This window comes from Podarcis tiliguerta (assembly GCF_965153285.1).
Source record: "Podarcis tiliguerta genome assembly, chromosome: 7".
In the NCBI taxonomy this organism is placed as follows: Eukaryota; Metazoa; Chordata; class Lepidosauria; order Squamata; family Lacertidae; genus Podarcis; species Podarcis tiliguerta.
The window spans coordinates 60,760,016-60,861,750 of NC_139540.1; the positions used below are offsets into that span (position 1 = coordinate 60,760,016).

Genomic DNA, 101,735 nt, shown 5'->3' on the forward strand with positions numbered 1-101,735 from the left:
GCGGGGTGCGCTCCCGCTGTTCGGTCCCAGCGCCTGCCAACCTAGCAGTTCGAAAGCACCCCTGGGTGCAAGTAGATAAATAGGGACCGCTTACTAGCGGGAAGGTAAACGGCGTTTCCGTGTGCGGCTCTGGCTCGCCAGATGCAGCTTGTCACGCTGGCCACGTGACCCAGAAGTGTCTCCGGACAGCGCTGGCCTTTGGCCTCTTTGAGTGAGATGGGCGCACAACCCTAGAGTCTGTCAAGACTGGCCTGTACAGGCAGGGGTACCTTTACCTTTATTTTCATCAGAAAAATGTTGGAGGGTATGCGTTTCCAACAACTGACATTCAGAAGCATTGCTGCCTCCCAGGGTGAGGGTCCAGAGAACAGCCATCATGGCTATCGGAGGGGGACACTGAACAGTGTAGGGCATAGGGGGTGTCATTTTAGGGGTGAAACTTATTTTTTGCACATTTCTTTAGCGAGGGGTTTCTGGGTGTGAGGAATTCAAATCTGCTACGATATTATTTTAGCAACGGGACATTTTAAAAAAGCACATAAATTGCTCTTGGAAAACCAAATAATTTTAATTTCATTTTCTGAAAATGTCAGGTAATGCTAACTAATAATAATAATAAAATAAAATCAATATATAATAAAACTGAAAGTACTTGGCAATCATTTATATGCAACGTTACACACATTTTACTTAACAAGCAAAACTAGATCGTATTAACTTAGTCCAAACGTGTTTTGAATTCCCAAGTTCATATTACTGTACAACTTTTTAATACCCCTCATTTTTTGGAATTCGAAAGATGAAATATTCAGCACGACGCTCCTGCGCAAGCACGCAAAGGACCGCCCCCCTCGATTCTACAAGCAGGTGCGCGCACACTTTCTCTCTTCTTGAAGAGGCCACTTTTTTTTTTTTTTATTTAATTCGCCGGCGCGTGCGCGCATAATCAACAAGTCGAACGCGCGCGCGCGACCTTCTCGCCTTTCTACGGCTCGGAGGCTTAAGTGAGGAAGCGTCATCGCAGCCGCCGCAGCTGCCACGCGCGCGCAGCTTGCGTCCGCCCCGCCCTCCCGAGTTGCTGGGCCGGCCGTTCTCGAACCGTCACTCAAGTCAGCGCCCAGCCAATCAGGATCAACGACGCGAAGCTGGAGCGCCACCCCGCCACCACCTCTCGTTCCTACGGCCCTCCTCCTCCTCAACTGCTCTTAGGCCCGCCCGCTCCGCCTGCGTGCCTCGAGAGCTGGCGCCGGCGATTCGTGTTGCCTAGGAGACGGGTCGCCGCCGTCGCCGCTTGCTGCTTGACGCTGCCGCCGCCGGCTCTAGACCCCTGGCCGGGTTTAGAGTCGAGGGAGCTGTTGGTGGTTCGGAGGTTGGGATGAGGCGGCCAAGGGAGGAAGGAGGAGGAGGACCCGGAGGGGGCGGCCCCGGAGCCTCCGCAGGCGGCCAGCAGCTCAGCGGTGAGTGAGGCGGCAGGGAGGGCGGATTAAGGAGGGTGACGAGGCGGGCAGGCAAAGAAAAAAGCCTTTAACCCCCCCCCCCGCGCGCTCTTATTCCGGAGCAGCCCCGTTTGAAGCATTGCAGGGGGTTGGTCTAGATGACCGTGGGAACCCCCTTCCAACTCTACGGTTCCATGATTCTTGTGACTTGGGATTTTACTTCCCAGGCTCCCGTTAACTTTGGGCGGGACTTCAGAGTTCAGGCGCGATCTAGCCAAAGCTATAAGGGGCCTTTAGAATCGAGTCGATTTCAGTGGGAAGCAGCTTAAAATGGGATCCCAAGCATAGGAGCGACTTTGCGCTTTTCGTTTATGTATCTCACTTTTTCCTCCCAGGGGCTCGCATCACTTATTTTATCCACGCAGGGAGGGGTGGGTAAGCCTGAAAGGAGGTGGGCAACCCACTGAGTTTCAGAGCTGTATGCGGGTTTGAATCTGGGCCTCCTCCCAGGATCTAATATTACTTTCTTCCACTGTGTTACAGTGGCTCTTAACAGTACTTAATCTGGGTACCTAATGAGACGTGGGTTGAAATTTCCGAGAATGACGGTGCAGTCCGAAACGTGTACTACCCAGAAGGAGATCTGATGGATGTAATAGGAGTTGTAAGATGGTAGAATAATAGTATTGTAGAGTTGGAAGAGAGCATGAAGAACGCCCTGCAATGCAGGAATCTTTCACCCAACACGGGGCTTGAACCCACAGCCCTGAGAGTAAGAGTCTCATGCTCTATAGACTGAGTTATCCCAACTCAACTATGTATTTCTTTAAGATCTCTGGCTACCCTATCTACTGGTAAGACTGGAGGGCCACGAGGGGACCATGGTAGGGAAACACTGATCTACAGTATGTCATCAAATCCCCCTCTCCAAAAAAAAAGGAGCTTGACCAATCACAGCTGTCACCTTCCTCATACAAAATGAGATATTTTCTATTCACTTGTGATAACAGGATTGTTGCAGAGTTAGATAGAACTATTGGTGGGAGGCTGTGGGCTGAAATTGACAGATTCCATGGCGGGAGGATAGGTTTTGCCTTCAAGAAGCTGATCAAAACAAAGATCAACCACAATCTGCCAAACATCATTTATAAGCTTTTTCATATGGGAAAAGAAATATTTTAAAATTGCTATGAGCTGGAGATTCAGAAATCTAAAAATTTCAATTAGCCTAAGATAATGGCTGCAACCCTAAATATATGCTGAGCTTGTCAATCTGAAGCAGAGAAATTCTACATTGATTCCAATAGGTAGGCTTAATGCTGCACTTGATAGTACTGTATTTTTTAATGTTCCCTCCACTGAAACCACTTATAAACATTTTCAAGTAAATACAATTAAGAGCAGATTATAATAAAGTGGGTGAAATTATTGAATGCATATTTTTTCTAGGTGTGCTGAACGAAACGTAGAAGGGTAGGGACAGCGTCTTCTCTTAACTATGGGGATGATGACAGATGTACAAATGCCAAGAAGAGAAGAGTTCAAATAGTGTTCTTTATTCACAGAACGAAGGGTGCAGTTTCCACTTGAATAAAAATATGTGAAACTACCTTGTTTACTACCTTGACTACCACTTGTCACTGTTTAGCAACAGCAGCAATTTGTCTTGTAAAAGTAAACACGGAAAGGAAACTAAAGTAAAATGAAATCTCTTCAAATATATGAGTATGCATTAATCCCCCCTGCCATGCATTTAAACACCATCTGTTTCCTATTGCCAATGGAGCAAGAGTTTTGCCTGTGGCAGCTACCTTTCTGAACATTTTCTGAATTTTCTGTCAATTTTTGTTACTGCATTTTTAAACAAAATAATAATAATGAACTGTACAGTCACTTCTAGTTCTCACGAAGCCAGTGACAAAATTGTTTGCAAGGTGAGCCTGATCTGGGCTTTTATTGCTTAGCATTCATGAGGTTTACCTTTTATCTTTATCTGTGAGAAGTTTTCTGGAAGGTGATCAGTGTGACCTGCTTTTCGGTTAAAAAAATGTGAAGCAGTATTCTAAACAAGACACTAATGTCAACTGATATTTTCTTGTTTCTTTATTTCCAGTGCAGGGCCCCAATGGTGCAACTGTTAGCTATCAGCACTACTATGTTTCTGCTTTCCCCTAGCCCCTTTGTAACACTGCTGTTCAGTGCAACATGCTTGCTTTGAGCACAGAAGGGATTTTCCTTCCCACAGCACAAGATCTAAGGTTGTTTACATAATCCCGCACAGTAGCACACCTGTGGTTTTCATAAAAGTATGGTAGAGTTGAATGGCTTTGCCATACTTGGCTGTTGGAGTAGGCAACTTGTGACCCTCAACCTAATTTTATGGGCCTTCTGCGAGGAACCAGTTCATGCCCTCTGCAAGTGTTGATGGAGAGTATGCTGTCATTGTCCCAATTAGTGCCTTTTCATTTGCTCAGTCAAGCAAATGAAGTCTAAAGATCCCGAAGTTCCAAATATTTGGGCAAAATTCACATCCTCTCTCATTCTCCCATTTTGCCAATGCTTCTGTTCATCTTTTCTAAGCTTTCCTATATATGATGTCTTCACAAAGCCCTAAAATAACAATAGGCTTTTTGATCTGGCTGTCATGCCCTGATTTTAAACAGTGAATGTTACTGAAAATAATGGCATTTTGTTGTGAGCTAGTATGTTACATAGTCCTATATTCCCTGACCTGAGGGTGAGCCGCATTGAACTTAGTGGGGTTTGTTTCTTACGTAGACATATTTCTTACGTAGATAGGATTGCAGTAGCCGATTGATAAACCAATGTCCCATAGTAGTTCTCTTGGTTCAGAATAATCACTTCAGCAAGTAACTGGAAAGGTGATAGAAGCATCTTCTGTTGTTGCTGCTAATGACTTTAATTACCTGAAGGATGGCACATTTCCACAGATGGTTTTTTAGAATGTGTGTGTTTTACTGGCAGTGACTGTGGTTAGTCAACACTGATTACTTAGGCTTTAGTTCTACCAGTTGTACTATTTTATTTTTAGAATAGCATTTTTACAGGCAGCGGCATCAACTTTGACGTGCTTTTTGCCCACTCAGTATGGCTTCTGTTTTTGAAAAGTTTATAGTTATCCATCTCTAGGAAACAAATATATGTGCATCAGAGCTTCTGCAGGCTCTGTTTCAGTTGTGATGCTTTCTCTATAAGGTTACGCCTTAACTTAAAGAGGGCATTTCTGGTAACTATCTTTTTACTGAAATTTGTCTTGAAAGGATGGCAATTAGTTAATCACTGAATTACTTTGATTCATACATAACTAGCTATCTCTCTGTGCAATTTTTCTGGTACTGCTAGGCGCATTTGCGTTATGACAACTTGACCTTTATCTGTCCTCTGCTTTAATCCTCCCTTGATCCTCCTTGAGGAGATTATTGGCAGCATGTCTTGAACAATGAGGAACAATCTGTTGTTTACAATAGCATTTTTTCTCCATCTCCCTTGGGAAACTCCCAGGGGAATGTGATATACACTTGTCTCCAAGTTCTGCGTAAGAGTCAGTAGTACGCTGTGGGGCCTGCATATAATGCTCTATGTGCCTGATCAAATTATCCTTAAGAATAATGATTTTAAAAATCGTATTAAGAAGTGGGTGTAATGTGCAATAAACAGAAGGGCTTCATTTGCTTATTCCTGCACCACCATCCTATTCTCTCCTTACATACTTCCTCTGAAAGCTCTGTTATGCAATTAAATCATACCAACAGCTGTGAAATGCTGCAAAACCATTTAATTTACTTCACATATATTTTTGTCCTTCAGTTCCATCCTCTAAAACTTGGCTACCCAGTTAATTCCATTTTAATTCCATTTTGACACAATTGTCTCCTTTGTAGCCTTCAAATATAGCTAGGTGACAGCTTCACAGGCTTCCGGTTTTTCACTATATTATCATTATCTTTATTATTATTATTATTTATCAGACAACACATAAAGTATCCTTTTGGGGGGTTCTATATTCGCTTTGTCTGTTTCAGCACCACCAGAGAATCTCTTTTCATACAAGCAGTAACCTGGTCACTGAAGATCCTCTTGTGTGCTTTAGGAATTTTTCTTCACTGCATTGTTTGGATCATTCCTTGTAAAAGCATTCACTGTAGCATATGTGCTCAGTTTGGGAACTACTCTGACATGCCTAATAGAATCATGTTTTGGAGCTTTCTTTACCTCTATGAGAGCTAGAAACCTGTATTTAATAATTAAATTGTAGAGTATTAGAATTGTAGCTGGTGTTGTGGCAGTCTAGAAATGAAAACTTTGATCACTTTGGTGACATCCTGCACAATCCTATGGCATAATTAAGTCCCACTAATTAAGTAAATGATGATAGTAAGTCCCACAAAACTAAGTAGTGTTTACTTTCTAGTACCATAAGTGGGTTTAGGTATGGTCTAAAGCAGCAATCCTCTACACACTTACCTGGGAGTAAGTTCCATTAAACTCAGTAGGATTTAGAGGACTTAGTTGTGAGTAAACATGAATAGGATTGCACTGCTAATATCTCAACCTATATGTTGGCTTGAAATAATATGTTGTATAATTAATTAGCAATCACGATTATTAATAGTCAGAATCTGCAGTGTCATTTCACTTGATTCTACTGTAGTATTAGCCCTTCTTGCTCTCTTTTTTTTATTCTAGAGGGAATTTTCCCACTTTGCAGGAAAGCTAGTCTGGCATTCTGCTTGGATTTAGCTCAAATCTACTTTGCATGTTTAGTTTTTAAATATAAAATGTTTTAGTTTGCTTGTTGCGTGATAGTAACATGCTTTCCCACAGAATACTTAAACAAAATATCTGTTTCTATTAAGGACTCTTGTAAGAATGGCAGAATTATTCCCTTCACTACGACGTTATTTCCGGATAGTGTGGTTATAATACTGGAAAAGAAGACTGATGACTTAAGCAAGTACTATGACAGATTACTCGCCCGTGTAACAGCAACATTCTCAAAAGTCCCTGCTTGAAAAAGAAGCAGTTTTAGCATTTTTAAGGATTTGGCTAACCTGTTTTTACAAAATGAATCGCTACACAACCATGAAGCAACTTGGGGATGGAACATATGGCAGTGTACTGATGGGGAAGAGCAATGAATCAGGGGAGCTTGTGGCCATCAAAAGGTACGTGCCATTAAATCTTCATGCATGACAGTGCAATGTTACACATGTCTACTCAGAAGTAGGCCCCATTGAGGTCAGTGGGAATTAGTTCCAAGTAGGAAGGAGTCGGCATATATGATGTTGGTTGCTGTTAGTGAAACATTAACAGAATATTAGGTCCAGTTGTGACCGACTCTGGGGTTGCGGCGCTCATCTCGCTTTATTGGCTGAGGGGGCCGGCGTACAGCTTCCGGGTCATGTGGCCAGCATGACTGAGCCGCTTCTGGCAAACCAGAGCAGTGCACGGAAACGCCATTTACCTTTCCGCCGGAGCGGTACCTATTTATCTACTTGCACTTTGATGTGCTTTCAAACTGCTAGGTTGGCAGGAGCAGGGTCCGAGCAACGGGAGCTCAACCCATCACGGGGATTCGAACCACCGACCTTCTGATCGGCAAGTCCTAGGCTCTGTGGTTTAACCCACAACGCCACCCGCGTCCCTTAACAAAATATAAATAACAACAAATATGCAAATGATTGAAGCCTCATTCTGGATGCTCTTTAAGCAGTAGTAGAAATCACATGTAATCCCCCCCCCCCCCCCGTTGGCTTGTGCTCTGTGAGCCACCTCATTTTTCTCCCACTTTGCCTTCTGAGATGGCCTTTTGCTGGGCTGCTGCTTCTGGCTAGCTGAACTGCAGCATTGAGACCCTTTCTGTGCTGCTTTATTTTAAGTTATGCTGATTGGAATAAGTCGTTATGGAGTGTACACTGCCCATTCATTTCTTACCTTTTTCAAATTCTGTTCAGTAGCTTGCATTGAAATTGCTGCCAATACTTTTTAATTTGTTCTGATATTAAGTAGAGCAGGTTGTAACTTCCGAATCGGGAAATAATATTTCAGTGCTCTGTATAATCTACTCTACTTTCTATCTTCTTTGTGTGTTTCACTTTTTACCTAATAAGCATGGGTTCCTTGTGACTTTTATTTCAGAATGAAAAGAAAGTTCTACTCTTGGGATGAATGTATGAATCTTAGAGAAGTCAAGGTAATGCTCATATTTACTAAATAACTGTTTAGGCTTGTGTTGGAACAATGACATCATCATAATTAGTTTCTCTGATGTATTGCAGTCTCTGAAAAAACTTAATCATGCCAATGTGATAAAGCTGAAAGAAGTTATTCGAGAAAATGACCATCTTTATTTCGTGTTTGAATATATGAAGGAAAATCTCTATCAGCTAATGAAAGACAGGTATGTCCACTTTTAAAACTTTGCTTAGATCTGGTTTGCTTTTTTTCTAGAACTCTGTTCACAGTTCTCAGTCCAGCACCGAAAGGTGATTATTACAATATCAAAGGGAAAATGTTCATGTTTCACATATCTAAGAACCTGACCTAGTTGGTATACAGCAGATCTACTGAGCATTTGAATATTATTGCAAGCTAAGGTATCTTAAGCAGGTCAATTATTTTCCTCTGAGAAGAGCCTTTTTGTGACTCAATTTTAATTGGGTGCTTTTTTATTTGTCTTGGAAGGGAGCCTTGTTTATGTGGCACAACAGAAACCGAGAACCTTGTGTGTTACCTTTTTGACATCCCCGGCATCCTATCTGTATGTCAGTCTGAAACAAGTTTCTCTTGCAATTTCTGATGGAGAAAGAAAACTAGTGAACTCTTCAGAAGATTTACTTTGTTAGCCAGAAAGTGTCAGACTGTTATTTAAGAGTTGTACTCAACACTGCAGTAAGAGAACATTTTTTCAGCCCAAGGATTTCTCCTTGCACAATAGAATGTTCTGTCCCCTCCTCCTCTTATGTGCCCCCTAAATCTGTTCTGGGAGTTCCTGAACCCCCCAGAGAAGATTTTGGAACAGAGTGGGGTATGCATGGGGAGGGGGGAAGTCCCATAGTGCTAATCCATGCACTAGTGCACATATTTAATTGAATACTGTCATTAGTCAGCAACATGTTGGGGATTATCTAAACCTTGTGTTGCTTTTGTTGAGTTGCATGTCATAAATTGCCATCAAGAAGTACAGATTAATCAGTTCACCTATTTATCACTTTAGCTGGTGTAATATAGATTCTGTTATACTATTTAATATTTATTTGAAGCCATATTTTGTATTCAGTTGTGCTCTATGATCAATATTAAATTAAATGAAATTGAATTTTTAACCCAGCAGCTTTCAAATGAAGTGGTCATCAAAGCCATAGGATCACTTGGGAGGACCAGCAGAGCAGCAAGGTTGCAGCTTTCTGCGCTGCTCATCAGACCCATCTTCCAGTCTCCAATACTGCCAGACATCCATCCATGTGTTTGAAGAGTGCATAAAACACAGTGCGCATAGGTACAATTTGCATGATTTCCAAATTGTTCATGGATATTGACAGCACTGTTCAAGCCTACACATACTGCTTTTTATGCACATACGCTCCATTCAGATGTTAGTGCATATATGTGGATGTCTGGCAGAACTGGTATACCTGAACATACCTGGGAGGGGGGGATGTAAGCTTGCTCTCATGTCGCCCCTAGAGAAGATCAGTGAGAAGATTGCTAGAGTTCAAAATTGTTTACACGTAGGAAGAGTTGCAGAAAAGTTTAGAATAATTGTGAACATCGATCATTGTGATTTTATATTTATATTGTTGGGCATCTTTAGAAAAGTTGCAGTGTGAATTCACTGGAAGAAGTAAATGAAAACTGAATACCATTCTGGATGGTTAAATCAAGGCTGTATGGGTTGATTCACTGCATTTATATAAGCCACATTTTAAAATGAGATTTTCTGCTTCATAAGCACAAAAAACTTTAATGTTGCAAAAATCTGCTGACATTGTCAATTTGTTTCCTTTCAGAAATAAGTTGTTCCCTGAGTCTGTCATCAGGAACATTATGTACCAAATATTACAAGGGTTAGCTTTCATCCATAAACACGGTAAGACACTTCACTATTCTTGCTTTATCTGAGTAAAGCAAATGTACAGTGATAAGCATTTGTAACTTGGGGGGAAATGCTTCATGATTTGTTAAAGTAAGATTGGTGTATATTATTACTGTTATGCAGTGTCAGTGGATCAAAAGGAGAAGGAACCTTCTGATTGATACATAATTCAGACGGTCCTCTGAAACAAAGCTACAGCTGTGTATTTGTCACTACACAATAGTTGGCAATTCCCCACTCACCCACCCAAAGAGTGTTATGTTTAAATCCTTTGTTCTATCTTCAGTTTTCAAGGCAATATCAATTTTACTTCAAGTTGAATCCATCCAACCATTGGACCTCAAGCAGAAGGCCCTGTAGCAATAAAAATAAATATCTAGGACTGCTCCATGGATTAGGCCAGTGATGTACTGAGACGGACGCATGGTTGTCATGGTGACTATGAAGCTCCAAGCCAGCCCCAGGACTTCATGGCCACAGTGAAGCTGTTTAGTAGTGGGATCGATGGTACACTAATAAGATCCCTGTTCTGTCACAGGGAAGAAAGTATCAAATCAGGTGCCCAGGTGCACTGGCTTCCCTGAAAGAAAGATTGCAAATTTTTTGGCTGATGCCCCCTTCCAACCCACCAGCCTGTGCTGGTTCTGTACAAAATGCTCAGGTAGACAGAGCTGGTTCAAGGTAGATCCACCCAAGTTTTCTGAATACATTGCAAGTTAACCCCCTCATCCAAAATGAAATCATGGATGGTGGTAATTTTATTATTGGGTGATGCGTTCATCGGCAGCACCACTTGGGGAGCAGTGGGAGGCAAATTGGCACGGTCATTCAAACTGTGATGGTTGAGAGATGGTCCAGATTCAGCCACTTCTCAGCTGGCCTGACCATGCTTCAAACAATAACCCTGGTTATTGAGGTGCTCTGACCATGCTCCCAAAGCACATTCTCCTAAGCACATAATTCAAGTTGACTTTATATTTGGGTTCTGCATGGTCTTTGGATAAGCTTGACCCAGTAACAAAGTGCATGTATATAAAAAGCAGGGCTGCTGAACTCTATCAGCTTCAGCTACCCATGGACATCGGTCAGGGATGATGGGTGTTGTAGTCTAGCAGTATCTGACAGGCAACAGGTTTCCCATCCCTGCATTGAAGCAATCTGAACCATTAAAAACTTTATACCAATGTATGATCCAGCACAATGTTAACACTGAGTAGTACATATGAATAGGTAAAATTACGATTCAGTATCTTAAAATAGTAGGAAGCGGTAAAGTGCAAGTATCACAGATAGATTTGCTCTGGCCGTTAAAATGCAGATGCCACAGGCAGACCTTTTAACACCCCACCACCACCATTTTTGGGACTGCAGGATTTTGCCCTAGTTTAAAAGCAGATGGTTCATCATTCTTTAATTAAAATTCTTTAATTAGTTGCTATAATTACTAGGTGCCAGCTGCTACAGGTCAGAATGTTCTCTGTATTTAATTTGATGAACAGATTTTTTTAAAAAATAAGAAATGGTAAACTAGTTTAGAATTAATTCAAGAGAGATTACTTTTATTTTCCACTTGAATTCCATGCCCAAGTTCCATATTTCAGGTAGTTGTTAATACTGTGGTCTGTTTGTTTATTATATCTTTGTCCATATTCACATTTACAGGATTTTTCCACCGGGATATGAAACCTGAAAATCTTCTCTGTATGGGTCCTGAACTTGTTAAAATAGCTGACTTTGGACTGGCTAGAGAACTTAGATCTCAGCCTCCATATACAGATTATGTTTCTACCAGATGGTAAGTATGGCTGCATTTGTAACCCCACTTTATCTGGGAGTAAACCCCACTGAATTCAACATCACTTGCTTCTGAATAGACATGGTTAGGACTGTGTTGTTATTCAGCATGACCTTCACTTACCTTTTGCATCTCTGCATGAATATATTCAATTATTTCTCTTCACCATCACAGGTACCGTGCACCTGAGGTTTTACTGCGATCCTCTGTTTATAGTTCTCCTATCGATATATGGGCTGTTGGCAGTATAATGGCTGAACTATACACACTAAGACCACTTTTTCCAGGAACAAGTGAAGTTGATGAAATCTTCAAAATTTGCCAGGTGTTAGGCACTCCAAAGAAGGTAAGCTACTTTGAGAATATGTAATGGCTTGGATGCTAAGTTAAATTAAGCAAGTTCACAAACAGAAAGTTTGTCATCTCTTCCCTGCCGCCATACCTCTGCAGTGGGTTATGAGGAGGCTCCTGAGCAATGTGAAATAGGGGCGATGATTTATTATTCCTATTGTTTAACAGTGGTATACTGCTGAAAGGAAGAAAGCCGGGTAACCAGCAGTGTTTTTGGGTAGAAGGAATGTGAGCTCCATTTAATTTTGTACTGAAAACAAATTTCTGGGTTCATAATTCTCTAATTCTAAATGTGCAGGCAACTCCCCATTTGTGTGTGATCAGCAAGCACGTGACACATGTGCTGTTTTTGGCACCACAAGGGGACACAAACTGTGCCTCGGAACACCCACCCACCCTGCGTAAATGGGGAGTTTCCTGTATGTCTTTTACACTAGGCTCCCAATGGTGGATCTCAGATTTCTAATAAAAAAGAAAGTAGATTCCGCAAGCCTGAAATCTGCCCACTCCTGGTCTAGAAGAGTTCATTCCCCCGCCCCAGCTTTTTTTTTTTAAATGAAACATCTTCTTATCTGATGTTTCATGACTGCTGTTGTATGCCTTTTTCTCAGAATGATTGGCCAGAAGGATACCAACTTGCCACTGCAATGAATTTTCGCTTCCCTCAATGTGTCTCCCTAAACTTGAAGACTCTCATTCCAAATGCCAGTAATGAGGCAATACAGCTTATGTGTGACATGCTGAACTGGGATCCAAAGAAACGACCTACAGCAAGTCAGGTATGTCATATGCAAAATAGTTTTTAAAAATTATCATGAGTAGTTGGACCACTGCTCCTATCAGCACCAGCTGGCATGGCCAGTAGTTAGGGACTGTGGGAAATAAAGTCAGCAACATCTAATTCCCGATCGCAGTTTAAAGTTTAAAGAAAGTAGCACTCCAATAGAAAGTTTGGGGCTTCTAAATTCATTTTTGAAAGTCATGTTACAAACTCTTTCCTTCTATGGAAATCATATAGTCACCAGTAAGGAGCAGGTCATTCTTAGTGGTGGCTCCATATTTCTGGACTGATACCGTCCAAGAGGCATCTTCATATCCTTCCTTCCTGGCCTTCAAGTAAGATTTAACCTGTAGATCAAAAGGAAAGAGGGGGAGCAATTGACCTCAGGTGGTTGCTCAGTGCTATACCTGGCTTTGGTGTTTTATTCAGTATTGGGTTGGTTTTGCTTCCTATTTTTATGGCATTGTGAACAGTAAAAGTGGGAATAAAACAAAGTTGATAAAATCCGTAAAAGGTTCTTTCAAGCGTACAAAGCACATCTCATATGTTACCTTAATAATACCACCCCTGTGAGGTATACCAGTAATGCTATTCCCATGTTGTAAAGGAATTGAGAAATTGTTGCTTTCCCAGGGCCTGTTGAACTTAAGGTTAATATGACATTTGAATTGGGAATGTCCTGCCTGACTGCTACACCAGTTTCTTTGTTTTACATGCAGTTAAAATTCCTCCTTGGCTGTTCTGTCCTGTGCATGATATTGTCCATGCCACAAAACTTGCTTCTATAAGATTTTGCTTAAGGAGAACTGTTTTATCAGCCATACACTAGAATGATTGTAGACACTTTATCTGCATTCTAGTTATCAGCATTCTCTCTTTCTTCAGGCATTGAAGTATCCTTACTTTCAAGTGGGCCAAGTTTTAGGACCCCCTCCACAATATTTGGATCAGAAACAGTCTCATCCCAAATCAATTCAAGCAGCAGATCCAAAGCCGTCTCTATCCAAGCTGGACCCTGTATCAAAATTAGAACCCGTATCTAAGCCAGAATCTCAGTCTTCACCAGATGCCCTTGATAAGTTTCAGCTGCAGTGTGTATCAAAGAATAGCCAGCAGCCCCTCCAGGCAATTCAGTTGCCACAGAATGCAGCCAATCATCAACCATCAAAGCAGCAGCAGCAGCAATCATTCCTTCCAGCCATCAATAAGAATTCAACACCAGTAAGTTGCTGTCAAGTGGCTATTTACCTATGAACAAATCAAAAGTACTAAGTAATTACTCTGAAGTCCTGTTTTACATTTGTATTAATTCAATAGGGTTGCATAATCTGCAGCATTCTGTGTAAATTTTGACTTGGTGTTTTATTCTGAAATCCATTCTTTACAAAGCTACTTTCCACCTGTACCCATGCCACTCCTTTCCCTCAAGCAAACTACTAGAGATTTCTCTGATGTCTCCTGTTTCTCTCTCCATGGTGCTTACTTCTTTCCTTACCCTGTAGCATGTACACTCTCTGCACACCAGATTTACTCTAGTTTTGCAGTCAGAACTCCTACAAACCAAGAAATACTTCCAACCACTTTCCAATTTAGGATAGTAATGTACAGGTAGCAAGATGTTTCAGAAATAATATAGCCTTTTTGTGTGTGTGTACCTGAAACAGAAGCAGATAGCCATAGGACCGTCAAATGGCGCAGTAGGCCTAAAAAACTGTCGGCGCCGATGGGGCCAGACTATGTTACAGGCGATGGATAGCTGGGACAATTTGGATGACTCCGAATTTGGGATTTCGTATTCTAAGAAGCCTAGCATCACCATGTTAAGTGAAAAGAAAACAAAGGAATCTCTTTTTAGGTAAGGCATTATATTTTGTCCTGTTTTCCCTCCTAGTTTATAATTGGTATGTGTGGGAGCAGGGAAGCAATCTGCAATACTTGCCGTCTGAAGACCAAAAACAGGATGAGTTGTTTCTCTAGAGCAGCCTTTCTCAACCTGTGGGTCCCCAGATGTTCTTGAACTACAACTCACATCACCCCTAGCTAGCAAGGCCAGAGCTCAGGAATGATGGGAGTTGTAGTCCAACAACATCTGGGGACCCACAGGTTGAGAACCGCTCCTGAGCTTTTGGCCCAGTGGGCCTGATACTTATTCCCCACCCACCCCCACAGGCGAACATTGACAGATGGGCAGGGCCACTTAACTTGTTAATCATCTGATGTCATGTTGACATCAGGTAACTCATAGGTGGGCAGTCCTGTCCACCTTTCAATGTTGACCCACAGGGTGGGCGAGGCAGCACCCAGCATGCTTGAACCCTCTACCCCTTAGCTGACGTCACCCAGCTGGTGGACAGGTGGTTGTAGCTTGGGGAATATGTCCCATTGGGCTAATTTGAGGCCACCCCCACCCCCCAGAGCTTTACCACCCCAAGTCTGGAGAGTCTCCTATACAAAAGCAGCAAAATACACAAAGGCAGGCTGGACCTATCCACACACATTGCAATCATTGCCTGTGGGGTTAGTGTGGAATTATGGTCAGTGTATCTCTTTGCATCACAATGAGGGTTGTTTTTTCCCAGAAGTGCTTCATTTTTTAACTGTTCCCACACAGCTTCCTGACATTCTTGCCTAAACTTTTTCAGTACAGTGGTACCTCTGGTTACGTACTTAATTCGTTCCAGAGGTCTGTTCTTAACCTGAAACTGTTCTTAACCTGAAACACCACTTTCGCTAATGGGGCCTCCTGCTGCTGCCGTACCACTGCGGCACGATTTCTGTTCTCATCCTGAAGCAAAGTTCTTTACCCGAGGTACTATTTCTGGGTTAGTGGAGTCTGTAACCTGAAGTGTATGTAACCTGAGGTACCACTGTATAGGCTCTGCATGGAATCTGCATTCTAGGTCTGCTTCAACTCTGCACTGAATGTGAAAATGCAGTATTCCTAAGATGCTGGAAAACACTGTTGTTTTGGATCAAGAGTTAATTTGTGTCATGGGTTATCTTCACTTTCAGTGTTCCTGGGTGTATGTCCCCCAGATCTGGCCAATCAGGAGAAAACAAAGTTCTGAAGAGAAATGACTCTGGAATATCAACGACTTCAGCAAAACAGTACTACTTAAAACAGTCAAGATACCTACCTGGTAAGGAGCTCTTTAATGCTTTTGATTACATTGGTTGGGTGGTGGGGTTTTTTTGTGCCTTTTCTTCTGTTAGTATACATAGGTCAGAGGAATAAGTGGGCAAAAAGAGGGGGGAATCCAGGAGTTAGAACAAACTTTATTTCAAGAGGCACAGTTTTCAGTGAAAGGTGTTGCAAAGCACATTGTGACTTCAGCACTCTTGATAGGTTATGCCCTGAATTGGCAACCATATATTAACTGTTATCATTATTATTTTTCTAAGGTGTAAACCCTAAGAATGTCTCCTCAGGAGCAGCCGGTAAAGAAGGATCCCACGGTAACTGGAATAATTCCTTGTTTTCAAAACCGATGGCACCAATTGGAGGACTGTATTTCAGCAGAGTCAGTGCAGGTAATTAATGTAATGGATAGTTAAAAATCTCTGTGTACCCCCCTGTCTCATATATTTGATAGATTTTGTAAAATTTATTTACTATGTTACTTTTGTGATGGTTTTCAAGCAGCGTGTGTTTTCAGTGTTCTATTTGTAATTCTGCTATCAATGTGCAGAGCAGCAAGTATGCAGCCTGGGACAGTCATTGTCCATTTGTATCAGCATTGCACTGCATAGTGCTGAACATGGCTGTGTCAAATGCCTCTTGTCGGAATGTGTTTTGTGGTATTCATAAGCGTCCAGATGCATGTCTGTGTATGAGGGGTTCTCAGTCGAGGAAGGGAATTGGGACATGTATGGGGCAGGTATATGCTAAGTATAATGCTGAAACACAGCCTGGGAAGTTTTCATATTTATCCTGTGTTAATTTACAAGTAAATTGACCACCATCATTCCTCTGTTGGTTTCAAACAATATTAAAGAGCTTATCAAAAGAAAGCAAATTACTTCAAAATTAAAACTGTAGATCTGGCTAATCTCAAAACATTTTAAGTTATTGAAAGCAGCATAACCTAAGTTCTAGTCTATTTCTATGTAGACAACGTTTTTCAGGTTGAGCTTTTTTTTTAACAGCTGTGATTACAGTTCCATGGCAGTTTATTTCAAACCCTTGCATAATACCCTAAATATCAAGATAATCAGAAATCTCAAACAAATAAGACTGCTTCTTTTGTGTTACAATGACATTGTGCATATTGTGAAATTGGAGGGTCTGGGTTTTCTGGTAAGTAATGTTCTGTTCTGTTCTTCAGACCACTCATTTTATCCGTTTGCAGCACATGGAATAAAGCTCGTATTGCTATGACCCTACGTGGGGCTAGATTTGCTTTATTTTTCTGGGTTTGTATTAAACCTTTGCATGATCATACAGGGCAGACAAAAATATATATGAAAATATTATAAATATCCTGTCTGGGCTTTAGAGGCAGGTAAATCAGCTTTACTCAGTGTCTTCTTTAACCTATTTGAAGTACTCTTCCGTTAGCAAATAATAGTAATTACTTTTACTGTATTGATGATTATTAGCTGACTGCACATACAAAGGCTGCAGTCCTATGCACACTTATGTGAGAATTGGTCTACGGGGCTTAATTCTGAGGAGACATGCATAGGATTGTCCTGTAACCCTTTCGTACAAGAAAAATACTCTATGCATTTAAATACAGATTTGTTAGAATTCTGTAATATTCTCTTTCTAGGATTAATAAAGGTAATTTTGTACTTCAGTATCCTATTCCTTCATTATGCTTATGATCATAACCACTCTCAATTACCTTTTGCTTTGCTTGTTTGATTCTTGGTAATAAGTACTCACTGGTCTAGCTCCTGTTTTAGAGATGAATCTTTCAACATTTACAGAACTGATACAGCATCCTAGAGGCTCACTCACACATGCTGTATTCCAGATTGCTTTTTTATTTATTTTTGTGTGTGTCTTCCATTAGTTTCATCCATTCATTCTGTTTGCCTAAGGTATTTATTTTCATCCTTTTCTTTTCCTCCATCTGTTTTACTGCCTCCTCTGAAGAAGAAAACTTAATTAAACCAATTGAAAAACTGTCATGCAAAGAAAGAGTGAATGAAAAATTAGAGGACCCAAAAGGTAATTCCTGGCAATTACGTTTGGCAGTGCTTAATCTTTTGCAGGTTTTGGGTTTTTTTCATATTCAAATCATATTTATTTATTTGCTTTTGAAAAGGCATTAATTGTATCATTTGAGCCGTAGTATTTTAGTTTGACATATGTCATGGCTTTAGCTCAGCATCTCCAATGTGCACAGAGAATCTTGTGTGTGCAGAAGCTTCCTTGTTCACTTTTATGATCAAAGAGATCGTAAGAGGCTCTTGGATTCGGAAGATTCCACAGGGCCATCTAGTCAAATATGTTTGCCAAAAAAATGAATCAACCGCCATCAATCCATCCAGTCTCTGGATCACTGTGTGTCCCAGGCACAGAGAAGATTCTTCAAGGCTAACTAGGTCCAGATAATTCAGGGAAGCAATCTAAGCCAGATTTGTTGGGCAGCAATAGGAGGTACTTGCACATATTTAGATTATTCCAAGGATATGGAAGACAGAAGTAGGACCTTTTGAACACTGAGTAGAATCAGGATTTGTTCACTGTCATGAAGGGTGTGTCTTTTCCCTCAGCTGAAAAGGGAGTTATACTTAGAAAAATCTTTACGGTGCAATCCTGTGTGTGTACAATAGGGCATACACTCAGGTACATACACACAGAATTGCTGCCTTACAGTGAAATCATATGCATGTATATTTAGAAGTAAATGTAGCTTACCCCTGGTAAATGTGTATAGAATTAGATATGGTAGTCATGGAGCATAAACAATATGTTCCAAAGTGAACTTTGTCCCCTTTTACTTTGCATCAAACATTATAGATCAAGTACAAACTATAACTGTTGGGATTAGGTTTTTAAAGACCTAAGAAACCGTACATATCCTGTGTGACTCTCCAACACATTTGAGCAAGGGTCTCCGGAGTTATTTGAAAAAGTTTTAATTTACTTCTACTTGCTTTCTCCTTGTTTGTTTGTTATTTACAATGGACTTAGTGTTTTGAAAACTAGGAATAATGATGCTGATATTGTTTATGTCTCTTTTTATTGTGTTTCTTTCTGTATCCTATTGTGTTTTATTGTATAAACAAGATGAAAATATGGAAAAGAAAATGCCAATAATAATTTCCTGGGACTAGGGCTGCATTCCAGTGAATATTTGTGACTGAGATGGTGATTCTTTTGTTGAATTTGCAAAGGGTGCAATCCACTACAAATGCATGGGAAATGTGCAAAAGTTTCCTGATTGTGTAAACAGACTCGCTTAAGTATGAGAGGCTTGAAGGAGTCCTCTAATTTCCTGTTGGTTTGTTTAAATTTGCTAGGCACAAATGGGTGCGTAACTTATTCCATTCATTTTAATACAGTGGTACCTTGGGTTAAGAACTTAAATCGTTTTGGAGGTCCGTTCTTAACCTGAAACTGTTCTTAACCCAGGGTACCACTTTAGCTAATGGGGCCTCATGCCGCTGGAGCACGATTTCTGTTCTCATCCTGAAGCAAAGTTCTTAACCCGAGGTACTATTTCTGGGTTAGCGGAGTCTGTAACCTGAAGCGTCTGTAACCCGAGGTACCACTGTAATGTGGCAGAGCTGTCTGAATCATGCTTGCAGTGGCATGCTATGTTTCTTTCTGTAGGTTTTCCCATGCCAGAAGGTTGGGGCTGAGGTACTGAAGCACTTACTTTGAGTAGAGAGATTTGTATGTGCATACAAACGTAATAATTACAAAGTGTAGCATACCTGATTCTGGTTCCCATCAGGTTTCCAGTTCCATCACTTCAGTGTGCAATCAGCTGGTGGGTTTCTCTGGCATACTGTGTATCTTTTCAAACATCTGAATGGTTCCAACTGCTGCTTCAAATGATGATTGCTCTTTTTTGCATGAGGGAAGATTTTAAGCAGAGGCTGGATGGCCATCTGTAATGGATGCTTTGGCTGAGATGACCCTCAGGGTCCCTTAAATGTAAAGGGACCCCTGACCATTAGGTCCAGTCATGGCCGACTCTGGGGTTGCGGCGCTCATCTCGCTTTATTGGCCGAGGGAGCCGGCATACAGCTTCCAGGTCATGTGGCCAGCATGACAAGGTTCCTTCCAACTCTACAATTCTATGATTCTCAGAATATTGCGTAATTTACAGTAGTACGGCTTGCATCCCACTCTGGATGATACCATTACAGAGAGTACACAGTTCCCTCTGTATCCACTTCCAAACCATCTGTACGCCTGGGAGGCCATATAGGCATGAGGATGAACACAACCACTGGTGAATGACAGTGCTTGGAAGAGGTAAGGATTCCCCTTTCCTAATCTTTCCGTATTTGTAGGCTTGGATTTAATATTTTCTAATTTTCTTCTTCTTGTTGCAGCTTTTCCTCTTACCTTCACTGACAGTCTTTTTCTCTTTTGTATTTCTAACTAGATTCCAGAGATGGAGGTATTCCATGTTTCATGCATTTCCACATGGCTTGCAAAAGGTTCAGCTGCTTTCTTTTGAACTCTCTGCTTTGCCTTCTGCAGTAAGGATTCAAAGGAGCCAATTGTGATGGGGAACACAATTGAGGTTACCTTAAAAAAAAGTTTCCTAAATAAAACTGGGAAAACAAATTTTCTTGGGTTTTGGTTAATTAGCCATCCTCTTCTCTTTCCCCCCCTTCCCAACACTTAGATCTGCAGGGTATCCCGGCAGGCTGTCCACATGTCCCCACTTTCAAATATACCTAATGAAGCGCATATGTTTAAGAATGCAAATCTGCATGCATTCCATGTTCTGTTGAAAACTTACACCTTTGATTATAACTCCCTCACCCCAACTCAGCCAGGAATGCACAGAGCAGAGCTTGTTTTCTTCTGCTCTGGAGGGTAGGACCTGAACCAGTGGCTTCAAGTTACAAGAAAGGAGATTCCGACTAAAGGTCAGGAAGAACTTTCAGACAGAGCTGTTTGACAGTGGAACGAACGCCCACAAGGTGGTGGACTCTCCTTCCTTTGAGGTTTTTAAGCAGTGGGCGGTTGGCCATCTGACAGATATAAGCGGCAATAAAGAATATTGATACAAATTTAGATAAAGCCGGTGAACACCCATATTTTCATTGCTTTGATACATTTTGTCAATATTTGCTCATTATTTTCTAGTTACAAAAAAATGCCCAATACTGGAAACTACCCATAGAAATCTGGATAAATAATATTTGGAATGTAGCTCTATCCGGATACCTTACTCCCCATAGAAGGGTAATTAAAGGCACTTCAAAGATAGACACTTTTGGCGAGACTTGGCTTCCATTCTTTTCCTTTATAAATGAGACAAAATATACTTTTATTCCACCCACAAGACAAGAATCTCTGTGGAGAGGATACTTGAATTGAAAGTACCCAAGTAAACGTATTGCTTGTGCACTGTGTACTGCGTATGAAACTGAATAAGAATGTAGCACTGTATAAGTTACTGTATTTATATGTGGTTCTTGTATTTACATGAAAACCAATAAAAATCATTTGGATATTTTTTTTTTTTAATGTATAAAATGCTTGACAATTTCTTTGTTCGGGGCAGTGTCTTTGGGTTTTGACCTAGGGATAAAGACCTGCTGCAGCAGAATTAAATAAATAAATGGACGCCTTGCTGGTTATCATTGTTCTTGCCTGTTTATTTAAGACAACTAAGGTCCTACCTAGGACAAGCTACATTTCCATGATATTAGCCAATAGTGTTGTGCTTAACGACTTCCACCCAGTATTTTATTTCTCTGGCTTTCTTCAGGTGCATTTGACCCCTAATACTGGATTGGAAAAGTCAACTTTTCTATCAGTGGAGGGTTAATGATAATTCATTCTGAGACTGCATAGGTAAATCGGTTCCTCTGGTGCAGATACTATTGTTTCAGAGAGGTCTTGGATGCATACATGGGGCTAGAGAACGACAGTAAAACCAACTGTGTGCATTAATCTCCCTGAAAACGTCTCTGATCAAGAGTACAGTGTTTGGGCAAGATGCTGGCATTAGGACTCCAGTGGGCTTCATTGGAGACTGAATTTCTTAGAACCAAGACTGTACAGTGGAACCTTGGTTCTCAAATGGCTTAGCTGATGAACAAATCAGCTCCCGAATGCCAAAAACCCAGAAGTAAGTGTTCCGGTTTCCGAACGTTTTTCGGAAGCCGAATGTCCGATGCAGTGCTGCTTGCCTCATAGCTGTAGATAGTACTATTTCTTGTCAGTATGATTGTATTTTTAGTTGTATGCACACTGACACTGAAGAATGAACCAGTAAGACCTGGAGAGAAGAAAGCTGGATTTGGTGCACTCCCTGATCATTGAGGGGTTTGTGTTGAACAACTTTCTGTCACAGCATTTCTACTGTCTTGTGGTTTGCCTGCACTTTATGTAAGACATAATGCTTGCATCTAATTCCGCTGATAATTCTTTGTACCAGTTTTGTATGTACCAGTCTATCTGGGGATGCTTATGACACACAGGAACCTTATCCCTTGCATCCAAGTTTCTAGGCAAGAAGAATATACTAACTTGTATAAAATTACGAACAGTGAACACATCTTTGAATACCTCTAAATGACTAGTACAGTCCTAAAATGATCCTTCAGATCTTTGTTCCTTTCCACAGGAAATCCTGGCTTTGTAGGAGCTGCTTACAATACCACTGGATATATTCCTTCCTTTCACAAAAAGGAGGTTGGTTCAGCTGGTCAAAGGATACAACTAGCACCTCTTGGTCCATCAGCGACTGGTAAGATTGCATTATTGTCTTATCTATAGTGAAACAAACCATCACGTGTTTCTGAAGTCTCTATCTCTTGGGCTTTCTGTAAGGATCTGGGCCAGATCACTATGGCTGTGCTTAAGGTTTTTCTCAAGATTAGACCCATTGAAATTAATGAACACAACTATGCTCCATTAATTTCAGTAGGTCTACACTTAATTAAATACCACCCATAATGTATCATGTCTGAAACATTAGACTGGTCTTGCAAAGGTTTTAATTTTGAGTGTGTGATGAGGTGTGTTTTTGTTTTTTAGTTGTCTTGATTTTATAATGTTATATCTTATTTTGTATCTAAATTGTTTTCTTTGATGTAAGACACAAATATAACTTTGTTACTGAGTAGCGTAAACACCACCCATAACTAACTGAACTGAACTACAGTGATAAAACTGTTCTCAAGCATAAGTTTGCCCATTTTCATATTAAAACTTCACTTCAGCTTGGCATATTTAGTTTTGATTCCTATTGGCAATTATTTAAAGTTCACATCTATCTCATTATGTAGGAACTAGCAAAAAAAAAAAGCAAAAAAAAAAAGCTTTCTAGTTGTTATTATAGGGTATTGCACCACAAATGACATTGAGAGCCAGTGTGGTGTAGTGGTTAAGAGCTGTAGTCACGTAATCTGGGTAACCGGGTTCGCGTCTCCGCTCCTCCACATGCAGCTGCTGGGTGACCTTGGGCCAGTCACACTTCTCTGAAGTCTCTCAGCCCCACTCACCTCACAGAGTGTTTGTTGTGGGGGAGGAAGGGAAAGGAGATTGTTAGCCGCTTTGAGACTCCTTAAGGGGAGTGAAAGGCGGGATATCAAGTCCAAACTCTTCTTCTTCTTCTTCTTATCTTGTTAACAGTAAATTCCACAACTGACACTGAGCATTAACATTGGCTTTTTGTTTAAAAACGTTATAGGGTGTTTGTTTTTTTGTACAGCAGTTAAAGATTTGGCTCCATATTAAAGTGTGGCTAATAATGTATTACTTTATGATCTGTGATAAGTCATACATACCTGAAACTCCTTTGCCAAAGAACCATTGATTAATTGGAGAGTATTTTTTAAAGCACCATAAAAGCAAGAATCAGAAGTTCACGAAGTTCCTTGATTAAGTGCCCAGTAATAGATGTGCAGACTACAGCACTTAAGACTAAATGAAACTTCACCCTGGGGTTGCCAAGTCTTCAGCCGGACCCTGTAGCTGTTGATTTTTAAAAGCAGGGTGAAATGCAGGGAATTGGCAGGTAAAACTTTTCATGGTGTGGAGATAAAATGCATCCTTTGCCAATTGCCGTTGATCAAATCACAACCTATAGAGGTGAATTGAACAGTTGGCAACCTGTTACTTCACCTTCCAGGACCGCTTGGCCACTATACCTTTTTAAAGTAATGAATATTCTATAGATACGGGACACACATTTTATGTTATACTCTTCAGAATTACATTCATGATGCCGGTGTATTTTTATTTTGACAAGGGCTTAAGTTTACAAAGGAGTAAGCTGGGAATACTTGGCGCTCCCATGTTTCGGAAGGTGATCTAGAACTGTGTGTGTTTTACTGACTCACTGTTTGCAGGTGGCTCGTTATCTCCACCTGGATATAAGGGCTGTGGAAGTGGCTTTTTAGAGAGAGAAAGCGGACCCAGGGTGTGGGCAGAGCAGTCTTGAGGTAGGAAACTTAGGTACTGCCATAGTGGGTGAAAAGGTCCCACTTCCTTATTCTGCTTGGGCCTTGATAGTTGCAACAAGGAAAAAAACACCATTTAAAACCACAAACATCAAAGGTAGAGTGAGAGATGGGTATCCCAACTCACTACAGATCTAGTGTGTGAGGCACATCGATTTCTGTAGCCCTTATTCCACAAAACGTGCTGTCTGGCTAGTGCCATATCTAGTCACCTTTTAACTGTCTCCACATAATGGATTTGTCTCTAGTCATTTACATACATGGACTAGAAGTTGTTGGTTGATTGTTGGAGAAAACTATTCCTTGATTCCGCAACCTTTAGGAATGCAGTTACCAGCGGGAATCCTTGCCCCATAACTAGGGTTGCTGGTTTCCCTCCTGCCCACCAGCTTTTTCCCCCCTGAAAGAGAGATCAGTTCTATAATGGCTCCCTGGTGTTCAGAAATACCAACAGCTACAGTTTCCCCATTAAATCATCATGGTATGGAAAACATGGCGCCCTGAATTTCTGCCCATTGTGCAGCTATTAATTGAACAGAAACTCTGTCAGGAAAAAGCTGGAGATCTTTTTCTGTAACACCCAGAGGGAAAGACTTAACTATTCTATTGTATTCTAGCTTTCTCCTCCCACTTTGTACAGCAAACGTGTTTATTTTTCTTGTCATGTTCTCACCTTTCTATCACTTCATTTATTTTGCCTCTCAGAGCTTCCTACTATCTGTGACACAAAGAAAGGTAAAATTAGGAAGCTGTGTGATAAATAAATTGTTTTGAACTGATGGTGATGTAATGAGGAGCATGAATAAAGCCGTGTATCCAGCATACCCTATTGATAAAAGTTTATGGGTTTGAATCTCCTGGCAAATGCTGGCTGAAATGTGCAGAGTGGATCACCTTCATTATATGCAGTTGCACGGGTGCCAACTTGAAAATGATATTGAATGGCCTGGGTAAGCCCCTCCCTGCATAATTGACAAAAGACAAAAGATTCAACACACACCATTTGAATGGCAATGCCCATCAACTTGGGGGGGGGGCCTGGGCCCCGCAAATATTTTAGGGGGGGCAAAGGGACATCCCCTCATGGCTCCTATGTGCAGTTGTCTTTCAGCGCCACAAGTGATGAGTGCAAATTGCCACAGAACTTACTTTATTCTTTCACAAGATTTGTATACCACTTGATTATAATCAGTGCTTTTTTCTAGAAAGATAGGTGTCGGTCCACACCATGAAGTTGTTACAGTAAGTGCCACACTTTTTAACAACAACAAAAAGAGGTGCCGGTACTGCGAGTTCCCCCCTGGGGGGGAAGCACTGATTATAATAAAACTTCAAAGGCACTTGCTGAATCTGAGCATGTCTCTGGCAACATCGCTTTTCTCTCCTATCCCTGGAGTCCCTGCCAGTAGTATGTGGGATGATGGATTGGAAATGTCAGAGAATGACAAACTGAGACTTTTCTAATCTTTTGGAGTTGAATGCCAATGTTTGCACTTCTTAATGAATAAGCAAACAAAGCAATGCTTACCTACCTCAAGCTGAAAGACATCTGAAGGCAGCCCTGTTTAGGGAAACTTTTAATATCTAAGGACCATTGTATTTTAATATTTTGTTGGAAGCTGCCCAGAGTAGCTGGGGAAACCCAGCCAGATGGGCGGGGTATAAATAATAAATTATTATTCTCATTATTATGCTGGTCTGTGTGGGTGATATTCAGAAGAACAGGGCGGCATTTCTCTGCAGTGCAAGTGAATTCAGTCTGGAGTTCTCTATCTTCTGGGAGGCTTTGGTTTAGGGAGGTCCAGTGATTGTTTACCTTGCTCCATGGTTGGGTACCATTCTCAGCAATATCACCTCTCCTGTCTGATATAAATGAGGGTTGCCTAGGGCTGTGCATCTAGTTTTTATTTTATTTCATGCAGTGCTGAACTTCTTTAGGCGGGAAAGGTTAGGCATTATTCCCATACACACTCACTGGGAAGTAATCTCAATTGAATGCAGTTGGACTTGAATAGATCAAACTTCTTGGAAAGAGTAAAGAATGGAGAAGCTAAGGAAAACAAGTTTAATAGCCACAGTGAAGAAAGCACTCATTGAGATTTTGAGAAGTGCTTTTGTTAGTCCAGTTGGTATGTTTGAAACACGATTTAAAGTTAGCTTAGAAATGAATCCTATATCTGCATTTATATGTTTTGGTTGTGTGGACAGGTATATGCTTGTTTAATAAGGCGGGTGGGGTAATATGACAGTTTAAAAACTTGTATATGGCAATATTTAGTAAGTTGATGCTATTAAAGGTTTGTTTCCATAGCATTTGAATGAGTTGTGTATGTTTATTCATGCTCTTTATAGAGATGTGTTTTATAGGTTCATAGGTATTTAGGTGCTTGTGAGTGATAGCAAAAAGTAAATATGTTCTATAATTTAAGGTGTTGCTGGATGACAAGGTCCAGAGACATTCCCATTGGTAGCAGTTACGATACAGGCCAGTGTTTGAAATTTGCCAGGTGCCACTTGCAACCAAGTGAAGATGCCTGGGTGCCAGGATGGTGCCTTATGTCTCCGCCATCTGGAGGTGCATGCCTGGGGATCCTTGAATCTTGACTGTTTTCACACACTAGCAACACATCCTATAGAATTCTATCCATTATATTTTATCTGCACAATTAAATGAATTTCAGGAACCAAAAAGTTGTATTGAAAAATGTGACTTTCAAGCTGTCTGCCTCCAAAAGGGCAACTAGGCATTCTGTTTTGGCAACTGTAACCCTGGTTTAAGGAGCCATTTGGCACCTAGCTTATATATATCTGAGTTTCTAACACTGATACAGCCAGCCAAACTATCCAAGGATGAAATAGCTTACCTTGAGGCTGCTTTGTTGTCTGTCCTTGTACTGCTGTAGAACTCTGTGGTTTTGGCATAGGTGATTAGTTGTGTGGCTTTGGTAGCGACATATATGCCATTACATCAGCAAAAAGTGAAAATAAACACCTTTCTTTCCCTTCTCTGCTCGTTGCCAATGTGTGCTGTTACAGCTAGAGTATATTTCCCCCCTTTTGTGTGAATAGTAATATTCAGTATCGTGTACTATAAACTTATTAAAATAAAAAACCAATTCCTCTGTTTAACAGAGAGAGAAGTAAAGTTTGACCCACTAGATTCTGGCTTATATTGACTTTTGTGTTTTTTTATTCAGAATATGCAGAATATGCTTGGAAAACGAAAGCTGCTCGTTCTCAGTTACCCGGGCCGACATACAACCCAGCAGCGAAAGGCATGAACATTTTAACTCGCCCGCCTCCAGTGCAACCCATCCATGGAAGGACCGACTGGGTGGCCAAATATGGTGGGCATCGATAGGAGGGCTTGCTCCCACTATGGATGCTTTACTGTGACTGTTATACACTTCCCTTCATTTACTTCCGGGACGCTTTAAAGCACGTTTCTACTAATAGAATATCAATTCTGGAAAGAACCGAGAGCCTGTATTTTATTACCTCTAGGGGGAAAAAATAATAATAAATACATTTTACTTAGAAAGCGTTCTTCAAAATAGTGTCTCTAAGGTAGGGTTGTTGTTGTTGTTGTTTAATTTTGTTTACATTACAAAGTATTCTATAAAGTATATTGCCAAAACTAATGAGTATTTCAACTCTTTCTAGGTAAGTTTTTATTGGATCCCTTTGATGTTTCCTTTTAAAAATGTTTTTAAATGACATAAAAAAAGCAAATGCACATGTTTACCATTGAGAAACTGTGAGTCATTTCTATGCGGAGAACAGCAGATGTGCAAAATGTAGGGTAAAGGGTGACTTTCAAACGGATGTTGCTTCCAGAACATTTACAGATAAAATCAGATTTGAACAATGAAAGTCATAATGATTGCTGGAGAATAATCTTCTATTGCATTGTCTAGCTAGCCTCAAAGGGTCCAGAACTAAACCACAGCCATTTGACTTTGTTTTGGGTTGCTCTATGTCCTTAACTACCTTTTTGTTTGCAGAGAGTGAATCCATACGTCAGGGGTGAGAAACCTGCAGCCTTTGAGATGTTGCTGGACTCGCAACTTCCATCTTCGTGGCCAACAACATCTAGAGGGCCACAGATTTCCCACCGCGGCCATCCGTAGTCAGCGAGCCCACTAAAATAAGTGTTTTACAAAGGTGACACATCCCCAAGAGCCCATTTCATGTTGTATTATGCAAGCATGGGACCCCTCCTTGCATGTGGATCCTGCAGAAGTATTGTGAAGGCTGTAAACCTTGTAAACTATTTAACTAGTGACCAATGTATACAGCTTGTCTCTGGGTCTGACTTACAAGTGAGTAGGGAAGAGATTCATCTGTACAGCATTTTTGCCCTAATCCCCAGACAGTTATGTGCAAATGTGTACTGGATACAAGTACGTGGTGGTTGTTACCTTTGCATTACACTGCAATGAAAGAAGCCTTTCATTGCACAAAGGATGTGTGAACAGGAGCACTGGAACCCTAAGGAGCCCCTGGATGGAGGCGAAAGTTTTCTTGGAGATCATCTGCAAGTTTAATCTTGTGCTTGAGAAATACAACCTGTGGATGGTGTTGAAGCCTGGTTTTTTACCCAGTAGGTTTAGCATAATTGCCAAGCCAGGAAACAGATGGGTATTTTAATTGTAATTACTGACTGAAGACCTTTAATCTTTGTGCTCTGCAGGCAACTTTTATCCCCACCTTTATGGAACCAGAGTTCTGGTGTTTTGTCACAAATTGTCCGCAGGACGTCTAGGCCACTGTGGGTTTTTGTGGGGTTTTTCTTACTCTTCACTAATTTTGTTGAATCAGAAATTTTAGTTAGTCCTACTTACTGTAGTGCCTTCGCCTGGTAACCAAAGCTGAAAACTATAGAATTTCCTACCGGTTCCTGAAGCGTGTTTATCGTTGAAACCTCATACTTGTAGCATAGAGTTAGCTGCATTCTCTGGCCAGGGACACATTTATGACCTCCTTTTCCCCTTTTGGATGCCATAAAGTACACAGTGGCCCCAAACCTATGTGCTATTTCAGTATATTTCTGTTTTTAGTAGATTTGCTAATATACTAGGCAACAGAGATACAAACTGTGGAGAGATATATAAGGTCTGCTGCTTTAACTGCTAAATGTTATGACATGTAATGTATTAAACCTGACAATCCAAAGTTTAAAAAGTAGCATGTATTGCATTGTATATTTTTAACTTGTAAAATGTTAGAGTTATTTGCAGGCTAACATGTATTTTTATGTGTTTTTTAATGTACAGTTCTGTTGTAGAGTATTTATTGGTTGATTTGAGGCTTGAATTAGGATTTAAGCTATAACTCACTTGAACACATTTTCATAATTTGAATAGTTTACTGATGTGTTAAGTGTGTTTTAACATGAAAACCTTGAATTAACTAGTAGCAAAAAGGGGCACGTTATTATATTAATTCAGTAGTTTACCTAAGCTGCTGCTATGCAGGCAATATTATGTTCCTATGCAGAGTTGCAGGAACATCAGACTAATACTGTACTAGTTCCCTCGTGTTAAGTGGGGTTTCAGTCTCTCCAGGTTTACACAGTTTCATTGAAATGCTATATTGTAGGTATCCATCTACAGGTTTGTATGTTAGTAAAAAGCAAGGAACTTGCCTTTCTGACTGGGGTGTTTTCAGCTGAAAATCATTTTCTTTTATAATAAAGTTAACTTCTCAGATACACAAGACTATAATAGTCTTCCATTAGAACACACACACACAAGAGTCTTAACTTTAGGCTGAAGCTATACATTTACAGAGAACCTGTTCCACCCCTGTAATGAACTGTTCTGTTTTGTACCTAGACATAATTCTTATGTATGTTTTCCCCCTAGGTAGGGCTAGGATGGAAACATGAAATTGACCTCAACCCACAGGGTAAATGATGTTATGGAGAGAGGGGGCATTGTGGCAGTGTCCTTTAGAACATGTGATTTCATGCTTAGTTTCTGGGAAATGGTACAGCAGGGGTGTCAACTTGAATAAAATATTGTGGGGGCCCAGGTAAGCCCCACCCGACATTATTGATCACATGACACAATGCACACACACCATGTGAATGGCAAAGCCCATCAGCTTTGGGGAATGTCTCCCTCAAATATTTTTTTTGTGGGGGCCAAAGCCCCCACAGCCCCTAGGAGTTGGCTCCTATGCTAACAGGGGTGCATGACTTCAAAGTTGAGATGTTAGTTGCGGCAGGAAATTTTGAAAACTTAGAAAGTGTCATTGTGATAACTTAATTTCTGGACTGCTTGTGTTTATGGTGTGATTAAAATTGCCTGAATCAGACAAAGGAAGAAGCAGCTCTCTTGCTACTTCAGCAGCAAGGGGTCATGTATTAATGAAGCCATTTAGGACTGTTGACCAAGGGCAGCCAGCAAGTAAAACACACCCATACACACAGAGACTCACAAAACAAAATCTGCCTTCCACCCTGAAAGGTACTTAGAACTAATTGTTTTTTATTATTGGATAAATGGTTTATTTACTACTATCTTTAAAAAAAACCAAAACTCAACAGATTTAGCAAACTTTCACCTGATTTTTAAAATATATATTATTTGTAGACACTTAAACAAAATTAGTCACCTTGATAGTAGCCCTGTAAGAACAGATACAAATTTATACTAAGAAGTCCCTCTATGCAGCATCGAAAATTTCAGTTTTTCAAGACAGAGAAGTGAAATATGATACAAGTTAAGGAAATATTTATGATAGATAACACAGCAGCAGCAGTGGTTATCACTGCCACTTTTTCCCCATTCACAATCTTCAAGTGCACAGGGCTATGGGAAGAAATGTGTACATTTTTTAATTTAAAAAGTGTGATGTGGAAGCTGTAATTTTGTAGCTATGACACTTTAGAATTGTGCAAAAGGAGCCAATAGAGATAATATGCTGGTCTGCTTCTGTAGTTAAATATCTTCTCCAGATGCTAGCAATATTTTTAAAAGTCAAAAACTTCAGCTGTTTTTATGTGGCTTGAAAGCTGTCTTCAGGTACTTTATTTGCTTTTTATCTGTTGCACGCTTATGGCTGGAGGGGCTTTTCCATCAGCTGTAGTCCAAGTTTTCCCACCATCAACAGACTGTTTAAATTCAAACACAAACCAACATTTCAGTAAACAGCACAGTACCATAATCTAAATGTTTCACTGTAGTTTACGATAATGAGGAGTCCATGTTATGACTGTGTTAACTATATCTTACAGGTACCCACATTCCATTAAACCAAATAATAGTTCATGGCAGGAAAGATGGAGAAGGAAAATGGAATTTTGTACCTGGCACCAGCAATTAACCCTGCAGGCATGAATTTCCTGGAGTTATAGAACCTCATTCCCATCACACCGGTTAAGGTTCCAGAAGCAACTAATGGGGGGAAATCACAAGAATTGAGGAGGATACATTAGTCCACATTACCTGTAAAGCTTAATGCAAGCCAAAGCTTCATTCAAGTGTTACATTTACATCCTGCATTTTGTTCAGTGGAGCTGAAGGCTGGATGCATAAGGTTCCCAGGTGCTTCCCCCATGCAGACCTAGACCTTTCTAGCCTCTGCCAAATTGTTACGTCCTGTGCCTTAAGACAAGGGGTGTCCTCTGAGCACACCCAGCTCCAGTGAAGACAAGCGTTGGAAAGTTTAGTTCTTTATTGGCAACTATTACATCAGCTCCTAAAGTGCAGTCATTATATGCACTGCTCCTGCTAAATAGCTAGCTGGGCACCTCCCTCTTCAGACTTGTGCTGCAACCTGGACCGTTGGAGCAACAGCATGACGCCGCCCCTTCCAGCTTAGTTAATCCCCCTCATCTGATGTAGTGCATGTAAGCAACTGGCAACTTCTGCACAGCAGCTCCAGCTGCTGCTGCCACTTTAAGCCCCTCTTTGTCCTTGGAGATGGCACAACTCTTTCTCTGCCTGCTCTCCTCCTCCCTCTGACCACCTGGACTACTCCTCTTCTCCCAGCCCTGCCTCATGGGTGTCACAGAACCTGACAAATCCCCTTTCCACTGTCCACCCCTTGGACTTCTGCCTGGATCCAGGGGTAGCCAGCCCTCTGCAGGACACTTTAAAAGAGGTTGGGACTGCCAACCTAGGAATCACTTGATACCATAAGACAGGGGTCAGCAAACTTTTTCAGCAGGGGCCAGTCCACTGTCCATCAGACCTTGTGGGGTGCCGAACTATTTTTTTTTTAAAGAACGAATTCATATGTCCCACAAATAACCTAAAGATGCATTTAAAATAAAAGCACACATTCTACTCATGTAAAAACACCAGGCAGGCCCCACAAATAACCAAGAGATGCATTTTAAATAAAAGGACACATTCTACTCATGTAAAAACACTCTGATTCCCGGACCGTCTGCAGGCCAGATTGAGAAGGCGATTGGACCAGATCTGGCCCCTGGGCCTTAGTTTGCCTACGCATGCCATAAGACATGGTCACGTTTAGACCACAGCCCGAGCCTGCATAAGGAACTTTATAATTCCTTACATCAAACCCCCAAATTCTGCAGTTTCTGGTTCCACGTTGTGTTTCATTGCTAGAATCTGAATGTAGGCTGCCACTATTATAAAAATGGAGAAAGGACATCAGGCAGCAGTGGTACATTGGGGGAGGCTTGCTGGGCATGCCACATCCCATTTCCTTTGCAGCAAATGGGAACTTTGCAAGCGACAATGGCTGACCTTGAGTTTATGATTTGGGAAGGAAGAGATTGCAGAAGGAGGAATCACATTGGGTGGGATGTTGTTGTTGTTTTGGTCAAATAAATCTAAATAAAATACTTACTCAGAGAAAGCCAAACATTCTTGGGATCCTGAGACTGCTGGTAAGCACCCACGCCTGCTAAACCACCAAACAAGAGACCAGCAGCGAGAGAAGGAACGCTACCTAGAGTAAAAGTACAAGAGGGTTGTGGAAGGCCAATGAGTAGTATCGGCCTTAGCAGCAAAACTCCCTTGGATTTCTTTAGCATTGAAAGGCTTACTAAAGTGAGGGAGGGCACAAATGCAAATGAACAGGGGCTGGCCCTTCAGTTTTTGTCTGACTTTTGTACTTCACTGCATGTCACAAGACAAAATAATGCTACCGTTAAAACTGGAATCCTAAAAGAGAATAAAAACAGCGCATAATAAATTAAAGTGGCTCAAGTAGCAACAGGCCCCTTTTCCAGACAAGCTAGCCAACAGCAATTAAAACTCATCTAGCCCCTGAAAGGCTCCTGGGCCAGAAAAATAATTTGTCGACAAGGAAGAACAGAGGCGGCCTAATGAGGTTCTCTGGGAAGCGAGTTCCATTATTAAATCTACAAACCAGTATTTCTTTTTGAGAAAAGACAATGAAAGGACATTACATCTTGTGGGTGCTGAGTCCATAGTTAACCTTATTTGGAAAAACTCTAACGAACCGTTAACCAGATGGTCCCAGGGAAGAAAACACATGCTTAATTTTTTAAAGTACAATTAAAAAATAGATGACATGCTCATGCTGCTTTTAAAATAATAATTGAAATAATGATTTTAATGTGCTGTGTCAATAAATGATTTTGTCTGCCCTGAATCTCTCAACATTTGGTGATAATGGGGATGAAGTGAGTTCTGAGTTTTGTGATTTATTTATTTGCTCCCGCAACAAAGCAATGTGGACTACGAATCATGGAAGAAAGCAAACTGCAGCATGTTATATTCCAAAATGCAGGCATTGCTATATTGCTGATAGCTATTCCTGAATGTTTGGCACAATGAGGACCACATGCCTTTATTGCCATATACTAAGTGCGTACTAAAAATTATTGTACCAGCAAAGGCTACGAAGCACAAATATCCATGTCATAATACTGAATGAAGGAAGGAGAAAACAGAAAAAGGGTCTGACTTCTTAATACTATACCTGCTTTTGCATAGCCAATTACTCCTCCTGAAGCAACCAGTGCTGCGTAACCGTAGCCAAGCCAGTCCGTACTCATTCTGGAACATAAAGATGAAAATGCAATTTTCAAATATTTTCAGCTGAGCTGATGGTGAAGGATTTCATGGCTATTAAAAATGGAGGCTGCAATGCCTAATTCATTCATCAAAACTTATTAAGGACATTATATCTGAGCTTTCGCACAAAGTAAAAAAACGCTTTCGGAGTGGAACATAATGTCTTTAATTTATGGGTGTTAGCACCCATTTCTGTGTTAATTGCTTCCAGGGAAAAAAAGATGCTTGCAACCCCCACTAGCCCAGAAAATCTCAGGCATAAAGTGATGAAATGTGGGGCAGAATACCAGCATGCATTTCTCCCCCACTGTTTTCATGGGGGAACCATAGCAGAACAGAAACATGTATGTGTGGAAAGAGTGGGGGAGTAGTCACGCTGCCCAATGACATTTGTTGTTGTGTCATGCCACGCCTATTTGCGAATGAAATTTAATGTGACCTGCCAGTATGTTGATCCAAAGGCCACAGTTCCAGAATGCGACAGGTACCATGAATGATATATTAGCAAATGGGACAGAAGTGCTAGCCTTATAATCAGGAAAACCAATGCAAGATTTCCCAGGTCTAAATGCACTGTAAACATACCCTTATTTAGCATGCATTGGGGTATTGCATGCACAGTCGCACAAGAGGCAAGCTTTGGGGCTACAGACCCATCTTCTTGCAAGGGGCAGCAGAAGGTAACTCAGAACAAAAATTACCTCTCTCCTTCCTCTGGCTTTCATCTCACCTGTTTGTTTGCTAGGGGCACGCAGTTCCACTTCCCAAGGTCTCGTGGTTCTTTTACAGCAATACGTCCTTATCTTAATGCTTCTCCTCTATTGGAGGTGATGTTGTGCAGAGGAGGCTGAAGGGGGGGGGGGAGGGCAACAGGATAAAAAGGTACACATTCCATGCCCTGAAATGTTTTCATATACCTGTTTTACACTTGGATTTTACTTGCAAATTTAAGAACTACCAAGTATCACCATGGCATGTCAACAAGGCCAGTGCAGTGCAAACATGGCAGCAGGAGCATTGGCTTGGCTCCACCGGTGCATTTGCACTGCACTGATCTTGCCACCATCGCTGCTCCTCTCCTCTCCCCCTTTCTGTCCAGGTATGCAGCAGTGATGCAGCCAGAGAGAGGTCAGGTAAGTGTTGCATCCCTACCATGCCATTCCCTTTGGTGATGCCTAAATCAGTGAATTGGAGGGTGCCTGGTGGCCTGCTTAGTTCAATTGGGAGGGCTTCCTAGCCTCTGCTTCAAGACCTCCAGGAAGGGAGACTCCACCATTACCTCTTTGCAGTCAGTTCCATTGTAAGACAGATCTTACCATGTTAGGGAAAGTGACCTTCCCAACACAACACTTTGACACAGCAGAACACAGATTTGTTGAGGCGAGAGCTCTGCTTCAATGTCCTTGGAAGAAGGTGGGTGGGAATGAACCGGAACCAATGAATGAGTCCCACCACAGGGGAAGTGAAGGTCATGAAACAACAGTAGCTTATCTACCCCTGACTACGGTTCATAAATCTGCAGGTGAAATACGAGTGTAAAAAAGGACACATCCATCTACAGTGGTACCTTGGGTTACATATGCTTCAGGTTACATATGCTTCAGGTTACAGACTCCGCTAACCCAGAAATAGTACCTCGGGTTAAGAACTTTGCTTCAGGAGGAGAACAGAAATCATGCTCCAGCAGCAGCAGGAGGCCCCATTAGCTAAAGTGGTGCTTCGGGTTAAGAACAGTTTCAGGTTAAGAACAGACCTCCAGAACGAATTAAGTACTTAACCCGAGGTACCACTGTATTTTAAATTAAAATTTTATGTCAGGGGAAAGGCACCAGAGGGGACCGCCACACAGCAAGAAAGGAGCTAATAATCGGAGTTGGAAGAGACCCAGAGGGTCATCTAATCTAACCCCCTGCAATGCATGAACCTTTTGCCCAATGTGGAACTCGAACCCACAATCCTTGAGATTTCATGCTCTACAGACTGAGCTATCTCCTTAATTCATTCTGGGTGGGTTGACCATTCTTCTTCTTGCAGTCTAGAATCCCTGCAGTCACATTTAAAATATACGAAGGTGACAAGCATGACTATTCTGTGTTAAAGGAGATTCTGACTAAACATCAGGAAAAACTTTCTGACAACAAGAGCTGTGGAAGGGACACCCTCTGGAGGTTGTGAACTCTCCTTCCTTGGAGGTTTTTAAGCAGAGGTTCGTTGGTCATCTTGTCATGGATGCTTTAGCTGAGAATCCTGCATTGCCGGGGGTTGGACTAGATGACCCTTGGGGTCCCTTCCAACGCTACAATTCTATGATTCTAAGCGCTTTTCTGGGTCAGAACCAGCAAACAGGTGCAAGGACCTCAGCAAAACAGCTGGCATTAGGTGAACCACCAGAAAGGGCCATGAAACAAGTTGGGGGGGGGAGTTAACCCCTTCCACACCCTGCTGCGCCTGTTGAACATCCACCTGCCCTGCCGTTGTTGGGGGGCTCCGAGCCTCCACCAGCATCTAGAACAGGCATAGGCAAACTCGACCCTCCAGATGTTTTAGGACTACAACTCCCATCATCCCTAGCTAACGGGACCAGTGGTCAGGGATGGTGGGAGTTGTGGTTCCAAAACATCTGGAGGGCCGAGTTTGCCGGTGCCCGATCTGGAGTCTAAAACAATGTAGCACCCAGTAAGGAAACAGTCAGTATTCGGGAGAGAGAGAAACTGTATCCCGGCGGCGGCAGAACTGTAACTCTCGGCCTTTAGATGGGCTAATAATAAACAGGCCGGGCAATGGGCGGAGACCGGCTGAGTCTAGCCGGCGGCACAACCTCCGCGATGATCGGGTGCTTCCTGCAAGCGAGGGCAGCGTGCCCAATGCAGCAAGGTGCCCCGATGCACCTGCAAAGTAGGGAATCTCTGTCTCCCATAAACGAAGCAAATCCACCACTTGGGCTTGATCGCCCCACATTTGCACCAAGCAGCCACAGACCATTGCAATGGGGCGGAATCCATAGTTCCTACTCTTCCAACCCCAAATTGTAACTCAGAGGGAAGATGCAGCAAAGGCAAAGGATTCCCCCCTGCTGCAACGGAGCGCGCAGCGCAGCACCCCAGACTGACCTTCTTCCTCCAAGGGCGCACAGCGTGAGGATTGCCTGGGACGCTCCCCCTCCCCCACTGACGCCGAGCTACTCGGTCTCCCAGAGTCCTCTCCGCTGCGGGAGCGCGCAAGCGTGGACAACCAGCAGCACGCCCGAAGTTTCCGTGCTCGAGAGCGAGGGACGAGCGGCACTTGGCCCGGAGTCCACGAGCCAAGCGCTGTCAGTGCGGTGATTCTCTTGCTTAGCTGCCGTCCCTTGTTGTTGTTTTTTGGAGAGGTGCGTGCGTTACCCCTTGAGCATAAGAAGCTGTTTTATACTGAATCCTGGTTCAGATTTGATTCCTGCATTGCAGGGGGTTGGACTAGATGACCCTCGGGCTCCCTTCCAGCTCTACAATTCTTGGTCCACCTAGTTCGGTATTGTCTACACTGAGCAGCAATGGCTCTCCAGGTGTATTTTTTTTTGGGGGGGGGGGGAGTTATTGAGGTTTTTTTTTATTTTTGCCCAAAGTTATTGAACTTTTGGGGTGTTTTTGTTTTGCTTTTGTTTTTTGCAAAATCTCCAAAAATAAAATAAAATTGAAGTTTTTAAGTTATTCTTAAATAAATTCTGCAAAATCTACACTTCTCACATGGGTTGCAATGCTTCCAGATTTCCCCAGACTTTTCTGTTTGTTTGTTTGTTTGTTTGTTTTTAAAGTGATTTCTGCCCAGACACTGTTTGTGATGGCCAAATCCCAGTTAAGGCATCCCTATACCTAGTCCTGGGATGTTCTGCATGCAAGGCAGATAACCTACTACTGAGCTATGGCCCTTTCCCATAGGGATGGTATTCAACTATGTCCAAGCAGATGTGCTTGAGGATGGGAGGTGATGGCTCTTTTTAATATATTTTTTATTAATTTAGAATATAGGAAGCAAACACACAATCAATTACAATTCCTATTGCCAGGAAAAATGTTATATCTGAGGGCTGATCTTGTGAAACCACCACTAATAATATATGACAGCACTTGTTTGGGGGTTTGTAAGGTAAAGGTAAAGGGACCCCTGACCATTAGGTCCAGTCGTGACCGACTCTGGGGTTGCAGCGCTCATCTCGCTTTATTGGCCGAAAAAGCCGGCGTACAGCTTATGGGTCATGTGGCCAGCATGACTAAGCCGCTTCTGGCGAACCAGAGCAGCGCACGGAAACGCCGTTTACCTTCCCGCCAGAGTGGTACCTATTTATCTACTTGCACTTTGACGTGCTTTTGAACTGCTAGGTTGGCAGGAGCAGGGACCGAGCAACAGGAGCTCACCCCATCGTGGGGATTTGAACCACCGACCTTCTGATCGGCAAGTCCTAGGCTCTGCACCACCCGCGTCCCTATTTGGGGGTTTGTACAGGCCATCAAAATGTGCTTGTCTAATTCTCTGAGAGAGAGAACTGGCATTGCAGGTCCAGGATACTTTATGGTGAAGTTTGAAATCATTTTAGCAAACACCTCCACCGCACACAGTCATTTGCAACTCATCGGCCAATAGGAAAGGCTTTTGAAGCTGGGTTTCATTCTTTCTTTACCTTTGCACACACCATCTGCAGAGACTGCTTTGAATACCAGGGTTCGGTTCTCTATAAATTTCAGTGGAATGTTAAGAGTGTTCGGAGCATATACAGAGAGCACGCTTTTCACCACAGCTACCTCTAATGAACTGGCCTTTTTCTTCTTGGGTTTTAATGGCATTGGAAGGCCAAGGGATGAAGCTTCTCAATTCAAAAGCAATTTCAGCCTCGCCCCACTTATCTTGTTTCCACAAAACAAATTACAACTGCAAACTGAGGACCTTTAACTAAATGCAACTAGATAATGCGTGGGAATCTCAAACTCTCCTCATAAACTCGGAGCCATGAAAAAACAATCCTTTGTTTGCAGATTATAAAAGGATAGGAGGAAATTGCTTTTCAGTGCCAGAATAAGCTCCTCTGCCTTTAACTCCTGAATATCAAATAATTATTTGAGTAGAGCGAGCTAAAATATTTGGGGTTTTTGAGAGCACAGTCCTAAACTTACCTTTTTAGAAGTAAGCCCCCAATGTGTTCCATGGGACTTGGGCCTAAGTAACTGTATAGAATTGCCACCTAAGACCTGGTTGGCACATAACACTTAGCCAAACCTGACTTAGCATGAACCAGCAAATGTGTGCACTCCCAGAGAAATCACGGCACTCCTCCAGAGATCCTTCTGTTGCCCTGCTATGCAGTAGTAAGCCATGGTTTAGCTTAGAGATGTGAAGGCCTGGGGGGCGGGGGACAGATTTTAAAAACAAAAAAATCTCTGGTTTTGTTGTTTTCTGCAAAATCAATGTAGGTGGAAGCAGATGTCAATGAGGGATTGAAGTTATGGCACATCATTGAATGTACAATCCCAGGGATGCAGGTGGTGCTATGGTCTAAACCACCAAGCCTCTTGGGCTTGCCAATTGGAAGGTTGGTGGTTTGAATTCCTGTGATAGGGTGAGCTCTCGTTGCTTTGTCCCAGCTCCTGCCTACCTAGCAGTTTGAAAGCACACCAGTGCAAGTAGAGAAATAGGTACTGCTGCAGCAGGAAGGTAAACGGCATTTTCGTGCACTCTGGTTTCCGTAATGGTGTTCCGTTGCACCAGAAGCAGCTTAGTCCTGCTGGCCACATGACCCAGAAAGTTGTCTGTGGACAAACGCCGGCTCTCTCGGCCTGAAAGTGAGATGAGCGCTGCAACCCTATAGTCACCTTTGACTGGACTTAACCATCCAGGGGTTCTTTTCCTTTTACCTTTTTACCTAAGTGCACAATGTCTAAAGCATTCCATGGAACCTTATCTGACATATCTGCCTTCAGGTGGGTGTAGCTTGAGCATGAGTTATTTATTATCTTGTGAAATATTATACAGGGCACTTATTACTCATGTATGTTCTACAACACAATAAAAATAAAGGCACACCCACGGTTACAGAAACAATGCCTAAAACTTGTAGCTATGACAATTTACAAGTCAAAGAAAAAAACAGTTCAATGTGCACACATACTTGGTTGGGAAAGTATCTCAATTCCAGAATGTAGTCATCATGGAAGGCTACCATTCAGCAACATGGGAGTTGTCTTGGGGTGTCTCACAGGGTTCAATCTTACCCCCCTGTGTCATTTCTCATCTATATCAGTGGTTCCCAATTAGCTAATTACTGAGGACCCCCTATTTTTCAAAAGCCAAGCCACGGACCCCGTACTTTTGAAAATTTTGATAACTCTATGGCAATTACCTCTACAAAGCAATTTTTGGAACAAAATGTGGGGTAGCCCCTAATAAGCAAAGGATTTTAAGTATGCTGAAAACGAACAGAAAGACCATAAAATTTGTGATATTGCCATGCAAATATGACAAAAAATGGGGGGGGGGAGGCAAGGGGGGGGTGTGGACCTCCAGGAGCTGATGGCACCCTGCTCTTTCTCTGTTCCATCTGAATCAGGAGAAGTGGTTGAGGTGTTAGATCCATGCATGGAGGCAGTGATGGATTAGATGCAGATCCCTTTTGGATGGAGATGATCTGGCCACTGTACTCCATGCTCCAGTTACTTCCAGGTTGGATTATTACTACAACACGCTGTAAAGGGGACTGCCCTTGAAGATGACTTGGAGACATCAATTGGTTCAGAAATGCACCAGCCAAATTAACAGCTAGGGTTCCATTTAGATCTCATACCACCACTGTTTTAAAGCAGCTGCGTCAGTTGTTGGTTTGTTCCTGGGCCCAGTTCAAGGGGCTTAAGTTGGTGTTTAAAGCCCTGAATGAATCGGGCCTCAAATATATGGAAGACTGCCTCCTTCCCTACAGCATCCCTCTAGGATGCTGAGACAGGCAGAGGAGGCCCTCTTGGTAGTTCCTCCACCCTCAGAGGCTCAGGGTGCTGGTGGCAGCAGCCTGGCAGAAGGCATTCTCGGTGGCAGCTATCACAGAAATACACCCAGGACTCCAAAGCAAAGTGGATCTTTTGTGCCCTGAGGAATCCTTTGGGGCTTCATCGTGTTAGATGGAGAATAAACAAAGGGGCTATTTTGCAGGTGTTGAAAAGATACGGCAGCTCTGCCAGCATAGTTTGAAACATTGTTCACAGGAAAGTTTCGCAAAGGTTTTTGCTTTTTGAAAGAGGGCAACCCTAGCTTTTCAAGCAAAGTATCATAGCCATATGACCTGCAGCTTGTAATAGTGCACGGGAGTTTTGCTTGCAGTCAGCATCTACTTTACCTGTTGTGCCTCTTTGCAGAAAAGATTGGGTGCAAGCTGCATGAAATACCATTAAGGTCGGTGGAGGTTACGATGCTCAGCACCTTTTCAACTGGCTTTTGTGGGTTGTTTTGCAGCAGTTATCAGATTTCACAAGATAAATGTCATACCCCGCCTGTCAGCAATGTGTCCCCATACTTCCTCCAAGATTCCAGGCTGCTGTAAATGGATACATCACCTTTATATTCACAACAACACTGTGAGCTGGATTAGGTTGAGGAACAGTGACTGCCTCGAGGTTGCCCAGTAAGCCTTTGTGGATAGGGATAGACCTACCACTAGGCAGAGTGAGGCAGGAGAAAGAGTAGAAAGGCAGCAAATGGATAGTTTTGATTTATGACTACTTTTGCTGCTGGAAAGAGGCATTTGTGTGATTTTCTGCCTTCAAGTTCCAAAGTAACTTAACTAGTCTTAAGTACTGTGGACCATAGCATGGGGGGGGGGTACCCTGTCTTGCTCTGTCTCAGTCAGCAAAATAATAATAATATAATAATAATTTATTATTTGTACCCCGCCCATCTTGCTGGGTTTCCCCAGCCACTCTGGGCGGCTTCCATAGAAACAAAAATACAGTAAAATATCACAGATTAAAAACTTCCCTGAACAGGGCTGCCTTAAGATGTCTTCTAAATGTCAGGTAGTTATTTATCGCTTTGACATCTGATGGGAGGGCATTCCACAGGGCGGGCGCCACTACCAAGAAGGCCCTCTGCCTGGTTCCCTGTAGCTTTGCTTCTCGCAATGAGGGAACCGCCAGAAGGCCCTCGGCGCTGGACCTCAGCGTCCGGGCAGAACGATGGGGGTGGAGACTGAGTCAGTCCAGTTTGTGGCTCAGTGGGGATCTCCCCAACCAATCCTTTCACTACCACATTGTCATGAGAGATGAAATGCCTCCTTTGCTTATTTCTGTAGATCAAGCTGTTGTTAGAATAGAATTTATTATTTATACCCCGCCCATCTGGCTGGGTTTCCCCAGCTACTCAAGGCGGCTTCCAACAAAGTATTAAAATGCAGTGGTCTAAAAAATAAATAAAAAAAATAAGGTGGTCTGTTAGACCTTAAAAGCTTCCCTAAAGACGGCTGCCTTCAGATGTCTTCTAAAAGTCTGGTAGTTGTTGTTCTCTTTGACAACTGGTGGGAGGGCGTTCTACAAGGCGGGTGCCACTACTGAGAAGGCCCTCTGCCTGGTTCCCTGTAACTTGGCTTCTCGCAGTGATAGAACCGCCAGAAGGCCCTCGGACCTCAGTGTCCGGGCAGAACAATGGGGGTGGAGACGCTCCTTCAGGTCTACTGGACCAAGTTTGTTTAGGGCTTTAAAGGTCAGGACTTTGAATTGTGCTTGGAAACGTACTGGAAGCCAATGTAGGTCTTTCAAGATCAATGTTATGTGGTCTCGGCAGCCGCTCCCAGTCACCAGTCTAGGTGCTGCATTTTGGATTAGTTGTAGTTTCCGGGTCACCTTCAAAGGTAGCCCCACATACAGCGCATTGCAGTAATCCAAGCAACAGATAACCAGAGCATGCACCACTCTGGCGGGACAGTCCGCGGGCAGATAGCGTCTCAGCCTGCGTACCAGATGGAGCTAGTTAGGCACAGCTACTGAGGTAGAATTAGTAGCAGCCCTACTGTGAACCACACTGTGGCACTCCCTAATCACATATGTGTGAAAATGTGTGTTGTGTATACTACGTGTGGACAACTGTCACGGGCTGGTTGGATGCAAAGGCATGGTGGGAGGAACCAGGTTGGGAAACCAACCAAGGGAAGAAGGCTTAGAGTTTGGGGAGTGGGATGAGACAACAATGAGTGATCAGAGGGAGAAGACTGGAAAGACTAGGTGTCGGAAGCGGAAGGGCTTGGTGAGCTGGGAGAGTCTGTGGCAGAAAGTCAAGAATCAGAAGCTGAAGCTGGCAACTGGGATGAGGAAGGTCAAGAGACAGAGATGAGTCAGGCTGGTGGAGAGTCACAGGTGTCTCCGCTTCCTGACTCCTGCTGTGACAAGCTCCTCCTGCCCATCTCCCAGAATCAGGAGAGGCATGAAAAGGACGAAGAGATTGGTGGCACGCAGGCACAGTCTCCGATTGTTTGGAAAACACCCTGGAGAGGAGGTAACATAGACAGCTGTGGGAAGGCAGGGACCTTGGTCTCAGCAACTGATTTCATGGAGTAAGATCCACAGGGAATGAACTGCTGTGCTCATTATACCTTACCTTCAGCCAAGTCTGTGGAGATCATGTTTTTGTTAATAAAGAGTTTAGTCCAACATTGAATGGTGTGATTTTACTCACCAGCACACTCTGGGACAACAGGGCACACAATAATCTGAAGTGGCTTTCCAACAGCTACTTAAGTGGTGGCATGAAATTAACCCTGGTCACATCTAGACCATGCATTGAAAACACAATGTTTTCCCCAAAGAATCCTGGGAAATGTAGTTTGTTAAGGGTGCTAGGGATGGTAGCTCTGCGAGGGGTAAACTACAGGTCCCTGGATTCTTTGTAGATAGCCTTGTATTTTAAATGTACGGAGCTGATTTGATCAGTGTATTATTTTAAAGGGAGGGTGTTGTATGAAGCTGTTGTTAATATTATTATTACATATGAACTCTTCACAAAGATCAGAACTGTGTCAGGAAAAGGTCAGGGAACTATATAAATGCAACTCTATAAATATAAATGACAACAACAATAATTTATTATTTATACCCTGCCCATCTGGCTTGGTTTCCTCAACCACTCTGGGCGGCTTCCAGCAGAACATTAAAATACAATAAATGCAACTGAACAAACATGTAATTAACGGATTTAAAAGAGTGCGGGGAAGGAAGTTCATGTTTCTTCTAGTAATCCGTTATCATGGAATGCATCTGAATAACTTGCTTTATTAATTTCCATTGCGCACACACACACACACACACACACAGGTCCCTAGAATGAAGTATACAAAACAGGGGAAAGATTGGTTGGAGAATGACGCCTACCCACTCTGCCTGTATGTATTTGTACCGATTATAGTGATATGTGTGAGGAAAGAGGTCGTTTTAACAGTTCTGAACTGACCATATAATTCCCCCACCCCACTCCATGAATTCTCATTGCCTGTTTAGGTTGTGATCCTAAGGAAAGGCACCTGTAGCCTTTGCAGATAGAAGATCAGCCTTGCAGAAGTCAACGGGACTCCAAAGCTGCAATCCTGAACACACCAACTTCGAAGTAATTTCCATTGAGCAAAGTGTGGCTGGCTCTTGAGTAACCTGCACAGATTCAAGCTGCAATCCTAACCTTGCTCACTAGGAAGAAAGCTTTGCTGAACTGAGAGGGCTTGTAATTCTAACTAAACAGGTTTTATGATTTAGCCGTGCATTGTTATTTTTTCATTTAATTTCCTGCTCACTCACCCAAAAGGCTCATAGAGCAGCTAAGAAATGCCAATGATAAGACATGCCCTCAGTTTTAAAACTGTTGATGGAAACTCATGAACTTTTCACTGTTCAAAAGGCAAATGATGCAATACAATATCGGTGTCTCTATTTTACACTTCCTTGTTATCAGATATCGTTTTTGCCTAGACAGAACTTATAGGAGTAAACAAGCCAGTGTGGAAAATATGCAGTTGATAATCCTTTTTTTTTAATGGTGAACAACTGCTTGACTTCCAGTTGCAGCTTTTATTTTTAATGGGTCTGCTGTGCCTTTTAACAACAGCTTGATGCACACAAATTAGGCAGCAGAATCTGTTTCCACTACTTTTAATTTTATTTTAAGCATGCTATTAAAAGATTCACCTCTACATTTCTGACCTTGAGAAAGGTCAAAAGTAGCTGCAATGCGCACATCCTCAAGAATGGGGGGGGGGGTTGGTCAAAGGTCAGTTCTAGTTCATATGTTTCTCTGTACATTTTATTTATTTAAAAGGATGACAGGAACACCTGGGCGTATCTCATTTGTATGATGTGCATTTCAGCCTTCATTCTATAGCTTAGCAACACTGCTTAGCGTCCCTTGTAATGCAGTTAATGGGTTAATTCTTCGTAAGTCAGCAGACACAACTCAATCACCCATAATGCACCTGCAGGCACCTCGCAACTCTCTTTATGTGCGTTATTGGGCAGATTTGGCAAGTAACTTCATGTATACAAGGGCAACATACTGTGTGGGTTGTGGGAGGAGACTGCAGGAATTGTTGAAGGCTTTCTGTTGGGGTTGTGGATTCAAGTTCGGATTTTTCGAAGAGATCATCTGAGGAAGAAGTTGGGATATTGCCAGACTTCAGAACTTGAAACTTATCTGTTGCAGAGCTTTGCAAGCCAATGAACTAAGGACTTGGCTGTGGACTAACAGACCAAGGACGTTGAAGCAAAGAACCCTCTCTGGGCTCAGAAAGAGATGACTGCTTGTAACAACTGCTCCTGAGGGGTTGTGCTCCCTCTGAAGGAGCAGGCACATAGCTTGGGACTACTTCTGGAACCTTTGCTTGAGGCTCAAGTGGCCTCAGTGGCCACCAGCTTCATCTAGTGGCCCAGCTGCATCCCTATCTTGACAGATAGCCCAACTACTGTTTGTCTATGCACTGGTAACCTTGTGTGTATGTTGGTGATAACCTAGTAAAGACAACTCTGCTAAATCTCTGTTTTCTGTGACTGAGATTCCACAAGGTATACACCCAACATTCCTGATATGCAGCACTTGGCAATTTGTTTGTTTGATCCAGCGCCGAATGCCTTCTGGCGGTTCCCTCATTGCGAGAAGCCAAGTTACAGGGAACCAGGCCGAGGGCCTTCTCGGTAGTGGCGCCTGCCCTGTGGAATGCCCTCCCATCAGATGTCAAGGAAATAAACAACTATCTGACATTTAGAAGACATCTGAAGGCAGCCCTGTTTAGGGAAGCTTTTAATATTTAATGCTGTATTGTTTTAAACACTCGACTGGGAGCAGCCCAGAGTGACTGGGGAAACTCAGCCAGATGGGCTGGGTATAAATAATAAATTATTATTTTTATATGTTTATTAAATTTCTATACAGCCCTTCATCTGAGGATCATAACCTCCATGGTAGCCATTTTGTGACTGGCGCCCACAGCAGCACTCTCTCAGCATTCCAAATATGCCCATTGTCCCCAAAGTGTTGACAACCCATCCTTCCTCATGTTCTGTTTTTAAAATATTCAAAATAATCAGAAGATTAGAACCTTTGGATTTTCTGGCATCCACACACTTTCTTTTTGTAGCATATGGCACGGTCGATATCATGCAAATGGTGAATTCCTTGTCCTGAAAGTTGTTACTACAGCTGGCCCAAGCTTCTGCCATCGATTCATACAGTGGTCTTTGCATTTTAAAGCAATTTGGTGGAAATTAGCAGGTGAAACTTTTCAGAGCATGAAGACACTAATACCTGCAACTTGTGGTCAGTTTGGTGAGGGTTGCTTTTAAAAATTAACAAGAAACCAATCAACGTTATTATTTTATTTTACAGTGAGTAGTCTCCCATCCTTGGTATGTGCAAATGTGCTTTCTTAGTAGGAAAACATACGATTCAGTTAAAAATGCAGCAGTAAATGGACCATATTTGGGACACGTTATGTGTTTCACAGCAAGAGCTTAACTAAAATTGTCTCACAAGTTGAAGGGCTGTTTTCAAAGTGGATATTTTATTAACAAATCCATCAACCCCAAATTTCAACACACCGTTTTCATGCATTCAGAAGAGCTGGTGGACATTGGGATGGATAAAACATTTTGTGCAAGATTTCAGCCTCCACCCCATTCTGCATACATGCGGAGAAGGCTGGAATCTTGCACAAAAGTGTATGTTTGTGTGTATGTGTATAATCACCTTATAATCTTACCATCTGGAGAGAGAAATGTCTCTGGGCTATTTAGCTTTTCCCCCAATGCTTTTAAGCACTTCTTAATCACCCTTTCTGTCTTCTCTCTAAATCCCAGAAGTTGGGAGATTTAGATTGTGGGCAGAAATGTTTTCAGAAGTGGAAATGACTTCTGCTTAACCAGAGGTGAAACTAGACTTTATTTCATCCGAGTCAAAGACCCAGTTTGCAACCCACCTCCCATGCGCATTTGTGTACACACGTACACAGGCTGGGATTCTCAATGGTGCCCCCTGGAGGCTTCACCTGGGACAAAAAAACCTGGCTAGATACAGCTCTGGCTTAACTTTATCAGAATGCAATAGTGCTTAGGCTCATTTCCTCTGAATAAAGCAGTCTCATTTCTCCCAAGCAACAGTTCCTTGCCACAAAGAGAGTTGGGCCTAATGAACTAGGTCCTGGACACCACTGATAGCCCCTTTCTTTTTTATTTCTGGGATCAATTAACTGTCAAGCCGAATGTGGCAAGTGTAAACATGCAACTGGTCCAATAGAAACATTTCCCCTCCCATCTCTGAGTTTCTATTTCACTCTCCTACTTAACCCTCTGGGGGCTGTGATTCAGACTTCCTACACTACCCTGCCATGCATGCAATACTTCCTGGGTTAAAGAGGGGAGATAAAACTCAGTTAACATTTGTGGGGTTGGGTGTGGGGTTCTCCTTCAACTGAGAGAACCCTGGAGGTCCAGGAACCAGGTTTCTAAATTGCTGGCAGAGGTCAATTCAGTATACATGCTTGCGTGTAGGACAGCAGAAGCTGGCACAAGATGCCCAGCTAACGAATTGTAAGCTTGAAATCTGAAGTCACTGTCTTTCTCTTGGTTAATACAAACCAGTTCCCAAAGTATTAATAAATAATACCTGAGTGTTTTTTTTCTGGGCAGGGCGAATAACCCTGGTCCAAAATCTTTAAAATATCAAGGAAGTTCAGCTAATATATTGATTGCCCTGAAATCTTGTTTCAGCCTTAGTGCAAAGGTATTCAAAGTGTTATAAAACTGGCTCGTATTGAGTATCCTGAAGAAGCACAGCTTCAAGGTGCGATGAATGGTCCATCCAAAATGCTGGCTTTCCATGATTGTTTCTGTTCACTAACTTAAAAGGTATCTTTTCCTATAGGTACCAACTTGGTTCCACCGGTATCTCACTCTGATTGAGTGTTCGCTCCCTAACACTCAACTCCAGACACTCCACGGTTGGTGGGTATGTTTCCAGTTCAAACTTGTTAGCAAAAAGGCTTTTGGATTTCAGCAGCCACTTCAGGTCACCGGTTCCATAGATACAAATGGCTCTGACATAACGACCTGCCAAGGAATAGGGGGAGAAAAAAATAATCACACACAAAAACTTTTCTTCTTTTTTTGTGGACAAGACAGGAAGGGCCTGGAATGCATGCCTGTGCCCAAGACCTTAAGTTGGTCAGACCACTCCTGTGTCCAGTTCTGGCTGCCACAATTTAGGGAGGATATTGACAGGCTGGAATGTGTGCAGAGGAGGGCAACCAAGATGATTCAGGGTGTGGAAACCAAGCCTTATGAGGAAAGGTTGAGGGAGCTGAGTATGTTTAGCCTGGAAAAGAGGAGACTGAGAGGAGATATGATAGCCATCTTCAATATCTAAAGGGCTATCACGTGAAAGATGGAGAAAACTTGTTTTCTCATCGTCTGGAGGCTAGGACCCGAACCAATGACTTCAAGTTACAAGGAAGGAAATTCCAACTAAATACAGTGGTACCTCGGGTTACATACGCTTCAGGTTGCAGACACTTCAGGTTACAGACTCCGCTAACCCAGAAATAGTACCTCGGGTTATGAACTCAGCTTCAGGATGAGAACAGAAATCGTGCTCTGGCGGCGCGTCGGCAGCGGGAGGCCCCATTAGCTAAAGTGGTGCTTCAGGTTAAGAACAGTTTCAGGTTAAGAACAGACCTCTGGAACGATTTACGTTCTTAACCTGAGGTACCACTGTATCAGGACGAACTTTCTGACAGTAAGAGTTGTTTGACAGTGAAACAGAATCCCAGGTGGTGGACTCTCCTTCCTTTAATGTTTTTAAGCAAAGGCTGGGTGATCATCAGCCATGTATGATTTAGTTGAGATTCCTGCACTGTAGGGGGTTGAGATAGATGACCCTCGGGGTCCTTTCCAACTCTACAGTTCTATGATTCTCTGTGTGTAATTGTAATTCTATGATTGTATGATTCCATGTGTGTAAATATTTTATGTAATTTCCAGGCATTTTAACATATTACTAAAAAGGGTGTATGTGTGCTAGTGGAGCATTCTCAGTGTATCACCAATGGAAACATTTAATATGGCCACATAGTACTGAGAGCTGTGTTGCAAGAGGGAAATCTCTGCTGTGTAGCAAAACCACATTCCCGTCTTTGTTTTCCTTTCAGATTCAAGGAGATGAGTGCTACATGGCTGGATGAGCAAAGTACACAAAGCTACAGAGAAATAAACAAAAGGGCAATAAAGAAAGGAAGCAGAAATAGGAGACTGCCCTGTCTGGAATCAAAGGGAGGCAGTTTGCTTCAGGTGTTACGTTCAGGAGGGGTGGAACGACCACACCCTGGATCCGTGTCCCCAAGCAGCCCCCTTCCCTCCACGCTGGCTGGTGGCTCCATCTCTAGCGGCTGCGCAAAAGGACAATGCACCACTACTGAGGGAAGGGAGTAGCAGGCAGTTCCCTTTCCAGGAAAATTCTGGCTGCTGCTGCACCCTCCCTGTTGTCATTTCCTCTAAGCTTGTTCAATATCACTATGGCTGCAGTTCAAAACCATTGTTTTGTGTGCCTTCCCTTCTATTTTTTTCTCTAGCTCCTCTTCTTTTCTTTTCTATTTTGTCAATAGTTTTCTGCTCATCACAACTTTGTTTTTCTCCTGTTCTTTACTCCCTACTTCCTTCCGCCCCTCCTCTCAATATGCCACCCTTTCTGCCTCCTACTCTTCCCTTTCCTCCACCTCTGTGCATCTGATCTTTCTTCTCCTTTTCTTTTTCTTCACAGTCCCAACTCCTACGGATTTGTTCCCAGATATAGTCAACTGAGCAAGGGTGTGCTTGTGTACGTGAGACAGCTGAGCAGTCTTATGTAGGTCTACTAAAAACAAAGTCCCATTTTACCCTATTACCTTACTCACTGGATCTTTATCTTTCCAACTTTATGGATGTTAACAGTGGTTTTGGAAAAAATCAGTGGGGAGAATCAAGCTTCCCGCAGTTGACTGAAACAAAACGCCAAAACTACGTGTTCTTTACCGTGACATCCTCCATGTTTAGTTTCATCATTGCTCCACTTGACAGCTCTCAGGTCACCTTCCCATTTAGCATCTGGCATGGAGCCGGGGACACCTGTTTGTTGAAGAGAGAACACAAGAGAAAGATAAGTTTTGTTCTTAAAATAAGGTGGTTCGCTCTTGAAGAAGTGAACACTGTTGTGCCACCCAGTTGGAGATCCTCATTCATCTCAGTTTCTTCAAAGGCAAAGGTTTCTATTTGGAAGTCTCTGGCTTTTGCCCGAGCCAGCTTGTGTTAAAAACAACACACATATCCTGATCTCTAAAAGTTATTTCCAAAATCTCCAGCTGTACAAATAGTTTCTGCATCAAAAAGGGAGGTATGGTTTTCCTGTCAACCTGTGAACCCTGCAGTAAAACAATGTCAAATGTCCATGCACAAGAACGAGCCTGGAGGAAATACCATCTCCGGTCAGTCTGCATGTGCAGCTTATGATATGTCCTGCAAATGCCATGAGGAATGTTTGTGTTCCTGGACCCAATACCAACTTTTGGAAGAAATGCTGAGAGTCAACAGAACTGATTGCACTGCACACAGGCATGAATGGAGTACAGCAAAGGTGAAATTTGTGGTATCTACTTCATTTTTACTATGGCTCAAAGTCCACCAATCAGAGTCGGTGCAAAATAGCAGCTACAGAACAATGCAAAACGGCGCTTTTGGAGCATGGGAGCCTTACCTACTGTAGCCCAAATTCTCCAGGTGCATATATGTATTGAGTTACTGCAGATTAATGATTCTAAGCACAAACCTCTAAAACTACCCCACAGGGTTGCACTAAGAATCAATGAATCAATGAATAGGAATCAATGAATAGGAATAGGGAATCAATGAATATGAATGTTATAGGTCAGGCTTCCTCAACCTCGGCCCTCCAGATGGTTTTGGCCTACAACTCCCATGATCCCTAGCTAGCAGGACCAGTGGTCAGGGATGATGGGAATTGTAGTCTCAAAACATCTGGAGGGCCAAGGTTGAGGAAGCCTGTTATAGGGGAACAACACAGAGGGAAAGATTCGGCAAATGAGTCTTGCTAACAAAAACCCACACAAGGACTTCTAGTAATGCAGAGCTGCTTACCCCGTCCTTGTGCCCCCAAAATTGGTTCAGTAGGTGGGTGGGAGAACCCCCCTGAAAAAAACAGTGCAGGGGGGAGACGAGATCGGGGACCCTTCCACCTGGCAAACTGAAATGTTTGCACTGGTGGAACAATGGCCATAGTAGAGGCAGATTTTGATCTTTCAGCAGTGCCCTGTGTGGGCCCAAAATTCAGCACCCCCCACTTCTCATCTTCTGTTCTGCTCAATTCGCTACGTTATAGTTGCAATGTCCTGCAGCACCCCCTAGGCTTGGCGCCCAGTGTAGGGGAACCAGTCACGCTGCCCTAAATGCACCGCTGGCCATATAATGATGTTGAATTCCTCCCAGAGAGTTTTGTTTTTTAACTTGCATATTTTACTTCCTGTTGTTAAGCAACTGGGAGCCAGAAAGCCGTGGCTATCTACTACAGATCACACAAACATCTACCAGCAGATTCTGATCTGCTTGTTTACCCATCTCTGGGGTAGAGGGAAAGCACTAATGTAACAGTAGACACGGCATGCATAAGATTATTTACAACGCAATAGTAGCATCAACGCACAACATTCTGCAACAAACCTGCAACAGCAAACTATGCTCAATAAATGTCACTTACTCTCAACTCCATATTTCCACTTCCTTCCTATGGTAGAAGCAGATGGGCTTCTTTCCTGACTCTCAGTGTCGGCTGATCACAATAACAATTCCCAGCGTGTTGCAAGGACACTGCTCAGCAGCTGAGCTTCCAAATACCACAGATATATATATACTGAACTGATGATATACTGAATCACCCAATGAAACTGAATCTCATAAAAAATGGTAAGTAGCTCCAAGGTTCTTGGGGGCAACAAATCCCTACAACAAACCTTAACTAGGGCATTCTGGTGCTTGTGGCCTTACTCGCCACAATCAATGGAAGAGGAATAGCCTACTGAGTTTGGAAGACTGACATTGTGGTGGCAGTTTTCAAGCAAAAGGGATAAAAAATAATAATCCCAGGTTATTAGCTGGTCTATCAACCTGCTAGGTTGATAGTGGCATGCAAAGCTGCATGAAGGGCCCCTGAGCAGAGTGTTTCCAGCAAGTCACCCCGGGTTTAATGCTAGGCTGGGGAGCCTGTGGCCTCCCAGATGTCGCTGGGTTACAACTCTCATCATCCCCAATCACTGGCCCTGCAGGGTGCTGCAGCTGATGGAAGTCCAGCAACCAAGATCTAGAAGACCACAGATTCCTCACGTCTGCTTTGCTGATGGCAGAGGTGGCCTGGAAGCAGCAGTCACTTTGGCACTGCCTTGGCAAATGTGGGTGTGAAGAGTGGCAGAAGGAAAGGACAGAAATGTTCCTTCTGTGTACATCCTTCAGTCAACTTAGCTTAGGATCAAAGCCTTGTTTTGGATGATTCCATATTGGCTGTGAGTCCTGGAAGACCTTGCCTCCCTGCCTTGCAGGCCTTTTCTCCCCTGGTCTGGGAGGGCCCTGACTGACTCCAGCTACAAATGCTAAGGCTGCTGAAGAGGCCAGAGACCATCTTCTTGGCTATCTTACTATCTTGGAACAGTTCAATTTGGTTGTGTGCTTTTTGATGTGTTTTATTTATTGTCTCTCTCAACTTCTGTAATTCTGGTTCCTTTTTCATGTCGTAAGCTGCCTTTGAGCATGGTTTTAACTATGAAAATGCATCCAAAAAAATGATGTGTGTATGTATGTATATTTATTGTTCATGAAGCTTTTTCTGGAGTTTGTGTATAGCAGACTGCCGGAGGGCAAGAAAAATATGGGAACCTTATCTTGGATCAAAGTCACTGCAGATAAACTAATAATAGCAGCAGTCCAATGGAATTTTTTTGGGGGGGTGTGTATTCAGGTGAGCACTACTTGGGACACCCCCCCCCAACTATAATCCTTAGGCCAGCTTCTTTGGAAATCTCATCATGGTGAAACAAATTTTATGCTATCTTAAACCTGTGTTGGATTCACTTCTGGCATCCCCACCCCTACCCCAAGGTTATGCCTAAGATCCTTGCTTCCTTTACTCTGGCTCATTTGCCCCCCAGGAAATGGATGAAAGGACATGTAAATATCTGGACATTTCGTTGTTGTTCAGGTTTCACTCTTGAAGATTGTGAAATAGCTGGGAGCAATGGAAAGGGCGAAACAGAAGCTCTCAAGAGGGCTGACCTGTCTTTCCAGCCAGTGTAGCTTTCACAAGATCCAAGGAGGTGGGTTTTCTTTTCTTTCTTTTTTTGCCAAAGGGTATAATTTGAAAGATAGTTGAAACATTACTTTACCCCAGGTGACAAGTATGAGCACTTTGCAATGCTCCTAACAAAGGAGTGCCCTCAGGGGAGGTTTTAAGGTCAGGAAAAGTAGCTCGGGAAGAAAAGGGCTGGGCTCTTAATTACACAACAAGTAGCAAGTACTGTTGTGATACATCAAAGCTGTTGTGTGCTTTAGCCAGGGTGGTTGTGCTACTTTACCAGGCTGCTCATCATGGGATTGGTTGGCTGATCATGGAATCATAGAGCTGCCTTTGGAAGGGACCACGTGGATCATCTAGTCCAACCCCCTGCAATGCAGGATTTTTTTTGCCCAAGATAGGGCTCAAACCCACGACCCTGAGATTAGGAGTCTCATGTTCTGCAGACTGCCAGGGATGGGGACTGATGGTCCTCCGGAAGCTCCTGGGCCCCTACTCCCATCATCTTTGACCATTGGCCGCACTGGAGGGCTACAGCTTCCCCATCCCTGCTTTGTGCTGATGCTCAGCTTCTCTGCCTCTCCACAGTCCTCTTTCCAAAGGGATAGTGGTGTTGCTCCACTACAGCAAAAAATGACAAATTTGTAATGGCACAAGCCTTTGTGTGCCAGAGTCCAGTTTGTCAAGTGTTGATGGACTAAAACTCCTACAGCCCTTGACCATTGGCCATGCTAGCTGGGTCTCATGGGAGATGGAATTTAACAACATCAGAAAAGCAACATTTTCCATGCCATGAAACCATGGAACAGCCTGATCTGTGAGGTCCCAAGGTTTACAGAACATTCATAGCAGACCTTTTAGTCCAACGAACAGATTTATAGGATAATTCTGCAATCTGTGCCTTTCGAAAGCTTCAGCACCCAGTACAGTAATCATCCAGTTCCACCATGTCCCACGGGGGGCAGTGAAGGCCACCAACTTGGTTGGCTTAGAAAATCAGACAAATTCATGGAGGATAAGACTATCAGTGGCTACTAGCCATGATGATCACGTTGTACCTCCACTATCAAGAGCAGTATACCTCTGAATATCAGTTGCTGGGGGCTGAGGGTAAGGAGGGTAAGTCTTGTGCTCAGGCTCTGCTTACATGGTTCCCACAAGCATTTAGCTGACCACTACAAGAACAGAACCAGTTTGGCCATTGGCCTGATCCAGTAGAGGTTCTTATGTTCCAAGATCATCAGCCGGCCACAGCACCTACAGAAGTTTCTTGGCAAAATACAGTATTTCTTTTGCAGGAATCTCCTGTACTGAGTAATATCCAAGACATACACAGAGCAGACCCACTGAAATGAATGGATTTAAATCGCATGCAATTAACTTAAGACTATTGATTTCATTAGGTCAGCTATGAGTGTGGGCAAGTCAGATACATCCCTTTGAGTTATCAGAAATGCATGAAGACACTGGCATCTAATAAACTTCTTTATGTACTGAGATGGGTTCCCCTCTTTCAAGTTCTATTATATTTCTTTGGAAAATAGTTTGCGAATTCAAATTGCACACATGCGCGCGCGCGCACACACACACACACAGGTGAACAAAGCTTCTGCAATTTTATTTCTTTCGGGAAGCAACCTTAATAAGAGAAACCAGAAATCTGAAAGAAAAGGCAAGGGCACTGAGAATTCCCTATGTGCCAAATGTTCCTATGTCTAGGATGCATGGACAATAATAGCAACCACCCTGCTCCACAGGCCCAATTCACCTGCCTGGACTTGTTAAAGGAGGTAACTAACTAGCTATTACCATACCTTCAGGGAGCTGGTATGGCCACTGTGTAGCACCCAACCAAAAGAGCAAAGGTGGCAGGCTGTCAGATGAAGAAAACATCTATCTTAGAGGAAAAGCAAAAACTGGGGGGGGGGGGAGTGGGCCACAATAAGATTCAATAAATAAGAGAAGGGGGGGAATTGGGGGGGCAGGAATGAGGGTCTGTAGAAAATGGTGGAATGGCCAACCACATTTGCATCTTCATGTAGCATCTCCCAACCGACACATTTTATGTCTAAAGCTTACCCACTATATAACCTACCAGTGGGGAGGGGGGAGTGTATATATTACTGGGGTTTGGACTAGATGACCCTCATGATCCCTTCCAACTCTACAATTCCATGATTCTATAAGTCAAATGAAAGTGTGATTTACTATCCGGTTCAGTACTGAAAGATAACACTCAACTGAGAATGCAGCATGAAGCCAGCACAGAGGCATGGCAGGCGCTGCAAATGAAGCTAGGAAGCCTCTGAGTGGAGTTTCTCTTTGAAGCAGGATTTGGGAGTGCCTCACATTCTGTGTGACACCCCAAATCACTGCAGCTTCTGCAATGAAATGCATCACAAACCAGAAGACCATAGCTAATATATACTGCACACGTTCTTCTGATCACAGGAGGTAACAAAGGGAGACAACATTGAAAATATTCTGACATTAAAATATGTTAAGCCTAATACAATATCAGGTTTATTTGTTTATCTTTTCCATAATCAACGTGCTACTATTTCACCCTTCCCTGTGGAGTCCAAGTTTGCATGCCTGCTCTGAGCCCTAGGTCCTGGCATCAAGCACATATACCAGTACTGTATATCATTTCTTGATTTCATCTCTTAACGCAATGTTTCATAGAGCTTTGTCAGTTGCTAGGAACATCACAGCCAGTTCATTTGCTACAAACTTGTCATGGAATTAAGGTTTTCAGTTGCCAAAAGGAACGGATTCACTTTTTCAATGGTAAAATCACATGAACCACATATTTTAACTTGGTTTTGTGTGAAAAAGTGATTCCTTTTTGTCTGCCCTGAATCTTCCAACTCTTAGCTTCATTTGATGCAGCCCAAGTTATTGCATTATGAAAGATGGAGAAAATAAGTTTATCCGCTTTCTCCACATTCCACATAATTTTACACATCTCTATCATGCCACCCTCTCCTTACTCATGGTTTTCTCCTGCTAAGCTTAACCTTTCCTCTGAAGGAGATGCACCAGGGAAGCCCAAAAATGGAAAATGTGGAGGCAACAGCTCATCGCCATTGTAAGTTACCCAGCAACTGGTTTTGAGAGACATGGAGGCTCTAACATTTAGGTGGCAATACCTAACTCAATGAAGCTTACTTCTAAATACATAGGCATATCACTGCACTGTTAGTTTTCATGTTAACAGCCACTGGCAGGCATTCCAGACATACCTGTGGTGCTGTTAATCGCAGCCAGCTCAGATCCCATAAGTGCATATGGAAAGCTGTGGTTGCCCCAGACATACATCATTTTACACCTAGTTACATTCGCTTTCGTTTTCCTTTTCTCACCTGCAGGCTTAGATTTGGTGATTCATTTGGAGCTCTTTACCTCCTTGAGTTTTCATCCTGGCTACCTCACTGCTTACATGCACAAATAAATTACATTAAATAGCCCCAGGACAAGATTATTGGGAAACTTCACTACTTCCTTCTTTCTGATACATCTGTCCATCTATAAGAAAGGGGCATTGTCCTCTCATCCTGCTTCTGCCAAGCTGGGCAGAACTTTGAACTAAGTTCCACTAAGTCTGCTGGGTATACGCTGTTATTATTACAGAGCTCAATAATCTTGTGTCGTGTGTAATCAACCCTTAACGCGGAGCCTGTATCCAGGCAATTATTCCCTGCACAATGTGATTTATTTTTGAACTGGAAAAGGTGGGAAATGTGTCCCTGAAAAATAAAAGCAAGGTGGAAAGCTGTACAGGGTTTTGCTCTGTGGTTTGGACAGCTCACGGTTGGAGTTTTGAGAGATGCAGTGAATTATTTCCCACCCTAAAGAGGCTCCATCGGGAAATGCCCTTAGCAAGCAAGTCCTGGCTATAGGACAAAAGAAAATACGCGCGCCTTGGGAGACCAGAAACCACCCAAATCAGAAACTGCCAGATGCCATTAACGTACCTGGTATCCTGTTGAGCGTCACCCAGTAATGTTCATCCGGACTGTAGGTGTCCTTAGACCATTCCAGCAAATCGAGGGCCCGTTTGTCCTGGAAAAGGAACTCCACAAACGGCCTGGTGAGGGCAATGTAGGCAGAGCCAAAGTAAATTGTCAGATTGTGGGGCGCAGGTGATTTGAGGGTACCAGTCCTTTTCATGTAAGAGGACTCTCTGTCTATGTGCTCCTTGTAAACGTACTTGGTCCTTACGGTGATCGGCTGAGGAGGGAGGATGCCGGGGGTGATGTTCTTCCCTTTGAAGTTTTTCAGGTGGCGGACGACTTCCCTGTTGGTTTTCAACGGGAAGTCTTGGCCGCACATGTTGAGCACATACTTCCAGCGGACCTCGGAGCGCAGCAAGTCCTTCATGCAGTTCAGGTCAGCCTGGAGACGCGAGATCCCCGCGTAAATGACCGGCTCGGCTTTGGACGCGAGGAAGGCGTTGGGGAAGCAGCCCACCAGCCTCTCCACGCTCTGCTTGTAGTCGCCGGACACCTTCTCGTCCACGTGGATGCAGTACACGTTCTGGGGCGCGTAAAGCGCGCGGAAGACTCTTTCGAACGTGGCAAACTCTTTGTGGAGGGTGATGACGTAGGCGAGCGGGAAGGCGACCTCTTCCTCCGAGAGGGCTCGCGTGACGTAGTGGCTGCCCTCCACGTACTCGGCGCAGCCGGGCGACTGCCCGAAGGGCGTGCGCAGGTGGTTGCCCCACACGAACGCCTTCTCCCCGGCGGCCAGGGCGCCGCAAGCCCCGCGGAGGAAGTCGCCTTCTCTCCCAGGCTGGGGCTGCTGCCGGGGCTGCTGACCCCGCGGCCGCCGGGCCTCCTCCTTGGGGCCCGGAGGGTCGGGCTGGCCGCGGAGGAAAACCAGCAACGCCGTCAGGCTGCTGAGGGCGAGGGCTACCAGAAGGTAGGAGAGCCTGCGAGGCAGCATGGTGGCGCGCGACGCCAAAGCCGCCAGGCGCAGCGCGCCTTTCCCCCCGCCGACGACCGCCTCAGGAAGGAGCTCCCGCCGGCTGCAGCCCTGCTGCGCGCGAGGCATGCGGCTCCTCAGCTGGGCGCCGCAGCGCTGCATGGGGCTTCTTCCCGCATGCCCACGGCTAGCGAGGTCGCCAAGGCAGGGCTTTTGTGTTCGCTCAGCCTGTTGCTAAGCAAGCCGCCGGGCTGCCTCTTCCTAGGGGCCGCAATGGAAGCAGGCTGAGCGTTCCCTCAAGAGCGCAGAGGCGCGAGAGCCTCGTCTGTGCCGCCTCTCCTTCGCGCGCGCTCCTCGCCGGACTCCTCGCCGGCTCTTCTTTGGTAGCCCTTTGGTTCAGCGGCTCGGCCCCGCCTTCGGGGAACGGGTTTCTTCTTCGCTCCCGGCCGTGTGATTGGCTGCTGGCGCCGCGGCTTCCCCGCCCACCTGTCGGTTTTGGCGTGGAGCAGGTTTGGGGCGCCCGACCCGCTTAGCATGTGAAAGGGAAACCCTCAGGGTGAAGGAGGGAGAAGAAGGCCTGCAAGCCACGGCGAACATATTGGGAAACAAAGAGCTGAACAGCAACCCAGGGTCTTCATTCCATTGAGCAAGCCACGTTTACACGAATAATTTTTTTAAAAAATTTAATTTTTTTAAATTATTGTAAATTTTATTGAATACAAAAAAAAATTTCAAATAAGAAAAGAAATACGAAACAAATTTCATACATATACACATAAACATAGTTATTTATACATCTATAAAGCAATATTCAGAAAGAAAGGGGGAGGGGGAAAAAGAATAAACGAAGAAAGAAAAAAGGAATAAAAGAATAAAAGAAGAAAGAAAAATTAAAGATGGAAATTTAGAAAATAGAAAAGTGTTCACCATAAACAGCAGTTTCAGATCTATACTTGCATACGGCTATATATTTCCATCTTACAAGAGATCAGCCTTAATTAAAATGTTTTAAAAGACTTCCACCGTTTACGCCGCATGTCTTTTATACTTCAGTCACCGTAACCTCTGTTCTTCATGACCACGTTTACACAAATATAAATGAATACCTCAAAAGAGGCTTGTGGCACCTTGAAGACTAACAGATGACAGTCATGGACCAGTCGTGAGATGCATCAGGTGTTTTATCTTCAGTTGGTAGGCCTATGTACCATGGAAGGCACCAAATGTTGCCATGTGGCATTGGACATCCCTCTGTCTTCTGCAGAAATGCACTGAGACTGGATTCTTCTCTGCAAGTTGTTGAATGGGTACTTGTATATGAACTGTTGAGGGCTTTGTCACCTGAGCAACAAGGGTGGTTCTGGTATAACAGAATGGGAGGGGAGTGAAGATCTCCCCAGAGACTAAGACAGCTTGTCCCCATGCCCCTATCAAACTCAGCTCACATGCACACACACAGACACAAGCAGCATGAATCAAGAGTTTAGGGACATGAGGGACCAGTGGCGTAGCAGTGGCTGCTGGCGTCCCGGGCAGGGCAAGTGTGGTGCCCCCTGGTAGACTAGGCAGCCCAGTGGTGCGGCCACCACCTCTCCTCCTATCCTGCTCCCAGGTCAGGCCTGATGGACTCTCCTTCATTGGAGTTTTTAAAGCAGAGCCTAGATGGTCCCCTATTATGCATTTCTTGTATCAGCAGGATATTGGAACAGGGTTTCCCAAACGGGGGTCTCCAGCTGTTTTTGGACTACAACTCCCATCATCCCTAGCTAGCAAGACCAGTGGTCAGGGTTGGTGGGAATTGTAGTCCAAAACAGCTGGAGTCCCAAGTTTGGGAAACCTTGGACTAGAGGATGATCAAGGCACTTTCCGAGTTTTTGATAATAATGGGTTTCCCATCATAGCCCGCTGTATTTTGTAAGAAATGTCAATATCTATCAATAACCTATTGAAAGGATAGATTAAATAAGATAGCTTAGTAATAAAAAGGACATATCTTCACTTTGACTTGTGCCTCAAATGCATAATCAAAATTCTAAAGTGATTTTTTTTTTGTGTTGTCCTTCCAGTACACACTAGTATAAAACACAGGTCTTAAGGCTGAAATCTTACAGATATGAATAGCCAGCATAGGAAATTAACACCCCATGTACAGTCTTTGAGGATTGTGAAAGACTAGAGCTATTTTTTAATGGATTTCCTGTTAACATGAGCTATACATACTTCCTGGTTAGGACAGAACCTAGTTATCCAAAGTCCAAATTTACCTAAGGTGGGGAAGAAAACTAACAAAACCAGTGTGTGGCCTGTTGTACTCAGCTTGCAAAATGATTTTTCTTAAATACAGGTGTCTTTTTATTTATATGTTACTATTTGAACGCTAGTATATAATGTATATAATAAAATGTAGGGAAACATGAACAGAGGAAATTTTCCAGCATTAACAATGACTCCTTCTAGGTCAGAGGTATCTAATGTGGTGCCCATCAGATGTTGCGGCAATGCAACTTGGATCTTCCCTGATCATTGACCGTATTGCCTGGGGTTGATGGAACTTTGTGGCAAAAGAAATCCAAACTTCACATTTATGCCTATGGGGCTTGAACAGGCATTGACCAGCTAAGAAAGAGATGGACAGCTGAATTAAAGTATGGAGTAACTTTGGGGGAGTTGTATTCTGTGCGTTAGGAATGAAGAGGAAATGATTTGAAAATAAAACTGTTGGTACAAATCTGGGGTGTGGCTACACCTGGAATGATGTGTTCAGTTCTGGTTGCCAAACCCCAAAATAAAATTATTGTGAGCTGGGGGTGGGGTGCGTGGTTTGTGGTTAGTCTAGTCTGCATGATGCCTGAGGCCTTTCTAGTTCCTGGGGTAAAATCCAGTGAGGGTTAAATCTAATAGAGGATTCCATTATTGAACTAGCCAGGTAAGCTTCTTAGTGAGATAATGGCTTAAATAGTGTTTTCAGCATAACAGAGGAAGTGGCTCTGTGCCAGAGGGCAGGTGGGGGGGGGTCCCTCCATCACCTGGCTGGTAGTGAGAAAGACAAAAGTCAGAGGTAGGTGTGTATGTGTGTGTGTGTGTGTGTGTGAGAGAGAGAGAGAGAGAGAGAGAGAGAGAGAGATGGGTTATAAACAGGCAGAAGTGAGAGAATGAGAGCCATGCTTGATTTCTGCTTGAACCCAAGGCTGTGACTATGGGAGAAGCAAGACTTTTGGGGTGTTAATGCTGTGTGTCCCTCCATGTTAGCCCCAGGTTGTATGTATGTGTAAATAAGCCTTATATCATTAAGACACCATGGCATCTGCTGTCCTTCCAAGGAAACTGAACCCTGGGTGAGCACCTGGAAACAGTGGAATATCTCATTTGCCCAGGACTCAGCTAGACTGGTAAAGAAAAAGCGATTCATATGCTTTGTATGTGCAGTATAACATTGTGCCCACAGATGGCAATGTGGAATCCCACTTTTCCTCTACCTGTTTTCCCTGTTTAAGTTTACAACTCTTTAAACTGAAATGCTTCTTTGCTGCGTCTAGATCCAGCTCCAGAGATTGGGGTGGTGTTTTATACAATATTATAGAGTGCTCAAGACTGTGAACCTGCATTCTCATTCTCCTTGTGAAGCAGGAGACAGGGCTCTGTAAGGATGTGATACGAGGCCCAAAGCCGGTGTGTGTGGCCCTAGACTCCTGTAGCCTTTAACCCAGCAGTGGACAGTAACAGATGGCTCCAAGTGCTGGGTTGTGTAACTATTAGCTTGGTTCAGGTTTCCTCTTCCTGCTTTTCATGAACCTGACAGGTCAGCCTTGCTGTTTTTTCCCAACATCTTTTGGGGAAGCAAACCAGTTTCTGGGTGTGCTGCAAACATAATTCTTATTGATTGTACACCTTTGTGTTAAAAGGCAGAATTTGGCTGTGCCCTGAGAAGAGGTTTTTGCTTATTTATTTCCATGTTTGCACAGGCTTTTGAATGGTGAAGGAACGAGCTGGCCAAGCACTAGAAGCTAGTGGCAATTTCAAAATTTTGCAACAATTGAAAAATTGTGTAAATAGGAGGAGAGGGGAAGGAGGGGGAGGGAGGGAGAGAGAGAAGACACACACACACACACACACACACACACACACACACACATGTGAGAGTAAGTAGCAGCACCAGAAAGAAAGAAAAAAATGCAGAAGGAGCAGGTTATATTTCTCAGTGGGTACGAAAGAAAAATAACAGTAGACCTGCCCCCTCTAGTCCCATCTGTGGTGTGGATTTATTAAATCCCTGCTATCTCAAATCACAACAGCATTCTCACACACCATCCGGCAGGAGTTTCCATTGGTTCTGCACTAAAAAAGTACTGTATTTTCGCTCTATAAGACGCACCAGACCACAAGACGCACCTCGTTTTTGGAGGAGGAAAACAAGGGGGGGGGGAATTCTGAATCTCAGAAGCCAGAACAGCAAGAGGGATCACTGCGCAGTGAAAGCAGCAATCCCTCTTGCTGTTCTGGCTTCTGGGATAGCTGTGCAGCCTGCATTCGCTCCATAAGACGCACACACATTTCCCCTTACTTTTTAGGAAGGAAAAAGTGAGTCTTATAGAGCAAAAAATACGGTAAATAAAAATAAAATAAAAATTGTTCTGGTATGCATATACAGTGGTACCTCGGGTTACATACTTAATTCATTCCGGAGGTCTGTTCTTAACCTGAAACTGTTCTTAACCTGAAGCACCACTTTAGCTAATGGGGCCTCCTGCTGCCGCCGTGCCGCCGGAGCACGATTTCTGTTCTCATCCTGAAGCAAAGTTGTTAACCCGAGGTACTATTTCTGGGTTAGTGGAGTCTGTAACCTGAAGCATCTGTAACCTGAAGCGTATGTAACCCGAGGTAACACTGTATTGATAAAAGTGCCACAGGTGCCAGCGCAAGCTGGCTGCCATGGGCAGCAAAGTAAGAAGTGCTAGTATGCTGCAGTGGATTCTTTGTCTCTCTCTCACACAAAAACCCTGGTTTGGCATCACAGAATGGAACCATGCATGCAGAGTACAGTGGTACCGTGGGTTAAGTACTTAATTCGTTCTGGAGGTCTGTTCTTAACCTGAAATTGTTCTTAACCTGAAATTGTTCTTAACCTGAAGACCACTTTAGCTAATGGGGCCTCCCACTGCCGCCGCGCCATGGGAGCACGATTTCTGTTCTCATCCTGAAGCAAAGTTCTTAACCTGAGGTAATATTTTTGGGTTAGCGGAGTCTGTAACCTGAAGCGTATGTAACCTGAAGCATATGTAACCCGAGGTACCACTGTAGTTGAGTAGATTCATGCAAAGAAAACCCGGCCATGCACTGGCGGCAGAAGAGGAGTGCAGGGGGAACGCACTGCCCCTGGCAGCGCAATCCCAGTGGGGTGCCATCTCAGTTGCACCCCTCAGCCGTGCTGGGCGCCACGCCCCCAGGACACATGCCATGCCCCTGTGGGTGGTGATCCATGCCTCCAGGATGCACGTCACACCCCTGTGGTGGCGTAGCACGCCCCTGGGATGCCTGCCAGCCCCACCCCCACCTGCTCTCCACCCCCCAGTGCTGGAGCATGAAGCTCTGCCACTGCCGCCATGTTTGAAACAAGGGTATGCAACCCTCCATGCCCTTTCTATCCAGCCTTGAAATGCTCTCCCTGGGGCACACACGTCCTCTCCCCAAGCCACACTGCTCCCCAGTCCTCTTTGCCTACTTTGAATTGTGATAGTGCCTCTTGCTAGCCTTTAGAGGTGTGTACGATATTTCAACATAAACACAACTGCAGTCCTGCACACTCCAGGGAGTATACGTATGTCCCATTGAATACAATGGGGCTCACTTTCCTCCCTAAGAAAGCATCCTTGGCATCCCCTCAACAACTTCAGAACTTAATGTAGTGGAATGGGGACCAATGACACTTCTTTTGGAGAAAGCCTTAAGGTGATAGAAATATTTGCTGATATGCCACTACTTTGTCTGAAAGTTCATTGTTTTAAATGTCATTAAAATTTGTGTTAATATTTGGCATATCTACATTGCACATTTAAACTGGTCTGAAAGTGAATTAGTGAATTGCTTCTTGGGCTTGCCGATCAGAAGGTTGGCGGTTCGAATCCCTGCAACGGGGTGAGCTCCCGTTCCTTGGTCCCAGCTCCTGCCAACCTAGCAGTTCGAAAGCACGCCCAATAGTGCAAGTAGATAAATAGGTACCACTCTGGTTTTGGTGTTCCGTGGCGCCAGAATTGGCTTAGTCATGCTGGCCACATGACCTGGAAAAAGTTTATGTGGACAAACGCCGGCTCCCTCGGCCCATAAAGCGAGATGAGCCCCGTAACCCCAGAGTCCTCTGTGACTGGACTTAACTGTCAGGGGTCCTTTACCTTTTTTTTTTTTTACATTGCAAATATAAACTGGTCTGAAAGTAAATTAGTGGGTTTTGATAATGACTTATATTGCTTGATAAGTGTGTTTATAAACCATGACCTCATTCAAAGAGCTATCACGTGGTATGCACTAAAATCATTAAAATGTCACAAAATTATAAAATAAAATGTGGAACAAATTATTAACACTGAAGCAAATTCACTCTCAAAAAACACCTAGTGAAACAGAAGCATTTCCAGGAGGGGATGAAATATCAAAGTTGTTGATTCGGTGTCCCCCCCCAAAAAACCCCCCTCATTTTCATACAATTGCAATTTACAGTTTCAAGCCTAGAATCACGATTACTGCAGAGAACTGAAGTTCTTGTAAATCTGTGGCATGGGCACAGCCTAATGCTGTTACAGTGCAATTTTTAAGGCAGAGAATTATTATAATCTTGCATCTCCTATCCGAAATTACCCTTTTGGCTACCCAACTCTTGTACTGAATCCGGAAGTTGACCTTTGTGTAAAATAAAAGGACTCTGGCAGCAATATTGCTTGTCTGGCAAGCCCATAAGTCTGTGACAAGTCAACCTTTCAGTCATCGTTTTCTTTCAAAGCCAAATATATAACCAAGATTGATTTGATTTGTCCAAACATTCTTAACATTCACACCCATATGATTCATCAATTCATTCATTCAGCCTTCACGGGCATAATTTAGACAATAAAATCATAAATAAGACAGAAAGAAAAAGCAATCTATAAAACATATGATTCATAAAGGAGGTGACAATAACTTAAAGGAGGGTTGATTGTATTGCTCTGCATTATGTTTAACTTAAATATTAAACTTCTTAAATCTACCCCAAAAGCTGAATAAATAATATTTAATCCTAATGCTAAGGATAAGGAAGGCATGACTAACTACCGTACTGCCTTTCCTAATGCTCAGTTTGAGGTCATGTTATGCCTCATGGCTGCTAGCCATTTAAAATACTGTGCTGTCAAATATGAGGAAATGTTGGCACAGAGAGAACACACAGTGTTATTTTGACCTTTTTGACCATTTATTTATTTCATATTCACAGGTATAGAAATATAGCCTTCCTAGTTTATCTTATACAGCAGCCACTTTAAATGAAATATAATATTAATTGAGTTCAGGAAGGAGGAGGTTGCTATAAATAAGCTGATGTGACTTCTGACTGTGTGCGTGTCTGTACACCACTGAATAAACTGGTTGCCCGAGCCCACACATTAATTTGGTTGAACTTTCTCACCCTTTACTGGCTTGGACATAGGTAAAGGGACCCCTGACCATTAAATCCAGTCACGGATGGCTCTGGGGTTGCGGCACTCATCTCGCTTTACAGGCCTAAGGAGCCAGCATACCGTTTCCAGGTCATGTGACCAGCATGACTAAGCCGCTTCTGGCGAACCAGAGCAGCCCACGGAAACGCTGTTTACCTTCCCGCCAGAGTGGTACCTATTTATCTACTTGCACTTGGCGTGCTTTTGAACTGCTAGGTTGGCAAGATGGGACCAAGCAACAGGAGCTCACCCTGTTGCGGGGATTCGAACCACCGACCTTCCAATCGGCAAGCCCTAGGCTCTGTGGTTTAGACCACAGTGCCACCCATGTCCCCTGGCCATAGGTAGCACCTTGCAAATTGGTAAGCAGAAGCTCACCATACATCACATGCAGGCATGTGATACAATAAAAGAAGCCTGCAATCTTATTCTGAATGCACTTGAGTCAGGAGGAGCACTGAAAACTAACACTGATGCATAGGAAACTGTAATTATAATACATGCATAATTAGATTATTGGTCCACTTAGATTAATAATAATAATAATATTGAACATTCTGTTGCCGAAAAAGAATCCCACATTGACCAATCCCTAACTGCAGATCAGCCCAGCCATGCACCAAGCAGGACTTTGGAGAATACAGGGATCTTTGCTGGTGAATACCAAACACTCTACCATGGGCATAGCGGGGGGGGGGGGGCAGGAAGGGGCAGCTGCTCCCCCTTAATCAATAAAAATCAATAAAAATACATGGCTGACTGAGGTTCTGCCCCCCGCAAGGCCTGCCCCCCTCAACAAAAATCCTGGCTATGCCCATGCACTCTTTTCTATCTACTGACCAAGGTAGCTACCCGCCTGGGAAGGATTCTACCAGGCAACCGTAAACCACACAAAAGACTCAAGTTTTATACATTGCAAAGCATTTATATTACTGTAGGCTTTTCATCAACTGATCTTGGGTTGACAATGCAACATTCAGTGCGAGACCAGGTGTGGAAGGGGTTCAAACGCAAATAAGATTTATAGCAAAGTTGTTCGGATGCCCATGCTTGGACGAATTCAAGATTTAAATTGTTTTAAAAAGGAAGTAACATATCCACCTGCAATGTTATCATCAATAGTCAGGAGGTCACTTAAAAGAAAAAAGTGAAACAAGATTTGAGAGTTTTGGCATGAAGGTACTCATTGAAATGTTCATACCGGCAGCAACAATTCATCTCGAGAACCCTGCTATTTTGCCCGCATGGGCAGGAAAGCAGTTAATCACCCCACCCTGGCTGCAGGACCACAAGGGTCCTCTAGTCCAGCCCCCTGCAATGTAGAACTCTTTTGCCCAACATGGGGCTCGAACCCACAACCCTAAGATCAAGAGTCTCATGCTCTACCAAGTGAGCTAACCAGCCATCCCACTCACTTTTGGATTGGAATAATTTTTACAAGAGATCTCTTCAAAGTCATCATCCAATAACAGGCCACGTCTGTGTCCACAGTTGTGTTCTGTTATTTGTCGGTGACATTATTGTTATGCTAGGTGAGAATCAAGGAGATCCATGAGGATCTGTGCCTTGGCTCAGTGGTGTTGTGGTGCTGGCAGGCACGGGATCTGTTTCTCTTTTTACTCTGCAGTCTACCAATGTAAATTGGTAATTTGTATTGTATTGTATTGTATTGGTAAAATGTAAATGGACGTGGGTGGCGCTGTGGGTAAAACCTCAGCGCCTAGGACTTGCCGATCGTCAGGTTGGCGGTTTGAATCCCCGTGGCGGGGTGCGCTCCCGCTGCTTGGTCCCAGCGCCTGCCAACCTAGCAGTTCGAAAGCACCCCCGGGTGCAAGTAGATAAATAGGGACCGCTTACTAGCGGGAATGGGACGCAGGTGGCGCTGTGGGTTAAAGCCTCAGTGCCTAGGGCTTGCCGATCAAAAGGTCGGCGGTTCGAATCCCCACAGCGGGGTGCGCTCCCGCTGTTCGGTCCCAGCGCCTGCCAACCTAGCAGTTCGAAAGCACCCCTGGGTGCAAGTAGATAAATAGGGACTGCTTACTAGCGGGAAGGTAAACGGCGTTTCCGTGTGCGGCTCTGGCTCGCCAGAGCAGCGATGTCACGCTGGCCACGTGACCCGGAAGTGTCTTCGGACAGCGCTGGCCCTTGGCCTCTTTGAGTGAGATGGGCGCACAACCCTAGAGTCTGTCAAGACTGGCCCGTACGGGCAGGGGTACCTTTACCTTTTTTACTAGCAGGAAGGTAAACAGCGTTTCCGTGTGCTGCGCTGGCTCACCAGATGCAGCTTGTTATGCTGGCCACGTGACCCGGAAGTGTCTTCGGACAGCGCTGGCCCCTGGCCTCTTAAGCAAGATGGGCGCGCAACCCCAGAGTTGGACACAACTGACCCGTACGGGCAGGGGTACCTTTACCTTTACCTACCAATGTAAATTTTAATCTGATGGTAGTTTGGAGGAGGTACCGTATGTAAAACCAAGAGGATCCGTTTTTTATTCTGCTAGGTTCGACTTTTACCCAGGGCCATGGAAAAGCAAAAAGTGTGTGTGTGCTTTCTCTGCATGTGCAGAATGACAAGGTGGGGAGGGGTAGTGCCCACAATACTTTCTCAAATTTCCAAACGGGTCCAAAGACATTAGTGACTCCACATGGCAAGACAGACACTTCTACTGACATGCTTCTTCTGTCCAATGCATTTGGAGGCCGGGGCCCTGGGGGACAGAAGCTGTGCTTGCTCCATATGAGGAGAAAAATGCAGCGAGTCCTGTTTTAATGGTACACCCCTATACGTTATCTGGAGGTAGGTTATGAAAGACATGAAAACACCCTCTCCAAATCAAAGAGGAAATGTCGATTACCGAGTGCGATAGGGAAGAAGATGCTATGGGTGGCATTTTGGATTTTGCAAATGTAAGGAAGCATGACGAAGATGGTATCTGTAATGTCCAAAGGTTGTACAAAGAGTCACATAACAACGATAAGAGTGGTGGTGCTGTACCTTCAGCTGAGGATGCCACCATGTTGCAATAAGTTATCAAATCAGGAATGGGCTGTTACCACCAACACAGCTCCAGATCAAGTTGTTGAGTTGGATCCAACTAAATAGTTGAGGTACTGGGAGCCAATGCAACAAGTCCTGCTAGTGCAACAGGGTTTCCCCTCTTCTCCCTAGTCCCCCTGAGCTCCCCAGATTGGCTCTAGGGGGGCTTGGAGAGCCCATAGAACAAGGAGGAAGAGAGGGGAGATGGTTCCATCAGGCAAGCAGAAATGACATTGAATTCAACCATTAGGTTTACTCCACCTAAAAATTTCCCCAAAAGGCATATGTGACCTTTATACTTCTACTTGTCTATTCCATGAAACTTCTACTTGTCTGTGCCAGGTGTTCAACCAGACAACACCTTTCATGGCTATCCCTCTTACTTTACCAAGGGCGCTTTCAGATATCACTACTTTCAGGTGGGAATCAATCACATACTTAGAAATCCAGGTTGCACCATTACAGTCAGTTGGAGGTCTTGTGTAACAACCCAGTTCCTGAAAAGATTGGACTACACACACACACACACACACACACACACACACAGAGGAAAATGCACTGGAAAGTGTGCTTTGATGCAACACAAATCAGGGTGAATGCTTATTAAATAGCCAGCTTCATCTAATCTCTTTGCAAACACATCAGGATGCATAATCAATAAACATTTCCCAAATTCCCATTTGCTTTTCTTTCTTTTCTAATCAATTGTTGTTTCAAAGTTGTTGCTTCTGTTTTCAATTTAGTACAACTCCAGGCTGTATCTCTAATAGCTACGTTGGAGAGAGTGAGTTGTTGCACATTCTCACAGCCCCATCCCTGTTTCCTCACAACTTTACACAATCTCTTAATTCACATGCCTCCTTTTCTTCTGTTCCACACCTCTTAACAGCCTGAGCCCACAATTTCTTCTCTAAGGTCACTTCCAGGCTGTCACTGTTTTGTGGGTGGGATGAAAATGCATACCTGTAAATTCAGTCAGCCCTGTTTAACCGATCCAATAGCATGCATATTTTTCACAGTGACAAAGTCACTAAGATATTCTCCCTCAGTAGGGTTGTAGTTGGTGTTTTGTACCTGTGAATCACAACTGTACTGGTGGGTTTCCCTTTTTTGGATTTTGCTGAGCTACAGGTGAACATACATTGTGGTCTCTACTTAGCTGTTCATCAGTCCTTTCAGTATATCCTCCGAGAGCTCCAACAGAGGGAGCTCGGGGGATGGAATGTCCAGAGGCGGAAGGCTGGGTATCGGAATGTCCTTGGCCTTACCGGCATTCGTTGTAAATTTCTGCCAAGTTGAGGCTGACGCGGCAGCAGTTTCCGAATGCTGCTGCAGACCCCACAGCTCTGACTTCTCTACAAAGTCGGCATCGACATCTAGCTCCTTTTCTAAGGGGGATTTCAGGAGTCTGTCCCTCTCAACTTTTAGCTGCTTGTTCTCTCGTTTCAATCTATCATTTTCAGCTAAGAGAAAGTCCACGTGCCGTTCTAGAATGGCAATTTTGGTGGCCTGCTACCCCAATTTTTGTCTTGTCGTCCTTTGGGGTTTTGCTTCCGACGCACACTTCCAGGGGCGCCTTTCTTTTCTGAAACAGGAACAGTAGTGTGCCGGGGTCCCTATACAAGACACCGTGGATTGCCTGTGCATCTTTCTCTGGGGAGGGGCTGTACTTCAGGCTAGCGGGAGCTGCCACATTTTGGTCATCAAATTCCTCAGCTGACGGCTTTGACGAAGCACTATCCTTGTCCACAGCCTGCTGTGTCTTTAGCCTCTCTTCTCTTTTTGCTCTTTTCCATCGCTCTTGGATAAGTAGAATCTGTTTCAGGTGGCTCTCCCTTTGTAATTCCAATGATAACTGGGCCTGATCCAATTGTGTCAGCTTCATGGCCTCCAAGAGATATGCTGCTGCCTTTTTGTGACAAGAAATTGCTTCTTCGTACTTCCCCGCTGTCAGCAAACGGTCAGCTTTCCTGCTCTGCTGATGAGCCAGGTTGAGCGGGCCCTCCATCACCTCCATGGGCGGCTGAGGGCACATGGGCGCTGAGGCGGCCTCTTCGCCGCTCCGGCCCGAGCGCCCTTAGCGCGGCCCCGACGGCAACCAGCCCGCTTGTAAACACCGCGATGCCAAGGCGCTTCCGCCGGGGATAACAACTTCTTGAAGTGGCATCCCTTAACCTCCTTGCAAAAAAAAATCAGACTGAATCCTCAATAAACAGCTGGTGTCATGTGACCTCCCTGCAAACTTTGCACAAACAAATCAGACTGAATGCTCCATAAACAAACAACACAAGCCCTTCCCTCTTACCATCCTGATACCCATCTCTTCCCCATCTATTGCATTTCCCTAGATTGAAGAAGTTAAGCATGATACGGGCTGCAGGGAACTCAGCTTGCAAAATGATTTTTCTTAAATACAGGTGTCTTTTTATTTATATGTTACTATTTGAACGTTAGTATATAATGTATATAATAAAATGTAGGGAAACACGAACAGAGGAAATTTTCCAGCGTTAACAATGACTCCTTCTAGGTCAGAGGTATCTAATGTGGTGCCCATCAGATCTTGCGGCAATACAACTTTGCATCTTCCCTGATCATTGACCGTATTGCCTGGGGTTGATGGAACTTTGTGGCAAAAGAAATCCAAACTTCACATTTATGCCTATGGGGCTTGAACAGGCATTGACCAGCTAAGAAAGAGATGGACAGCTGAATTAAAGTATGGAGTAACTTTGGGGGGGAGGGGGGAGTTGTATTCTGTGTGTTAGGGATGAAGAGGAAATGATTTGAAAATAAAACTGTTGGTACAAATCTGGGCTGTGGCTACACCTGGAAGGATGTGTTCAGTTCTGGTTGCCAAACCTCAAAAATAATTTGTGAGCTGGGGGTGGGGTGTGTGGTTAGTCTAGTCTGCATGATGCCTGAGGCCTTTCTAGTTCCTGGGGTAAAATCCAGCGAAATGACCATGCAGTAAGACCGGGACTCCCTCCATGCAGACTGAAGGTGTAAATATTAAAGCTATGACAGTCTCCGTCATGTCTCAATTCTCCAACGGACCACAGACCCTGGGTGAGTGCCTGGAACCCCATAAACTCTTGCCACCGCTCGGCAGGGGGGGGCACCTGACGTTTGTAACACTATTATTATTACCACCGTTATTATCAACAACAGAACAACTTTTTGAAGGAAAAGGAGCATACCTGGCAGCCTGTTGAGTGTCACCCAGAAATGTTCATCTGGACTGTAGGTATCTTTAGACCATTCAAGGAGATCAAGAGACCTCCGGTCGTTGAGGATGAAGTCTGCAAATTCCCTTGAAAGTGCAATGTAAGCAGTGCCGAAATAGATGGTCAGGTTGTGCGGAGGTGGCGATTTCTGCAGAAAAGTCCCCAGCATGAAGGAAAGGATGCTGTAAACCTGTTCTCGGTAGATGTATTTTGTCCTCTTAAGAATATGATGTGGAGGCAACACCCCCGGAGTGATGTTCTGCCCTTTGAACCCTTTCAGGTACCGAACTATCTCCTTGTTGGTTCTCAAGGGGAAATCTTGCCCACAAGTGTTGAGAAGGTATTTCCATGGCACTTTGGATTTTACAAGATCCTTCATGCAGTTCAGATCAGCCTGGAGCCTCGATACCCCAGCATAAACCACCAGCTCCAATTTTGAAGCAAGGAAAGCATTGGGGAAACAGCCTATCAATTGCTCCACCTTTCTCTTAAATGCATGGGTGGCCTTCTTGTCCACGTGGACACAGTAGACATTTTGGGGCATATATATGGCCCTAAAGAGCCTCTCAAAAGTATCAAACTCTTTGTGCAGGGTTATCACGTAGGCTAAAGGAAAGGCAGCTTCTTCTGCAGAGAGGGGTCTGGTAATGTAGTGGCTTTGGGTCACATAATCACTGCAGTTGGGTTCCCCAAAGGATGTCTTCAGCATCTTTCGGGGTGAGAAGTGCTTTTTTCCTTCAGTAATAGCTTTGCAAGTTTCTGCTAAGAACGAGGTGGCTGACTGGTTGAATCTCCTTGGAATGTTTTCATCCGATAGTCTTGAGGTGTAGAATAGGATGGAGAGGAAAACCGCAAAGATGAAAAGAGTCAGAATGGGACGCATTTGTGAATTCATGGCCGCTGCTGAAAATGCTGGGTAAAACAAAGAAGATACACAGCATTAAAGTTGGTGGTTTTAAATATAGGAAAAAAGGACTTCCGGGTTAGCGCCTACGGCAATGGCGGATTTCCTCTAATCTGAAGGAACCCGCTCCGTGAAAATCAGGGTCTGGACCACCACGGCGAGGCGGAGACCCACTAAAAACCACAGGCGGGAGAAGCCTGTGGACCTGGGATTCGGCTGGCACCTTTTGCGCCTCCCCTACTCGCGGGGAAACCCAGTTTCAGGGATCCGGAGCGATGTGGGGTGAGCGGCGCGGTGCTTCGAATCGACTGCTTCTTTTATGGAGTGAAGCCGCATTGCTGGTTGCCGGAGAGCGCTGACTTTTTCCTGTGGACAATTGGACTTTAAACAACTACTTGTGAGTAGAACGGAAAATTGGATCTTTAAACATCGTAATTTGGCACTGAAACGGGAAGGTTCTAATCAGGAAGTCTGCCTTCCTTTTTGTAAATAGATCAAAGCAAAGACGTTGCAAGCTAAAGTCTGGGAAAAGCCTTTTGTAAAGGATTAAATTTTCATCATTCAAAAATACTAAACCCCCCTTGGAAGCAGGAGAAGAGGGGGAAATTTTTGGACTGTTTAAGCCTGCAGGAGAGAGAGTGAAGAGAGATAAATTACCACCGTTTTGAACCTGGGACCGGGCTGCCAGTAAGACTGACAGTTTGGGAAAATTCATTGACTGTGAATAGAACATATGTTGACAGATAGCTAAATAAGAGATATACATTGTTTCCATTGTTTTCCTCTGCATTTAAAAAGGAGAAAAAGTAACTGAAAATTGAAAATTAACTTTGTTGCTGGATCTGTGTTTAAAAGGACAGATACAAATAGAAATTGTTTCCTCTAGAGGGAGCTTTTGAAACTGTTGCAGGAGTGGAGTGGAGCTGGGGAATTTTCCAGCTGTAAAGATCAAAGACTGTGAGAAATACGAGTGACCTTGGACAAGAATGTCAAAACAAGAAGCCGTAGTGAATGCATTTTGCAAGATAAGTGCTTTACTGGAACAACTTCATGAGAAGACGGATGTGATGATTATTAAAATTGACAATTTGGGACAAAAAACAACTGATTTAGGACAAAAAGTGAATATTTGTACAGAAAATATTCAGGCATTGACTCAGGAACCCATCTCGAAATGGCAAGCTGTGGAGAAGACGAAGGAAAAAGCTGCTCTTGAATCTCAAGCAATACAAGTGGAGGCCTCATCTCCACAGAGACAATTTGATGGATATAAGCTGATGCCTTGTGTGATTGATTTTGAAAGTCAGATTTGGAGAGATGGTGTCCTGCTTGGATCGGAGAAGGAAAGTTGGACAGACTCCCTTATGAAGGGATGCTCTGGACTTTGTGATTTGGATTTGGGTCAGGGGGAGATTGGAGTTGTGGAGGCCTTTAGCCTCGAAGGGACTTTGGAACATGTCCTGAAACATCTTTCGGACTTTAGTTCTGACTATGGAGTATGGGCTGACCTGTCGAGAAGGAATAAAGGAATTGTCAAGATGGAGTTCCCCCGGGATCTACTCCTCGGTGCCAAAGGAAGGAAACTAAGAACAAGTTCAGCAGAAGATAAAGTAAAGTGTATGGATAAACATGAAGAAGATCTGCAGAAGGGACATGGAAAAGAGCTAAGAGCCTCGGATAGAAGATCACCAGGTTGATGGGCTATATGGAACTGATAGAAAGGACTGACAGAATCCGAGACCAGGGAGAAGAGACGGTGGAAGAAGATTGGAAAAAAATTAAAAATCTATTTAGAGAAATATTGTAAAATTAATGAATGTTAGGAAATGTTGGAATGAAATTACATGACTTTAGTAGAAACATTATAAGGAGTTAAGTATAAATAAATTTTAAGGTTTTGATGGTAAGATAATGTTAAAATAAAGTAAGATAATTAAATGACAGAAAGCAGTGAAAGAGGGAAAGGATTTGCAGATATAGTCAATAACTGGAATACAAAAAAGGGAGGTGTGAGGAGGTCGAGGAAATAAGTTAATGAAAGATAAGGATAAATATTGGATGTGTTTTTAATTGTTTTTGTTTTTCTTTGTGTTTGGATGTATTGTGTTTTTTGTTCTCTTTTTATGTATTGACTTTTTTCTCTCTTCTTTTTCTTGTGCTTTTTTTCCTGTAACTTTTAAACTTCTAATAAATATTATTTAAAAAAATAAATAAAAATAGGAAAAAAGGAGAAATGGGTCCCCAAATTAATGTTTGGTCTAAAGGTAAAAGATTAAATATTATTGATACCATACATTTAAAGCATAGTTAAAGGATGTAAATCACACACAGAGAGAAAACAATAATGGGAATTGTAGTTTACCCCTCACATAGCTATAATTCCCATCACCCTCAATAAACTACAGTTCCCATTATTGGTGTTTTTGGGGGGGGGGAGTCATGTGCTTGAAATGTATGGACTTACAGTGCAATCCTAACCTGTGTTCTCAGAAGTAAGTCCCACTGAATTCAGTGGGGCTTCTCCCAGGCAAGGTGAGACCGCCTCAACTCCGGCTAAAGAAACCAGAAATGCCACCTGGGTGGTTACTTAGATGGGCTATCAACGCCTTTTGTCATCGGCTTGGCTTATCCCTGGCTAGCTACCTGCTCCTAAACTGAATGCAACAGCACTTGGCTTAGTTTTAACAAACCAGACTTTCCTTACTTCGTGAATTTATGAGGCTCAAATTCTAGCTCTTTACCGACTCTAGAGATTATGGCGAGTCTGCCCCTCTCCCAAAGGGGAGATATACAGATATACGTAACAAGATATACAGTTTGTTCTGGGAAATCAAGCCCTGATACAGTCCTCTCTATTTGCCCTCAATTCTTTGTGCTGACCCCCACCATCAACAAACAGAGTAGCTGATCCTGCAGTCTGCACACATGCTTGTTTAGCTGCAAACCTGAGCACAGAGCATATATTTCAACCTGCTTTTTACAAATGTTCTACTGAGACTTGTCACTGATTCCCCACTGAGTCACCAAAAGAGCCATACATAGCTGAGTAAGTCACTTCTTACCCCAAGAATCCAAAGCTGCAGCACAGGACAAGGGCACATGAAGGCGGGGGGTGGGGGTAGATTCTCATGGGTCCATGCTGTTGTATTTGAGTGAATGGGTGGCATGCATGCAGGGCAGGTTTTAGGACCAATTGACCCTAAATTTCCTGGGGTGCCAGGCTTGCGGGGGGGGGGCACACACATGCTGTGTAGGCTATCTACTTAAATATCCTGTCAACAGTTGAAATAAATAATATAAACAGTTAATCTGATCCTAGCCTGATTTTTTATTTATTTATCATAAATCATGTCTGCAAATCATGCATCCCAGTCATGAACTGGAAAGCAAATATTTTTTAAAAAGAGGCTCTTCAAAAGTTAAAACATTGAAGAAAGGTGTCGAAGCCTTTCCTTGCCTGAGGTGACATTTGGTCTAGGATATGGGTAGGCAAACTAAGGCCCGGGGGCCAGATCCAGCCCAATCGCCTTCTAAATCCTGTCCACGAACAGTCCAGGAATCAGCGTGTTTTTACATGAGTAGAATGTGCCCTTTTATTTAAAATGCATCTCTAGGTTATTTGTGGGGCATAGGAATTCGTTCATCCCCCCCCCCCCCCAAAATAGTCCAGCCCCCTACAAGGTCTGAGGGACAGTGGACTGGCCCCCTGCTGAAAAAGTTTGCTGACCCCTGGTCTAGGAGCAGCCTGTCAACACTTGTCGGTTGTTTGTTTGTATGAAAGTGAGTCTGTGGAATTGGAAAAGATGGTCAGAAGTAAGCACTTACCATCTGGAGAGCCAGTCATGGAGCAGAGTGACCAGCAGAAAAGGACCCTTGAGCAGGCCTAGCCCCTTTCAGGTATTTGGTGAGGGGAGAGTAAGTTATTTGTCAACAGAGTAGTGGTGGTAGGAATGCTGCATCCCAAATTGGAACAGAAAGCAAGAGGGAGGGAGGGAGGGAGGGAGCACAGAAGAGCAGGGTGGAGAGAAAAACAGGAGATCCAGCTAGAGGAGCTGGAAGAACCAGCTAATGGGACAGAACTGGAATCTTTGCCTGTTATCTTCCCCTCAGGCACCCTCTTGGTGCTTAGTATGGTTCTAACCAACCTGAAGAGATGGGCTCCAATCTGCCCACTCACCCACACCCGTTCAAGATCTCTGTTTCTTTCACATGCCCTTAAACCAAAGGCTCCAGTATGCACAGTTTGGAAATTAAAACGTATCTATGTGAGAAAGGAGATATGCAAATGGATAGGACTTGAAGGTCTGGAAGCAGAGCAGAGGCATTCTCACCTAAGTGGAATCTCCCAAACCCAGGAGAATCCTAGCAACGGATAGGAGCAATCTTATCAGAGTACAAATTACTCAGCCGTAGAAGAGATGGCCAGGAAGCCTGGGTGGGGCACCAAAAAAGAAGTGCCTTAGAATGGAGATTTTTATCTGGCAAGTATGGGGTGGCAAAATGCATTGCAGAGCCCAAATGCCTTGAGCAGAAGCTGCTATTTCCAAAGCCACTTGTCTGCAACTAATTTCACTTCATCTTTATTTGTAAAAAAATATTTATATACAAGATGTTCACAGGAAAGGAAGTGTGGGATTGCCCTGTCATGCTGCAGTCCTGTGCACGCTGACTTGGAAGTAAAGCCAATTGAACACAGTGAGTAAGCACACACAGCATTATGCCATTACGGCAGCTTCAGACATGCACTACACATATGAAAACTTACAGCTTCTGGAATTAAGTGTGCACCTGCCCTGTCTCCTTTTTCCCACCATGCTGACAACATTTCATTCCCAAAAGTCACATCAATGGCAATTAATGGGTCCTTGAATCTGACCAAATTTGCTAAATATGGATTCTGCCAAGACCACAATATGTGGGTAGGCTTAGCTGAGATGGTAGCCAATGTTACAAATAGGACCAATTGCCTTGTTTGCTCTCTTGGGCCAGATGATTCAGAGGGAGGTATGCCCTTATTACCGATACCATTAAGTGCTATTGGTATGGTAAGCGAAATGCCACACCAAACAGAAGTACAGAATTTCCCCGGATGGAACTCAACTAAACCAATACGAGTTATACCTGTACAAGGGGAATTCTGTGTACGTAAATCATTAGATGCAGCTGATTCTACCATGGTAGGCTCTTCTCATTGCCACTATACTTGGGATTATATTAATGGGCAAATGGTACTACCTATCAAACTCGGAATACCTTGCCCTGTGCACCTCCTTCTATTCATGCATGGAAAATGGTGTGGAATATAACTGTGACAGCAAAAGGCAATCTAACATACTGCACTGTGAACTCTATGCCCCTTTTGATATTTCGCCTTATGCACTCCACGTACCAAAAACCTCAGACCCGATGGTTGTGGTGGATATGTGGAGAATGGGCATACAACCTGTTGCTTTAACATTTCTGATAATGGTGAGGCAATCCGTGTGTTGGCCACAAAGAGAGTATAGCACATGTCCCAGTACAAATATGGGAAGGATGGGATATGGGATGGCTCACCAATTGGTTACCTAATGTTGCAGAACTCAAAGGGATACTATTGTCTTGCTTGTTTTTCTTGACGGTAGTAGTAATGGTTTTATGTATGGTGCCATGTATCATTTCATGTTTTAGAAGTACAATTAGCAAGATGATTTCAAATGAAACTCTACCTCATATCATGGCCCTATACAGAGCTTTACCTCAGGAATATGATGAAGGTCAAGCTATCAAGGACACTTGGGATGAAGGTCCTTGAGCTTGAAAGGGGGGAATGAGGCATCTGATCAAGGTTTGTATTTTAAAATGAGCTTAAAGATATATTTGCAAATGTTTGTATGTTTCATGCCAGGCAGAAACCAGCTGGCTAAGTACTCTGGCAGTTGTTTTTCTTCCTGCTCTCCTGAACAACCCCCCCCCCCCGATTTATAGCAGTAGCAGGAGACAAGTTTCTCAAAGTTGTAAAAGGGAATTACAGGCTGGGAGCAAAGGTTATACTGACCCTACATATTACAGAATACAATCAAGCTGCAAAAACTAATTAAGAGTTGGTAAATAGTAAGATTTATTGTTTAACAGAAAATAATACCATGTGCCTCCCATCAGATTCTAGCCATATTTTCCCAAGGTTTAAGGTATCCTGAGAAAGTTAAAGGGCAATAATTTTTGGGAAGGGCTAATGGGAAAAGCAGCTGGCTGGGAAAGGGGGGTGTAAACTGAAGAGGCTTCTTTTGAGGCTGTTTTTACTGAGTTCCTTTTTACTTTGCAAAGGCCTTTTCTTCTAAAAAGCTATCTATGTTATGTATGAGATTTGTTGGCTTAATGTAATTATGCAAAGGATTTAGAAAGTAAGAAATGTTAGATTCATATGTTAGATTCTTATTTCATTGATGGTGTGTGAGAATGTGAACCCAAGATCTCTGTTTAGATAGAATTTAATAGCATGAGCAATTTGTTTTAGTCATTTGTTTTGGAATGCAGGGGCAACAGGGGCAAAAGGTGATCTGGTAATTAAGGTGCCTTGTCGATGCAAATGTAAGATATATGGCTACTTGTCTGCCATTTATGGGTAGAAGGAAATATAGCTCTTTGTCTCCCATAAAAGGTAATAGGAAATGGGTGTATCTTTTATGATTGGTTCTAGCAAACAGCCAATAGGAATTTCAACCAGGCTGATTGGACAGAGGCAGTCAAAGGAGGAGCAAGGGGGCTGGGCTGAGGAAATATAAGTGCTGGCCATCAGGGCTGGAGTGGGCAGAGGTTTGATAACCGCATACCATTGTGCCTATCATTTATTTGTCTGACAAATAAATTATTATTTTAATTTCTCTATTGCTGCGTTGAATATTTCATTCCAGCTAAGCGTTAACCACAAGCAGGGTGCTACACTATGATTATTTTTGCATTTTGTTATCATCCCATTAGTGTTACTGTAGCATGTTGATAAAAATACTACACTGCAACAACTACAGAGTGTTAGTATACCACTTACCAATATATTCTTAGGTTGTGTACACAGATGGTAATGCTCTTATCCATGAGTTGTGTAATATTCCCAGGTTATTGACTGCCTATTTACTATCTGATTTGCACATAATTATATATTGTGAAACCACTTTTTCCCACACTCCCATGGAGAATGGAGAAATCATATCTCCCAAAAGAAGGGCAGTTCTCTTCAGCTTTTTTGGTTGCTTGTTTCCTCCCCTCCCCTTCTAAAACAGTGCCCCACATTCTCTTCCTCTGACACAACTCAGAAATACTCTCCCTATTTACCCTCCCTCCTGGCTATATCCATTTGAAAAGGAGTTTTAAAAAATGGTTTCTTTGGTTGTGCAGGTTCTGCCTGAACATTATTATGTGCATCCGAGCTCTTTTGGTGACCAAGCTACGCTTGTTGACGCTATGACGATGAAGTTGTTCCTTGGGCTATATCCAATGCTGCAGCTTTGCTGGCACAACAGACTTCTGTGTGCTCAAAGGAGCTCCCTCTCCAGCCCCCCCGCATGCTCTCAGATCACTTCTGCAGGGTTGGGGGGACCCTCCACAGCAGATTTTGGGGGCACACGAGGAGAGGAAAAGGAACATAGCTGCAGCAGCATGAGATAGTTCCTTATTTGCATGGAGGTTCAAAGCAACAGAATTATTTATTTATCCCTAATGCCATTGATGGGAGGGACGCAGGTGGTGCTGTGGGCTAAACCACAGAGCCTAGGACTTGCCGATCAGAAGGTCGGCAGTTCGAATCCCCGCGATGGGGTGAGCTCCTGTTACTCGGTCCCTGTTCCTGCCAATCTAGCAGTCTGAAAGCACGTCAAAGTGCAAGTAGATAAATAGGTACCGCTCTGGCAGGAAGGTAAACGGTGTTTCCGTGCGCTGCTCTGGTTCGCCAGAAGTGGCTTAGTCATGCTGGCCACATGACCCGGAAGCTGTACGCTGGCTCCCTCGGCCAATAAAGCGAGATGAGCGCCGCAACCCGAGTCAGTCACGACTGGACCTAATGGTCAGGGGTCCCTTTAATGCCATTGACTGGCTGGATGCACGAGTGGTGAGAGGCACCAGCTGGGGAACCCACAAGGGAGGAAGGCTAAGAGCAAGAGGATTTGTAGTAGGACAACGATGAGTGGTCGGGGGGAGGGGAAGGGAGAAGACTGGAGGAGGAGGAGATGTCAGGAGCTGAATAGATAATGGGTTAGTGAACAAGAAGAGTCTGTGACACAGTAGCATAGGTAGGGGGCAAGAGGGCAGGGTGCCCCCGGTGGCACTTACCTTTAGGGGTGGCACATCTAAGCCCAAGGTGATGCATAAGTCCAGACGCCCCAGAGCCTGGCATGCTGCTCCCCAAAGCAGTGTGGCCTGGGGCTGGGCTCTCAGAGCGCCAGCTACCAGAGGGTGGCCGAGAAGGACACAACTGGCAGCCACTAGCCCCGTGAGCGGCGCTGGGCCTGCATTGCTCCCTAGCCACAGCATCTGCCCTGTGCTGGTCCTATATGTCATTCATGCCAATTGAAAAGATTGCCCTGCAGTCAGTCTGCCCCTTTATTAGATATCTGGATCAGTACTGTATACTATTTTACATGACATCATGTTTCCTATTCAGTCCTCATGGATAAGTAAGATAATGGACTATGCAGAACTGGCAAAATGAACAGCAAAATTTAGAGAATCTAATGCGTGTTTTATGGAAGAATGGGTGCCTTTTGGGGACTATTTACTGCAAGGAATATTACAGTATGGTGAACGCGCAAGCAGGATTTGAGCTATGAGCAACAGAAGTAATTAGATTATAATACTGTGGTTATGATTTGAAGATAGGGTGCAGCAGAAGGAGAGAAACAACAACTCCATGGGAAAAGGGGTGGGAAGTCAACAAAAACAAGAGAAAAGATGAAATTGTGTTTTGACTGCATATATTAAAAACGTTGCAACTTAATAAAATATAATTAAAAATAATCATAATTGTACTGTTACGTTTTTGTTCAAGAGCTAGATTCAAGCATATTTGTGAGGTGCACAGAATCCTAGCATTTGATCCTAGAATTGGAAGGAATTTTAGAGGTCTTCCTGACCAACTCCTCCCCCCTGCAAGGATCAATGGCTAAAGATAGCTGGTCTCCCAGTTTCTGCTTAAATGCTTCTAGCAAAGGAGCGCTCACCATGTCCTGAAGTAGCTTGTTCTACAGCTGAAACACTCTCTTAAGTCAGTAACCAGACAAGATCCTCTTTGCCACTGTGTATTTCTTATAATCTGAATTTTACAGGGGCAATGCTTGTCCATGCATTTAAATTCTGCTATGCACACAACATTTCTGGAGGAAAAACCCCCTCCCCCATAAAATCTCAGATTATATCCTCTTTTTATTTGCTCTTAGTTTCAATGGACTCTCCCTCTGGAGAGCAATGCCCACTTACTGGCTGGCATTTATTTCCGTGCAATCAACTTCAGCTCTGAGTATTTTATCCTGCAACTGTTGGCTAAGGGTCTTCAAATGAGGCAACAAGGAAAAGAATGGAAGAAAAATAGAAGCCTGCCTGATGACAAGACAAAAAGCTCCACAGACTCTGGATTTTTATTTTTTTTAAGCAACAATTTTCCAAACCAGTGGGAAATAGAGCTTGAAGTATCATCTTGGCTCATTAAAACATAAGTAGAATGTCCAGATATCAGCATTCAATATATATTTCTAGCAAAAAGGAAGCAAATGATGGGTTCACTGCCATCTTACACCTCTCCAAAGGCAGATGGCCCAACCAGTTCATTATCTAGCAAGTGGCAGAATATCAAATCTCCCATACTTACATCAGCCATCCAGCATTTTTGCTTGGAGATTCTTAAAGCCAACTCAGGTTTCGAACAAGCTCCATAATTCCCCTCTTCTCCTGCTCTGCCAGTTTGCTGAACTGCATTCTCATTCTCTCCCTCTCCCTCTCTCTCTGTTTGAATGCAGCTGGCTTTGTTGCAACAGAGATGTGAGCTAAGCAAAAAACAAAATAAAAAAGTAAAAAAGCACTTGTATAAACAAGCGCCATCTGATTCCACTGTGCTAAGCAGACTGAATATATACATATGCATCAATTGCAGTTTTCAAGGCAGTAGGGGAAATGCACTATAATTAAAACAATTATAACCAGGAGCTGAGCTGTTCTCGTCCAACAAACCTAAGAATATGGCATGAAGTGGAGTCAGCTATACCATGGCATTCGACTCATGCCAAACGGAGAACATGTTTTATGATGATATCTTATAATAGGGTTTTGTAACAGGGATGCGTACCAGGGTTGTGTCACTGAGTAAAGTTGTTTTCCCAGCAATAGACAGCACTGCGACTGCAATTAGGCCATCAGGTGCCCATGTTGCTGTTTCCTCCTGCACCTCACAGGTTTTTCTGCTCAGCATCCATTTTGGTCTTGTCTCTTGTCAGAAATGCAGTGAGTCCAAGCATGGTATGTCATGGGAACTGCTTGCTAGGGCAAATAAATTTTCTGTGTCAGAAAGCTCCAGCTGTGTTAGAGCTGGAGTACTGAAGTACAGCCAGACCACACAAAGGGGAAGCGAAGGTGCTCGATTATTCTTTGCAAAACAACAAAATAGCACATGGAAATCAAAGAAGTGCACTTTAGTTCCCTACTCTAGGTGGTTTCTTCTTCTTTGATTTTTCTACTTTTGAATAATGCCTCCCTGCTTGGCAGACAGGAGTCACAGAAGACTCTGCAGCATATGCTAGGCTCTAGTTGTCCTCATTTCGGAGGGGTGTGAAGAAAACACTCTCCTGCAAGAAAGAATGAGTAGCAGCTAACATGAGAAAGAAAGCTAGTCTATTGCAAACATAGCGAAAATCTCTTCCCCATTGAACCATCAAACCCTGTGATCAAAAGAAGGGTGTTTTCAATTTCTTGATCCTTGTAGGCTTTTTTGGGGTTAAATCTGTTCAAGAAATATTCCATTGAAGTCAACTAAACTGGGATCATCTTGTTATAAGCAAACAAAGGAAAATAACTCACCCGAACTTGTTAGCATCAAGTAACAAATCTTCTCATGGGCAAGGTGTAAATTGGGGGAACACAATATCTTAAGAACTCTGCTAGTTGTGGTTTGCATTTTCATTAAAGAACTGCAGCAGTTGCTTTTGGAGCTTTCCAAATTATAGGTTGAGATCTGCTGTAGCACCTGCTATTATGTTGCCTAGCACTCTCTAAGATTGTTCTCTGGCTGTTTCCTTCCACTGATGGGCAGCAATGTGAGCAGAACCATGGGAGTCAAAGGCACCCAGTGTATCAGGTGACCATAGGAGGCTTGAAATAGACTGTTTAGTTCCCAGGACATAGAAGATCTTGAATAAGAAAAGGGAGAAATTGTGTGGGATAAATTCAGAACATGCCAAGTTTTGAGTTGCACAGAATTCTTCATCATACATACATACAGAAAAGAATTTAATGTACAGTGATACCTCAGTTGTCTTTTTTTTTTTTAATTCTCTTTATTAATTTTCTCTGCCAAACAACAAACAGAAAAAAGAAAAGTGAATAAGACACACCCATACAACGAAAGAAAGAAAAATATAAAGAAAAACACAGAAAGAATATAGACATAAATCGTTAAGAAAACAAACATTAGTTAACACAAATAGTGCTTGACTTCCCTCCATCTCGATTTTGGGCTATGTACAATATTAATTCTGTTCTGCAGTTTCCATTTTAAATCCTCTAAACATCACAAGAAGTTATATTGAGCCTATTATGATTTTTGTATCTCTAGAATTTAATTCCATGTATGTTATAAATTTGGTCCAGTCGTCAATAAACTTTGTACCCTTTTGCTGTTTAATACTCTGTGTCATTTTTGCCAGATCCATATATTCAAACAATTTAATCTGCCAATCTTTCACAGTCGGGATATTTGGGGTTTTCCAGTTCTATGCCAGCAGGATCCTGGCCGCTACAGTTGCGTATTGAAACATTGTATGATCCTCTTTCTTGATCTCATCTCCAATACCTCAGTTGTCAAACGTAATCCATTCTGGAAGACCGTTTGACTTCTGAAACATTTAACAACCGAGGTGTGGCTTCTGTTTGGTTACAAGAGCTTCCTGCACTCAGCAGAAGCTGTGTTAGACGTTCGAGTTCCGAAGAACGTTCGAAAACGGAAGCATTTACTTCTGGGTTTTTGGCATTCGAGAACTGAAACGTTCGACAATGTGGGTGTTCGGAAACCAAAGTTCCATTGAACTGTCTTACAAACATTTGCATGTGCCCACATTAGCAGAAGCTGGATATCTATCTTTCTGCATCTATATCTATAGCTACATCAGTTTGTCAGTTTGGAATGTCTTGTTTTCTATGGAAGGACTAGAGAAAGTTTTCCTTTAAGGAAGAAGTGGTTGCATTTGGACACCATGCCTATGCTTTGAGTTTTGATAAAATGTGAAACATTTACATCAGAGGTTTCCAAACTTATTTGGCCTACACTTCCCTTTTCAGAAAAAAACAACAACTCAGCACTCCCCCCCCCCCATGGAAATCTACCTTCTTTAAGCAAACAAACAGAAGGATTCAGTGACAAATTTGCATTCTTTTATGTATATGTATTTCTACCTACATCCTACAACATTGTAAAGAAATATTTTGTTGTAAATATGACACCTTGAAGAATGAAATTGTAAAATTATTTCTTAAAATCCACGGGGCGAACCAGAGTGAAGCCTGCTGCTTCGGTCAGATCTGCCTCAGGGTTGGGACTGGGGCTGCAGCCTGCCTGCCATTGGACAAATAGGCAGGCAAGCAGCAATCCAATTCCCGGGTCTGGGGGAAGCTGGGAATTCTGTGATTCTATGATTTGTAGGGCTCGATATCAGTGGCAAAATTTCCAGCGATCTTCATCTATTGCAGCAAAAACAGAAAACCTCAGTTTATTTATTTCTATATCCTGTTCTCCTTCTAACGTACTCAGAGCATCAGAAAACATAAATCAAGGAACAGTCATCATCAAATATATATCATACAAATGAGCAGTTCATTAAAAGCAACAAAATGAGCAGCAATTAATTCTTGTAGGACCCTGAATGCGAACAAAATTTTTATGGCATAAGCTTTCATGGACCGGAGTCCACTTTCTCACATGCACCTCTTCTTCTGAACTTTTTATTTTTTAAATAAGGGAATACCACCCTGTGAACTTTTCAATGCAAGGATATAATTCAAAGCTCTCTCTGCGTGAAAAAAAATAAACCAAGCAATTGCAACAGTGAGATAACAGATCATGGTGAATCCAGGAGGAATATATATGATTTACTACCAGCAGATGGTAGTGTTGGCTCATTTTCCCCACGCCTGGTTCAGAAAGGGCAAGCCAGTGTTACTAGAGAAAGAACGAGAAAATGTACAATTAATTTTCAATAAAAATCATGCTGTCATGCTGCACTGTAAAACACACTAACTGTGGAAGGAAGGAGGCACCTCAACCTTCAAAGAAACATGTAGTAACTTCCCAAGTGCGTCTCCGCTTGAGAAAAAGGAACTGTAGGGAAACAAATACCGTATTTTTCGCTCTATAAGACGCACCAGACCACCAGACGCACCTAGTTTTTGGAGGAGGAAAACAAGGAAAAAAATATTCTGAATCTCAGAATCCAGAACAGCAAGAAGGATCACTGCGCAGCGAAAGCAGCAATCCCTCTTGCTGTTCTGGCTTCTGGGATAGCTGCACAGCCTGCATTCGCTCCATAAGACGCACACACATTTCCCCTTACTTTTTAGGAGGGAAAAAGTGAGTCTTATAGAGCAAAAAATACGGTACATACTGGGCTCGCTGACTTTCATTTACCCCAATGGTGGGGAAACCTTTTCAATGCAAGGGCTGCATTGAGGCAACGTTATGGGGACAGCATGCTGGTGCTAAGTTGGGCCAGGTGAGAAAATGTACAGTAGGTGACATTTCCAGCTGTGCAAAAGGCCAGAGGTTTACACTTACACACACACACACACACCCTTCCTTCTCCAGCCTTCTTCTGGGCATAGCTGTCAACTGTCCCTTATTTGGTGGGACAGTCCCTTATCCAAGCATCATGTCCCGCTGCTGTCCCGGATTGATAAAGTCCCTTAAATTTCCCGGGTTTCAAAAAAAGCAGCTCCTCTCCCTCCCTCCCTGCCGACCAGGGAGGAGGGAGGCTCCAACTGTGTTGGGGCGCACGCCCATGCGCACTCCGGGAGCTTGGCGGTGGTGTGACGTGTCGGAGAGAGACCCCCTGCTGCCCCCTCTCTTTCGCAAGAGGTGAGCACGGCTCCCCGCCACGTGACCTCGCCTCTGCCCAGACAGGGTCTCTCTCTTCTCTTCTCTGCTCCCATCCCCGTCCAGTTTCTGGGCTGCGGGCGACTCGAGCCCCACCCACTTGGCTACGGCCTCACACCGGCTCTGCTGCTCTCCCTTCAACTTCCTGTCTCATGCCGGTGGCTCTAGCGAGCTGGGAAGGTCAAGCGCAATATTGCATAGATTTGCAAAAAAAAAAAAAAGACAAGCAGCGCAAGCGGGGCCGGAGTGGGCAGCAGGGTGCAAAGGGCAGGAGGTAGGTAGCAAGCTGTTGTCTCCTCTTCTTCCTTCTCTTCCTCCGCTCGGCTCTTCTTCCTCCTTTCTTCTAGGCACACCGTAGGGCTTGCTCTGTGTCTGTGTTTTTTTGGGGGGCGGCGGTGGTTCATTCACGGCCGTCGCTCTCCGCGATTGCTTTTGGGGCGGGGGCTGAGGCTTGGAAACACTTCCCCCCCCCGCCCCCGATCACATCTCCCGCCCAGCTTGCTTGTTGTGCCACACTTTTTGCGCTGCTGGCATCTGCCCTTCTCGTCATCCATCACTTTTGGGGGGAAAAGAAAAGCAGAGACTGCGTGGAGGTGGGGATGACTGATATATATATTTATGTGCTTTAAAATGAAATGAGAGCAGGCTTCCACGCAAAGGGTTCAACCCACCACTTTCCCTCCATGCACAAAGCACAACTTTGGCAACGAGGAGTAGCAGAACTGTTGCTATTAGGTGAGCTCTTTACTTTGGGACCTGTGGTCCCTTATTGTGGCTGCTGATCCCTTATTTTCAAATCTGTAAACTGACAGCTATGCTTCTGGGTGAGTAATGGCACATTGCCACAGTTCAATGGCACATTCCAGCCAGACAACTGCACTCAGGTAAAGTGAGGCTTGTGGGAGAGGGTGTGGTCTGGGGAGAGTCCTGAGGACTGTGACCACATTTGCCCTCCGACCTGAGATTTCCTGCCTTGATTAGCCCTATTGTACCAAAATGACTGTGTTCAAGCTGTATGGCATGGTCCTCTGGCTGTGTACACACACCTTTAAAGCTCATCCTTTCCATCAAAGAACTCTGTAGTCTTTCAAGTGTGTGCAGGATTCTTTGAGGGACAGAATGTGCTTTGGGTGTGCTTTAAAGGTATAGCTGGTGTCTCCCAGCCTTTCCATGGGTGAACAAAAGCCAGCCAGGTCCTCTGGCATGTTTCTCTCTTACGGTCTATATCGCCAGCTTGCACAAGGGCAGTAGGAAGGTGCCATGGCCTTTCAAGAACCTCCCCTCTCAAAGCTGATTGTTGTTGTTGTTTAGTTGTGTCTGACTCTTCATGACCACATGGACCAGAGCATGCCAGGCACTCCTGTCTTCCACTGCCTCCCGCAGTATGGTCAAACTCATGTTGGTAGCTTCAAGAACACTGTCCAACCATCTTGTCCTCTGTTTTCCCCTTCTCCTTGTGCCCTCAATCTTTCCCTTCATCAGGGTCTTTTCCATGGAGTCTTCTCTTCTCATGAGGTGGCCAAAGTATTGGAGTCTCAGCTTCAGGATCTGTCCTTCCAGGGAGTACTCAGGCTGATTTCCTTAAGATTGGATAGGTTTGATCTTCTTTCAATCCATGGGACTCTCAAGAGTCTCCTCCAGCACCATAATTCAAAAGCATCAATTCTTCGGCGATTAGCCGCCTTTATGGACCAGCTCTCACTTCCATACATCACAACTGGGAAAACCATAGCTTTAACTATACTGACCTTTGTCGGTGAGGTGATGGCCCTGCTTTTTAAGATGCTGTCTAGGTTTGTCATTGTTTTTTTCCCAAGAAGCAGGCGTCTTTTAATTTCATGACTGCTGCCACCATCTGCAGTGATCACGTAGCCCAAGAAAGTAAAATCTCTCACTGCCTCCATTTCTTCCCCTTCTATTTGCCAGGAGGTGATGGGACCAGTGGCCATGATCTTAATTTTTTTGATGTTGAGCTTCAGACCATATTTTGTGCTGTCCTCTTTCACCCTCATTAAGAGGTTCTTTAATTCCTCCTCACTTTCTGCCATCAAAGTTGTGTCATCTGCATATCTGAGGTTGTTGATATTTCTTCTGGCAATCTTAATTCTGACTTGGGATTCATCCAGTCCTGCCTTTCACAGGATAAGAGCCACCAATAGGGAGCTCTAAAATCTTACAGCTAACCAATTGGGTACTACCAAACAGCGACCCCTATTGCTGAAAGCAGGTAACCAGCAGGAAACACTTCAGCTCAGCCTTTGCACTGTTGACAAAACACCCCCTGCTGTGCAGATAATGGAGAAAGCTCGTAAATTGTATCCCTTCTGGCATCCTGGCCAACTCTATTATGCTGGTGTAAACCCTGGTGCACCAGAAGCCCAGAATAGCAGCAAATAAAATCTGCTCATACGTCAGCGACTGATAAGACTTGGCAACCAGTTCTTCCACAGTCTTCCTAAATTATAAAGCTCCAAATACAGGCCCAAAGAGAGTAGGTCTGGGAAGAGCGAGGCATACAATGGGCATCACCAGTGAAATGGTCCTGCTCCGTGTAACTCCTGCCCTGTCATTTGATAGAGTGCCCACTTGCCCTCCTTCTTGACATGGAATGCTCTCTATTGGAGTCTCCAGGTCCAATACAAAGAGCAGAAGAAGGGAGAGCAGGGACCTTGATGTTCCCAACAGCTGTTAATAAACCAAGCAAGCACACAGGTCACCTTTGTCAGCCAGGATGCTTATGTCCTGGCCAGGCCTGCACCCAATCTTGTTTTTGTACAATCTTGTTTGTCCTTAGTAACCAAAATTATATTATCAACATATACAAGCAGAAAAGTTGTTTTCCTTCATTTGCAAGGAATCGTACAAAACAAAGTAGCACTAATAAAGAAAAGTTCCAGGGTAGCAACAGAAAGCAAACTTAAAATGCTTTTGCAGTTCATCAGAACTATCCAGCAATATCAAGTTATAGGAAAACTGGTGCTATTAAGAGTAACCCTTCTAGTTGGTTAATTGGTTTGGCAACTTCCATGCACATGACGTGTGATGCTAATTATTTAAATGATAACTAATCAAGAGAGCTATGAGATTCAGGTGAGGGTCAGATGCCTTGTCAATCCCAGCAGGTATATAAGAGGACGACCCCCGCCTGCAGCCAGGCCAAGAGGGTTTTTGGGCAAGGTGTTCTGGGATGAAGGAGAACAATGACTGGGATCCATCTTGGGCAGGATGACTGAAGGCAGGCTGGGAGTTCTGATGCTGCACTGCTGTGGGGGGACAAGCCCCTCTTGAAATGACCATGCTGTAAGATCTGGACCCCCTCCATGCAGACTGGAGGTGTAAATAGGTGAATAAACCATTTTTTAAAGCTACGACAGCTTCTACCATGTCTCAGTTTTCCAAAGGAACACAGACCCTGGGTGAGTGCCATTTCATTCCATTCATTGTGCAAACTGATCATCAGTTACTATCTTGCTTTTTTACATGTCTTGGAAGTCAGTTCAGAACATGCTCCTGACTCTGCTTTGGCAAGTTAGGCAGAAATAGGCAAATGTATAAAACGACAACCAGCAGAGGTGCTAAGATCTGTATTCCTTGTATGCAGGGGCATAGCATGAGGAGCATTGCTGGGGCAATCACCCTGGGTGTGTTTAGGGGGGCGCTACTCATGCCACAGAGCCTAGGACTTGCCAATCAGAAGGTCGGCAGTTCAAATCCCCGTGATGGGGTGAGCTCCCGTTGCTCAGTCCCAGTTCCTGCCAACCTAGCAGTTTGAAAGCACATCAAAGTGCATAAATAGGTACCGCTCCAGCGGGAAGGTAAACAGCATTTCTGTGCGCTGCTCTGTTTTGCCAGAAGCGGCTTAGTCATGCTGGCCACATGACCCGGAAGCTGTACGCTGGCTGCCTCGCCCAATAAAGCGAGATGAGTGCCGCAACCCCAGAGTCGGCCACAACTGGACCTAATGGTCAGGGGTCCTTTTACCTTTTACTCATGCCACCCTCCCAAAACTAGCCCTGTGCTCCTTTGCAAGGCTGGGATCTGATCCAATCCCAGTTTCATAAAGCTGAGCTGGCTCCAGGAAGGCTGTGTGAGAAGGACTCTGTGTTCCCTTTGCTTGGCTGGGATCCAATTATTCACACAACTGCTTGCCTTGCCGTTTTCTCCTCAGAAAACCTGCCCTTTACTGCTAAATCAGAGCAAATGTAACTTGGGAGGACGTGGCAGAGCAAATGGAAAGCTGCTCAGATCTGTGCATAGGAAGCATAGGGCATGCAGAATCCACATGAGCCTGCGCTCCCTAGGCACAGAAGAAGCCAAGTGTGGACAAGCCCTAAGGCAGCTTCTGGTGTCTCGAGATACAAGCCCAAATCAGCATGTGAGTAGATTCCACTCTACCTATGGTTACTAGATTTTTTTCCAATGAATCCTGGAGCACTTTTGAAAAAAAGAATTTTTAAAGAAGTTTCTTCTGGACTGGATGAGATTGGACAAGCAAGAGGCATTAGAACTAGAAGGACATGACAACAGATTTGGTTGGCATGCATACTTATGGTACGGGAAAGGGAAGATGGTGCTAAATGGGCTACATTGAATTTCATACAACTTGAAACAGTCATGGGTTCCCCCAAAGATCCTGGCAAGTGTAGTTTGGCAAGGCTAGTGCGAGTTGCTCGGAGACTCCCATTCCGTTCACAGAGCTGCAATTCCTTGGCAAGGAGCTGTATCGGTGTTCCCTGCTTCATGTGCCCTTGCCAGAGGAGCCTGCACATCTCACCTAGCCTGTTGAAGCATATTAAGCTTCTGGTCTACTAATACCCTATATCCTTTTCATAATGCACTGTTGTCAAGCCAACACTTCCTGGGGTTGCCACCCTCGGTGAAATCTGGCGAAATCTCTCCTCCTTCCTCGGTGGGTAAAGCAACCCAATCATGCCTCTCCGAAGCATCTGGTCGCCCCCCCCCATCTCTCTCTTCTCTCCTCCTCACCTAGCCAAGCGCTGTCCATTGCACGCCTCTTCTCTCCTCCTGCTGGTCACACTGCTGGCCCTGTTGGGATTCACAGGATGCTGTGTAAGTAAGTCTGCAGGCTTCAGTTTGCTAGATTATACAACAGGCTGTGATGCAATACTCTCTGTGGAGGTGCTGGTTCAGAATGTGATTGGACTGTCACCAGTTTAAAAGGGACGCCTGTCCAATAGTAATTGTGGTGGCGTAGAGCAGTGTCTTCTTTTTGCCTCAAGGTGCAGCCAGGTACTCTGTCTGATTATATGAACTGCTTCTGTAGATATTTGTATATCTATTTAGCTCACAATAATAAATACTGCACTAAAGAACCTGGGACTCTGAGCATTCTGCTAAAAGCGCCGCGAGGAGTTCGCGACAGGCCCCGCTGACTTGCTCCCACTGCAGGGGGCACAGCTCGCCTCCGCCTCCCTCCCTCTCTCTTCTCTCTCTTCTCTCTCTCTCTCTCTCTCTCTCTCTCTCTGCCCATGTGCCACACAGCCAGAGAGGTCGGGCTCTGTGCAGAAGAGCAGTGAGACCGCTCAATGGTGCAGTGGTGGAGGTGCCAAGCACCTTCTTGCTGCTGGTGCTGTGGCCATCACCGAGCGTGCTGTGCCTCTGGCTGCTGCTGGGGCTGCTGCTGCTGCTGGCACTTGGGGATGCCCAAGGAAAGCGACAGGTGGGTGGGGCGGCTGCTTGGAGGGCAAGAGCGGTGGCCCAGTGTGTGAGGGAAGGGCCTCTCCTGCACCTCCTCAGCTTGGCTTTCCCATTCTCTGGGACAAATCAGGGGACATTAATTAAATTCCGGGGACATTCCGGGGATGGATTTTGTCCGGGGACAGATTGGTGAATCTGGGGACTGTACCTGGGAGCCAGGGACATCTGGTAAGCCTAACTCTACCTGCCTCCTGCCACTGCTGTAAAGGAAAAGCTAAGCCATGCTACTTCCTGGCAACCAAGCAATTATTTTTTAGTCATCATCTTTGTGTTGTTATTTCAGCATACTTGTGAAAGGAATGCCAGTTGATACCTGCCCGTCAAGTACAAACTGTGACACACACACACAGTGCCAGTTGCTCTTCCCATTTTGCAAGGATGCGATTGACAAAAAAAAATTCTCTAGCCTTAAACAGGACTAGACACATGAGGGCGCCAAAAGCTTAGGAAAAGATGTAGAGTTTCTCCATGCTCCTTTTATGGCAGCGTCTCCTGAAAATCAATTCACGGCACACACAGAATGTAGCAGAAATGAAAAAAAGGCAGTATTAGTGGAAATGATTCTCCCCCTCTCCCCCCCCATTTTTTTTATTGATTTTCACAAAATTATAAACAAATACACATAACAAACAAACATAAATCATAACCTTATTAAAAATTACACTTATTAACATTGTTAAGTGACTTCCTCACTTCCCCTTGGTTGAATTTCAATGCATTTCCTTTTAATGGTTTACCAAATTTTATAAGAACTGTGATTAATGGAAATGATTCTTAGTCATGTTGACAAACGTGTTGCATGAGATACTCTAACGTGTCTCCATACCTTGGGGAAAGGGATTAACAATAAATTATTTTTCATATAGTTGTTACTTGCTTGGTAGTGACCCTGCAATCATCACTTGAGCCTCTTCCACAAGAGGTCCAGAGGGTGGCAACACAAGAACAGGCCTTTTCTGCAGTGGCTCCCTGTTTGTGGAATGTTCTCTCCCCAGAGATGCTCACCTGGCACCTTCATTACATATCTTTAAGTTCCAGGTGAAAACATCTCTCTACAACCAGGCCTTGGGCTGATGATCATTCTATGGTCTTTTAAATGTGTTTGGGGGCGGGACAAGTTATTGGTTTGTTTTTCTTTTATTATGTAATTTGTGTCCTCCTTTTTGTATTTTTATGTTTACAGAAAAACATTTCACAGTGGGACCAAACATAATGCAAAATGATGATCATGATACATGAAATAAAGCAATTAAACAATAAAATGGAAACAAACTATTCCCTTTTTTGTGCTTGACTTTCTTTTTAAAACTGCCTGCTCTGAAAACGGGCAGCGTTGAAAATGTTTCATGAAAACAGGATTGTACTGTAAATCTTAATGAAGTCTTAATTTTGATCCATAGTGAGTTGTGCAGTCCTGCTTTCTATTCAGAGGTAGGTGCCACTGAGCTCAATGGAGCTAACTTCCTTAAAAAATTGCATAAGATTGTGTGGCCAGTTAAGTTGAAATATTCGTGCTTTAACTGGTTAGTTCCTATTGATCCCATAAATATATTGTTCTGGGCTATGGATTACACTGTTTGAAAAGTATATTTTCAAAATAGTGCAGGGTTTCACGCCCAAGCACACACACAAAAATCTGCATTATTTTTAACCATTTCCCATCAATTAATGATATAGAAATTGCATTTGAAAGTTATTGAAGATGAGTGAAAATTTTAGCAACATTCTCATGGGTGGAGTGCAGGGTTTTGCTTTGCTTATCTTACTTTCAAGGTGAGCCAAAGAACATTTGTGTGGGTCTTCTCTTTCATTTTACATATCTTTTCTCTGGTGGTCTGCACTCTGCAGCCTTCCTGGGTGCTCATCTTTCCTGCAAACCCCATGACATCCTCCAGTGGGCTTTCCTGTTAGCACTGGGAGGTTGCCTACTCTTCACTGATAGCTGCTTGTTCTTACTTTGCTAAACATAACCTTTAAAGGCACCAGTGTGGTTTCCTTTTTTTAAAAGGTCAAAGGAAATACTTCCCTTAAAACAAAATCAGCAGACACACCAATCCTAGGTATCCAGTAGCCATGGCTCCCATGCTTCAGTTAAGCCAGAAACATTATAAAGCAGGTCATCCTGTGGGCCTTTTTCGTATCAGGAAGGGCAGCAAGCCAAGGAGGCTGCAGAGTTATTGTTGGCATCTGTCTGTCTCAGGAGACAATGGAGTGCACCTCTGGGGGTGAAGCCAAACTGCTGGAGAATCACAGCGCCTGCTGTGGCTGAAGACCGGTAACTCATAACTGCTGCCTCCCGCGTTGCTTTTGCTGCTTTAGCAGCACCAAGGTGACCTTTCCAGGGTGCAAGCATGGGCTGTGTGTATGGAGGTCTTGGGCTGCTGAGGCAACAAGACCCCTCTCTCGGCTTCACTAAGGTGGCAAAGCAATATAGTGGGCACCAGCTTGGCTGCAGGAGTTGTTGGAAGGAGGCGTATAAGATGCTGTAGAAATATTTAGTGGAGAGAAAAACACATACACCATCCATGGACACTTGGCAATGATAAAGTACACTAAACCCTGTGCCCTCCGAAAGTTCTGAAGAAATTCTAATAAGACCTGAGAATGAGGAAGAAATTTGCCATTATTATTAGTAAATAAATTTATTTTCCACCTTTCTCCCAAGCTGGAATGCAGGTGGGATGGGGGTTAGCTTCACTGTATTCTAATGTAAATAAGGCATTCATGTCCAACACCAGCTAAAGTCAGGGACCCTTCAGGATATGGCAGTAGGCAACTCCTTTCTGCTCTGATAAAAACAGATTTTTCAGAAGCTGAGCTCTATGCATTGATTCAGAATCCCATTGAACTAAATGGGAGCTGCCTGAGAGGATAGTGAGGCTCTTTCGTGTCAATCAAGCTTGCCCAGGAAAACTTCCTGGCAGGTTGTGCTCTTGTGTAAAGGTAAAGGTAAAGGGACCCCTGACCATTAGGTCCAGTTGTGGCCGACTCTGGGGTTGCGGCGTTCATCTCACTTTGCTGGCCGAAGGAGCCGGCGTACAGCTTCCGGGTCATTTGGCCAGCATGACTAAGCTGCTTCTGATGAACCAAGAGCAGCACATGGAAATGCCGTTTACCTTCCCGCCAGAGCGGTACCTATTTATCTACTTGCACTTTGATGTGCTTTCGAACTGCTAGGTTGGCAGGAGCAGGGACTGAGCAACGGGAGCTCATCCCATCACAGGGATTCGAACCGCCAACCTTCTGATCGGCAAGTCCTAGGCTCTGTGGTTTAACCCACAGCGCCACCCGCATCCCTCTTGTGTAGTTCCTCTTAATTTCACCGATGTCTGCACAGATGAGCACTCTGGTAGATCATGCCCAGAGACTGCTAAGCTTCAGGACTCAACGTTGAAGTGTTTTGATCTGAGTTCTTTAAAGATTTGAGCAATGAAACCAAAGTGGAGTTTTTTTCCTGATGCATGTTATTGTTTGTAAGCAGCTTATATGAAATATGTGGCATTAGTCTGTGATTTAAACGTACACCTACCCACCATTGCCTTGTTGGATATCTGGGCAATGATCAGAAAGATTATGTTCAATGCTAAAGGTTTCATAACTACAAAAAAAATCAGCCTTTTGAAAACATGACTGGAAACTGACGATTGAAGATTGCAATGTCCTGAACAATATTAATCTCCCCCTACCCCTCCTCCCCCAAAGCCTTAAAAGATAATTTTAACAAGAAACTTACAAAGCGGTGTTCTTTAATCTACACCAGATTGCTGCAGCTGCAATTAATTTTACCTCTGGGATTAAGTTCTTAACCATTGTCCTAATGCAAGTCTGCATCTTCCAGCAGACCCTGGCATACTAAAAATAAGCAAGTAGAGTAGAGAGACAAGGATCCTGGCGCTTTCCAGATGTTGCTGGACTCCAACTCCCATCAGCCCCAGCCAGCATCGCCAATGGTCAGGGATCATTGGAGCTGTACAACTTCCCTACAGAAGTGTTGGATTTAGGGCAATGGAGGCGGTTCCCCTGCACAGGGTGCTAAGCTGCTGTGTGCACACGCAAAATAATACTAATTAGAAGATCCATTAAAAAGCAATAATAATAATTTATTTTTTATACCTCACCTATCTGACTGGGTTGCCCCAGCCACTCTGGGTGGCTTCCAACAAAAGCACACCATCAAACATTAAAAACTTCCCGAAAGAGGGCTGCCTTCAGATGTCTACGAAAACTTATACAGTTGTTCAACTCTTTGACATCTACCGAGAGGGTGTTCCACAGGGTGGATGCAGCCACTGAAAAGGCCTTCTGCCTGGTTCCCTGTAATTTCACTTCTCACAGAGAGGGAACCACCAGAAGGCCCTCAGAGCTGGGCTTCAGTATCCGGACTGAGCAACTGGGATAGAGATGCTCCTTCAGGCAACTGTACCAAAAGGAATTATTTCTAGCAACAAAGCTGGGGCATGGAGGGCGACAGTTGTATCTTCTGCCTTGAATGATGAGAAAGCCTTGGGAAGTATACCTGTCTGAAAATAAATGAAAGCTGAGGGAGAGGATGTTGGTGTATGTGGAATGAGGGGAGGAGCCAAGAAGTTATATAAAGCAAGGTTACAAGATTGAAATGATGTCCAAAGTTTGCATGTTCCCAAAGTAAATGATATCAAAAGCATTTTAAACCTGCAGCAACCCCTAAGAACAATGGATTCAAGGCTTTGTTCTAAGGAATCCCTGGGATTCTTGGGAAGCTTATTGAAGCTTCTTGTGATGTGATGATCGGTAATGAGTCGAACAAGATGTCCTCAGTGGCAGATGGCTTGCTTATAGCTGTCAATCTTCCCCTAGCAACGTTCAGCCCCCAGGAAGCCTTAGGTATATTGCAGGTTCATCCTCGTTTCATGCAACAGTGCAGACCAGCAGATCTGTATGGGGACAAAGGAACACAGGAACTCAGCCTTATTATACAGAGTCAGACTGGTGGACCCTCTAACTCAGTACTGCCCATGCCATCTAGCAGTGGCGTTCTGGTGTTTGAGGCAAGGAATATTTGCCAGCCCTACATGGAGATGCCAGCGATTGATCCTTGAGGAACACCTCAAGGCACACCTATTCATCCAGACCTTTGGGCGGTATGAGTATATGGCTGGGTCATCTAAATTGCTCTTATTGTTTGCTGTACTGACATGAGGAGCTGTAAATTCCTGGTTTTACCTACATGTGATGGTTTTATGGGTGGTATTTTTATTGTTTTATTAATATATTGTGAACTGTCCAGTTATTTTGTTGTGAACGGTCATAATTGGATGGTCAATAAACAAATCCAATGAATAAAAATAAATAGTACTTTCTTTCCTTTTTTTTTTTTTACTAGAACCCCCAAATCTCCCAGGCACGGACAGGTTCACTTACTCAAACTGCAGAATTCTGAGCCCAGGAATTTGTTTTTGAGTGCCAGAACTGAATAGCACATTGTCCTTCCTTACAGAAACCGAGTCCTGTTTCCTTCCCTTCCTCTGCTCTCAGCTTCTTTTCATTTTGGCAGTATAGAGTGATCCATCCATAGGGAAGCATGGTCAATGGCAACTCTCAATACAATACCAGGCTCTGTGTGACTTTAGTCATTTTCTGTCTCTGTGTTTCCACCGCTGAATCCTACTAGTTGGGAAAGAAGGGAGTGGAGATGCATCATTCTGGCCAGCTATTGCTGTTGACAAGACAACAGAAGGTTGGGGGGTGGGGTGGGTTGTATCACAGCATCTGAGCTAAGTCCTTGTCAACATTACACCAGTCTGAGCAGCTAGGATCCATAAAGAGTACACAATTGTTGTTCACTACTACCTCATATCTTGCCAATCACTGTCCAGAGGGGTCAATCAAGGGTTTCAGTTACGGAAAAGATTGCCTCCAGATGTTGTTAGATACCAGCTGTCAGAGATGATAACTGTAGCCAAACAATATCTGGAAGGCCACAGGTTCCCCATCCCTGATTGAAGAGAATTGGGGGGGGGGGACACCTCTGTAGAACCTTCCACTAATTTTATAGACATTAAGTCTATTGTTGTGAACAATTTAAAAACACAAGAATCTTGCTGATTCAGGCCAAAGGTTCATCAAGTTTTGGCATCCTCTTTCCTATAGTAACCAACCGGATACTTCCAAGAAGACCACAATTTGTGCAGGAGGTCAGCAATCCTCCCTCTGCCTAGTCATACCAAGGGCACAAGGCCCCCCAAGTGTACAAAACAGTGACTGTTTGATTTGCATTGATGACAGCTATACAACGTAATGCAGAAGAAAATATCAACAAATGGTTTAATATAGGATTCAGCTACATTAGTAAAAAAAAAAAACCAACACCCAGAGTTTTGAATGCATTATAAAAATGCAACACCAGATAGTGCTGGAGAGCAAAAAAAAAAAAAAAAGGTATCTGCAATTTTACATAGTGTTTCTCCCCCCCCCCCCACCTTTTCTTATAATGATTTAATTTCTGACTTATTTATAGCTGGTTTTTCCTGTGTATAGATCCACCCATAGTCTTCTTTTCCCATTTTGTATGGAATTTAATCCAGAACGAGCTTTGAATCATGCCATAAATTTTGCCCCAAGGCTCCTACTGAAAACTTTATATTCATCCAAGCACTGCTGTGGAAATTCCTGTTTAATGCTTTTAACTTCTTTGTCTGTCTCAGGAGGTAGGATGGTCTGTCTGAATTTGTGTGATTCCAAAACCTCAAAGTGGCGTCAAGTGAAGGAACGGCTTACCTTGGGTGTAAGAAATGACGGGTTACAGTACTGTGTGTTAGGTGAGAATCTCAGGAGTGACCCAACAGCCCTAAGGAACAATACAATCACTGTCATAATATGGACCTTTGTGGTACGAAAGATCAGCCAAGTTTCAGATCCCTTGTCCCAAGGCAAAACATCTACAAAACTTCATTACTACATCCCAGACCCTGATCTAAAGGCTTGCTGAAATCTGCTGAATGACTCACTGGGTAAAATTAAGCACACATGTAAATTTTAGCAGGATTGAGTCTTATTGTCTGACTCTACAATGGAGGTTTTGTCTGAATAATGTCTTCAGGATCCAGCCATTAATGAGCAGCATTTGAGAGGACAAGCAGCCAAAGAGAAATGCCTAAAGGGCTCCACACTTTAAATGGGGGATTTGTCTATCTCTCCCCCCCCCCAAAAAAAACAGAATCACATTTTTGCAGTTAGCTTTAAGATAATAATCACTTTGTATGTCCTGAAACCTACCATCAACTGTTGATGCAGGACAAAATAAAGATGTGCTTAGGAAAATAAGTTAAATATGTGTATGTACATTAACTGCAAAGGCTCCAAATTGGCAACCCTATTCTAGGGCACAAATACATTTTGAAGGTCTCCAGAGTGGCCTTGGTCCAACACAAAGTTAAGCACACTTAAGCTGTTGACATCAAAGGGTTTAATTGCATTTGAGACTGTGTTGGTTTGTGACCAGTTGTTATGCAGGGAATCAGTGGGATTCCCTCAATGTTCTTTTTATGCCTTACCACAGCCAAACTTCTCCTTTTAATATTCCATTATAAAAATCATGGAGAAGTCCAGGTAAAATGAACCTTCTGTTTTAGAAATGAAGGCAAGTCTTTCTGTTTTGATGTGCAGCCTATAACAAGTTTTCATGGGACATTTTCAATGCCGCCTCCTGAATCTACCTTGAATGTGGAGTACATTCCACTTTGGAAATTATTTCTAGGGCAAGTAAGTAAATCTGGATGTACACATAGATCTTATGCCGGCATTTATACAACAAGGGTTTCTGTCTGCCAGTTGTTTAATGATGGTGGCAACAAAATGACTCCCATTCTCTTAAAAAAGAAAAAGAAAAAAGAGCCTCTCCCTTGGCAGCTTGCTGGTGGTAGCTAGATGTATTTACTTAACATTATGAAGGAGTAGAAAAACTGC

The 101,735-nt window shown here is 43.6% G+C and overlaps 4 protein-coding genes across 18 annotated transcripts; 1 reads left to right on the forward strand and 3 right to left on the reverse strand.

The window, feature by feature from the left end:
* The first annotated feature begins 956 nt into the window (after positions 1-956).
* Positions 957-29,805, forward strand: MAK (male germ cell associated kinase). Of its 9 annotated transcripts, none has more exons than XM_083449467.1 (16): positions 1,180-1,457; positions 6,314-6,622; positions 7,596-7,650; positions 7,736-7,857; positions 9,467-9,546; positions 11,215-11,347; positions 11,522-11,693; positions 12,310-12,477; positions 13,365-13,700; positions 14,144-14,334; positions 15,492-15,619; positions 15,882-16,010; positions 17,581-17,655; positions 22,253-22,375; positions 23,982-24,074; positions 27,290-29,805. In XM_083449467.1, exons 2-15 carry the CDS (start codon positions 6,522-6,524, stop codon positions 24,071-24,073), a joined length of 1,905 nt encoding a protein of 634 aa, XP_083305593.1. In that variant the 5' UTR covers positions 1,180-1,457; positions 6,314-6,521; the 3' UTR covers position 24,074; positions 27,290-29,805. The 9 variants fall into 9 exon arrangements, with proteins under 9 accessions (XP_083305594.1, XP_083305595.1, XP_083305593.1 ...); XM_083449472.1 differs by lacking the exon at positions 23,982-24,074 and adding an exon at positions 8,791-8,955 and having other exon boundaries at positions 1,183-1,457; XM_083449469.1 differs by lacking the exon at positions 17,581-17,655 and having other exon boundaries at positions 985-1,457.
* Positions 29,806-30,566: 761 nt separating this feature from the next.
* On the reverse strand, positions 30,567-37,356 carry LOC310681636 (transmembrane protein 14C-like). 2 transcript variants are annotated; one of them, XM_083449723.1, is made up of 6 exons: positions 37,228-37,356; positions 34,848-34,964; positions 34,023-34,099; positions 32,922-33,023; positions 31,408-31,495; positions 30,567-31,212 (listed from the first exon to the last, which is right to left on the reverse strand). In XM_083449723.1, the coding sequence occupies exons 3-6, from the start codon at positions 34,096-34,098 to the stop codon at positions 31,155-31,157; spliced, it is 324 nt and encodes a 107-aa protein (XP_083305849.1). In that variant the 5' UTR covers position 34,099; positions 34,848-34,964; positions 37,228-37,356; the 3' UTR covers positions 30,567-31,154. The 2 variants fall into 2 exon arrangements, with proteins under 2 accessions (XP_083305849.1, XP_083305850.1); XM_083449724.1 differs by having other exon boundaries at positions 34,848-34,933; positions 37,217-37,307.
* Positions 37,357-44,179: 6,823 nt separating this feature from the next.
* Positions 44,180-93,152, reverse strand: GCNT2 (glucosaminyl (N-acetyl) transferase 2 (I blood group)). Of its 6 annotated transcripts, XR_014513380.1 has the most exons (5): positions 83,589-83,731; positions 72,823-73,761; positions 50,656-50,748; positions 47,567-48,699; positions 44,180-46,350 (listed from the first exon to the last, which is right to left on the reverse strand). XR_014513380.1 is itself a non-coding variant. In XM_083449542.1 (4 exons), exons 1-4 carry the CDS (start codon positions 93,076-93,078, stop codon positions 48,509-48,511), a joined length of 1,242 nt encoding a protein of 413 aa, XP_083305668.1. In that variant the 5' UTR covers positions 93,079-93,152; the 3' UTR covers positions 47,348-48,508. The 6 variants fall into 6 exon arrangements, 4 of the variants coding, with proteins under 4 accessions (XP_083305668.1, XP_083305669.1, XP_083305670.1 ...); XR_014513381.1 differs by lacking the exons at positions 72,823-73,761; positions 83,589-83,731 and adding an exon at positions 57,952-59,374; XM_083449542.1 differs by lacking the exons at positions 44,180-46,350; positions 83,589-83,731 and adding an exon at positions 93,060-93,152 and having other exon boundaries at positions 47,348-48,699.
* Positions 70,602-71,756, reverse strand: LOC310681605 (nuclear receptor-binding factor 2-like). Its single transcript, XM_083449634.1, is given in 2 exon segments — positions 70,602-71,134; positions 71,136-71,756. Coding segments are annotated over 2 exon segments (879 nt in total). The 5' UTR covers positions 71,658-71,756; the 3' UTR covers positions 70,602-70,777.
* Positions 93,153-101,735: the final 8,583 nt, after the last annotated feature.

Bases quoted from the DNA above. Each gene is read 5' to 3' on its own strand.
- MAK (XM_083449465.1), top strand. From the start codon at position 6,522: ATGAATCGCTACACAACCATGAAGCAACTTGGGGATGGAACATATGGC. The intron at 7,858-9,466 runs GTATGTCCACTT...GTTTCCTTTCAG, and splicing joins TATCAGCTAATGAAAGACAG to AAATAAGTTGTTCCCTGAGT. The intron at 22,376-27,289 runs GTAAGATTGCAT...TTTTTTATTCAG, and splicing joins TCTTGGTCCATCAGCGACTG to AATATGCAGAATATGCTTGG.
- LOC310681636 (XM_083449723.1), bottom strand. From the start codon at position 34,098: ATGAGTACGGACTGGCTTGGCTACGGTTACGCAGCACTGGTTGCTTCA. The intron at 33,024-34,022 runs GTATAGTATTAA...CTTTTACTCTAG, and splicing joins AATTGGCTATGCAAAAGCAG to GTAGCGTTCCTTCTCTCGCT. The intron at 31,496-32,921 runs GTAAGTATTTTA...TCCCCCCATTAG, and splicing joins GAATGTTTGGCTTTCTCTGA to TTGCTTCTGGAACCTTAACC.
- GCNT2 (XM_083449541.1), bottom strand. From the start codon at position 59,062: ATGCAGCGCTGCGGCGCCCAGCTGAGGAGCCGCATGCCTCGCGCGCAG. The intron at 50,749-57,951 runs GTACGTTAATGG...TTCAACAAACAG, and splicing joins GACGCTCAACAGGATACCAG to GTGTCCCCGGCTCCATGCCA. The intron at 48,700-50,655 runs GTAAAGAACACG...ATTCCTTGGCAG, and splicing joins TAAACATGGAGGATGTCACG to GTCGTTATGTCAGAGCCATT.